Source organism: Rattus norvegicus, chromosome 1 (genome assembly GCF_036323735.1).
Source record: "Rattus norvegicus strain BN/NHsdMcwi chromosome 1, GRCr8, whole genome shotgun sequence".
Lineage (NCBI taxonomy): Eukaryota > Metazoa > Chordata > Mammalia > Rodentia > Muridae > Rattus > Rattus norvegicus.
Window position 1 is genome coordinate 193,652,286 of NC_086019.1, and position 144,179 is coordinate 193,796,464.

Below are 144,179 nucleotides of genomic sequence, written 5' to 3' on the forward strand. Positions count from 1 at the left end.
TGAGTGCTTAAAAGTCAGTTCTGCTCCTCTAGAAAGCCCCAGCCACAGCTGATTCAGTAGCTCTGGTCCTGGAGTCTTTAACCTTAGGGCAAGCCCCCTCTCTATACCCTCTCCTCTTCCTGTGTTACCAGAGCTTGTGAATGGCACTATAACCCTCAATGATGAGACCTGGGGCAAGGTTTACTATAGAACATGGAACTAGCACATGACTCTGAGTGCTCTCTACCATAGTATGTAGAAAGGAGTCTTTAAAGCCCAGTGTGGTGGCTCATACCTATAACTCCTGCATTAGGAAGGCGAAGGCTGGGGAATTATTATGGGTTTGAAGCCATCAAAGGCTATAGAATGAGTTCTAGGCCAACCTGGGTGGAATCCTGTCTCATAAAAAAAGGGAGCAGGGGGAGTTACGGATCCTTGCTGTTGACATCAATCCCTTACACAGCTTGTCCAATAGGCCACAAGAGCCACAGCCCAATCCTGTTGCTCCCTTTTAGGCCCTGACTGACTCTGGCCCACGCAGCGTTCAAACTCACACTATCTCCTTGCTCCTCTTGAGTTAAATTCTTCCCACATAGAAACACTTGTCTTTCCCCCTTTTCCCAAGTGTCCCAAGGTGTTGCCATCCCAGTCTCTGGGACTTCACAAGTATATAGAAAGCCTCTGATGGATAATCTTCATGTCACTTTGGCTGGACTGAGACACTTGGGGATTCGTACAATATATTTCTGAATGTGTCTATTGGTGTTTCTAGAGGTAAGTAAAGGTGGAAGGTGAGCCCTGCAGGTATGTAGTAGGTAGCACCATCCTATGGGCAGGGGATCACTAGTAAGAGGGAAAGAGGGAAACTGCTTGAATGGTATGGCCACTCTGCTTCCTGAGCACTGGGAGGTGAGCAGCCCATGCCACAAAGTGACTCTGCCTTACCTCCTTCCTTAAGCGATGGATCTAACAAAGCTTGGACTGAAATCCCAGAACCCGTGAGCCAGAATAAACAATTCCGTAAGCTGTCGATGTCAGGAAGTTTTTCATGGTGACCAGAAAAGCAAAAACAAAAACAAAAAAAACACAAAAACAAATTTAAGAATATCACTACTATCTTCTCAAGATGGCCATATTATTATTAGAAAAAATCCCACCCAGGGATCTTCTAGACCACTGAGTACACTGAGATAGCCCAAAGAGGCAAGAATAAAATGGACACTAGTGTTCAGTCTCTGCCATTTCTCTTCTTCCCTGCTTGTTGCCTGTGCCCTGGACTACTCACTGCCCAACCCTACCTGCCCTTGGGGGTTGGAGGTGAGGTGGCACAGAGTCAAGGACACAACTCCGGGATCAAGTGAGAAATGCCTCAGCAAGCTCTCTGAGCACCGCTGCAGGCTCCTTTAACACCCTCACCCATGCCCGGATCGGTCCCAAGAAAGCATCTCTTCTAAACACCAGTTCCTGATTGGGCGGCATTGTCCGCACCCGCAGTCCTCGGTCTCTGAAGCAGTCCTCAGTCAGGTCCTCTTGCAGGAGATGCTTTTGCAGCTGTGAGGCCCCCAGCATTTACACAGAGGCAGCTCCACTGCTCCTGTTCCTGCTGTTCTTGCTGTGGTACTCGGACTGAGTACCACAGGCTCACAGATACTAGCACTATCCAGAGGTGTGGCCTCGTTGGAGTAGGCGTGGCTTTGTTGGAGTAGGCGTGGCTTTGTTTGGAGTAAACGTGGCTTCCTTGGAGCAAGTGTGTCACTGAAGGTAAGCGTTAAGGTTTCTGATGCTCAAGAGAAGCCTAATATGTTTCAGCCTCTTCCTGCTGCCTGTGGATCAAGACATAGAACTCTCAGCTACTGCAGAACCATGTCTGCCTGGATGCCGCTGTGTTTCCAGCCATGATGATAATGGACTGAACCTCTGAACCCATGAGCCAGCCCCAGTTAAGTGCTGTAGTCATGGTGTCTCTTCATAGCACTAGAAACCCGACCGGAGACTTGTTCATCCTTCTTTACTGTCTTGTCAGTTGCTCTACCAATCACCTGCCCAATGTAAGCACCAGGAGCCCCCTTCCACTTCCAGAGCAAACAGCAAAGTATCTCTCAATTGCCCTTCTTCTGCCTCAAACCTCCAAGGCTGTCTGTTCTCTTTGCCTGGAGCTCAGCCACCAGGTGCTCTGTTACCAACAGCAGCAGCAGCAGCAGCAGCAGCAGCAGCAGCAGCAGCAGCAGCAGCAGCAGCAGCAGCAGCAGCAACAACAACAACGGTGGCTACTACTATTACTTCCTCCTCCTCCTCCTCCTCCTCCTTTTCCTCCTCTTCCTCCTCTTCCTTTTTCCTATAGGGAACTTGATCTTGGTGTTTGTACAGAAACCACTTTACTGACTGAGCTGTCTCTTAAGACATATAGTCTATCAGTAAGATCATCCTATAATGACGTAATTTAACTCTAGTCATAAAAGACTGTTTCCACGTCCCCAGTCACCGTCTAGGGCCTTCTCTGGACTGCAGCTCATCTGGAAAGGGTAAACACTGGGGAGTCCTCACACTGTCTAAACCCCACTCTCTCCATGCCCTCCTACATGTCGGAACATCCAGAAAAACCTCACGTATTTCAGCCACCACTTGTTTGATTAAGCCAATTCATTTTAAGTGAGATTCCATTTTCCTCCGGATTGGAGGCCCAGTAAGGTGCATAGCTATCAAGTCCCTGAGTGCAATGTCGCTGTTGGTACAGGAGTATCTGCCTTGCTAATGAAGAGGCCAGTGTAGGGCTGGTTCTGTGTGACCTGGAGGAAGCCCCTGTCCATTCTGGGCTTCAGGCTCTTCATCTGTCAGGGCTGCTGTCTGAGACGCATGGAGCTTGTGTCCTTGTGTCTCAGCCAGCCATGGGCAGCAGAGGGCAGCAGAGATCAGTACATGGAGTTGGATCACTTTGCAGAAAGAGAACTCCGGTCCACTAGTAACTCTCCGGTCCACTAGTAACACTAGTAACTAGTGCTGGTGGTTCAGCACTCCAGAACCATTAGCCAAAGGAGCAAGATATCTCCTGATCGTCAATCACCACTTATCCTTTTGTGAGGAGAGAAGCTTTCCACGGAGTCTTATTTCTTTGAGTTTTAAATCACATGCTGGAAGCAGGCTCAGGACAGGTCACAAATTCCATATGCTGCCCCTTTCTAAGTTTACTGTCTCTTATAGGAGTGAAGTGGGCCAGTGCCTTGGGGGCAAGGCCTCCTTCTGTGGGAACTTAAGGGCCTGGAAGGACTGCAGGGTGTGTGAAGCGCAACAGTGAGCTCTCATGCAGGTCTCAGCGGATAAAGAACCGTTTATAGATCTGATCAATAGGTGATTATCAGCAGCACCTTGACAAGCCATCTGGTCTTCATGGCTGTGGAGTCCAGGATCATGAAGCCTCTCCTGGAGTTAGAGTGCCTACATCCCTGAGTTCCGAATCATACAGACGCCCACAGACAAGCAAGGCCTAAGGAGATGGCACAGTTTGTACCACTCTTGGCAGCTCTGCCAGCTCCCCCAGTCCTCAGATCTAGTGACTGGACTGATGGCTGTGACCCCTGCAGGAACTTAAAGGCCCCAAGGACTCTGTTTAGCTCAGGCGTGCTGTCATCCAGCTGGGGCTCACACCGTGGCCGACCTGGAACCCAGGAGCTGGGGACTGCAGCTGATTCCTGCAGGCTGAGAGCACAGGGTGTTCAGGGACTGTCAGGCCCTGGGCCTTGACACGTATCTAGAAAGGGTGCAGGTTGGGCAGGGTTGCTCACCAGCCACTCAGTTGCTCTGATTTTGGCCTCTCTCCAGTCAGACAGCAGCAGTCTGGGGCCCAGTAGCCTGCTTGGAGATGGGGCATGAGAGGGAGCTCATTATAAAGGGGGGAGGGGGTGATGGGAGGATAGGAAATCTGCTCAAGTGGCATTTTCTGGGCACATTGCCACCTTTTACAATCAGTAGAGGCAGGGATCTACAATTTACCAACCCTCACTCCCATGTGTAACTTCCACTGTTGGGCTATGTGTGAGAAACACAATTCAGAAATAATCTTTTATTCTTGCAATGGACAGATATTTACAAAGCACTTCCTCCCTTGGCACCGTTCCACTCCTGCCCCTGACACTGTGGCTCTGAGGCAGCTTCCCAGAATTCCTCCTCAGGCTTCAACCCCACTTTCACTTCCTCCTTTGGAGTCATCTTTCCCAAAATGGCTGCCGCCTCCAGGTTCCTTCTTCCACAGTCTTTTCTTGGATCCCACAGGCACGCGTGAGCGTCACTGTGCTTTGAGTTGACTCCTCTCCACGGTGTCTCCCCCTCCCAGATAGAGACTATGGCCTGTGGTGCTAAGATCACCTGTTTCTCCTCAGGGCTGCTAGCATGCAACATGCTCGAGAAATGCTTGCGGAATAACAAGAGGCCACTCTCACACTCTCTTCCCATTCGCAGGCAGTGGGGCAGGCACCTGCTGAAGAAAGAGAGGATTTGAGAGGAAGGGGTGGTGGGGGGAGCGCTTCGAAGCTCACAGACTGACGTGGTGGGCTGCCCACCCCCATCTATGAGAAGGGAAGCCCCTAGGAAAGGCAGGGGTAGCCCACCCAGAGCAGCATCTCTGATGAGAAAGGGCCAGTGTGGAGGCCAGCATTCTTCCTGGAACAGCATCTGTCTGGACAGGTAGAAGGGAGGCCCTGGTGGGTTCCTGGAGCCTCTGCAGACTATGCTTGTATGCACTTGCTCTGCTGGCACGCCATGAATTGTTTTGGGGCTGTCTTGTTAGGAGATTAAGTTTTCTTTTAAAAAGTCAGAAAAAAAGAGTCTCTAGCGGGGGCCTGAGCGGAGCTGACCTCTGAGGAGGAGATGGCGGCAGAGTCTGACTGGCACTGAGTTTGTCTAATTAATCTTCTTGTCAACAGAGTTGTTCTCTCCTGGTGCCAGCCCTGACATCATCTTGCAAGCTTGTCACACCGGTTCCTATCCAGCTACAAAGGCCTCTCCTTGCTCCCTGCTCACACCAGCCAGCCCAGCATAGCCTGCTGTATTGCATATACCGGAGAGGCACCATGGCTAGGCTGGATCTCCAGGGAGAGACGAGAGGGACCTTCCCCAGCCTCTGACTTAGAGCGGCCCTGTAGATCACGGCTGACAGGACAGCTGGTCAGGGAGCATGGAGGTAAGGGGCACTTCGTACTGGAAAGAGTCTGGTCACCACATGAAGCTAGGCACTGGCCTTTAGGGGCAGAACTCAGTGATAAAAGGCACATTGCTCTGGACTTCACTGGGTTGCCCCCAAAATAGCCCTGGAAAATTTTGGGTGGTAGAACCGTGGCATATGCTAGGGATGTCAAGCTGACCTAAGCATCCCTGGTTGGGGACACTGGTCACAGTATGAGTTTAGAACCCTTAACGCAAGACTCAGACTTACAGAAAGAATATGTGGCTCTTATGCTGAATGGGGCCCCTAGGTGAGCGGGTTGTGCCTCTGTAGGGACTTCCCAAAGACAAGTTCAGTCACACAAGCCCTCAATGCTGGGGTCATTGTCTGTGTGTAACGTGATGGTCTCAAGCAGGAAGCACGACCCCACCTTGCATGCCTCTCTACTCATTAGGAAGGTAGAGATTGTGGCGAGGCTTTCTCCTCCTCCTTTCTTCTCGCTCTCCCTTCTCTCCCCTCTCCCCATCCTGTGCCGTTCTGAGAATTGATTCCAGAGCCCTTAGCATTAGGCAAGCCGTGTATCACTGAGATACATCCCAAGGTCCCTTTGTACGTTCATTTTTGTGACAGAGTCACTAGGTTGTCTGATCCTGTAATCCTCCTGCCTCGGCCTCCCACGTGGACTGGGATTCCAAGCCGGTGCCACCATTCCACCTGGCTTCTTAACCAAGAAAATCTGCAGAGACAGAAGAGCAGGGGCGGGGGGCGGGGGTCTGTGAACTGAACATGGAAACATGACATCATTGTTTTCGCTCACCTCTAACTGCAGTTTAGCAACTGATTCAATTACAAATCCAGGCAGAGTGCCCTGGAGTATTAGCATCGCCTGAGATGTTTTCTTTCCTCCAGCAGAAATCACAGCTACTTTCATGGCATATTACAGTTGAAGCACTTATCTCAAAATATCATCTGGACTCATCACTATTTTGAGCCGACTGTAGTTAGCAGGCCCAGTCTTCGGATCTCGTTAACTCACAGTCTAAAAAAGAACATATATGATTATTTCACAATTTTAAAACATTTGAAAACTGTGCTGAGTGCCGTGTGGGTGTGCTTTTCATTCCTCCTGCCTTTAAAATGTGTTTTGCAAACACTCTGAGTAACTCGGGGCTTCTCCAGATTGGCGAGGGGAATCATCTAACGGCAAGCTTCTCTCTTGTTCTCTTTCCTGTCTTCTGATGGGTGCACAGCGGGTGTTTAGAAGTTTGCTGACTGAAGAAATGAATGGAAGCTAGTGTCTGAGCCTGTCTTTGTTCTGAGTCAGGAAGCCATGTGTCTTTGAAGAAGCGGCAGATTCTGGACACCCTTACAACTCAGGTACCATCCAGCCCCAGAGCCCAGGCCTAATCAAAGCAATATCTGATTGGCCCATTCCCTTAACTGACGCAGCAACCCATGCCTCTAACTCCCTGAGCATCGGACTGGGGGTGTTCTCAAGGAGATGCCTCCATTCCCAGGCTCACCTGGTTGGTCCTCTGGGAAGATTAGAGGGCGCGGCCCAACTGCGCTGCCCGTTCTTGCCACGAGATGGCGCTCTGCGCCAGGCTGAAGATCCTCCCAGTACTCAGCCAAGCTGAATCTCTTGGAACGTGACTTCAGACTTCAGCTTTCGGTGGGTTAGGGTTCAGTTTCCATCTCTGTGGCCACAGGGATCATGGCCTCGGGCCTCTCTGCAGCCCTACTGTGGTTAATCAGCAGCTGCAATTACCTCTTGGTTACTCGTCATCTCCAGACTAGAGGTTTGAGAGTGCTGTGTTCTTGATGCCCCGGGGTCAAACCACAGGATTCCTGACTTTGGCACGTGAATTCGACATCCGCACACCTCTCATTTCCTCCTATTGGGGTTTAGTATAGGGGCCGCGAGCCAGGTCATGCCCACCAGATGAATTCGAATTCTAATTCAGTCCTGTCTTGCTGACATCTTTTTTTTTTTTTTTCCTTTCCCAAAAAGTGAGTAAAAACACCCTGGGCAGCCCATAGGTTTGAAGGAGTCAGTGCTTCTGAGGATCAAGAACACCTTAGCTGGCACGTGCTGCATGCTCGCCAAATGCTCCAGTCCAGTCATTGTCTGTGGTATTGATTTCCACAATGCCAGCCTCACTGACTGTCACCCAGAAAGGGCGATGTTCATCCCACCCACCCCCACTCCTTTGTTCACAGAATTGTTACGAAATGAACTCCTACGGTGTTGTGCCCAGCCTGACACTACGCAAAAGGCCAAAAGGCCAAATGAAGGTCGACCCTTGTACTCTCTATCCTGTAGAGGGACCGACCAGAGTGGGCAGTTTAGCACTGGGCCACCTCCCGCTGCTCTAATCCTGTCACTGTCCCAGGTCTTAGAGAATTATGGCAGTGAGAGGGTCCTGTGCTGGGCCACAGTCTTTGAGTTCTAGATAAAACCTGAGCACAGAGAGTCATCCTTAGAGGGCGGTGAACATTCACCCTTAGTTCCCTTAAAAATGACCACTCGACCCCTGGAAAGGCAAATCCTGGATTTAAGCTGTCAGGGGGCTGCTTGCTGATAGTACAGGGGTGGCCCCACCCCTTCCCTCCCCCAGCCCTTCTCCAGCCAGCATCTGTGGTCTGGACCCTGACGTGACTCTGGTGCACCTGGGCCTTACCTGGGCCCAGGGTCCCTGGTCACCAGGATGTGAAGGCCTCAGGCAGGCTTCTGTAAGCTGGCCACAGGCCAGGATGCTCACAATTGAGAGACTCCTGGTGAAAGTAGATTCTTTGTGGTTCTCAGTCCAGGCAGAGTCCCCTGGGGTCTGGGGACAACTGCAGGCTGAGGGAACCTGAGAGCTCCAGTGTTACTGTTTAAAGTGTTATCAGCTTGATGAACTGCTTACGAAGTGCTAAATGACTGTAGTGAAATCCAGCATCTGGGCCCCTGCTTTTATTTGTAGACTTCAAGCTGGGCTCTTAGTGTTTGAAAAATGCCAATTAATGCTGTAAATTAGAATTGCTAATGAGGGGCTGGAGAGATGGCTCAGTGGTTAAGAGCACCAACTGCTCTTCCTGAGGTCCTGAGTTCAAATCCCAGCAACCACATGGTGGCTCACAACCATCTGTAATGAGATCTGATGCCCTCTTCTGGTGTGTCTGAAGGCAGCTACAGTGTACTCATACAATAAAATAAAATCTTAAAAAAAAATAAATTTATTAGAATTGCTAATGAGGACCGGAGAGACTCTGTCGTCCTACCTGAGCTATTCCAAAATGCACGGGAGACACACCGACAAGCACATGCAACCTCAGAGACTTCAGAGATGATGGCTATTATTTGAATAAGAGAGGGGGATATTTGGGGGACACCGTTCTCTGTGGTAAGATTTGATAGATTCATTCATTCATTCATTCATTCATTCATTCATTCATTTCTTTCTGCTAGAAGAAAGAACCAAGAGTTGCCATCCACGCAGTGCTTGGAGAGCTCTTCTCAGAACTTTGTTGCTGCTCATTTATTCCAGGTCAGGAAATACACTGTGGGGGAGCAGTCACTGTGCTTCCATGAGGGGACTTTCTGAGCCACACTCGAAACGAAGCAAGCTGGGTTTGGGGAAGCTGGAAACATTTTAGAATTGCTCCCTTTCTCCCTGGGTTTGGGAGTCCTCTCACCCGTGTGAAGTCAGCCCTGCTCGTCAGCAGCCTTGTTTCTTCCCTCAGAAACTCAGCGGCCTTTCACCCAGCAACAGCATTCCAAAATCAAGCCTTTTTCAGTTTCCACGGAACTGGAGCAAATGTTTAAATCAGTGGAAGTTAAACTAATGAGAGGAAGGGAGAAAAGAAATCCCCAAAGCAAAACAGGCATTGCTTTTAATCTGCCTCATGCTTTGGGGACCCTTTTATCCCCATCTTGAAAGGACTGTTCACAGAGCAAGGAAGCTCGGCAAACGCAGAGGTACCTGGATATGGTGCCACGGAACAGCTCGGACAAACTCACTTGGAGGGGAAACAAAGGCAGGCTGGGAGGAGGTGGGGAGGTTCGGATGGAGCAGCCTGCACCTTGACTTGCAGCTAGAAGGATGCCCAGGAGAGAAGCTTCATTTTGCAGATGGCGTGCCAGGGGCCCACTCAAGATAGCTCCTGAGCAGGCAGTGAGTGGAACCCGTTCCTCGGCGGACTGACACGTCCTTAATGAGCAGCTAGTAGTCTCATTTAGGGGCGTTCCCCAGCCTGGGATCAGTGAAGATGTCTAAACGAGAACCAGCACTTTCAGGCCAGTACCCAAGGATTTGCTTTGTAAAAGGAGAGTGGCTGCACAGATGAATTATGGACCGTGGTGCCCTTGCGAGCCTGGGTCTCTTCTCTCACTGTGCTCCCGGTGCACTCTCCATTGCAAAGCACCAGGACAGGATGAGCAGGGGCAGACATCAAAGCAAGAGTTTCTGGAAGGTACTCTGTAGCTCCATTATTATCGTAAGACAAGCTGGCTGCCTCGGGTCAATGAGAATCGTGTACAGAGCAGGCCTGTAGTAGCCTGCAATGTTCCTTTTAAGAAATTTCTGGTAGCTTGATCCAGCCCAGAATATTTTGAGAGAGGATGTTTAAAGTATTCTATCATGGAGGGGGGGGGATCATAAAGTGTCGATGTCAAAAGAAACCACAAACAGATGGGCCAATAGACCCAAAGGTCTCCAGCACAGAGATAAGAAGTTACTATGTGGTAAGGATCCATGGAGAAAAGGAGATTAGGCAATAAGTGCTAGGAGGACCAGCCATGTGGGAGAAATTAGAGATAATCCCTGGCTTTCCCCATAGATCAGAATAAATTCCACATACATTTAACATCAGGTAAGCTTCTACTCCTGGGGCAAGGACTTTCCTGAGAAAAATGCTTAGAAATGGGTCTAAAAGTAAAAGACTTGGGGGTTTGTCTCTAGAAACACTGACACTTTAAGGCATTGGTCACAGCAGGAAGACATCTGTGACATCACCAAAGCTCCCACCCTGCCCCCGCAAGGTGTCTTGGTGGGTGAAGGCCTGTGCGGAGGAAGCCTGGAAACAGGATTTTGATCCAGGCCATAGATGTGTGGTTGGAAGGTGAGAAGGGACCCCAAAGAGTTGTCCTCTGGCCTCTGCACAGCATGGGATGTTCCCCTCCTCCCCACTCATGCACTGCTAATTTTTTAATTTAAAAACATTGTGAGTAATCTTATTTTATGTGAAAGGTTATTACCAAACAAAAAAGAAAAGAGCTGGCGCAGTAGAAATAGGGGAAAAACTTGAGTGATAGCAGAGATATAAACTTGGAAGGAATGTGTAAAAAAAAACCTTTTAAATCTATTAATTAAAGCTATAAATCAAAGCCAGGTGTAGTAACCCATGCTTGGACTCCCATCTGGGAGGACAAGCCAGAGAGCCAGGGCTGTGTGGGCTACACAGCAAGACCCTGTCGCAAGGCACACGCATATACTCACAAGAACTCATAATGAAAGCATAAATGAGCGTTCGATCTACCCATCAGTTCTCTGCAGAGTAATCCATTCTCATCCATGGCTGGTGGGAGTTCACACTGCCAGCGACTTCCTTCTTCTGAGACATCATACACATACATGCCGCTCTTTGATCAAAGCTCCCCTCCCCCATTCTCCTCTTCTATCCCTCTGTTTCTGGGTGACTCACTGAACTTAATTAGGGTTACCCATGTGAGCACAGGTGAGAGGCTATTTACCTGAGCGAGATCGATGGGCAAGTGGACACACTGCTGAGGAAGATGACTCCCCCTTAGCTCACCACAAAAACAACAACCGCCCCCCCCCAAAAAAAACCTGTTGACTCATCTCTTCAAAACTGCCCAACGAAATTCCAACGTTTCAAGTGGAGGACTTGACGTCTAAATGAAGATGCTCCTTTCTGTTAATGTGTGCTTTTGTATTGATCTCGTTCAAACTTCTTAAGCCTGTGCACCTGCTCTCTTGTGTCCTGTGGATGGAAATCATGGAGCATCAAGGATAAGTGGGGACCATGGGGACAGCCCCAGGGATCTTTATGACCTTTAAAGCATAGGTGGACCAACAGGCTCATTTCAGTTGGATCACTGGTCATCTTCTTCTTCTTCTTCTTTTTTTTTTTAATTAACTTGAGTATTTCTTATATACATTTCGAGTTTTATTCCCTTTCCCGGTTTCCGGGCAAACATCCCCTCCCCCTCCCCTTCTTTATGGGTGTTCCCCTCCCCATCCTCCCCCCATTGCCGCCCTCCCTCCGACAATCACGTTCACTGGGGGTTCAGTCTTAGCAGGACCCATGGCTTCCCCTTCCACTGGTGCTCTTACTAGGATATTCATTGCTACCTATGAGGTCAGAGTCCAGGGTCAGTCCATGTATAGTCTTCAGGTAGTAGCTTAGTCCCTGGAAGCTCTGGTTGCTTGGCATTGTTGTACATATGGGGTCTCGAGCCCCTTCAAGCTCTTCCAGTTCTTTCTCTGATTCCTTCAACGGGGGTCCTATTCTCAGTTCAGTGGTTTGCTGCTGGCATTCGCCTCTGTGTTTGCTGTATTCTGGCTGTGTCTCTCAGGAGCGATCTACATCCGGCTCCTGTCGGCCTGCACTTCTTTGCTTCATCCATCTTGTCTAATTGGGTGGCTGTATATGTATGGGCCACATGTGGGGCAGGCTCTGAATGGGTGTTCCTTCTGTGTCTGTTTACTGGTCATCTTCTTAATTCCCATGTGTCCCCTGACTGATTGCCTGTATCCATCGACTATCCTAGCCTATTTTGTTACCAGGACAGAGATGCACACGGAAGTTTGTATCATCTGTGTCTTCTTACCAATTGGATCATCAAAATTCAGTTCTCCTCACCCAAGACTGAGAGCTTTTCAGTAGGACCCACCACTGAAGACACATTGGCGTTGATGTGCGGTTGAGGTGATGGCTCTTGTTTACCGGTGTTTGATGTCCCTGGCCTCATGGAGGATGGGTGGGGCCATTTTGACTGGGTCTGACAATAAGTTGTAAGAGGAAGTGACGTCGTTAACTCCCAGGTTGAAGCATAGCCCCAGGTTGAGGTGGAATATCTCTTTCTCTTTCGTGTTAATCACGGAAGCCACACATTTCAGAGAATTCAGTTCTGAGATGTAGGAGTGGCCACTAGCCTCCATCTGTCAGCAAGTGACCATGTGGATGACATTGCATAAACCCTGTGCTGTCTTGCAGCCCTGACCAACTCACCATGGGCATAAAATAAGCCTTTTTTATGCGTAGGCTCTAAGGCTATTAGGGTCTATTAGGTACTGCAGTTCATCCAGCTTGGCCTCACTGGTTTTTTTTTTTTTTTTTTTTTTTTTTTTTTTTTTTTTGAGCTGAGGAATGAACCCAGGGCCTTGTGCTTGCTAGGCAAGCGCTCTACCACTGAGCTAAATCCCCAACCCCTGGCCTCACTGTTAAGGACTTCTGCATCAGCCATGGCCTGGAGCTGGCAGAGTTTTCACAGGGACAGGCTGGGTGTCCCATCCTTGCAGGACATCACTTGTGCGACCCAGTGGTGAGACACTGCCTCACTGGAGGAAGGCATTTCCTCCTTTCTTCTGCTTTGGGGAAAATAGATTCTCAGATCTAAATAGACCATTAATGGCCAGTGAATGATGTTCCCTTTGGACACACGAGGTACTTGATATCTGTAATCTTTGTTTGTTATATGCTCTATTGGTCTTTTTCAGGATCATGAACATGCATAGAGTGTCTAATGAGCTAAGGCCACACTTGTCGCTGATCCTGAGATGAATTCTGCACCATCGGTGTGTAAGCTTAGGTGGTGTATGCACACACCCACCTATAAGTTCAGAGCAAGGACAGGTAAAAGGAAGAGTTTTTGTCTGCTGCTGAAATCTGATATCAAACCATAACCCTTTCATAAGCAGGAAAGGCCGGAAGCCAGGAGAGCTCCCCAAAGAAGGTCAGTCTTGTGTTGAGATATGGGGCAGTGAAGAAGTGCTGCTATGGGAGCTCCGAACTCTAGCTGGCTGGTGGAGAATCTTGGTTATGGTGTGTGACTTTACATGAGTCAGGAAGAAGGAAAGCAAGAAGCTCCTTCTCTGTGCATCTCACTGGCCCGAGGAGACGGTCCCTGCTGTGGAAACAATTCCTATGCTGAAGCAATTATGTTGAGTAGAGTCTCTCTAGAGAGCTATTAGCAAAGGCAAGCCATTGCTCCCAGCAGAGGTGTGGGGCTAGATGATCCTCTGAGCCTCTCCTCTCTGCGCTTTTGCCCACTGATTAATACACAGGTTTGCCTTATGCACGCCTCTGTTGAAAGGCACCTTATTTATTATGTACTCTTTCACTGGTGCTGAACTCAAGGCCAGAGGCCTTATAACTTGTGCCTGAACAGAGCTTGTGCTTTTCTGTAAGTCGATTCAGAGTCTTGGTGCACCAGGAACATTAGAAAGTCTTTCAGCAGTACAGGGCGGGGGACAGGGTTGGGGACAGGCCTTCTCAACAGTCGAGTTGCCGTGAAAAATGCAGAAAAGTATATGTCTGACTAGCATGTGAAAGAACACCTAAGAAAGCTGCAGCAAGAGGACTGGCTATCACCTCACCAAGTCTCTGCCAGCTGTGCATGTGCTGGTAGCCCCAGAGTTCTCATTGTTTTGCACTTGAGTGCTATTAATTACGAATAAGTCTTGATTTTAAGGTTGCAAATTAATTATTGGGAGTAAATGAATTTGCAAACACAGACTCTATAAATAGTGAGGACCAACCACATGTTTTTTTTAGGGGGGGACCAGAAGAGACCTCAGGGTGAAAGCCATTCCTCCTTTCTGGGGGTGGAGGGTGAATTGCAACTAAATGAGTTACTAGCTACATAGGAGGACGCTCACTGAGCTGCAGCTTCTAGCACAATGAAACACTGTTGCAGCCACGAGAAGAACAAATTGCTGAGTATCTACTAATACAAAACATTGTGAAATGAAAATATTGTCTACCCGCTGGTCCTGCACTTGTTCGTGCAGTTACTCCAGATCAAACGTATTTGGGGGCTGGGAAGATGATTTAGCAGGTAGAGCATTTTCTACACGAGTTTGAAGACCCGAGTTTCTTCAAATCCCTAGGACCCACGTAAAGCTGGGGACAGTAGCACACATCTGTAACACCACAGTATGATGGGACAGGGACACAGGAGAATCCCCGGAAGCTCTTCAGCCAGTAAGTCTGGCATACATTGCAGTGAACAATAAGAATCCCGGGGCTGGTGAGATGACTCAGTGGATAAAGCTGCTAGCTGCCAGGTGGGATGACCTGAATTTGATCCCTGGAATCCACTCGGGGGAAGGAAGAGGACCAACTTCCGCAAGTTGTCCTCCGATCTTCACCTGTATACTGTGACACGTATATGCAGGCTTGCACAAGCCCCAAATGTGAAACAAATAAGAAGATTTTGTTTCAAGTAAAGCAGAAGGTAAGGACCAGCACCTGAGATGCTCTCTGTCCTCCCTCAAAAAATGCTCTGTGGTACATATGCTAACACACATCGTACACATATAAACATTTTGAAGGAAAAAAAAACCCTTGCAACTGCATTGAATATATGCACATATTGTTTTTTCTTGATATCCTCTAGACAACACAATGTAATATCTATCACTTATATTGCATTAGTCACTGTAAGCAATATAGGGATAAGTTATAATGTATGGAAGAAACATGCAGATTATATGCAAATTAGATGCCAGTAACTACCGAGGAGTAACTACAAGCTAGTACACACACACACACACACACACACACACACACACGCATGCACACACACACAGTAATACTTACTTGTGAGTAAAAAAAGAGCTTAATTAGGGTATGAGATGCAGACACACTTGGTTTATGGATAGAAGATTCCAGAAGACGTACTTTAATAAGGTACCATGTCTATGAATTGAAATAGCGGATGAATTCAACTGTATCCCTTCCCTCATTTGTGCTTTCAAAATTTGTTTCCCTTTTGTAACTAGGAAAACGTTATTTTTACAATGAATGTTTCCAGGATGCTTACTCTACATCAGGCACTATTCTAATGTGTGTGTGCATGTGTATAGACCCAGAACGGTCTCCTTTGTTGGTGTTTAGGCACCATCCTCCTCTGTATGAGGTGAGGTCTCTCCTGCCATTGAACTTTGTAAGTTCAAATCTCTGCATGTCCTGCCCAACTGTGGAATTATTAAAAATCTTGCAATAATAATTAAAAAAGAAAGAAAAATAAATCTCCAGGTCACCTAGCTTCTTTCCACAGACTCAGAATGCCCTGGCGGGGCCTGTTCCCTCTGACGCATCTTGCTGCCATTCTGAGACCAGGAATGTGGGGTGGAGTCCCTGGCCCAAATCCCCCTTTCTCAGAAGTGCTGAGTTCTTAGTCTTCCCAGCCAGGGCAGAATTCTTGGGATTTGGCCACAAGGCCAGGGCTAACAGATTCGGGCAGGAATTTTGTCTGTCTCCTTCTCTGTTTTTAGAAGAAATAAGCCCCTGTCTAAGCTGGATTGAGCCTAATATTATCTGGTTTTCTTCAATGCCTGAGCAAAAATCGCATGGCTACTCTTTGGCAGCGTGGCTGTCTGGGGAGTGTGCTGGTTGGGAGAGCATGCACTTTGCCCAGAGCTTGGTCCATTGTCAGCAAGGCCCAGGGCTGTGTGGGATGAACTTAGCAGATGTTGCCTTGTAGACAGGAAACAAGCTGCTTGTAATTTTGCTTCGGGGCAGTGAAGTGTTCTACATGCAACCTGGGTTTTCTAGTCGTAAACAAACGAACAAAAAAACCAACAATGGCCATAGGTGTTCGTGGGAGCTGAGTTCAGGCTTCACTCCTTTCCCAGTAGCATCCTTCCCTCGCCTCAGCCTCTTAGGATGAGGCTTGACAGGTCCGCATCTGCTTGGCTTTTTCCTTCTAGGCTACTGTTTGAACACTGTACTGTAGGAGGTACAGGCTGGGATGCTGGGTCGACTGGTCACGCCTGTCTTTAAGACTGGCTGCAGTATCGATCCTTCCTAGCCTGTGTGTCACACTGGACAGTTGGATCTAAAGGTTAAGACTTACTGCCTAAAAGAGTGTGTGTCATGAGATCGTCGATGGCTTAGCAAGTGCTTGCCCTGCACACACAAAGACCTAAGTGTTCAATGCCCAGTTCCTATGTTTAAAACTAGTTGAGCATGGTGGCCCACACTTGTAATCTCAGCTCGAAAGAGGCAAAGACAGTGGATCCCTGGGGCTTACTGGCTAGTCGGCAGTCAAATTGGTGAGATGTAGGTAAAAGTGAGAGTTATTTCCTCACAGAACAGGATGGATTATGAGGAACTGAAACTGACGACGTCCTCTGGCTTCTGCAGACACATATGTACTCACACCTGTATGCAGTCATGTACCTGCAAGCATACATGTGCGCGTGCATGCACACACACACGCACACACACATGCAAACAAATGCACATACACATGCACGCATGCACTCACGCGCGTGCACACACACAGGCCAGGGTCCAGCATTTAAGTCTCAGGTTGGACATCAGACTACAACCCTTCCTGCTGTCTTTAATGGCAAAGCCCCATGCTTGGAATGTTTTGACACCCAAGCAGAGAAAGGCGCCCCAAGTACCACACTGGATTGCAGCATCAATGAGTTTGGCTAGCGAGTAAAGCATCTCTACAGACAGAGAGGCAAGGTGGCCTCCCCGAATCACACTTGGCAGGATATTCTTTAAAGCACTAAAGCCGGCTTCCTTTGAACTCGGGGACCTTGGAGCTCCCAAGACCACAGGGCAGAATCCGGCACAGTTTTCAGTTCCTCTCTTCAAGGAGGATGATCTTCCGCCATCCTGTACATGCGCGAGTTATGTGGAAACTCACCAGAGAAGCCATGATCAGCTTTTCAACCCTCTCTTCCTCCCAACCCCCATTTCCTCCTTCCTCTGAGTGCTTAAGGTGATGTTGGGATCAGAGAGCACGTTACAACCCAGCTGGGGCTCTGGGAGGCTGACAACTTAATTAGCTCTCCTCCTTGGCCAGCTCAGTGGCTCTGCCTCATGCTCATTGGGCACAAGGGACCTGTCTGCCAAAGAATTCAGAGCAGCATCCAGTTGTACATCTAATGCTCTGCACATTAACAGGACAGCTATCACATGAGGCAGCAAACAGGCCCATCCCAGGACAAGGACAGGCCTGAGCTGCCTGCTTCTGCTAAGGTATGCAGAGCTAGCTGGGAGAGCCGCCTGTCTGGGCCAGCTGGGAGGTGAGGTACACAGGAATGCTGCTGAGCAGTGGTGGGTGCCCCAGGCTGCAGCACCTGCTGGGCTCAGCCCAGGTCAGGAGACTGAGGGCTGCAGGTGTACCTCCAGGGCTATGCAGCAGGATGAGGAGGAACCATGGGAAGGCCCTGGGACTAAAGTATCTCCTCATAGCCAGTAGCAGCAGACAGGAGGATTATGCAGAAAGATAAGGGCTCCCATGGACCCCTAGAAAGGACTTTGGTTTGTGCAATATTGCAGAAAAAAATTGCACAATCACACCTAGAGGGCCCTTCTCTAGAAAAGGAACAAATGCTGGAACTGACTTCCTGGTGGTTTAAGCAGGGATTTATCAGTGACTATATAGCTTAAGGTATATTATTCTACCTGAAAGTGAATTCACTCTCCTTTTACCTGTAAAGGAGGAAAATGGGAGGAAGGATCCTAAAAGCAAAAAGGAGAGGCTATCAGCTGGGCATGGACTTAACCAAGACCATAACAGGAGCAAACAGAAGGGCTTCCTGCCTGGGACCCCACCTGTCCTCAGGCAGCTTGGTGAGCACAGGCTGATGTGGGACTCCAGGTCCTGCAGAGGGGTAAAGACTACTTGTCTTTTTCAGAGACAAGTAGTGAAAACCCCTAAATGCACGGAATTCATGTTGAATTCAATGTCTTTACATACCACAGTATTCTACCTCAGGGTCGATCCCCATACTTCTTCATCCACTTTATAAAAGCCAGGTGTGATCCCAACACTGGGGAGGCTATAGGCAAGATGTCAGGAATTCAAGGTCATCCTTGGCTACATGAGAAGTCTGTGGTCAGCTAAGGAGAAAGGTTCCAGTATTAACTGAATTGATTTTAAAGTTTTTATTACATATTTACTCTCTCTCTCTCTCTCTCTCTCTCTCTCTCTCTCTCTCTCTCTCTCTCTCCCCCTCTGTGTGTGTGTGTGTGTGTGTGTCTGTGTGTGTGTGTGTGCGTGTGTGTGTGTGTGTGTTTGTGTGTGTGTGTGTGTGTGTGCACGTGCATCATGAATGGGCCACAGAATGCATACTGAAGGTCAGAGGACAATTTGTGGGATCCATTTCTCTCCTTCCACCATGTAGGTCCTGGGGTTGAACTTAAGGTGTCAGACTTGGCAGTAGGTGCCTTTATCTGCTGAGCCATCCTGCTGATTCTGAAATATCTTTTAATCCAGTTGATAGAACAAGGACTGGGCTTGCCAAAAATAGGTTTCCAAGGCCCACAAAGCACTCGACACAGATCTGTTCCCCACAAGGGACACCTACCACCAACTCTAGCTATGGATGGGGAACTGCATAGGGGCTCACTGCGCAGCTGGTTTCTTAGTGGCACAGAGCTCCCTGGGTCCTGACCTGTAAGAGGAGGCAGGGACTGGGATGGCGAGCAGGACCTCAGAGCTGCATTGTGACCATGAAGGCCACCCTGAGAAGAGGGGAGAAGGCCTTGTTAAATCTAGGAGCCACAGGTCAATCCTGCAAGTGGAGTTTGTGGTTTCTGGCTAAAGTAGGAAATGGCTACAAGAGCAAAGGGAGCCTTCTCTGCTGAGCGATCTCATCCCATTTCCCAGTCACAGCCATTACACACACACACACACACACACACACACACACACACACACACACACACACACGGCCCAGACAGCCTTCATCTAGAACATCTAGAAGCCAGGGCTATTCTGATAGAGACCCCAGCTGGCTTTGCCCTGAGGTCTGGGACCAGCTGGGAACCTACAGGCCTTGTTACTCACAATGTAGTTCTAGGCCCGGGGCCTAGTGACACTGGCAGGGACACTGAAGCAAGAGCCATGGAGGATGCCATGTCATGTGGTTTCCTGGACTAAAGGACCACTGTCAGGACGGCACTGCCTGAGGAAGGACACGTCTACTCAGGCTCAGGCCTGGGAGGATCCCAGAGGAGCCCTAGAGTCCTCTTGAGGTCCTGAGCAACACTCCTGGCAGCAAGCCAACCTGGCGGCCTCAGAGGCTTTCCAGAACATGACAGTATCAAACGTGCAGGTAAGAAGCAGGACGGTCCAGAGCGCAGGTGAACAATTCATGCTGTGGTAAACTGTGGGTTCCTCTGAGGAAGTGGCCCACGCTGGTGAGTCTCAGGCCCGGACCTGCTCATACTTAAATTACCTGAGATTATGGGGATTTTCTTTCCACTCTGTCCCAGAAAGGAGCACTCACCCAAAAACCTCAGCAGAGCAGAGTCACTGGCCTTGAATTTGGATAGAACAGGGTGTCACAGCCATAGCAGCTGTGCCCGCACACGCATGTGCAGAGGAGGGACGGCCCTAACCTGCCGCTGCAGTGTAATACGGTGTCCCTATATTATAGAAATGAAAGCAGAGGGAAAATGTCTCCTCACAGTGACGTGCAGGTCACAGTGTGAGGACTTTCCCCTCACATTCATGGCCTTGAACATTTGAAAATGATAGAGAAAAACAAACAATTAAAATTTACAGCTGAGTCTGCCTGTCTGGGAGGACCTGGCTTAGTGGGCAAAGCTGACCCAGCCGGGCTACAAAGGCAGGAAGAAAGGAGACACTGACAGAGCCGTCCACGAGGAGAGACCTCTCCCGTAGACCAGTGTGGCCCTGGGGGTCTCATACCAGTGTACCCAGCCCTGGAAAGGTACTGGGATACTTGAATGCTTCCAGGAGGATGCTGAAAGATGCTGGGGTCGGGGCTACACTGCAGACCAAGCTGACTCTCTGGGGATGAGGTCAGTCAAGGAAAGATGCTGTTAAAGGCTTGCTAAGTGAGCTTCATATGGTCCCAGGCCTGAGAACACCCAGGTTCAGCCAGAGGCTTAGAGATGGAGGAGAGGGGGCAGCATGGACAGTTCTTATGCTGTGTTGGGGACCAGCACAGACTACAGGATAGAGCAGCGACTCTTAGTCATCATCTGCTTGTAGATTTCACTAACCTTTGAAGGCTTGGGATGGATAGGGAGGTCCATCCATGGAACTTACCAGTTGGCTGTGCTCTGACACACTGGCCTCTGAGCCTGGTCAATGCTGCCTTTCTGTCAGCAGCACGCTGCCTTTCTGTCAGCAGCACGCTGCCTTTCTCCAGCATCTTTGCTGACTTGACCTCAGGTCAAGCTGTGTATTAGGTTTCTGTTGCTGATGTAATAGAAATCACACAAGCGTCAAGTATCTAAGATAGCAGTAGTTTACTGTCTGATGGCTCTGGAGGTCAGAAATGCTGACGTCAAACCGTGGCGAAGTCTACATTGCTTCTGGACCAGCGAGAGAGGGGGAGCTGGCACATTTACGCTCCGGGAGGTGTGTCTTTTCTTCCTTTTCTTCTCTAGTATCTAGAAGCTGACTGCCTCCCCTGTCTCACAGTCTCTTCCTCATGTCTTCTTATTTTGGGGCTCCTATGATTACATGGGGGCACATCAGCATGTTCTTTCCAGAAACGAGAGCCTTGGCCCCATCAACTAAGTCCCTCTTGCTATAGAAGGTCACATCTACAGATTGTGAGAATTCCACGTGGACATCTTTGAAATGCATTTCCCCATCTCCCACACACCCCGACAAGAGCCATGTGACCCACTGTGCAGCACTGCACCCATTTGACAGATGAGAACATGAATACCTAATCAGAGCCTGGCAAGTCCTAGACAACAGAGGTCACCTTGTATCTGGCACCATCTCTTGCAATCCCTGACTTCTCCCCTGCCTCCATGAAGCTCCAGATGACTGATTCGGGTCCCCCTAAAGGTAGTTGTCTCCACACACTTATATTGAAAGTTGCTGCTCACACAGAATAGTAGTCAGGCAGAGTAGTAGGCCCAGAAAGGCAGGCAAGGCACATTCCGGTTTCTCTAAGTTGGTAGCCATGATGCTTGGGCTTCTCAGGTAGGCTTGACTGGATCATTTCCCTCACACTCCAAACAATTTGAGCAGATGTTTCACCCCTGTGTAGTGTGTCTTATTGCTACCATCACCAGCTTTCTGTGTTGGTTATCTTGGTCTTTCCTTCTCAACTCAACATGAGGCCATAGAGCATATCCACTTCTCCTCACCAGAACGTCACAGTGTTTGTAGTGTTTGGGGGATTATAAAATACCAAGGGCTTCACAGAAACCCAAGGCAGACAGATCCTCCAAGCTGTAGCTGACTGTGTTGGTGCTTCTGTCCATTTCCTTCCACACATCCACATTCACTGAGATGGGATGGCAAGGGTACTGCTTCGTCTTATTGGTGTTTGGCCATGTGACTTGTTTAGGCCAATGGATGGAGAATGGATCTGACAGAAGCCATGTGTGAGCACTTCTGAGCGTAGTTACATGGGTGGCCTCCATTTCTTATTTTCTACATTTTTTTTAACCCCTGAGGAAAACACAAGATGATCCCTCAACATGTGTCTCAGAATGAAGGAAAAGGGGAGTGTAGCCACCTTAGAGCTCTGAATCTGAACAAGTTTGAAACTTTCATTGCAACAAAACAAGACTGGTGAATATTTTGTTACTGCAGCATAACTTTGCAAGTTCTGACCAATACTGATATCATTACCAGACATCTCAGGGCACATTCAATTTTCTTCCTCCCAAATGGAGACAGGGGTCCAAACAGGACCCTGAACCTGACACCTGAAAGATGTGTGATATCTTTTCTTAAAAAAATTATTAGTTTATTTGAAATATATTTATTTATGTGTCTGCATAGTTATGTGCACTTGAATGCAGGTACCCATGGATGTAGGAGGCATTGGATCTCATTGGGGCTGGAACTATAGGCAACTGTGAGCGCTCTGATGTGGCACAGGAGTAGTGCATGCTCTTAGCTACTGAGCCTTCTCTCCAGCATGCTTGCTCATTCATTCATTCATTCATTCATTCATTCACTTGTTTATGAGAAAATGATAAATTCTTTGAGAGAAAGCGCTCCTTATTTTTACTTTATTTATTTATTCATGGTTACTGTGTGCCTGTTTATGTGTGGGCTCATGCCTACCATGATATATATGTGGAGGTCAGAGGACGACTTGCAGGACTTGGTTCTCTTCTTCTACAGTGAGTTGTAGAGATTGAAGTTGGGTTCTCAGGCTTAGCAGCAAGCATCTTTACCAACTGAGCCATCTCACTGGTCTCACCTAGTCTCTTAAGTCAGAGGCTTGCATTGGGACTTGAGGCTTGTTGATTAAGCTAGGCCAGTTGGCCAGGGATCTGTTGGACTACTGGTACATGCCTCGTCTCCTTGTTTGCTGGGACTCAAATTCGGGTCCTTGTGCTTGCATAGTAGCCGCTTTACTGCCTGAGCTGCATCTCCTCAGCCCTGGATCAGATTCCTTCAGCAGATTAAACTTCCAGGTGCATGATTTTTGCACATTATGCTTTGAACTTGTTTGCTTTAAGGAAAGGCATGAAATTTCTGTAATAAAATTATCTCAGAAATCTGCACACAGATATTAATAGTAGTAATATTTACAGTCATGCCCAAAGTAGAAAGGGCACAAGTGTCTATCAACCGATAAACGAGATACTATTCAACCATTAAGTAAGTGGCATATTGATGCTGTTACACCATGAAGGACCACTGAAGATATGAGTGGAAATGATTAGTCAAAAATGACTCATACGGCATAGTTCTAGTAGAATTGGATGCCTCAAATATCTCAGTCCAGAGAGGTGGGGAGTATTAACAGATGGTTGAATTGCTGGGAGGCGACAGGGAGTGGAGAGGCTTTAGAGCAAGGGCTAATGGGCAGGGGCTGTCTCTGAGGGCAATCATAGTGTTTGAAGTTAGGAGTAATGTTACATAACTGTCTCAATGTACTAAAAGCCAGTGACGGTTGCAGCTGACTACTTTATGAGATGTACACATTTTAATGTAGGTTGTATATGGTGTAAAGAAAACCTATCTGAGGGGTGTTGGAAATGAGGAACCAGGAGAGGAACTGTTGGTTTACAGAAGGACCTGGCCAGCTCTTACGCTTTGATCTTGTAATAAATGTCTCTTCTCTTCTGCTGATGCCACAAGCCCAAGGAAAGAGAAAATTCCATATTGCTTAGCTCTAAGTAAATGGTTGGGAGTTTTTTTTTCAAAGATCAATTTATTTCAAACATTGAGAAGAAGAAGGGAGTAGTCGGGGGAAACTATACATGTACAAAAAGACAGAACTTGTCCTGGAAAGTGTATCTCGTGCTCATGGGCCCCAGGGCCTTCTGCTTAGCACTGTCTAGATTACTCAGCATGGAAGTCTTCATTTGGAAACTCTGAACACTTCTCATTTCTTTCCCTTTTGTACTGGGCCAGAGCCATAGCTGGGCAGAGCCCAGTAAGGATAGATGGAAGGGGATGAGTGGTCCTTTCAGGAGAGGTGGTCTTTCTGACCCTTGTTGGCCAGCCAAAGGCGCATGGGTAAGGGAGTAGATGGGATACACACAAAGACTCATGTCTTCCTTCCATGCTGCTCCATCAGAGGACCATCAGAGGAGAGGGCTGCCTCCCCACAAGGTAAATGCTCTGTGACAGCCAAGACAGCAGGAAATCCTTACATCCCCTGCTCCTCTCCATACCTCACCTGCAGCCTTCAGTTTCACCCAAGGGGTGTCTTAGCTGAGAGGAAGGAATGGTAAATATTCCTCTCTGTAGATCTTGAGATCAGACTGAGTAGGTGATTCACTCAGTGAAGCGCTCACCGTGTCAAGCATGGGGATCTGGGTGTGTCCAGAGTCCACCTAAAACAACTGGGCACAGTGGCACACACTTGTAATCCTAGTGCGGGAGAGGTAGATGCAGGCAGACACGGGGGCTCGCTCACTAGTCTGCCAGGCCAGCTTAGTCACTGGGCTCCAGGCAAATGAGAAACCTTGCCCCGCAAAAGAAAAACATAGAAGGAAATGAAAGCTAGATGGTGACAGATGGCATACATACAATTTGTCCTCTGCCTTTTACACATTCAAATATGTGTGCGTGCTTGTGTATGTACACAGACTCAGAGGTCTAACCGTGCTGGCCCTGTGCTAATTCTGTGGTTTGAGTCCTGGCCACAGGACAGAGGAGACTTGAGCTGATGAATGCAAGGGGCCCATGCATGCATGAGGTGACAATCACATAGGGTACTTCATTTTCCTGGCCAGTTTTCACTTCCCAAGGAGGAAGGAGGTATGGTGTTATCTAGAGAGAATTTAGAATGGGAAAGCTTTTTCTCCCGGCTTTAGAAGCTTGTTTACCAAGCCCTCCAGTTCCTGGCTTGAAAGGCTCAGCTAAAGACGTGAGGTGTTCTCAGAACAATCCAGGGCTCAGTCAATATTTATAGCCAGGGGCTTCGGCTCAGGTGGCTTCATGAGATTGTTTGAGCCCCCACTTAACCAGTGTACATTGATCATCCGCGGGAGGCCTTTGGCCTGCCGGGCCCTCTCCGTCTTTATTATACTGCGCAACCGGGACTACACTTGACTTTCAAAGGCTCGACTTGTGCCATTCAAAGGGGAAATTTCCACCTTCATTTTAAGCCCTATCTTGTTCTCCTGCAGTCTCTGAATAAATATTACTCAACAGCCGAAGTTACTTAAGCATCAATCATTTCTACTTCAAGGAGGAGGAAAAGAGAACAAAGATGTAATAGCACAAAAAGATTGAAACTTAACCTCCAGTGCTGGGTGGATTCCAAACTTGTTGAGATTAAAGAAGCCCCAGAGAGCTGATGTTACCTCAGGTTCACGGGTGTACTCTTTCTCTCAAGGATTACACTTGACAATGAAGCAAGGTACCCTGGAAACCCTGGGCAGGTGGATGGCTAGGCTGGTGTGCTAGTGTTTGCTCTCTCCCCTTGTGAGAAGTCTCCACAAAGTCTGTGTTCTTCTCCACATTGCACACACAGCGCGCGCGCACACACACACACACACACACACACACACACACACACACACACACACACACACACACACACACAGTGGTCTCTGGGCTACTTTCCACCATAGCGCCCTCCAATGCAATCTATCCCATCCTCTTAAGTCATCCCTTTTCTTCCTCTATACCAGTGGGTCAAGACTTCCTCAGGGGTCAAATGATCCATTCACAGGGGTCACCTAAGACCATCAGAAAACACAGATATTTACATTATGATTCATAGCAGTAGCAAAATTACAGCTGTGAGGTAGCAACAAAAATAATTCTATGGTTGGGGGTCACCACAACATGAGGAACTGTATTAAAGGGCTGCAACATGAGGAAAGTCAAGAACCACTGCTCTCTAATACCTTGAAAAAGAGTATAAAATGTCCTGTAGAGGACATTTGGTCTCTAAAGCAGCTACTTCCTCTCATCCCATGAACATTCAGTTTGGGACTCTGAGATGTCCAAGGGCTCCATAGGGCAGCCATGTTTTCCCACCTGTGCCTCAGATACTATTTTTCAACTCACCCGGGAATCCGGCTGAGCACATACATCTTGAACCCTACCTATCTCTACAGAATATAAATGTTCTACACACTCCCAAGTGGGTCTCCTGCCCTTTGACGTTGTGAGTCTGATATGACCACAGGAGTGGCATGAATTTGGAATTGGAAACAATCCTGATGGATCACGGGGTTTGGCCTCTGTGGTGCTATGCTTTTGAACACAGCTTTCTAGAAAGACAGTTTCTTGTCCACATATAAACACAAGGTTCCTAGATCACTCACAGAGCTATGCAATGATCTCTACAGCCAGTCAGTGTAGTAAACATATTTACAACCTCTCTACAGTCAGTCGGTGTTTACAACCCCAAAGGAACACTGTATCACCTTCCCTTCTTTTTGTTATGACAAAATGTCTAATGAGGAGCAACCTAATGGAGGAAGGGCTTATGCTGGCTATACCTGAAGACACCATGCATTGTGGTAGCCAGAAGTACAGGCTGATGGTCACGTTGTATCTGTACGCAGGGAACAGTGGTGGTTGGTGCTTAGTTCTCTTCTCCTTTTTATGCAGTCCAGCCCATGAAACATGCTGCCCATAATGAGCTCTTCCCACGTCACTGAATCTACCAGAAACTATCTCACAAGCATGCCCAGAGCTTTGTCCCTCGGTGATTTTAGATCCTAGCAGTAACGATCAATAGCAAACAGCATATTGCCCCCTTCACTCATAATGCTGCTCCCCAGCTTTAAGCAACTACCAGTCCATCTGTTGACATTTCCATATCAATTGAATCATGTAGCATGTGGCCACTTGCCTGGCTTCTTCCCCATGGTGCAATGTTTCTGGGGCTTCTGTGTTGACATTTATCAGTACATCATTTATTCTAGTAGTTGAATCACGTTAAACTGAATGGATGGGCCACTTTTAATTAACCCATTAGCTGATTGGACACTTGGGTTGTTTCTGTTATGGGGCTATTATGAATCAGGCTCCCGTGAGCATCCATGCATGATGTTTTGTGTGGATACTTGCTTTTATTTCTCCCAATTACATGTATGCACGTGGATCTGCCAGGTCCTGTGATAAGTCTACTGATGGCATTTTGAGAAACTGACAGATTGTTTTCTGGAGGGAGGGTACCATTTCCTGTTGCCCCCAGTGCATGGAGACGAGAACCTTCCTGCGTCCTTGGCAACACCTGATTTATTTTATTTTATTTTATTTTATTTTATTTTATTTTATTTTATTGTAATCACACAGTGGGTGTGAAGAGCTATTTCTCTGTAGTTTTGATTGACTTACATTTCTTTAATGAATGTTCACACCAAGTGCCTCCTGCAGTCATTGACCATCAGTGTGACATTTCCTGATTGTCTACACCGTTTAAGAAAGCATTAACCCCTATGAACTCCAGTGTCCTTGTGGATAAAGTGAAGGTAGTGACAAGGCGATTCAAGTGACTGCAGCGAAGAAGCCAGCTACCCCAATTGATTCTACCTCTCAGTTTGAGCCTATGGGATGCTGCAAGGGACAGCTATGGTACCTTTCTTCTCAAAAATCAAACCCAGAGTCCTGGACATTTGGTCTCCCCAGAGAAACTGAACATGGCGACTTGGGCTTCGCACACTGGTAGCCCCAGTCCCAGTCCCACAAAGTCCCTTGCTCCGCTTACATAAGTGTTCTGTAACATCAGTGCCAAAGACAACCTCCTCCTCCCGTTATGAATTACCTTATAGGTCTTTAGATCACAAGCCCAATGGTCTCACTGGCACCTAAATTAGCCAGGCATTCTGCCAAGGAGAGAGACTGGTTCCTGGAGATGTTGCTGGGCAGGAGTTTTGGAGGCAGCTTTCGTAAAACCCAAAGCACAATGGAATAGGAAGCTCCACCTTGTCTCCCATGTTAGATGGGGCGTCATGGCCAAGACTTTTACCCCCTCTCCATCTACCCCACAAGGATACCAGGCTCTTCTTGGCTAGCTTTCCAGATGGAAGTCCTGTCGATAGCCTGACGTGCCCCAGGCATGGCTTTGTCCCCACTTCAGGATGTCCACACTCAGTCTCACGCTCTCCGCAGGCTCAAGTTGAGATCAGCTTCTCCCAGTTTATAACTTCTGCCTTCTGATCGTCTCTTCACCCCACCAGTTCCTGTCTCATCTGACCGTCATCTTCTGTTCCTTTGCCCTCTCTAAAGCTGTGAGGATCAGCTTCTCTGCTCTAGCTACCATGGTTCCTCGCAAGAAGATGCTTTGGGTGATGCTCACACACTGGACAGTGGGTGACAGTGCGGAAGAACTAATTCATAGAACCACAGAAGGACAGGCTGTTCAGTGTCCAGGGCATTGATCACAAAGGGACGCAGAGCTCGAGGTTTCTGTTGATGGAGCTATTTCCCAATGTACTTGGAAGGGGAAACTTTGACATTCCTAATGAGCATGCGATTTATGGTGATTTAGGAAGAAGGTCGGGAGCTTTGGCTGGCTCATTGCGAGTCCTAAGACATCTCTATGGACATTGGTAACCAAGGTGGAGACCACAGGAAAGGCATTTAGATTTAGTGTCTAATGTTCCTTCTCCCCCAAACAGGCCACCTCCCTGCTCTGATCTTGGCTTTCTGGGTGTACTTTCTGTACAACGAATGTGCTTCTGGGCTACTACAGATCCACTAGGGGAGTCAGAGCACATTTGAATGCAGCAAATTCAAGCCAGATCTCCTCACCCCTTCTCCGTGAGCATCTTGTCACTATCATGTCTGAACTATTTGTCCTCATGACATAACTCTCTCTTGGCACTGCCTTTGAACGCTCCCCCTCATTCTTTGGTTGTTCACATCCAACAGAACCCATCCTTCACTGCCTGACACTCGACCATAGCTTCCCGATCCTCTCTGTGCTACTCTCAGACCTAATGGTCAAGTTCTGGCTCCAAGCCTTCCACCGTCTGCTATAGATCTTTAGTGTATTGCCACAAGCATTAAGATTCATCTTGTACCTATTCTTCCTTGAAGACCTACTGTGTTCTGGATTTAGCATGTTAGTTTAGTGAACTCTCAGGGGCTCATGGTCACATAGGGAGGACTATATGCCATAGTGCATTAGGGTCAGAAATGCAGTAAGAGAGAGGGAAAGGGGACCTGGAACCATCAACAAGGACACCCATTCTGTTTTGAAGGCCAAGGAAGACCCTAATACTGGCCAGATTAAGAGTCCTCAGCTACTTTGCAAGTGTATCCCTGGCCAGCCAGAACCCCAGCCTGGCCTGTTTACTTCTCACACTTCCCATGAAGAATCCACAGAGCATCCTGGCCTCCTCCAGAGTAGGCCAATGGCAGGCTTCTAAATGTTTCCACTCATTTTTCTTTCTCTTTCAGTTAATTCTCCTCTAGCTGTCAAACCCCTACTGAGTCTCCAGGAGCTGTGGAAACCCCACCTCCTCCCTGAAGCCTCTCCCAATTTCCAGATCCACACATAGCCCCTTTCTGTCGCTCTTGCAGGGCTCTAGTAAGGCCAAGCACAGCATACACAGCTCTGGCAGGTCTTGCCTTTCCTCTCCCCTCTTCATTGCTAAAATCTGTTAGATTACATTCCTAAGGCTAGTCGCCATTCCCTTGTCTGTCCACTTCCTCCTCCTGAGGCTGACCACTATGGTGTAGCTATCAAAGTATTGAAGTCCAGCAATCCTTCCCCCTTTGGCTGCCCTAATTAATATGCCCAATTAAAATTGAACACCTCATCCTAACTTGGATCCTCCTTTTCTTTTATAAATTGCCTATGGACCACATCTGTCTCCTCTCTCCCCAGAGGCAGTCTTTTGCCTCTCTGGGGAAAATCCCTCTTACCCCACTCCTTGGTGGTCCTCGCTTCTCCTTTGTCCTCCACTTCCTGTCTTTGTCTCTTGTTCCCTGCCCTTTGTCCCTCTGGGGCAAATAAATTTTTGTGCTGACAACTTGGGGTCTCTTGTCTTGTGCCAATACAGACTCCTCATTTTCAAGATGCTGTACCATACCCAGCTGTATGCATACATGTTCTTTGTCCCACTGGTGTCAGTGGACACTGAGTTTGCCCATCACTGAGAAAAAGTTACCACAGGGTCTCACAGGAAGGTTAAGATTGCGGTGAGCTGAGGAAGAGGCCCAGAAGAACCTTGGGTCCCAGCCCCACACACAGACCAGACACAGCACATAGCACATATGCTCTCACCTCACCTGCTCCCCGACCTGTCCTAGCCAAGTCACCTTCACCTCAAACCCACTCACTATAGGCCTGCAGCCAACACTTTCTGGCTCTGTCCATCTAAGTCTTTCCCACAGAAAGTCTGAATGAACACTCCAACACCCGGAAGGAAGGCTTGAATTTATTCTGGGACCAACACTCTCCGCCATTCTTCTTTACCAGGCTGTACCATTGTTCTTTCTCTCAACCCCCCTGGCAAGCCTTCACCTCCTAACCTAGGCTATTTGGACTGGCCAGCAGCCCGATGCATATGACCTCCGCTCTGGCCCTCCTCTTGCACTCCGGCCCTTCTTTTAGGCTTTGCTCGGGAGAAAGTTTACAAGGCTGTTTTCGTGGTTATCTTGATTGACATTTTCACTTTACATTGTGAGCCTTTCTGCTTCGAGTTCTGACGTAGTTGTGGGGGGGGGGAGGAGAGTTGGAAAGAGGTTTGTTGATGATGGTTATATTTTATTATGTGTGATGGTCATGGATCTGACAGGCAGTTCATCAAGCTAGAGGCTAGGGACACAAGGGGAGGGAGGACACCAAATACCATGAAGTCACAGTACAAAATATTTTTCAAAGGGACATCAAAGTCTTTTTTCCATGCTGTCTTGCCTTGACCCCATTTCACACTGGCAAAACACAAGCCGAAATTAAAATAAAAATCCCAGGCTGGCTCCATGTAGCCAGTTGGACTGTGCAGTTAATTCACAGACTCTGTTAACATCCCTAAATGCAAACATTCCAAGATTTATTTTCTTTGCTTATAATTTTTTTTTTGCCTTTCCACTGGTGGGCTGTTTATTTCTAATAATCTGGTAGGGAAAAAAACATTCGCTCATACCAGTGGAGGTCTTATATGCCAAGCTGCAAACCAGAGCACATTTTATTGTGGAATAAAACCCTTGGAAAACAGGCTCCAGGGGGGCCTGCTGACTGCGAGTTTACAGCGTAGTACAATTGACGCCATTATAATTAGTTCCCCTCAAAAGTCTTATTTTTCAGGGCAGAGACCTGAATCTTACTCTTTGCACACGAATATCTCTGGACTAGAGCAACAACATTATGGAGAGTGAGTCATAGTGCAGCCTTGGGCTTTAAAGACTAACGCAGATCCTATAAATCTAGCCCACATTCTTTTACTGGGAATGACTGACTTTTATGAAAACCGAGGACTGTAAATCAGAAAGCTAAATAGCTTACTTTGCGGCAGATAAATACAGATTTATGCAGTGACAAAGCCCCATGTTAACCCCTTCCTGGTGCCACAGAGGACTTGAGGGCTGTGGGTGCAGAGAGGGATGGGGCCTGCAGCTCTCCCTTTCTTCCTGGAGCCAGATGGGGAGGGCCCTGGACGAGAGGCAGTGTTAGCAGATGATGTTCTCTGGCCAAGGGTGCTTCCTACTGGCGCATCTCAGCGAGGCACAGGGCAGTCAGTATCTTGGCTCTGGTTACTCCTGGGCTCTATGCTAGAAAAGGTTCTGTGTGGGTGGTTGGGTGGGTGTCTCTTACAGCCTAGGCTTCCAAAATCCTTGTAAAGTCACTACTGCCTAACCCTCTTATCTGCAAATGGTACACTGTTAGGATTAAATTGGCAGTTACATACTAGTCTCTCTCCCCCCCAGCCCCTCTCTGTGTATATGTATATATATGTGTGTGTGTATGTGTGTACATGTGTATGTTTGTGTGTATATGTGTGTTTATGTTTGTGTATATATGTGTATGTTTATGTGTGTATGTGTATGTGTTTGTGTGTGTATATGTGTATGTGTATGTTTGTTCATGTGTGTGTTTGTATGTTTGTGTATTTTTGTGTATGTGTGTATGTGTGTACATGTATGTGTGTATGTGTGTGTATATGTGTATGTTTGTGTGTATATGTGTGTTTATGTTTGTGTGTATATGTGTATGTTTATGTGTGTATGTGTATGTGTTTGTGTGTGTGTATGTGTGTATGTGTATGTTTGTTCGTGTATGTATGTTTGTATGTTTGTGTATTTTTGTGTATGTGTGTATGTGTGTACATGTATGTGTGTGTATATGTGTATGTTTGTGTGTATATGTGTGTTTATGTTTGTGTGTATATGTGTATTTTTATGTGTGTATGTGTATGTGTGTGTATGTGTGTATATGTGTGTATGTGTGTATGTGTATTTTTATGTGTGTATGTGTATGTGTGTGTATGTGTGTATATGTGTGTATGTGTGTATGTGTGGTCTTGCCCCTCCACACATACACCATTTTTCTTTTCTCTATTTTCTTTATTTCTATTTTTCTTCACTGTATTCTGTCTTTCCCTCCCCCCCCTTCCTTCACTGGGGACCAAACCTACAAGGCAAGCAATCTAGGCTCCCAGATTCCTACTCAGCATTCCCTGCCCTCAGTCATTTTTATTTTGAAACAGGTCTCCTTAAACTGCTCGGTCATTGCTCTAATTCTCCTGCCTTAGTCTCCCTAGCAACTAGGATTACAGCCATGCCACCAGGTGGCGGGGCTCTGCATCTCTAAGGAGCCCAGGAAAGACGTGATGCTGTGGTGCTGGGACCATTTAAAGCTGTGCAGAGCTCACCGGAACCCACAGACAGAGCTCTCATCTTGTTTGTGCAACCTCTGGCTTCACTCATCCCACTGAAAGATCGATGCCTATGGATCTTCAAGTGCTCTGAGCCCCCACACTGCAGTGGCTGTCCAGGCTCCCTTGGCTGTACAGAGGGCCCTGTGGCTACCCTGTCTCTCTCTCTCTCTCTCTCTCTCTCTCTCTCTCTCTCTCTCTCTTTTCCCTGGGGTGCAGCCCTGGCCTGACTACCCAATTGGCCTGGTGCTTTTGTGTTTAAACAAGGCGCACCCTGTGTTGGCCTCTCAAACTTTAAAAGAATACTGAGACCTGGTGACCCTGGGAGGGAGGGAGAGGGCATTTATCATTTTTATGTGGCATTTCAAAGCAGGAGACTCCTTCTTGGCCAGGAGACAAAGGCCCGAGTGGGATTAATGGAGGAACCCTATTTAATCATTAACGCTTAATACTAAAGAGTTTAAAAGGGAGCAGTGGGCTCCTTGCTCAGCCCTTTGGTGCTAGGGATGCCCTGGGGGTCTGGTGGGATCAAGTTAGGTCCTGGCTCAAGAGGCTGAAGCTGGTATGGGAGCCCCAGGGGGTGGGCAGTGGTGGGTTTCACCCAAGTAATACTCACCCAAGTTGCTTACCTAGCTCTTCCATCAGCTCCCTCTGCCCTGTGGTGGTGACAGCACCCGTTCATTCTCTAGGCCAGACAGGAGATCCAAAAGGACAGACAGCCCAAAACTCAGTACACACCTGGTGACATGATGGCAGGCAAAGACCCCAAAGCCAGTTCCTCACCTGTGTCACAGCTACACTGACAGAGCATGTCACCAGACTTAGCCCCAGCAGGGACATGCTTGGCTCTGGTGTTCCTCTGCACCAGGGCCTTCGGTCCAGCTGCCTCCTATCCCAAGAATGGCAGCTCCCACTTTCTACCTCTGCCTCAGTTTACTCACTTGCACCTGAGATATGTGTTCCCAAGTGTCAGGACAGAAACACCAAGCAGCACCTGTGCAGAAGCCCACTTTCTCTCCAGGCCATTGGACCAAGAGGAGCTGAACACTTGGCAAACAGGGGTCAAGCCCTGTGTGCACCTAGTCGCCTTGTTCTACAGGCTCAGGTCCAAGAGAGAGTTTCTGGGTAGAACTGAATTGAATAGCAGGATAATATTTGCTGAGTTTCTGCTTATTTTTATTTGTGTGTGTGTGTGTGTGTGTGTGTGTGTGTGTGTGTGTGTGTGTTGTGTTATTGTAGTTTATCACCATAGCTACTGAAACTGGACATTAAACTGAGTTTATTGCAAACCGTGCATCCTGGGAGGTCCACACCTGATCAATCCAAAGGCCATTTTCAATTTAGAAAACACTATTCTTTGTCCCTGCCTACTCTGTTCCCCCTCTATGCTCTCCTGACTCTGGGGTTGGGTCTATCTAATTAACGCACTGCTAATCTCAATAGAATTGTGGGTGCCAGTCCTCCCACCCCCACTGGCTGATTTACCCATGTGACTGTGACTGTGTGAAGTTGGAGATGACCTGTTCTCATGGTTATAGAATGCCTGCTGTATTCTTGTTTGTAGCCACTTCCGCTGCAGAATATCCAGTTATGGTATTTTTAATCTATCTTTATCAATGCCTTTCTCAAGTCATTTGAGAAAACAAAGCAAATAGCTTTAAAAACTACACAATTACCCTGGTAGAACACAGCTTGGACAAAGGCCGTGGAGGCGATTTGTGGCAATCACAAAGAGGTGGTAGCTCTCACCAACTGGTTAAGGAATCTGCACCCATCTCTAGCTTGGAGCAGCTGGTCAAGTGGAAGTATACCTGCCCTGCAGGCCAGGCTGTGGTGGCATTTGTCACTCAGGAGTCACAGGAATATTCAGAACATAGGGTTGAGCAGGTGTGAATTCCACAAAGACACTCTATAGCAGAAGGGTAGGGGCCTGCCCCAGGTTGCCCAGAACACACACACACAGCTGACCTTTCTGCCTCCCTGTGGGAAAATTCCACAGTTGAAGATAAGATCAGGTTGTCAGGGCCTTGCAGGGGGCCTGGAACAGGGTAGAGAAACCCCAGACAGGGTTTACTCTGGAATTTCTGCCAAACCTGTTGAGAGGAGAGCCTCCTTGCACCCAGGGGGCAGGAGGCAAAGGATGTCTGTGAGAAACCTGACCTCCTGACTTGGGCCCAAGGAGTAGCCATCTCCCAGTCTCTCTCCCAGGACAGAACCAAGCAGCTATAGACAGTTTACCTTCAAGAGTGCTTTCCATATCCAGTTGCTGAGTGACTCTTAGAGATCTGGCTACCCTGCATGGGATACTCTCAGTAGGGAGGAGAGAGGGCTATGTTCTCTCTTGGCAGCCACACTGCCTGTCTCTTCACAGCCCTGCCTTTTTTATGACCCCTATTGCCTTCATAGTTCCCCATCTTTGCAGAGTGGTCCCGATGGTGCACCTACCCCGCAAGGATGGTAGGGAGAACGGCTAGTTACCAAGAAGGCGTGTCAGGAACCATCCACCTCGGCACTCAGTTGCTTGCTCTGTTCTAGTTCAGCTTTTCTTGGCACAGTAGAGTAAAACCAACAACGCAACAACAAAGAAGTCTGAATGCTGGAGGGTACCCAGCGCCACCCAAGTATGAGCCTCCTGAGGCTTATTTCTGATGGAGTCTTTGAGATGGTCTGATGGGCCCCTCTCAGACTCCTCAGCAAAGGCCCAGATCAGGGTTCTAGCAAATGACAGTGGAGAGATAACATTCCTGTCCCTCAAGAAGACTGCCCTGAAGCTCCCCAAAGACCACCCACACTACTCTGCAACTTACAAACATAATTTGATATCCATATTGCTTAAACAAGCTCTTATTAAATTCCAAACAACACTTGGGCTTCCTGCCCCCCACCCTGTCTCATCTCTGTCTGTCTGTCTGTCTGTCTATCTGTCTGCCTCTCTCTCTCTCCCTCTCCCTCTCCCTTCCTCTCTCTCTCTCTCTCTCTCTCTCTCTCTCTCTCTCTCTCTCTGTGTCTTTGTGTGTGTGCACGTGCATGCACACATGTGTGCGTGTGTAAAACAAAGGCCTTACACATTCTACATACTATGCAAAGGAATTCTGGTCTTGAAACCAGACTGGTCAATGGTCAACTAGAGCTGATTTGCTCGAGGCTTTCTTGAAAGTTCCCAAGTGTTCTTTAATTTTTTCGGATTTCAAATAGGAAGCTCTACTTATAAAATACCCCTTGGCTCACACTGGAACAGTTGGTCACCCCACTTAAGTTGCTGTATCATATTCTGTCCTCATTCTTTTCTGTCTCTCTTTTATTAGCAATGCATTCATTAGAAACTGTGTTCATGACTTAACTTTTCAAATAAACCTAACAATAACAGTATTATTAATGATAATATTGAAACACCTGCCTTACACAGCACGAAGTAAGAGTTCTCTTTCATCCAAGCTCTACTAAAGGAGAATTGGGCATTTGCAAATGAATGAGTGTGGTGGCTTAGTCCTGGGAATTCTTGCTGGCTTGGACACAAAGCTGCTAAGGTCTTTCTCCTCTAGATCAAAAACCTCATCACTACTCCTACCTTAGCCTCGCTATGATTCCTAAACGAGGGGGCCCACACTACAGCTTCTGGCCAGCTTGAACAGTCTCCAAGATGCACGTTAAAACCATATGGCTCAAACTTTAAACCCTGTTGGCTGCCAAGGCTGTGAGGGTCAGGCCTACCCATTCTCACAAGTCTAATAAACTTTCCAGGGATTCTTCTTGAGATGCTGACAGCTGACAGCTTTCCCCAATTTTAGTGAAGAGTTATCTGGAACTCACAGGGACGAGGATTATTCTGATGAGCAGTGAGCATTTCCCATTCTAAGAACTTGCTATGTGCTGGGTATGGTGTTCAATAAGTCATACGGTTCTCCCATTTCACCTTTTTTGCTCTGTTTTACAGTGCTGGGAATGGAGCCCAAAGTCTCCTGCATGCCAGGCAAGAACTCTACCACTGAGGACAACCCCAGGCCTTGTTTCATTTTGATGACAGTTTTAGAAATGAGGCTACTGGAGTTTAGGGGATGTTGAGTAACTTACAGAAGGTGGAGCAGCTAGTTAGTGAAAAAGCAGGAGATTAAGACTCTATTCCGGCTAGGGCTGTAGCTCAGAGTGCTCGCTCAGCCTGCACAGAGCCTTGGGCTCCATCCTCAGTATTCCATAAACCAGGCTTGTGTGCAGGTCTGAGTTTAGTCTCCAGTACTTGAGTGGGTACTCAGCATTTGTCAGATTTCACAAGTCTTTTTGTTCTGCACTCTTGAGGCTCAGGCACATGGGGACTCACTGATGCTAGAGGACCAAGTCCCAGAGACAAGAAAGTACCCTGTGTGCCTGCAGCCTTTAAACTGAGCCTCCAGTTTAAAGCCCCTTTATGAAGACCTTCTTCCTCTTCACTCCAGAGCCATGGTACTGGAAAGTCCGGTAAAGCACATACACAGAGCCACTAAAACAAGTCCCAGTGGCCCATCATGTCCCATCTTAGCCCAGCAGGCCTGCTGGCTCCCTTAGACATCACAGTGAAGCCTCATGTATTGTCTCTTCCCACTCTGTCTCTCCACTGACCTCTGTCCATTTTAGCTGGTGAAATCTAAAGGCTGGGATGAAGCCAGCTCTTCACTGGCTATGTCACTGTGGTGGTCATAGCAGTAACTTCTGAGGCACAGACAGGCTGAGTACTGGGGCTGAAGCTGATGGCTGGTGATAATGTCCCACATACCACTCCCACCGTCTGAGTGGAACTGGCTTAGTTTCTGCCTAAATCTAACAGGGCCTAAAATCACCTGTACACACTTAGGCCTGTACACATGGGTATACATGTAGATATGTGTGTGTGTACACAGAGACAGAGGAAAAAGAAAATGGGGCTCCAAGCAATGCTCTCCTGATGGATGATGGGGGATAATGCAAGGGTACCCTGGCAGACTGTGAGAAAGAGGGTCAGCTCAGTGGGTCACAACTGCCTTGCAGTTTGTTTTTGAAAGTATGGCCTTATTTTCCACACAGTTAAATTTGCTCTTTGTGGCATGCTTCTAGGTATTCACTGATGTGGCCACAGTTGCCCTCAGAACCCAGAGCAGCTCTACAGCTCCACCGGTTCCTTCAAGCTTCCCCTTGATGCCAGCCCTGTCCCTGCAAACACTCATCTATCCCTGCGATGTCACCTTTTTGCAGAGCACCCAATAAGTAGATTGCTGAGGTGATGGCCTGCTAAGACTGACACCTCCAACTTAGTGCCACATTCGAGACACAGCCACACTGCTGCCAAGGTCAGGAGTGGTTCCACTTTACTGCTGAGTAATGTCCATTGATAGTCCCCGAAGACTACCTTACTATACAGCTGGCGGAAGGATCTCTGGGTTATTTTCAGTTTGAAGTCTTTTTGAATAAAGGCACAACTGGCTTTGTGCAGAACTTTGAGTGAACATGTCTTATTTAAACATCTCAGTGCCATCAACTGGGCACCTGTCAGCTACATATTACTCTATGACAAAGTTCCAAACTGTTTTTCTAAAGTGGCTGTGATGCTGTACCTTTGGAAGGAAAGAGAGTTCCAGAAGTGCCATACCTTCCCAGGACCTGAGCTTATCAATTTGTCCTTCTTGGAGATTTTTATTAACATTCCAGTAGAAGCATGTGATTAACTTATTAAGATTTTCAGGGAATGACGGCACATGCCCATAATCCCAGAACTTCAAAGTTTGATGCAAGATGAGGGTCACAAGTTTGAGGCCTGCCCAGTCTATGTAGCAATTGCCTTTGTGGGAATTAAACTCCAGGCCAACTGGGGCTATAAAGTGAGACTCTGTTTCCAAAACAATAGAAACAAAACATACACAACAACAACACCCCAAAAGACTAGGGCAATGTAAGCTAGGCATGATGGTTTATATCTATAACCTTGGCACCCACGAGGTTGAGGCAGAAGGATTATGGCTACTTAGTGAGACCCTATACCAAAGCATAGGAAAAAAATAGAGTAAAATACCACTTTTTACAAGACTGCATGCAACATTCCACAGATCAAGTGGCTTACACTTCAGAAGTTTGCTGTCTCAGAGCTCTGAAGGCTGGAAGTTAGAGTTCATGGTGTTACCAGACTTGTCTCTTCTGAGCCTGACCCTCTTACCTTGAACGTGGCCGGCTTTCTCCGTGTGTGATTCTGTGTCCCTCCATGTGTCCAAACTCCCTCTCTTTATAAGGATATCAGTTACATGGACTAAGAACCACCTTAAAGAACTGTGAACTTCATGAGCTCTTTTCTGACTTTATCTGCAAACACAGCCACCTCTGCCAGCTGAGGGCACGAGAGGATGGGGCACAATTCAGGCCATAACTAGCAGAGTGAATACGTTCCAGACCAAGCATGCAGAATAGGAACACAGGGGTGGCCTTTATGTGGGGAAGTTGGAGATGGCTCCATAGTTCTTTGGCTCAGGGTGGGCTCCACCTCCTTGTGTTGCAGGAAGCTTCTTTGTGAGGAGGGTGAGGCTGGCACAGGCAGAATCTGACACTGGTTCTGGTCTCCACTCCACCATTTGACTTGAGGCCACCTCTTCTGGAAGCCACATTTTTGCAGTCTGTCGAGAGAGAGAGAGAGAGAGAGAGAGAGAGAGAGAGAGAGAGAGAGAGAGAGAGAGAGAGAGAATTAAAGCCAGGCGACAGGGAGGAGCACTCACTCACGTGCAGCCATTTCACCAGCTGACACGTGTGAGTCCCACAGCTTCCTGTGTTCATTTTTGGATTTTTTTCCTCTGCAGTAGCTGAGCTATGGAAGCTTCTGGCATTCTCCTCGCCTCCTGGGGTTATTGTTAAGGTCCAAGTGCTTACTCAGTAAATGTCAGCAGTTGGATTTAAAGATTCTAGCTAAAATTGGCTACTACAGTCTCAAGTGTGCATGCACAGAGATCTGTACGTGATCAGAAAAATGTTAAGTATTGTAGAAAGTAGGCACGGGAATACTTGGTGAAAATCTCAGACAGCCCCCATCACCCTGCCTCTTTCTACAAGATGCCCAAGCTTGCCTTCCTTTCTGGAAGCTCTCTGACATTCATCCTTCAAGCTTTTACGTTGGAATTCTATCCCTCCATGTGTAGCTTTTTTTAGAGGAAGGATTTTAGGAAGATGGTCATGAGTGGGACGTTTCCTCACCCAAGGCAGGAAGTGTGCTCACTCTTTTGCATATGAGGACCTAGCAAGAAAACCACCACAGCAAGGCAAGAGGCGAGCCTTCCTCAGCACACAACCACATCAGTACTCTGGTTACAACCATTCTAGCTCCCAGAAGAACTAATTATGGGTCATTTAACCACACTGTCTCAGGTACTTTGAGTGTCCTGGACAGACTAAGACACCCACTCCTTTTTCCAGGAAGTATGTAACATGTTAAGTAAAGATGAACACGATCCATTCCTGTCAAAGAGCAGTTCCATAGGAAGCAGGACAAATACAGCAATAAGCAAAAGGCAAGATCAAGTAGAGTCTTCACATTTCAGGCAAAGTCAGGCAGCAGGAGACCCCGGAGAGGGAGAGGGGCTTTTAGCTTTAGGACCCCATGGCAGTGACGGGTGCACCGAGGTCCAGCTTGAGAATCTGTAGAATGGAGAGAGCGTTACAGGCCGTGGAGGCTGGATGAATAGAGATAGATAGGGCGAAGAACAGCGTGGATGGAGCCCTGGGGTGCAGCAGCTCTGGCTGGTACACAGCAGCAAGAGGGATTGTGGGAAATCCAAGAGGACGCTAACACCTGGGTGTCAGGAAAAGGCTCATGCTTCTTGGGCAATGGGAGGCCATAGCATAACTTGCTTTGGAGGTGTAGCTGGCCAAACCCCAATCCATGCCAGACCCTTCTTTCATCCTAAAAGTCAACAACTTCGGTTATCACATGTCCTCAGATCACCAACAGGAAAGATTTTAGTGGCACACGAGACTCAGTTGGCCAGCCTAGACAATCTGGGATCCTCACCATCCCAGTGCTTTCACTGATTCCTGTTTGCAGAACATCCCTTGTAACTTAAGCTGACATAGCCATAGGCTCCATGGTGGGGATGCAGATGTCTTTGGTGGCCATTACTCTGCCCACCATGAGTATAGCCACACGTTTTAAATGCACACAGAAGTACTGGTTGTGGAGAGCCTGCTACTTCATGTCTTCTCCCTTTGGCTAATTCTTAAGACAACTGATTTCCTGACCCTCCCTCCTGACAGGGACATAACTTTCTCCGGCAGCGGCCATTTCTAGGCCAGTATCTCTTACTCCGGCTTGGGCAGAGCCACCACTTTTTGGCACTCAGAGATGTATTCATTCTCCAGCTCCACATGATGGCTGCCCCCTCCTAGGCTTGGAGGACTCAGTGTCAACCCCAAACTTCCTTTGAGCAGGACTGATCAGTGCATGATTGACCATTCAAAACCTTGGGAGCAAGAAATGAGGCGCTAGAGCCCCCAGCTCAGCCCTGACTGCAGTATTGGGCTGTCTTTACCCATCTTCTGTGCACAAAGGCTTCCTTTGCCATGCTGCCAGGATTAGGATTCTTCTCCCTCTGCTCAGCTCCCAGCAGCAAAGCAAACATACCAAGAACACCTGTGTCTGCACAGCAGAGTTTCCCGAGGCCTTTGGGTCTGGATCCTATTGAGCAATGCTAGAAAAGCAAGAGTTCCTACAAACTCAGCATTCACAGCTATGAGGACTGTCATAGGGACAAGCCACCTTTCCAGAGACACACGCCACCTAGGAACCTGGGAGGGAGGGAGGGGCAGGGTTCAAGCTCCCAGCAAACCTGCTATCACTCCCAATTTTGGCCTTCTTGTTCCTCCATGTCTGTTCACCATCCCACCATTCCCACCCTATGCAGTTCAATATACCTCCTGATAGTAGCTTTCCTAGTCCTAGGCTGGGCAGCGTAGACTCACAGACAGAGCAGGTGGGGACTTACAGACCAACGGGATGCAATGCGTTAAGTATCAAGCAGATAATGCATAGGCAAAATGAGAGGGTAGGACCCAACTCATCTAGAAGGCAGAGATCCAACCAGGAGGGGCATCCTGAGGGAAGAGGTAACTGAACAGATTGGGAGCTCAGCCATCCAGAGGCAGATGAGGGGACTATAGGCAGAGGGCCTATGCTTTCTTTCCCTCTACTGCCCATCACATTCTGCAGCTCCTTTCATGTGGGGCCTGGGAACCTCTCAGTCTCCCTCCATACACTCCCCAGTGGTAGTAGACATAGGATTTACACTCAAATTGTTTCAGCCCAGGATAAGCCTGGTCATGCTGTTGGCTAGCACTGATCCATGGGAACTTCTGAGCCCATGGTGCTGAGTGTCTTCCTTAAACAGTGCCTGAGTCCCCAGGAGATGCTGCAGCAGGTGGCACTGAGTGCTGCAGTGCGGTGAAGCAGTTGTTCATGGTGGAGCTGGATTCCAGGCGCATCTCAGGCCTGGTCCCAGCACTGCCCTTCGCAGCCAGAAGACCTCAGGCAAGTCCTGTTCCCTTTCAGAGCCTCTATTTCCCCACTGTAAAGCTGGGAGAATGTTAGCGTTCACCCCCCAGGGTTGGCGAGAGAATGATGTGTTCGCCCTCAGCCTAGTGTCTGGTTTGTGTCAAGCCACAGTGAATGCACTTCAAAGAGACCATGCAAAGGCACTTACCAAGTGTCAGAGTTGGTAAGTGCCTTTGCATGAGCTGCCTGAGGAGCCATTCTCTGAGTCAAGGCAAGGGCTGTCCTGACCACTTGGTTTGGGGACACAGGAAGGCAGGGGATGTGAAGCAGACCAGAGGAGAGGTCGGCTGGACCTTCAGGACAACTGAATAGTGCAAAAGGGTTTTGAAAGAGGACCGGGAAGAGGGAGGTAATAAGCGTCTTTGTCCAGCCCTGGAGCACTCCATACACACAGAGAGCATGTCTGTGGGCTTCCCTTGGATAGAGGATCACCAATTCTCAGCCCCAAAGTGGGGGTGAGCAAAGGGGTGCTGGGAGAGGTCAGAGGGCATCTTCTTATCTGAATTAGGTCAGGAGTGAAGTTGGCTCAGTGATCTCTTCAGAATGATTGTCCAGAGTCAGCTCTACTGGATTAGTGTCCATTCATGTCTAGCCTTTAAGCATTAACCATGTCTTCACTGTGGCTCAGCCCAGGGTCTGGGAGACATAGGGCAGTATTTCCAGTTTTATCATATGGTAGGGGACAAAGGCACATGCACTTTATTTTAGGTACAAAACAAACAACAAAGGAAAGTGTTGGGCAGCAGGGGGGACCAGGAGACCTTACTGACTCATAGGCAATAAAGTTTGTGGCAGGCATTGGGTGACTACTCTGGTCATCCTCCGTGTGTGTAGTCTCCTGGCTTTCAGGGGAGTCTCTGACTTCATTTTTGTACCTTTTGTGGTGAATGGAACCAGGTCTTCTTGACCCAACCCAGAGGGATAAAGTGGGACAAGTGATCTCCAGGAGCTGGCAGGGTGAAGCCAGGGTTCTTGGGAGTCGAGGGAGATCTCAGGCTATTGTTCAGGTCAGGGGGAGGGGCACTTCTACCCCATATATTTCCCTCCACTGCTGTTGGTATCCTTGTAGACCCCGGCCATGCCCAGAATGTCCCAAGGATGACGATGCTCCTGAGACAGGGGCCAAAAGGGAATTAGGAACACAGACCAGGGACAGTTAGTAGCATTGCCTGCAGAACCTAAGCGTCTACTCAGAGAAGAACTCACAGCCTGAGGCTGGCCCCTTTCTGGAATTTGTAATGTGACTCCCTTGTGTGAGGTACAACCATGGAGTCACACTTCACTGCTTAGACTCCCAAGTCACCTCCCAGCCCCAGTGCCTTACCACCCTTTTTAACTGAGCACTCTGAGCAAAACGCCAAGGACCTGGGTCTTAAACAAGCTCCCCTTGTCCTTCTCTGGTCACTTGAGCATCCACTACAGGCTTTCTGGCATCCTCCAGGCTCCCCTGCTGGCCCTGGCTTGGGATCCTCCTTCTGCCTCCCACTTCCTGTCTCTGCAACTGTCCCAAGGAAAATGCAAACCTTCTGTGCTCAGCACAGGCACGCCCATCAAAGCACATCATCTTTGTGGGTGGTTTCAGAGCCTGGCTGCCAGAGCTGAGGCAGTCAGTCAATGGGACTGCTGACTGACTTTCTTCCGCTTGAGAGAGGAGCAGCCTGTGCCTGGGACCCTGTCCCAAACGAGGGAAGGGGAAGGACGGAGCCCTTGCTCCCTCCCCGTGTTTGTGTGAAGCCTTCAATGCTTTTTTCCAGTTCACTTTGACTTCCTCACTCACATCCTGAGAGGTGGGGTTTGTCTTCCTCAGTTTACAGAGTAGCAGACTGAGCTCTGAAAACTGGAGTGACTTTCCCAACTCCACTCTCCCATCTGGCACAGTCAGGACTGAATTCTCAGTTTGGTCCTAGTGTCTTTTCCCTTTGACAGGCATGTGGGCATGGTGCCCAACACGACCCATGGTGGTAGGGGTCCCCATCAATGATCAATGACAAAGGTACTGATGTCACTAGGACACATAATCTACTGCAGGGACAAAATATTTGAAACCAAGCCTTCAAAATATCTGCATACTTGACCTAGAGAATTTCCTTGTTGGATGCCACCTGCAGGGCTAGTGTGGGCCTTGAGCCTTCTTGTGCCTGGCCTCTTGGGGAACTTGTCTTCTCTCCATGGGGTAGGTCCCACCCTTAGGTGCAGGTGCCATTGGCACTGCTTTGTATATCTCTTCCTGTTTACTCATGCCGGCATCATTCATGCATAGGCTCCTGGTCTCACTGCTAGGCAGACATGTTTCTGGGCCCTCCCAACATTCTTCCTCATTCCTCTAGATCTCTGGCACCTGGCACTGCCACCGAGGGACATCGCAGAGTCCAGGAGTGCCAACCATGGGAGCCTGCCTCAGGAATGTGCTTCCTATTCCACCAGTGGAGCTCTGTCTGTTCCATAAAACGTCTTGGCTTTCCAACAACTAGTGGAAAAAATAGGCCTTGAATCCGAAGAGGAGCGGAGAGGGGATCGTGGGAGGTTTTAGAGGGAAGAAAGGGAAGGGAGAAATGTAATTAAATTATAATCTCAAAAATTAAAAAATCTGTTTTGTATCTATATAGCTTTCTGGGATTCAGAAACTGACAACCTAGCAGGCCCCTGGGTGACGCAGATGCTGGTGGTCTGGGTATTGCCCCTTGGAAAGCTGTGACTCCCACTGAGGCACAACAGACTAAAGCCTGCTTTGAAGAAAAGAGGTGGAAAAGCCACTAGGAGATATAGGGATCGGCTGAGAAACATCAGGAAGAGGAGCTGGCCATGGATGCAACTTCAAATGGAAGTTGGGGATTATATCCGTCCCATCACCTCCAGCCTTGCAAGAGAGGCCTTATATAAATCCTGTTCACAAAGGAGGGAAACAGAGGCTCAAGGAAGAGAGAGCCATGGCTTCCTACGTGTCAGTGAAGACCCAGTATCTGAAATTATAGCCACCTAATTCAGAATTCTATACTTTGCTTGACCACAGTCCAAGCAGTGCCTGGGTGTGGGATGCTTTTCTGCAGGGCTGGGCATAAAGTCAGTGCTCAGAGCACATTGTTGGAGAGAGGAAAAGTAAATGAGTGAGTGGATGAGTGAATGAATGAATGCGAGAACAGAACCGCTTTGAGAGCCTGGAAACCAGGACAAGTTTCCCTCATGACCTCATGCTCCAACTTCTCCTCCTACCCGTGTCTTATCTGAAAGGTGACCCCATTACACTTGCCCACTTGATAAAAACAGGCCGTGCACCTGCAGCTGTTGGCCAAACCTGATATCCAAATAGGAAGTTGGGCTGAGATAAGGCTGCGGAGGGCAATGCCTAGAATCATGGGGTGGGGCTGGCCACTGGCTTGATGCCACAAGTGTCCACCGAGCCTCTCCTAAAGGTTGAGCTCTGTGCCAGGCTCCTTCAGGGTGAGACAGGAAGCCATGCAGCTCCTGCCCTCCAACAGCTTATGGAAAAGAAAGAATTAGAAACAGGATGTGGGCTGGGCAAAGGGAGACATGTGAAGCAGGTACTCATTGCTCCCTCACAGCTCCTGGGAGTTGGGACTGAGAGATGAGAAGTGATGCCAGGGGAGGGGCCAGACCCTTCACACTGCAATTGCTGAGGAATAAGAGGTCCTTAAAGTTTAGCTCCCCACCTCTCCCACCTTCCCTCATGGTCTTCTTTACAAGATCAGGCTGAGCTTCCTGTTTGTTCCTTCTGGCTTTACTACAGGTGGTCATTACCATAGGTTGGCAGCCTGGAGCAAGGGCCCAGTTTCTGTGTTTTTCACACAGGCCTCCCTCTCCTCTCCCCTCCTCTTGCGTCTCACTACCTCAACTAGGTCGAAGAAGCCTCCTTGTGGCCTAGCACTTGAGTGCTGAACTCAGGAGGATTTTGTAAGCTCATTAAACAAAGCCAGATTAAAAATTAAGTTATAAGTGCCATGGGATAAATCATGTTGTGTTCTATTAAAGTCAAAGATAACAGAGACTCAAACCTGCCAACTTCCTAGCTCTTTCACATTTTATGCTATTTATGTTATCAAGGATATGTACATATCTTGTACCCTGTAATGGAAATATTACATACTATGGTACTGTGTATCTTCACCATTCTATGCTCAGGTATATCACCTGAGTAGATGTCTTAGTTCATTTTGTGTTATAACAAAATCCCTGAGGCTGAGTATTTTATTTCTAAAAAAATGAGTTCTATTTAGCTTACAATTAATTTTGAAATAGTGCTAGCATCTGGTCAGCTCTGGTGAGGGCATTCTGTCTCTGTCAAAATTTGGAAGGCAGCATTGTATATGGATATGCATGAAATGGAGAGATCATATGGCCAGCTAGGGAACAAGAGAGATTCAGGGACCAGGTTTACTCTTTGGATACCAATCTACACTCATGGGATCTAGATCAGTGACATTTTTATATGATCTAGAAACAACTCAAGGGAGAATAGGTTTATTTCAACCTACAGTTTGAGAGGTACAGTTGTCCACATGATAGAAAAAACATGGTGGGTGGTTCATCCATGACATGACATGGCATGAACTAGGAAGCAAAGAGATCTTGGGCCATAGCTGGATGTAAATATAACCTTCAAGGTCCCATCCCTAATGGCCATGTTCACCAAGCTAGGCCTTAGACCCCAAAATAGTGCCAGCAGCTGATAATCAAGTATTTAAATACATTAGCTTTGTGTGGTGGGGGAGAAAGGCATTTACATATCTGTGGTAGTTAGCTTTTACCAAATTAACACAATGCAGAATCACTTAATTAAGTTTATGGGTATGGGAAGATTCAGCCCACTGTGGGTGGCATCATTTCCTAGGCAGAGTGTTCTGAATTGTATAGGAATGGAGAAATTGAGATGAGTACAGGTAAGCAAGCAGGATGGATACAATCATTTCTCTCTGCTCTTGGCTTTTGCTGTGGCTATGGTAAGAGTGGCTGTTTAATGTTCCTGCTTGATTTTCCCACAGTGGTGCACTATAACATTAACTTGTAACTATAATTGTAAGCTAAAATAAGCCTTTCCCTCCCCTGAGTTGCTTTTTGTAAGTTTTTTTTTTATCACAACAGAAATGAAACTTGATAAACATACAAAACATAACACAGAGGGCTTAAGAAAGCTACATTACTCCCTTCCATGGGTGGTGACCTCAACAACCTTTCACTAGGCTTTACCTTCTAAAGGTTTTACGTCCTTAATGCTATCATGCTGGGTGCTACACTGCTACTGTAAAGAACTTTGTAAGATATCCTTGAACAGTAATGTAACTTTTGATATTGATCTTATAGATATATTTGCATTAAGGAATCAGGGTAAGTGCATGCTTTGTCTGGCTTACTGTTTTAGTAAAGTGATGAGGAGAATCTAATAAGACACCTGACCTTTAGTGGATCATGTATCATAGTTGTATGGTAGACTGATCTGACAACTGAAGGAACCATGTTAGAAAAGGTGAAAAGGTTGAGAGCTTTCTCTAGATAAATGAGTGAGTTCCCAATACGCAGCCTCCCCATTTCATTCCTGTCTGGTACAGTTCCAGCTAGGAATCTTCCTAGGCTGCCCATTTGTTGAGATTAAACACATTCATTCATAATGTGACTCCCACTTTCTAGCAGCAAAGCGGTCAAGCATTTCGTGGCTGACCACTTTTGTGGCACTATGCAGTCTCTCTAATGGTGAGTTTTAAAAGAAATAGTAAGTACTATATCATAAAGATATGTGAAATTTAAAATTGGAGTTATTTTTAATAATCGTGTGCTATGATTTTTTATATTGGCTCAATCATAGTAAACTTAGGACACATTTGTGAAAAAATTTTATTGACTTTTCATTGACTCTCTGTGATTTTCACACCTATGCTCCAATCCCACTTATCTCCTCTGTCTCTTTATATCCCACCTCTGCCTTTGAAACCTCTTCCCACCAAGGAAAATTTTAAAAAATAATCAAAACAAAACAAAGCATGGAGGCCATCTCATCATGGAAACAGTAGTGTGTCAGTGCCTCACAGGACACCTCTCTGTCCACACATTTTAATTGGAAATGTTCATGACAATGAGTCATTGGTCTGGTTCAAGGCCTCTTGCTTCTTTGACACCATCAATACTGGATCCTCACTGGGACTCCTCTCAGTTATCCTGCTGTTGCCCTGTGTCATGGAGATCCTGCAGCTTTGGAGTTGCAGGACAGGCCCTTTCACACGCTCCAGCAGTTCACAGATGACGTAGATTATGGAATGGGTCAACTCAAAGCCCTCGATCAGGCCCTGGATGGTAGCTGAGTTGGTCCACTTGCCAACTCTCCCACACCCTTGCCACTGGCAAAGCGCTCCAGCACCGCCCCAGGGAGCTAGCCCACCCAGTGCCGCAAACTCCAGGAGGCGGGGTCAGCTCTCGTGTTCTCATGCCCTCATGGATGGCTCACCAGCACCAAGCCACCAGAGCCCAGCTCTACTGTGCTGCCCAGTCTTGGTGCAGGACCCATTCTCCCAAGTGATGCAGCTGGTGAGAGGCGAGAACAGCTTTCCTGCTCTCACACCCTTGGGGCTGGCTCACTGGTACCTTCACCATCAGGGTCAGCTCTACAGTGCTGCCCAGACAAGGTATGGGCCCACCCTTCCAAATGCTGCAGCTGGTGAAGGGCAGGCACAGCTCTCCAGAGTGCCACCTCCATCGAGGGGCAGGACCAGCTCAGCACAGCTCTTTGACATCTATGTAGTCTCAGGTGGTAGTCCAGACCAGAGATGGCCTTATGACCTTTAGTGGTAAAGTGAGTCACAGACATTGACACAGACTCCTGCTGCTCCATGGCCTTAGACCCAGACATGACCCTCACCATGGGCATGCACGGGCTAAGACCTCACCGTGGCCTCAGGTGGTAATGCAGGCTACTCATATCAGGCTCTTTCTCTTCTTTGCCTGCACATTCCCAGTTCCACGTCTCTTCACAATGCTCACACTGCTCTTTCTCTGTTGTGTGTCCACCACATACTAGTGCATTGCCATGGCTCCTGCAGTGGACAGGCAGTGTGGTTGGTGGGTATCTGGTTGTCCTCCCTCTGCTCACCCTGCATGGCCTGGCTGTGGGCAGGGCTCTGTGTGTCTCCAGCCCACCCGTGTGGTGTGACACCTCTTGGTGTCCTCCTCTTACCAGGGCTGCGGCGTGAAGTGGAGGCAGGTGGGTCTCTGGGCACCTTCCTCCTTTCGGCATGGTGGTAGGCAGGTCATTGGATGTCCTCTTCTGCCCCCTGTGGCAGGTATGAATTTCATTTTTGAGGAGAGTGCTGGCTTTGACCCTTTTGCTCTGTAGTTGTCTCTGCAGCTTACAAGGTTTTATTTTAAAGATAAAGCATATCTGTCCTCCACCAGAGAGCCTTAAAGCAGGCTTTGGGGAGTGCTAATACCTTCTGGAGCAATCTCATATCCACAGAAAATGTGGGGAACATTAGCTTGGGAGTTCTGGAGTGTTGGCACTATGACCCACACACATGCCTGAGCTGAACCTGCTACCCTTTTACATACTCACTGCTGGGGAAGCAATAAGGGCCCACTCCTCTTCTGCAGTGCTTGGTTTAAGGCCTAGAGACTTTCTTCTAGAGGATTTTAGAGGCTTCTAGAAAAGATAAAGAGAGCTCAAGATGCTTGGGGTGAAGTGTACTGTCTTAGGGTTTCCACTGCTGTGAAGAGACTCATGACCAAGGCAACCCTTATAAAGGACAGCGTTTAATTCGGGCTGCTTTGTAGGTTCAGAGGTTCAGTCCATTAACATCAAGGCAGGAAACACGGCAGCACCCAGGCAGGCATGGTGCTGGAGGAGCTGAGAGTTCTGCATCTTTTTTCTGAATGCAACCAGGAGAAGACTAGTCAACTTCCAGGCAGCTAAGAGGGAGATCTCATTGCCCACCCCTACAGTGACACACCTCCTCCAACAAGGTCTCACCTACTTCAACAAGGCCACACTTACTCCAACAAGGCCACACCTTCTAAAAGTGCTACTCCCTGGGCCAAGTTTATTCAAACCACCACAGATACCAGAGTCCAGTGGTTCTCAACCTTCCTAATACTGCAGCTCATTAGTACAGTTCTTCACATTGAGTCCCAACCATAAAGTTGTTTTCATTGCTACTTCATAACTCATAATATATGGTTGTGAATCATGATATATAAATATGTATTTTTAATGGCCTTAGGTGACCCCTGTGACAGGGCTGTTTAACCCAAAGGGGTCACAACCCACAAGTTGAGAACCACTGCCACAGATTGTTCTACCACTTTCACTGTCTTAGGCACCATGGTCTTCTCCAACTTTGATGATAAAACACTCAGTTAGATCTCTCTAGAAATTACTGGAAGCATGACAACGTCTTTTGTAAGTCAGCAGTTCACAGTGAACTCATTGACTTTGAGCTCAGTGACTTGAGTAGCCGGGAAAGGTCTAAGTTATAACAGCTACCAGGTACCGAGGACCTCCAGGTATTCAGTGTGGTCCTGCCTATTCCTCACAGAAACCTGAGCATTGACTCCAGTACTCGTGCTGGTATATAGGTGAGGACTGAAGGGCTCAGATAGCCCCACAGTTTACTGGGGTCCTTTAGCAATAAGCGGAGATACAGGGTTCAAACCTGCTTACTTCCTAGATGATCAATCTCTCAGATGTCACATCTCTCATTATAGAATGTCTTTGGGCATTGGGCACCTTAGTTTATAGAAATCACTCCTTTAGGCATCAGGAAACACAACCAAAAAGAAAAAGAAAAAAAGAAAAAAGAAGAGTATTTAAGAAAAACAAGTTATTAAGAAGTCTGAGTAAGGGTTTGCCGGGTTGGCTCAGCAGTTAAGAACGCTTGCTGCATAATCACAAGGGCTGGAGTTTGGTTCCCAGCAACCACACAACAAGTTGGGTGTCCCAGACTCACCTATAGCCCTAGTCCTGAGGCAGGAGGATCACTGAGCTTGTTGACTTTAGCCTAGCTGAGAAAATGCAAGCCTTGGTTTTGGAGACAGACCCTACCTCAAAGGAATAGGTGTGTTTTAATAAAGGAGGGCACCCCAAGCCTCTTCTGGCCTCCGCATGCATACATAAGCACACATACACTTCCACATACAGGTGTGCGTACACTCATCCAGACAGATGCACACACTACAAATAATCTTACAAAGAAGCCTAAGCAGAAACTGTATAGATGCACCTGCCCTGCAGAATCTGCACCGTCAGCACCAGGTGTGTGCAGTGGCTTTGCTAGAGTTCTGAGAAGAGAGCCTGTTTCACACAATATATCCAATACACGCTATCACTTGTGCATCCGCCTTCTAGAACCTCCATTTGCCATATAAATTCCACTATCCATCTATGGGCCACTTTGGGGACCACTGGAAGATGGGGGACAGTCTGAGGTCTAAGTAGCTAACTTCTGTATTCACAGTATCGGGAAACCCATGGTTTTTAGTACTCATTGGGGTGTTATTGAAGTGTTTGTTTAAATAATATTACACTAACTTAAGATATAAAACAGGCTTTGCTATGAATGGGATCAGTTGGGGTTGGTTTAAGGTTTGCATTTAATGCTAGGGGTGGTTTAAGGCTTACCTCATACCCAGGGTCCTGCCAAGCCTGCTGCGAGAGCCCCAGCTCACATTCCAACCAGTGTGGAGTCTAGAAGGCTGGTGGGGGATTATGTATTCATCAAAGGTGACTGTCCGCAATGTCTAGGACACACAAGCTGCCTTGCCTTATAGGCTGTGTCCTGTTTAGAGCCTGCCTCTGCCATGCAGATGCAATCATCTCACAGTGATGGCAGTTTAATGGGGCGCGCCGGTGAACCCTAAGATATTGCCGATATTGCTTTCCATGGATCAAACAAGGCAGATCAAAGTGAAAAATTTTTCAGAGTCCTCTCACAGGAAGAAATTCCTTCAGGCAAAGCTTTGAGGTTTTCACAGCGCTGAAAATGAGCCCCGACTTTCTTCTGGCAACAACAACAGAAATTCCTTTTATTTGTGCCAAGCCAGAATACATTTCTTCTCTGAAACTACTTTATAGATTTTGTGTCATTTTCTACTTTCTGTTTCATCCTTGAAGTAATTACCTACATTTAAGAAAATGTAGGCCCAGCAAACAGGAGGCATGCTTAGGCAGAGAAGCCTTGCAGGGCAGCCCCGGGGGATGGGAGCAGAGCTGTGTCTATGACTCCTCTCAATTTCAGGGTCATGTGATTAAATGCAGAGCAATGGTGTGCTCAAGGAACCAGAGTCAGGCAGCCAAAAGCATAATTCAAAACGAATCTCAACCCTACCTAGGCATCTCAAAACTGTGAGCCTGTAGTAACTGTATCTTCCTTTTGCCAATACTGTTGGGTTTCCCAGCATCTTTCTACGCATAGGGATTCTGAGTCCTTTTCCCACCACTCCAGTGGCAAACGCAGAATTGATTCTCTTTTGGTGGGCAAAGTGTGGGCATGGAGAGCAAGGTCTGGCTACTCCCTCTCCTTTAGAACTTTGGCTTATGATTTGCCGTGTTCTAAATTTATGTCCCTGTGGTGTCAACTTGAGCACACTACAAATAAATGACCCAACTTAATATGATTGCTGCCTGAATCCAGCTAGCGTAGTGGGAGCGGCATGGTCCTATGACAGGTTTCCAGTGGTCCAAACGGGGGGTGGGGGATCTAATCCCACGAATAATAAGAGAATGACCATGACCAATCTTTTTCATGGGCTAATGGGAGACTCCTGTGATTTTCTATTTGTACAGGTTAAGCCATTATAATTATGGTTAAATAAGATAGAGAAAGTTGTCAGCAGGAAGCAGCAAGAGACTTCTGGTTTTGGTGTAGTAGCTAGTATATGAAGAGCTTAAAGGAAACCATTGTCTTAACCAGTAAACAGCTAAACTGGTATGAAAAGCCACAGCATTTCATTTCTTAGATCCACCAGGAGATGAGGACAAAGCTGTCCCCTAAGTGGGAGCCGTAGAGCATAGTTGGATCCAGAGAATAAAAACTGTAGAAAACCAAAATAAACGGGAACGGAACTTCCCCAGCAGTTGCCTCTGTGGGAACAATGTTAATCTGCGCTGCAATGGGGGAGTGGAGAGCCCAGAGACAGCCTAAAATATCCTGCAAAATTATCCAACCAAAATGCAGGGAGGGTGGGGATGCGTCTCAGCTGGCAGGCTACCTGCCACACATGCAGGGAGCTCTGGCTTCAGTCACCAGTACCAGGTGCGGTGCTGCATTCCTGAAAGCCTAGCACTTGGGGGTGGGGGCAAGAGGACCAGCGGTTCAAGGTTGTCTTTCAGTATGAGTTAGTTCAAGGTCACCTGCAGTTAGAGGCCCGGATTTCAACGTATACAAATAAACAAGAGTGTGCAGGAGAGGGGCTGGAGAGATGGTCCCGTGCTGACAAGTGCCTACTGCTCTTCCAGAGGGCTCAGGATTTGTTTCCAACACCCACAGGGTGGCTCGTAACCTCTTGTTAGCTCCAGTTCCAGAGGATTCGATACTTCCTTACAGCCCCCGTGGATGCTGAATACACTTGGCACACACACACAAGCTCACATGTATAAACCTAAATTTAAAAAAAAAAAAAACTTTAAAAAAATGTGTGGGAGAAATAGATTTTTCTCAGATCCCCTCCCAAGAAAAAGACAAATATTTCTCTTTGCAAGAAAAATATTAAAGAGATTCTTTTAGAGAGGAAATTCAAAAAAACAAAAACAAAAACAAAAATGAAAAACAAAACAAAAAAAACCCAAAACCAAAAAACAACAACAAAAAACAGAGTATACCAAGGAAATAAAGAACATCAAAAAAAAAAAAAGAAAGAAAGAAAGAGAGAAAGAAAGAAAGAAGGAAGAAAGAAAGAAAGAAAGAAAGAAAAAAAAACAAGTGAAGGTCCAAGAAAACTTCCTATTTTCTTCTTCTGATCAAAATAATAGTGTTTAAAATGACAATATCAATAATGTACCTGATGCATATTATTTCTTCCATATGTTTGTAAATGAAACCACTGGCAACAGTAACATACAGATGGAAAGGAACTATGAATTTTTTATTATTAGTTAGCGGAAGTTCCCATGCAATGGGAGTGTATGGCTTGACAGTGGATTCAGACAGCTTATAATACATAGTGCAAATTTTTGTACAACCATTCAAAAATATCAAAAACTAAAAAAGTAAAAGGGAGAAATTGGTTTATAAGATAAAAAGAGAGAAAATGAAATCATATAAAATGTTCAATTGTAACAAGACCAGAAAAAGTATGGAGTGAAAATAGGAAAAAAAGAGAAAGGGAGATACACAGAAAACAGGGTCAAAAACACTAGATGTGAATCCAGTTATACCAATGGCCATTTTAAACATAAGTGGTCTAAATGCAGCAGTTAAAAGATAGAGACTAGGCCTGGGAAGAGAGCTCTCAGAAATCAAAGGTTTGTTTTACCTTCACTTTCATGTTTTGTAAGACTGAGGACCTGGTTTAGATGCCTAGAACATGGATAAAAATAGCAGATTTATAATCTAAGTATTGCAAGAAGGACACAGACAGATCCCTGGGGCACACTGACCGGATAGTCCTGCCTAATTGGAAGTTCCAAATCAGTCCCCCAAAACAAAGTGAATGGCTCCTGAGGAACAACACCCGAGGCTATTCTTTGACCTTCATATGCAGACACACACATGCATTTACACAGGCATGGGCATGTGTGTGTGCATGCATGCGTGTGTGCATATGTGCGCACACAAACACACACACATACATATGCACACACATTCAAACACATACTCACAGGCAAACACACCACAGATTGTCAATATGGATAATGGTTCAAAACTCAATGAAATATTTTCTACAGAAAGCCCAAAGGCAACGACTAAACAGTTAAGGGGATGTAAAGAACAGAACATACTAACACTGACTAAAAGCAATTGGAGGTAGCTTGTTTATTTTGGAAGGAACCAACTTCAGAATGAAGAGTACAATTAGGGCTTAAGAGGAGAATAACGGTGCCATAGCCCCAGGATTACACAGTAATTCACACTGTGAGTCCCTAGCAGTAAAAAAAAAGTATCAAAATGCATGAGGTAAAATCTGACAGCACTGTGACAGAAACAGATACATCTACTATTACAGTTGGAGGCCTTAACACCCCTTGTTACAGACAGGCCCCTCAGGAAGAAGTTAATAAGGGTATGGCTGAGCTTACAACACCACCGCCCAGCTGAACAGAGCGGACAGCTATGGACTGTTTTATGCAGCAACATCAGATGACATTCCTCAGTGTCATAGGGGACCCACAATAAGACAGACTACATCCTGGGCCACCAAAAGAATAGAATCCACAGTGTCAGCACTCAGACCACAGTAGAATTAAGGTAGAACCAACAGATAGCTCAAAAATCTGGTAACACTTGGATATAGCATATAAACCAAAGAACAACTCTCAAGTGAAATTCTAAATATTTTGAAGTAAGCGAAAACAAAAATATAACTTATCAGAGCATCAAAGTAGTACCTATGAGAAATTCTTTATGTTGAAGGGAGTTAAGATTCCACTCTAGGCAACCAGAAAACAGAGAGAGAGAGAGAGAGAGAGAGAGAGAGAGAGAGAGAGAGAGAGAGAGAGAGAGAGAGAGAGAGATGAATTCAAAGTATGACAAAAATAAGTAATAAAAATAAAAGCAAAAAAAATACAAAAAAAAATGGGGAAACAACAAAGCCCAGTGACAGTTATTTAAAAGACTAATAAAACCCAAATCTTAGGTCCAGTTCTGTCACTGTGTAATCCTTACAAGTCTTTATTTTAATTTTTTTATTCTTCTCTCATACATTATATCACAACTGCAGTTTCTTGTCCCTCCACTCTTCTCAGGGTTCCCCTCCATCTACTCTCTCCCCTAGACCTATTCCTCTGTTTCCCTTCTAAAAAAAGATCAGGTCTCCCAGGGATACCAAGTAAATATGTCATGACAAGTTACACTAAGACTAGACACACACCCTCATCAAGGCTGGATTAGGCAACCCAGTAGGAGGAAAACAGTCCCCAAAGGAGGCAAAAGAGTCACAGACACCCCACACTCCTACTATTAGAAGTCCTACAAGAACAACTAGAAACACAACCGTAACATCTGTATGGAGGATCTTGCTCAGACCCACACAAGATCTGTGATTGTTGCTCAGTCTTTGTGAGCCCCAGTGAGCACTGCTTAGTTGATTCCATGAACTGTGTTCTTGTGGTGTTCTTGACCCCTCTGGCTACTACAGTCCTTCCCCCCACCATCTTCTGTGGAGGTGCCTAGCTACACTTTAGCTGTGGATCACTGTATCTGTTCCATGAATTGCTGGATGACATCTCTTTAATGTCAATTGGTCTAGGCATTGATCTATGATTATAGCAGAATATCAGTAGGAATAATTTCATTGAAATTTGTTCCAGTCCTGGATTTCTCTATGCTGCCCAGCCTCTGGTTCCTAGATATCCAGGCAATGTCAGGCATGGGCTGTCTCTCTTGGCATGGACCTCAAGTTGGATCTGTCATTGGTTGGCCACTCCCACAGGTTCTGCACCACCATTCCCCCAGCACATCTTGCAGGCAGGATATATTGCAGGTTGAAGGTTTTGTGGCTGGATTGCTATCCACCTGCTAGAAGCCTTGCTGGGTTACAGAAGATGGTTCTACATCCCTTATTACTAGGAGTCTTCTCTAGGGTCACTCTTTCAGATTCCAGGGGATTTCTATTGCACTAAGTTTCCATATCACTCCACAACCTCCCCCAATTCTAGTCTTCTCTCCTAGTACTCTCACTCTCTGTGCCTCTATACCCACCTCATTCCTCCTGTTCCCATGCCCAACCACCTCCTGTCCATCCATAAAATCTATCCTCTGGATCTGTGGACTGTAGCATGATTAGCCTTTACTTTACAGTTAATATCCATGTATAAATGAGTGCAATGTATACTTGTCTTTCTAGACCTGAGCTGTCTCACTTAGGATGATTTTCTTCTAGTTCCATCATCCATTTACCTACACATTTTATGGTCATTTTTACAAACAGCTGAGTAGTACTCCATTGTGCAAATGCACTACATCATCTTTATCCATTCTTCAGTTGAGGAACATCTAGGATGTTTCCACTTTCTGGCTATTATGAATAAAGCTGCAATGAATGTGGTTGAGCAAGTGTCTTTGTGGTAGGGTGAAGCATCCTTTGGGTATATGCCCAAAGCGATAGAGCTGAGTCTTGAGGTAGATAGATTCACAACATTCTATCATAGATTTCCATAGCTGCGATACTGCCACCAGCACTGGAAGAGTCTTCCCCTTGCTCCATATCTTCACCAGAATGAGCCGTTACTTATTATTTGTGTTTTTGACCTTAGTCATCCTGACAGGTGTAATTTAGAATCTCAAAGTAGTTTTGATTTGCATTCCCCTGATGGCTAAGGACATTGAACTTTTCTTTAAGTGTTTCTCAGCCATTTGAGATCCCTGTATTGTGAACTCTCTGTTTAGCTCAGTACCCCAGTGTTTAATTTGGTTATTTGGTTTGTTGGTGTCTAGTTTCTGGAGTACTTTATATATTTTTGATACTAGCTCTCTGTCTGATATGGGGTTGGTGAAGATCTCTTCCCATTCTGTGGGCTGCCATTTTGTCCTATTGATGGTGTCCTTTGCCTTACAGAACCTTTTCAAGTTCATGAGGTTTATTAGTTGTTGGTCTTAGTGTTTGAGCTACTGGTGTTCTGCTCAGGAAGTTGTCCTGTGCCGATCAGTTCAAGGCTATTACCCACTTTCACTTCTATCAGGTTCAGTGTATATGGTTTCATGTTGAGGGCTTTGATGGACTTGGAGTTGAGTTTTGTGGAGGGTGATAGATATGGATCTATTTTCATTTTTATGCTTGATGACATTCAGTTAAACTAGCATCATTTGTTGAAGATGCTTTCTTTTTTTTTTCCATTCTGCATTTTTGTCTTCTTTGTCAAACAGCAGGTGTCCATAAGTATGCAGATTCATGTGTGGGTCTTCCATTTGATTCCACTGGTTAGCCTGTCTGTTTTCATGCCTATATCATGTGCTTTTATTACTATTGCTCTGTAGTACAGCTTGAAACCAGGGCTAGTGATACCTCCAGAAGTTTTCTTATTTTACATGATTTCTTGAGCTACTCTGAGTTTTTTGTTTTTCCACATGATGTTGAGTATTGTCTTCTTCTGTAAAGAATTGTGGTGAAATTTTGATGGGGATTATGTTGAATCTGTAGATTGCTTTGGTAAGCTGGTTATTTTTAATAATGTGAATCGTACCAATCCATGAATGTGTATGATTTTTCCATCTTCTGATATTCTTCTTCAATTTATTTCTTTAAACATTAAAGTTGGCCCATATTTCTGACCCTAGAGGAAAATGTGTAGCACCATCTGGGCCCCCTGTGCACAGGGACCCAGGAGAAATAGGGGCAGGCCCTTCTGGTTGCTGCCCTCACAGAGAGCTGAAACCTAGCCCCTAAGAGCGGCTTCAGGCCCGAGACCAGAGGTAAGACCAACTTTTCTGCTCCAAGTGACCTGCCTGGTAGACTCAGGACACACAAAGGCAAAATTCCTCTGGGACCAGACACTTCTGGTTTCTAGCTGGTGCCTAAACCTCGCTGATCCAGGCCCACAGCTCCCTGCTCCCAAGTCTGGTGAGAGAGAGAGCTGATTGCCCAGAAGTGTAGGCAATCCTGAGGCTGCAGAGCAGGAGAGACAGCCACTTCTGCCCACCTTTCCCCACATCCCTGGCCCAAGAGGAAACTGTAGTGCATCTGGGCACAGGAAGATAGGAGCAGTCAAGCTGCAGGAGCCCTGTGGTCCAGACTACACCCAGGTCTGAACAGATCCAGTCAAACAGTTCCCTGCACCCAAATCCCATGGAAAGCAGAGCTATACCTTCAGACAGGCAGACATGCCTAGGAAACCAGAGGAGACTACTCTCTGCCCACATTTCTGACTCTAGAAGAAAATGCCTAGTGCCATCTGGGCTCCCTGTGCACAGGGACCCAGGAGAAGGAGGGGCAGGCCCTTCTGGTTCCTGCCCACAGGGACAGCTGAGAGCCAGTGGACAGGAATGACTACATGCCTGAGAGCAGAACACTCTGTTCCCATAACTGGCTGAAAGAAAACAGGAAAACAGGTCTACAGCACTCCTGACACAAAGGCCTATAGGATGGTCAAGCCACTGTCAGAAATAGCAAAACAAGGAAACAACAGAGACAAACTGATGGCAAGAGGCAAGCATAGGAACCCAAGCAACAGAAACCAAGACTACATGGCATCATCAGAGCCCAATTCTCCCACCAAAGCAAACACTGAATATCCAAACACACCAGAAAAGCAAGATCTAGATTCAAAATCACATTTTATCATAATGATAGAGGACTTTAAGAAGGTCATAAATAACTCCCTTAAGGAAATACAGGACAACACAAGTAAACAACTAGAAGCCCTTAAAGAGGAAAAACAAAAACCCCTTAAAGAACTACTGGAAAAAACAACAAAACAGGAGAATGAAATGAACAAAACCATACAAGAGTTAAAAATGGAAATAGGAACTATAAAGAAAGCACAAAGGGAGACAACCTTGAAGATAGAAAACCTAGAGAAGAGATCAGGAGTCATAGATGTGAGCATCACCAACAGAATACAAAAGATAGAAGAGAGAATCTCAGGAGCAGAAGATTCCATAGAAATTATAGATACAACTGTCAAAGATAATGGAAAATGGAAAAAGCTATCAGCCCAAAACATACAGGAAATCCAGGACTCAATGAGAAGATCAAATCTAAGGATAATAGGTATAGAAGAGAGTGAAGACTCCCAACTCAAAGGATCAGTAAATATCCTCAACAAAATCATAGAAGAAAACTTCCCTAACCTAAAGAAAGAGATGCCCATAAACATACAAGAATCCTATAGAACTCCAAATAGATTGGACCAGAAAAGAAACTCCTCCCGTCACATAATAGTCAAAACACCAAATGCACAAAATAAAGAAAGAATATTAAAAGCAGTAAGGGAAAAAGGTCAAGTAACATATAAAGGCAGACCTATCAGAATTACAACAGACTTCTCACCAGAGACTATGAAACCCAGAAGATCCTGGACAGATGTCATACAGACCCTAATACAAATGCCAGCCCAGGATACTGTATCTGGCAAAACTCTCAATTAACATAGATGGAGAAACCAAGATATTCAATGACAAAACCAAATTTACACAATATCTTTCTACAAATCCAGCCCTACAAAGAATAATAAATGGTAAGGCCTAACATAAGGAGGCAAGCTACACCCTAGAAAAAGCAAGAAATTAATTGTTTTGCAACAAAACAAAGAGAAGACAAGCACACAAACATAATCTCACCTCCAAACATGAATATAACAGGAAGCAACAATCACTATTCCTTAATATCTCTCAACATCAATGAACTCAATTCCCCAACAAAAAGTCACAGATTAACAAACTGGATACGTAATGAGGACCCAGCATTTTGCTGCCTACAGGAAACACACCTCAGAGACAAAGACAGACACTACCTCAGAGTGAAAGGCTGGAAAACAACTTTCCAAGCAAATGGTCTGAAGAAGCAAGCTGGAGTACTCATTCTACTATTGAATAAAATCAATTTTCAAACAAAAGTCATCAAAAAAGATAAGGAAGGATATTTCATATTCATCAAAGGAAAAATCCACCAAGATGAACTCTCAATCCTAAATATCTATGCTCCAAATACAGAGGCACCTACATACATAAAAGAAACATTACTAAAGTTCAAAGCACACACTGCACCTCACACAATAATAGTAGGAGATTTCAACACCCCACTCTCATCAATGGACAGATCATGGAAACAGAAATAAAACAGAGACATAGACAGACTAATAGAAGTTATGAACCAAATGGACTGAACAGATATTTATAGAACATTCTACCCTAAAACAAAAGGATATACCTTCTTCTTACCATCCCACTGTACTTTCTCCAAAATTGACCATATGATCTGGCACAAAAGAGGCCTCAACAGATACACAAAGATAGAAATAATCCCATGTGTCCTATCAGACCACAGGCTAAAGCTGGTCTTCAATAACAATAAGGAAAGAATGCCTACATATTCGTGGAAGTTGAACAATGCTCTACTCAATGATATCCTGGTCAAGGATGAAATAAAGAAAGAAATTAAAGACTTCTTAGAATTTAATGAAAATGAAGGTACAAGATACCCAAACTTATGGGACATAATGAAAGCTGTGCTAAGAGGAAAACTCATAGCTCTGAGTGCCTGCAGAAAGAAACAGGAGAGAGCATATATCAGCAGCTTGACAGCACACCTAAAAGCTCCAGAACAAAAAGAAGCAAATACACCCAGAGCTCAAATCAACCAAGTAGAAAAAAAAAGGACTATACAAAGAATCAACAGCACCAAAATCTTGTTCTTTGAGAAAATCAACAAGATAGATAAAGCTTTAGGCAGACTAACCAGAGGACACAGAGAGTGTGTCCAAATTAACAAAATCAGAAATGAAAAGGGAGACATAACAACAGAATCAGAGGAAATTAAAAAAACATCACATCCTACTACAAAAGTCTATATTCAACAAAACTTGAAAATCTGCAGGAAATGGACAATTTCCTAGGTAAATACCAGGTACAGAAGTTAAATCAGGAACAGATTAACCATTTAAACAACCCCATAACTCCTAAAGAAATAGAAGCAGTCATTAAAGGTCTCCCAACCAAAATGAGCCCAGGTGGTCCAGACGGGTTCAGTGCAGAATTCTATCAGACCTTCATAGAAGACATCATACCAATACTATCCAAACTATTCCACAAAATTGAAACAGATGGAGTGCTACCAAATTCCTTCTATGAAGCCACAATTACTCTTATACCTAAACCATACAAAGACCCAACAAAGAAAGAGAACTTCAGACCAATTTCCCTTATGAATATTGACGTAAAAATACTCAATAAAATTCTTACAAACTGAATCCAAGAACACATCAAAACAATCATACATCCTGATCAAGTAGGCTTCATCCCAGGTATGTAGGGATGGTTTAATATACGGAAAATCATCAACTTAATCCACTATATAAACAAACTGAAAGATAAAAACCACATGATCATTTCATTAGATGCTGAGAAAGCATTTGACAAAATTCAACACCCCTTCATTATAAAAGTCCTGGAAAGAATAGGAATTCAAGGCCCATTCCTAAACATAGTAAAAGCCATATACAGCAAACCAGTAGCTAACATTGAACTAAATGGAGAGAAACCTGAAGCAATCCCACTAAAATCAGGGACTAGACAAGGCTGCCCACTCTCTCCTTACTTATTCAATATAATTCTCGAAGTCCTAGCCAGAGCAATCAGACAGCATAAGGAGATCAAAGGGATACAGATTGGAAAGGAAGAAGTCAAAATATCACTATTTGCAGATGATATGATAGTATATTTAAGTGATCCCAAAAGTTGCACCAGAGAACTACTAAACCTGATAAACACCATCTGCAAAGTGGCTGGGTATAAAATTAACTCAAATAAATCAGTAGCCTTCCTCTACACAAAAGAGAAACAAGTCGAGAAAGAAATTAGGGAAATGAACACCCTTCATAATAGTTCCAAATAATATAAAATACCTCGGTGTGACTTTAACCAAGCAAGTGAAAGATCTGTATGATAAGAACTTCAAGCCTCTGAAGAAAGAAATTGAAGAAGACCTCAGAAGATGGAAAGATCTCCCATGTTCATGGATTGGCAGGATTAATATAGTAAAAGTGGCCATTTTACCAAAATCGATCTACAGATTCAATGCAATCCCCAACAAAATCCCAATCCAATTCTTCATAGAGTTAGACAGAACAATTTGCAAATTCACCTGGGTAACAAAAAACCCAGGATAGTTTAAAATTATCCTCAACAATAAAAGGACTTCTGGGGGAATCACTATCCCTTAACTCAAGCAGTATTACAGAGCAATAGTGATAAAAACTGTATGGTATTGGTACAGAGAAAGGCAGATAGACCAATGGAATATAATTGAAGACCCAGAAATGAACCCACACAACTATGGTCACTTGATTTTTGACAAAGGAGCCAAAACCATCCAATGGAAAAAAGATAGCATTTTCAGCAAATGGTGCTGGTTCAACTGGAGGTCAGCAAGTAGAAGAATGCAGATGGATCCATTCTTATCACGCTGTACAAAGCTTAAGTCCAAGTGGATCAAACCAGATACACTCAAAGTAATAGAAGAAAAAGTGGGGAAGAATTTCGAACACATGGGCATTGGAGAAAATTTCCTGAACAAAACACCAATGGCTTATGCTCTAAGATCAAGGATCGACGAATGGGATATCATCAAATTACAATGCTTCTGTAAGGCAAAGGACACTGTTGTTAGGACAAAATGGCAACCAACAGATTGGGAAAAGATCTTTACCAATCCTACAACTGATAGAGGGCTAATATCCAAAATATACAAAGAACTCATGAAGTTAGACAGCAGGGAGACAAATAACACTGTTAAAAATGGGGTTCGGAGCTAAACAAAGAATTTACAGCTGAGGAATATTGAATGACTGAGAAGCACCTAAAGAAATGTTCAACATCTTTATTCATAAGGGAAATGCAAATCAAAACAACCCTGAGATTCCACTTCATACCAGTCAGAATGGCTAAGATCAAAAACTCTGGTGACAGCAGATCCTGGCAAAGATGTAGAGAAAGAGGAACACTCCTCCACTGTTGGTGGGATTGCAGACTGGTACAACCATTCTGGAAATCTGTCTGGAAGTTCCTCAGAAAATTGGACATTGCAGTACCTGAGGCCTCTACCTCTTGAGCATATACCCAAAAGGTGCTCCAACATATAACAAAGACACATGTTCTACTATGTGTTCATAGTAGCCTTATTTATAATAGCCAGAAGCTGGAAAGAACCCAGATGCCCTTCAACAGAGGAATGGATACAGAAAATATGGTACATCTACACAATGGAATATTACTCAGCTATCAAAAACAATGACTTTATGAAATTCATAGGCAAATGGATGGAACTAGAAAATATCATCCTGAGTAAGGTAGCCCAATCACAGAAAAACACACATGGTATGCACTCATTGATAAGTGGCTATTAGCCCAAATGCTTGAATTACCCTAGACGCACAGAACACATCAAACTCAAGACGGGGATGACCAAAATGCAGATACTTCACTCCTTCTTTAAAAGGGGAACAAGAATACCCTTAGAAGGGGATAGGGAGGCAAAGTTTAGAACAGAGACCGAAAGAACGCACATTCAGAGACTGCTCCACATGTGGCCCATACATATACAGCCACCAAACTAGATAAGATGGATGAAGCAAAGAAGTATAGTCTGACAGGAACCAGACATAGATCTCTCCTGAGAGACACAGGCAGAATACAGCAAATACATAGGCAAATGCCAGCAGCAAACCACTGACCTGAGAACGGGACCCCCGTTGAAGGAATCAGAGAAAGGACTGAAAGAGCTTGAAGGGGCTTTGAGACCCCATATGTACAGCAATGCCAAGCAACCAGAGCTTCCAGGGACTAAGCCACTACCTAAAGACTATACATGGACTGACCCTGGACTCTGACCTCATAGGTAGCAATGAATATCCTAGTAAGAGCACCAGTGGAAGGGGAAGCCCTTGGTCCTGCTAAGACTGAACCCCCCGTGAACGTGATTGTTGCGGGGAGGGCGGTAATGGGGTAAGGATGCAGAGGGGAACACCCATATAGAAGGGAAGGCAGGGGGTTAGGGGACTATTGGCCTGGAAACCGGGAAAGGGAATAACATTTGAAATGTAAATAAGAAATACCCAATTTAATAAAGATGGAGAACAAAAAGACTTAAAGTTTTTAACACAAGTCTTTCACTTGTTTGGTTAGAGCTACACCAAGATATTTTACATTATTTGTGGCTATTATGAAGTGGGTTGTTTCCCTGATTTCTTACAAGGTGTACTTTTCAATTGTGTATGGGAGGCTACAATCTTGTAGCCAGTCACTTTACTGAAGGTGTCCTTCAGTTGCAGGAGTCCCCTGGTAGAATTTTTGGAGTCACCTATGCGTATACTATCATATCATCTGCAAATAACAATTTTGACTTTTTCCTTTCCAATCTGTTTCTCCTTTTCTCATTCACTTGTCCTATTGCTCCAGCTAGATCTTCATGTACTCTATTGAATAGACATGGTAGGAGGAGATAGCCTTGTCCTGCTCTTGATTTAAGTGAAACTTCTTTGAGTTTCTCTCCATTTATTTTGATGTTGGCTAACAGCTTTCTGTACATTGTCTTTCATTGTTTAGGTATGTCCCTTGTATCCCTGATCTCTCCATGACTCTTATCATGAAGGGGACTTGGATTTTGTCAAAGTTTTTTTTCAGCATCTAATGAAATAATCATCATGGTTTTTTTTCTTCAGTATGTTTATGTGGGGAATTAAATTGACAGATTTTCATATGTTGAACCATCCCTACAGCTCTGGGATGAAGCCTACTTGATCATGGTGGATGATCTTTTTAATGTGTTCTGGAATTCAGTTTGCAAATATTTTATTGAATGTCTTTGCACCCCTATTCATGAGGGAAATTTGTCTGTAATTCTATTTCTTTATTGAATCTTCGTGGAGGATGGGTATCAGGGTGACTATGGCCTCATAAAATAAATTTGGCAATGTTTCTTCTACTTCTATTTTGCAAAATAATTTGAGAAGTATTGATGTTAGCTCTTCTTTGAAAGTCTGCACTAAAACCATTTAGCCCTAGGCTTGTTAGTTGTTTGTTTGTTTTTTGTTCTTGTTGGGTTTTTTGGGGCGGGGGAGGTTGGGTTTTTTATTTGGTTGGTTGGTTGAGAGGTATTTAATGGCTATTTCTATTTCCTTAAAGGTTATAGGTCTATTTAAATTCTTTATCTGATCTTGATTTAACTTTGGTAAATAGTATCTATCAAGAAAACTCTTTATTTATGTTATATTTTCCAATTTTGTGAAGTACAGTTTTTTAAAGTATGACCTAATGATTCTTTGGATGACTTTGATATTTGTTGCTATGGTTTCTCTTTTTTTTTCTGATTTGTTCATTTGGATGCTCTCTCTGTATTTTAATTAATTTGGAAAAAGTTTGACTATCTTCTTGATTTTCTCAAAGGACCACTTTTTATTTCATTGATTCTTTGTATTGTTCTGTTTCTATTTTATTGATTTAAGTCCTCAGTTTGATTAGTTCCTGCCTTCTACTTCTCTTGTACAAGCTGCTTCTTTTTGTTCTAGAACTTCCGCATGTTCTGTTAAGTTGCTAGTATGAGACATCTGCAATTTCTTTATGTGTAGGCACTTCGTGCTATGACCTTCCCTCTCTCTGTGTCCTGGAAGTTTGGGTATGCCATGCATTCATTTTCATTGACTTCTATGGAGTCTTTAATTTCTTTATTAATTTCTGCCTGAACCAGCAGTCTTTCAGTAGAGGGTTGCAATTTCCACAAGTTTGTAGGCTTTCAGTTGTTGTTGCTGTTGTTGTTGAAATTCAGCTTTACTCTATGGTGGTCTGATAGGATGCATGGAGCTAGTACAATTTTTCTTGTATCTGTTGAGACTTTCTTTGTGACTGAGTATATGGCCAGTTTTGGAGAATGCTCAGTGAGGTGCTGAGAAGAATCTGTATTCTTTTGTGTTTTTGTAATGTGTTCTGTAGATATTTGTTGGCAATGTTTGGTTCGTAATGTCTGTTAACTCCAGTATTTCTCTGTCTAGTTTCTGTTTGGATGATCTGTCCATTATTGAAGTTTTCCACTATTAAGATGTGAGGGTCAATGTGTGATTTAAGATTTAGTAGTATTTCTTTCATAAACATGGCTGCCCTTACATATGGGGCATAGATATTAAGAATTAAAAGATCATCTTGGTGGGGTTTTTCTTTGATGAGTATAAAGTGTCCTCTGTCTCTTTCAATTAATTTTGGTCCCATAAGTTTTTATCCAACTCTTTCCCATTTCTTTGCAAAGGAAGATGATGAAACAGATAATCTCAGACATCCCATGGGCCGTGAATTGTGTGATTCTATGCCTCACTTCTTCAAAAAGTGAATGTATTAGAATGCTAACAGAAATTCTAAATTAGAGATCAGTAGCAGCTATCGAGGTTGAAATATATTCATAAGAGAAAAAGAATCGAGTTAAATACATAATTGAACATTCTTTCATCCTGGTTTCATATTCCCTAACGATTTCCATAGTCCCAATATCATTGGATAAAAAGTAAAATATAATAATAACAAAAAATCTAAAATGAGGTACAAGGTAGCGAGACAATATTTCTCTTTTTCCTCGGATGGTAAGAAATCAGAGAAACTCCAAGAGATTGGCAATACTAGGAAAGAGACTCCTCTGAATTTTAAAATTAAAGAGCACTTGAAATAAGAAAAATTCACATTATTCATTGAGCTACATCTGTGGCAGGACTGAGATAGGAAAGGATAAAGCAGCCATTGGCTTTAAGATGCTCCAAGCCACGTATAAGCGAGCACTAACTGGAATGCAGTACGGTGCATCATCTGTTACAGAAGCACCGAGCCCAGAGGAAGAGTGAGAGAATGCCACATCCAGAAACAGGATCTAGAAGGATGCTCCAGGCTAAGGGACAACATGCACAGGAGCTGAAGGATGTAAGGGTCCGTGGTAGGTTAGGGCAAGGAATACACCAGTGAGGCTGGATGCAGAAAGCTGAGCATTAAGACTGTAAGTGGAAGTGATGATTTACAAGGCAACCCCAGAGGACAGCAGCAGAGTGCTTTGGCTGGAAGAAAACGGTCCAAGCAAATGAATAAAAATACACCAAAAGCCACATTATCCTGTGCAAGGCAGACATCACATCAGTTGACAAGATTCTTCCCTGTCAATCAGAAGCTTCCCCTTCTTAGGTAGCCAGGCACCCTACAGTTATTTGTATTTTTCCATACCTCACAAAAGGATTACAATATCAAGGATCCAACTACAACAGAGGTCTCAATTTTCTAAGAAACAAAAATCAAGAGTTTCCCATAAAGGATCTGGAGAAGACATCTAGGACCTATCACTGTATGGGCTCAGGGAGGTGAATCTAGCCTCATGGAGCATTCTCAAATAAAACAGGAGGGAGACGAGACAGGAAGATAAGCCAGGGAAAGCTGATAAGATAACTAACCTCTTAGATAGACAAGATATAGGTGATAGATACATAGATGATAGATAGATAGATAGATAGATAGATAGATAGATAGATAGATAGATAGATAGACAGATAGATAGACAGACAGATTAGACATATAATAGGTATACAGACAGACAAGAGACCGACAGACAGACATAGATACTAGATAGATAGATAGATGGATGGTACACACATACAGAAACATAGAAAGAGATGAGAGTTCAAGAGGACAGAGGATAGAGAGAGAGAGAGAGAGAGAGAGAGAGAGAGAGAGAGAGAGAGAGATTTAAACGAGAGTGGGTGGAGGATAGATGACTGCATCCACAGAATTTGTATCATCTATTTCTCACTTAGAACCTGATTTTAAAGTCTTGTATTTCTTGCCTCTTACTGCATTTGGGAACAAACATGTGCCTATTTCATCAAAGACTTCCTTCTTTAGATCACTCCTTCCAGGGTGGTTCTGGACCCAGCTCAGTCTAATAAAAGCATCAATAAGTCAAAGTGGTATGCCATTATCTCTGAGTGATAGGCCACCCTCCTGGCCTCCTGGCCATCAACCTTCAGAACAAAACCGTTTGAAAGAGGGACATATCCAGGATTTTCCTTTGGGATTCTGCTCAACAATGCTTCTGAGCCTGGGGTCCTTGGACTATGATGACTGTCTGCTCCATTTCTAAGTAGTGAGAAGGGGCCATACAGTTCAAATTCTTCCACAGTGCCAGGTTTTTGGAGTTTGGGTGTTTAGAAGAGTTACAATGTGAAGAAATTGTGCTCATGCCTGTGTACCCAGCAGTCAACAGTGACCTCAAAAAATACTTTTCAAGCAGCTGATTCCAAACAAGGCACCAATGAAAAGCTTCTCCTACCTTTTTGGTTTTGAAATCAGCTTTTACCCACAGTGCATTCTAAAGACAAGAGTACAATAAACATAAGGAATTGATCATGTATCACATTGTGTGAGTATATTAATTTCCCTAGCATTTGATTCCTGGTTTTATATTTTAGTTTTTAAAATGGTTAGTGTCTGTCTGTCTCTGTCTGTCTGTCTCTTTCTCTGTCTCTCTATCTCTGTCTCTGTCTGTCTCTGTCTCTCTCTCTCTCTGTTTCTCTCTGTCTCTCTGTCTCGCTCTGTCTCTGTCTCTGTCTCTGTCTGTGTGTGTGTGTGTGTGTGTGTGTGTGTGTGTGTGTGTGTGTGTGTTGTGCTACAACAAACGTGGAAGCCAGAGGACAGTTTATGGGAGCCAGTTCTCATTCCACTCTGTGGCAAGAATTGAATCTAGGTCACAGGCTAGGCATCCAGTATCCCTACCCACTAAGCCAGCTCATGAGACTCTGGCTCTGGAGTTTTGTTTGTTCTTTGCCACCCGTGAAAGTAAAATCTTCTGAAAGGCCTTTGGGAACAGTGAGCATCAGGGTGTAGAAGTCAAAAGAGGTGGTCTCTAAAGTTCTTTGTGTTCAAATAGCCTAGGTGTATGCTTGCCCATTGACAGGCATCATGTTGACAGGTGGCAGGTGTTTAATAAACATCTGGATTGGAAAGGAGGAGGAAGTCTGCTAGTATATGCTCAGTAAAGACAGTGCAGTGTGACGGCTTTACACCTCTGTTGGTGCCTGGTGCTTTGAGTAACCACATATTCTATCCAAAGAAACTGTTACTATCATTGGTACTTGGACCTGACTTTAACAACTAAGGTATCTTTAGGACATCTGTAAGGTCAAAGACATGGCTCAGTGGGGTAAAGTGCCTCAAATATCTGCAGTCCCAGCACTCATATAGAGTCAAGAGGTAGAAACAGGAGACTCTCCGGAAACTTTGGCTGGGTAGCTCAGTGATACACAGGAGAAACCCTGTCTCAAATAAGGTGGAAAAAGAGTACTCATATCAGAGTTTGTCCTCTGATTTTCACATGCTCAGACTCAGGAACAAATACCTATGCACACATGACACACACACACAAAATAAAATTAAAATACCATGATTGGCAGAATTGACTATTTTTGTGACCTCCATCCTGCCAGAATGAATATGCATGTTCTTGTAGTAAGCATAATTTGGCCTCTGATTAGCTATTGCCTCTATGGATTGCACTTAGAAATCTGTTTACAGAGTCCATACCTTAACGTTGCTTTTCACAGAGACATGTGTGTCCACATGGACAAATGTACTCTTATGATTGGCCCCATCCAGTCATGAGATGGGTACTGATAACTTCCTGTTCGGTACGTCATGAAGAGAACACCTGCCAATCACGCAACACCCCTAAGAGTCACGTGTGCTCGTGCCTCAGGCTAGAGATGGTGGCAGATGACAGTTTGCCGTCTGTTCTGCAGTGCTAACTAAAGGAGCAAAGGGTAGCCACCCATCGTTCCACACAGGAAGACAGGAAGGAATTATGGAACATCCAGGTGATAAGAGATAGGCAGGGAGACTGGTAAATGATGCTGGTATTTGTAACTGATACAGATGGAGACATGGGTTAAGTGCAGGGCCAATTCAAGGGTCTAAATGGGTTTCTTTGATGTGTTTTTAATCTCCAGAGGAGCCACATCATGAGCAGGATGCAAAGGATTGTTTCAGTCAGAAAGTCAATGTCTTTCTTGAGCTCTGGGGAATTTAAAGTGTGATAACCCTCTCCCTGATTTCTTTGTCTTCTCTTCTATAGATCTCTAATTAGAACGAGGCTGAGCCCTTGGTCTCTATCCCTAGAACTTTCTTCTTCTTCTCACAGCTTCCTTTTGTCCCTTTGAGCTGTTCTAGAGGAAAAGAAGAGAAGCTATTCAGTTGGATCCTTTACTAGCTCGGTTTTAAGATTAAACTGAACCTTTCAACTGTCATCAGGGTTCACCTCCCAAGGGGCCCAGCTGCTTTATTACTGCAGTGTGCTCTTGTTTTAGAGATGTGATACCCCCTCTTAATCCTCAGAAGGCTGCCGTTTTAATGCTTCTTCTGTTTGTCCTATTAAGTCAATTTGCTTAGGTTTAAGTTTTTGGTTTATGGCTTATGCGTGTGTTATGGAGTCTGTGGTTTCTTTTCCCTGGTGTGCGTTTTCCTCACATGCTGTTGTTGCTTGCTTATATCTGGCCTACTGATGCTCTTCCTGTGGACTACACTCTGCCTCTGGAGAAAGGGATGAGTCTATCGGAAAAGCACACTGTATCCACCCCCAGGTACTACCCACCAGTATCTTCTCATTTTAGTCCAGAAGCTCTTTATGTTTTATTCCTCAAAAATTCCATATACAACATATTATGATCATATTAATGTCCCACCATTACCCTCTTGTCCCCCTTCCCTTATTCCTAACCAGTCTCCTTCCTACCTCCATGTGCATCTCTTCACAATCTACTGGGTTTCACTAGGGTTGCTGCAGGAACAAGGGAGGGAGGATATTTACTGGAGGATGAGCAACTTCTCTGTGGCTATAGATAAGTCATCACTAAAGAAAATGTCTCCATTATCCCCGCAACTCCCTGAAGTCATTAACTGCCCTAGTGTCTCAGGGAGAGGTGAAATCTTACAAGCCCCTTCGTCTTCCACAATGGAATGCTGGGGGATCCTGATCTTGAGCACAAGATACATCATAGTCTCTGTGTGTTCATGCCCTATCCTATGCCGAACTGTGTCTCTCCACAGCTCCTTTTATTTGGTTCTGCGTACTGACCTTTACATACAATAGGCTAGTATTCTACCATAGAGATGTATTCCAAGCCCTTTAACTTTTTTAAGACTTTAAGAAAAAGTCTCACTAAGAAGTCCAGGCCAGCCTTGAATTTATTCAGTAACCCAGCCAAGCCTTGGACTTGTGATCCCCTGCCTCAGCCTCTTGAGTAGCTGGGATTCTTGGCTGGAATCCCTAGACCCAGCTTTTGTCTCCCTCTTCTAGCTTCAACTTAATCAAAAGTTCTGACATGTAAGAGCAAACTGGCTGGACTGGGGCCAGAAGGTATATAGAGAGTGGTACCCAGTGTCCCGACCTCAGGCTCCTGCCAGGACAAGGACTTGAGATGGCTTGTGAGCTTTTACTAAATGGCCATATAGTAATCCCTTGCTATGTGTGGGGGATTTGTTTAAGGGCCCACCACAGACACCAAAGTCATCAGATGCCAAGTCCTTGTAATCTGTGCACATTCTGTATACTGCAAGGTATAAATCTTTGGTTACTTATGGTGCCTAATACAGTGTATAAATGGCCATTCACTATACTGTTTAGCAAGGATGTCTGATATCTTTAACATAGATACAATTTTTGATTTTGTAGAATCCTTAGTTAGAGAGGATCAATCATGAAGGCACTAGCATCTTCTCCCTTTATAACAAGCATTACAGAAAAAGAATTCACTTTATAAAATGAGGGCTTAATCTTTCTATCCTACCTACAAGCCCATCCCACAGTGCACACACAAATATGTTCATGCCCTATCTGCTGCTCTTTATTGGAATTTATTATTATTATTATTATTATTATTATTATTATTATTATTATTATTATTATATTTAGCTAGATACCTGGTGCTGTTGTTATTAACAACTGGGCCACATAATAGCCTATAAGTATTGTCATCTGTCATTTCTGGGGCCTTTTTACATTATTTATTTATTTTTCTTTTACTTTCCTTCCCTCTCTCAGTGTCTCCTTCACTCACTTCCTCTGCATTCTCCTCCTTTATTCTCCCTTCCTCATCCTCTTCCTCTTCCTTCTCTCTCCTTCCCTCCCCCCTCCTCAAGTCATTGCTAGTTAAACTGCAGACTTCCTATTGATGGTACAAAGATCTTCTCCTATGTATGGATCCACTGACTGTTTTGTCAATTCCATCTTGCAGACATTTTCCCCTGGAGTTTCTGACCCACACCAGCGAAGACCCCCTACTCTCCACCCCTGTAGCACAGGGGCTGTCTTAGGGCTTCCCTCCAACTGTCTGACAGAAGCCTGCTTTGTCTCGTTCGTACAGTGGATCCTGCTCCTGATAGGCTGTGCCTTCCTCATTTTTGTCATATGATTTTCTATATTCACCAGAGAAAGTATACAGAGTAGGTGGGTGTTTGAGGATTCCACAGGTCTACAAAGTCTATATTTTCTTTTATCTTTGTGTGTACACATGCTTGTGCAAGTACAGGAGCTGCATGCTGCTCTTTGCCTATGGAGGTCAGAGAACGATCTCACACGTTGGTCCTCTCATTGGACCCCTCTGAAACAGGGTCCCTTGTTTGCTATGGCACACACTAGAGCAGTGACCTTCGAGCTCCTGGGATTCTCGTCTCTTGCCACACACTGACTGCTGGGATTGCAGACACAAGCTACCATATCCAGCTTTACACAGGGAATTCAAACTCAGATGGTATAGCAAGCCTTTGGCTGTGTAAGTCATCTCCCAGTTTTTCCATGGTCACAGGCATCTGACAGCTTTAATGGATACAGAATTTTAGGATGAAAATAACCTTTCTTCAGCATTTTGAAGATGCTGCTGGGCTGTCCTTTTGTTATTCCTAGGGACACAGGCCGCTTTGACTCCAGAACCATTATTAGGAGCCTTTCCGTGACCCTCTGACAGCTTGTAGAACCTTCTCTTCATCACTCAGTATTCTGATCTCCACAGAGATCTGCCTGGGTCTGCTCTAAATCCCCATGCTGGGAACTTGCTAGAGCATGACAGTGTAGAAATCTGAATGCATCGTTAAAAACAAACAACCAAACAAGTTCTTGAATTGCTTTGTCAATGTTTGCCTTGCTTCTATTTTCTTTGCACATTCAACGTTGAACTTTGTCCTGAGCTCTCATCTCCTGTCTCCCAACCTTGTCTCTCTTATTCTCAATCTTCTGGCCTTGTGTTCAGAGATACTTCCTTAAGCAAGAACTCCAGTCTTTACTGGTTTCAACTACCTCCTCTGTGTGTGTATGTGTTTGTGTGTTTGTGTCTATTCATGTCTGCATGTGCATGCACACATGAATGTGTAGGTGTCTGTTCGTATTTGCATGTACACACATGTATATGTGTGTGAATATCTGTGTGTACATGCATGTGTAGCTAATGAAAGTTTTTTTCCATTCTCTAAATATTCCTTTTTAGTTTCTTTGTTTTCCATCCACGGACTTGAGAACTACTTGAATCTTTGAGGATATTGACGATGCTATTTTTAAACTTCCAGTTTAGCCACAGCAATTAATACAGTGCAGAAATAGGCACAGAGGCAATGAGAAAGACCACTTTCGAAGTTGATCTAGGCACAGAAGAGTCGGTTCCTTTTTGATGAGGGAAATAAAGTACTTCAAAAGGTAAAGGCGTAAATGGCTACAGGACAATTAGAAATCCATAAAGAAAACAATAAAAATTATAAGTCTCAGCCCCCACATGACAAAACTGCAAAAATTACAGTATTGGATTAATAGATGTAAATGTAAAAGCAAGATGCCATACATTTCAGAATCAGAAAAGAAAATCTTGTCACTCTCACTGGAAATGACAGTTTCTTAAACAGGACACCAAAAACCTATATAAAAGGAAAAGGGGGGTATTTCACAAGGTGATCCAGACTCAGAAAGACAAATATTATATGTTGCCTTTCATATATGCATCCTAGTTTACATATCTGTGTCAATATAGTCAGACACACAGGGGTGGACACTAGAGAGGGGGCAGACAGAGGGGAGTGAGTGCAGGTAACGGAATACAGGTGACATAGAAGTTGAATGGAGGACACTGGGTGAAAGGATGTAGGAGAGGAGCAGGCAAAGAGAATCAACACAAACAAATTCTGTTAGAAAATGCCACAACAAAACCCAGTACTTTACACGCTAATTAAAACATGTAAGGAATTAAATGCACAACAAAGAAAGCACAAGGAGAATCTACAGAAAAGGGAGGGATGGGAGGCATCGGTAGTGATGTGGTTTTCACTTCCTCTGCTGTAAGTGTGTGTGTCAATGGTGCCACAGAGCCTGGAGGAGATAAACAGACTCTCCTCAGGTTTGAAATTTAAAAGAATAGAGGGTGTCTGAAATAAATGAAGAAGATGCGAGTTCAGGATACTGTGGCTGGAATCCTAGCTTCCTTGCTTCATAGTTAAATGATTTTAAACGTGGATTAAACTACCAGAAGCTGAGTTTCCCTATACACAAGGATATTAATTTATTCATCTCAAAGGCTTGTGAGAATCGGAGGAGTTGATACACGGAAAGTAATTAGAAAAAAGAAAAACGATTACCCAATGTTGTTGGCAGGAAGATCGTCTCCTAAGACTTTGTGTGTCGGGAGTTCAGTTATCAACTTAATCTGTTGCGGGCGTTCTGAGATGGTCCCGGGGAGGGAATCTGGCTTAGATGAGGTCGTGAGGACAGGGCTTCCATGTCACCGTTAGTGGTGGAAGGGAGGGCTGAGCTGGCTCTGTGTGGCCTTGCAAGGGCCTCCTCTGTGTTGTGCTATAAGAAAGCCTCCCAGGGTCTGAGCTTAGTCCAGCACCAAGTTCACAGACTTCCCAGCCTCCAGAACCAGGGACAGAATGAACCTCTGTCCTGTGAAAAAGGCCAGTCTCAAGTGCTTTTAAAATTGTAATAATAAATGCACCAACACAATCTATGCCCAGAAAAAATCAAAGACTTCCACTCTTTAAAAATTTTCAGTTAAAAGTAAAGATATAAGATTCACCCTAAAAGAATATATTCACTCTAAATCTCTGGTGAAGAATTTATGCCCAATATATATAAACAACTATTATACTTTGGGAATTAAGAGACAAATAGTCTACTGCTGGAACAGACAGTTTAGAGAGGGTGTGCAAATAACCAAAAAATGTAGATGTTTCCTAAAATCATTAGCTATCCGGGAAGACCAATCGAAAAGCCTCTCCCTCTCTATGTATGTCTCTGTCTGTCTGTCTGTTTGTCTGTCTGTCTGTCTGTCTGTCTCCCTCTCTTATATCACACACACATGCTCTGTCTGTCTGTCTGTCTTCTGTCTATCTGTCTGTCTCCCTCTCTTATATCACACACACACACGCACGCACGCGCGCACACACACGGTGGTTCTGATTTAATGCCATGTCTTAAGACTTTTATTTCGGTAATTTTAAGAAAACATTCACTGTGTTTTGATTCTAGGAGCTTAGGTAACTTGCTTAAGGATTAGTGACTTCGTTGAGATTGGAGTGGGTGGGTGGATGGGAGCAGGAGCACCCTCATAGAAGCAGGGGAAGGAGGGAGGGGATATGGGAGAAAGGGGGGGAGTAGGTAACATTTGAAATGTAAATACATAAAATATACGAGAAAAATAAAATTAAAAAAAATAAATGAGACAAGTTGACAACTCTACAATTACATATTTAAAAAGGGATTAAGAAAGATGATGCTGGGATCTGGATGGAGCTAAGGCAGGTTTCACAGCTTCCAGTGCAGTCACTGTGCTGTATGGCTAGTGCGGGTGCCTTCTGCTGCACCTGTCCTCGGGCACTCGTTCCCTAAACTCTGTGGGTTCAGCAGGATGCTCAGCAGTCATGTGAGAAGAGGCTGACAAGTCCCCACAGTACAGCACAGTACAGTACAGGCACGGCCAGGTTCACTCTTGCTTCGAGGGCAGAGGCAAAGCCAGAATCTCAGCATGTAAACCCTGCAGCTGCCTGGTGCCAAGATGCGGCTCTCAGGAGGGATAGAAGGGAAGGCTCCTGCCCAGGGCTGGAGTGTCCTCGCCAGGCCAACAGGCCAGCACTCCTTGGCTCCGCGGCCAGGTCTCTAAACTAGGAGTGTACGGCGGCCGGCGCAAGAGCTATGCTCGGCACTCAGCAGCTGGGCCAACGTTCTCAGGACAAGGGAATGTCCAGAATTCATGATATACATGGCGATGATTAACGTTGTAAACTTAACAAAATCTAGAATCACCTAGAAGCTTCTGGGCATGCTTGTGATGGATTCCCTAGGTTAATGGAGGTGGGAAAACCCACCTTAAATGTGGATAGCAACATTCTCTGATCTTGAGTCTTAGACATGATAAAACAGAGGAAGCCGTCTGAGTGCCAGCTCTAGGTGCTTCCTGCTTCCTGCCTGTAGATGTAATATGATGGGCTGCCGCAGCCTTCTGCCCATCTTCACCATGATGATCTGTACCCAGGGAACTGTGAGCTGAAATAAACTATTTCTCCTTTTGGTTCCTTTTATCAGGGTATTTTGTCACAGCAATGAGGAAGTAATACAAACATGTATGGGTCAACTATTCAATATGGAGGCGGAGGTCGATAAGCTGGAACTGATGTTCCAGAAAGCTGATTCTGATTTGGATTACCTTCAGTATAGGCTGGAATATGAAGTCAAGATTAATCACCCACACTCAGCAGGAGAGAAAAATGCAGTTGCAATTTTAAAAGAATTATCAGCAATAAAGTCTCGATATCAAGCTTTATGTGCACGCTTTAAGACAGTTTCTGTTGAGCAAAAAGAGACCAAGAGCTGCATTTGTGCTATTTTGAACAAGACAATGACCATGCTACAAGAACTACAGAAGCAAACAAACCTGGAGCTAACTCTGCTGACAGAAGAGGAGAAAGCTGTGACAGAGCGACTGAAGTCTCACGTGCCAGACGTAGAGAACGGAATTTTACAAAGGAACTTTGATGGCGAAAAGATCAGCTCCAAAGAGATCCAGCGAGGTGTCTAGAGGTTGGGGGCTGATGAGGAAGACTGAGATTTTCCTTGACGGACAGGATCATGATGCATTTCATGCAAGAGGAAATTGTAGGAAGGGAAGACATCATAAGACTAAAAACCAAAACGGTGGGATGGGAATAAAGAGATGTAAAAACTGATAGCAGAGTTAATTTTGTCATTGCAGGCAATGAAATCCCTTAGTGCTATCTTTATTTTCTGTTTTCTTTTTGTATAGTTGTTGCAATTTTAGATGTTTTTGGCTTTTGTAAAAGAATTATTTATGTACATTTCATTAAGTATGTGAATGTGCAAAATACTTGTATAATATTCAGGTGTTGTTTGTTTGCTCTTTTGAGACAAGGTCTCACCATGTAACTCTGACTGGCCCTGGAGCCCTCTATGTAGACCAGACTAGCACTGAATCCTAGAGATGCCAGCCTTTGCCATCACACCGGGCTCTGTCTGTCTGTCTGTCTGTCTGTCTGACACAAGGTCTTATATATCTCAGGCTGGCCTCAGAATTGGTGTCAATAAGGATAGTATTTCACTCTGATACCTCCCGATTGCTGGGATTCCCAGTGTTCGTAAGCATGTCTGGTTTATGCAGTACTAGGGCTCTAACTAGAGCCTTGCTCATGGTAGGCTAGCACAGCACAGCTGAGCCTCATCCCAACCCTGTATTTTTCTAAATAACACACTTACTTGTGTATATATGATGTCCAGTATTTCCCAAAATCTAATAAATATAATTAATGGGCTGTTTTGTGAAAAAAAATGTATGAAAATTTCGAAGAATTATAATTTTTAAAATCCTCAAAAAACTGGCTTGGAGATTCAATACACTCAAACTGGAACCTGGTCATGTGACCTAAACAGTATAGCTTCTTTCAAAATACTTTTATCTTGGTACCTGTCCATGGAGAAGGATCTTCAGTCTCCTGACTGGAAGACATGGTACATGTAGGGTACAAAGGCAGAGTTCAGTGCTGGGTTTTAAACCCCACCACCATGACCAGGGTTGAGATTCCACCCTACGCCTGTCAGAATGGCTAAAGTAAAAAGCACAAGCGACAGCTCATGCGGGTGAGGGTGTGAAGCAAGGGGAGAACCCCTCCATTGCTGGTGGGAATGCAAACTTTTACAGCCATTTTGGAAATCAATATGGCAGTTTCTCAGGACACCGGGAATCTATCTACCTCAAGACCCAGCTATCCCAATCTTGAGCATATATTCAAAGGATATTCTATCCTACCACAAGGACATTTGTTCAACCACGTTCACTGTAGCTTTCTTAGTAATAGCCAGAAACTGGAAACATCCTAAATGTTCCTCGACTGAAGAATGAATAAAGAAAAATGTGGTACATTTATACAACGGGGTAGTAATCAGCTATCTAAAGAAATGGCTGTGAAATTTGTAGGCAAGAGGATGGAATTAGGAAAAAATCATCCCGAATAGGGTAACCAGACCCAGAAAGACAAAAATACTGTGTACTCATGAGTGAATATTAGCTGCAAAGCAAGGAGAGTCATGTTACAATCCATAGACCCAGGGAGGCTAAGTAACAAGGAGGGCCCAAGGGAGCCATGGATCGCCCTGGAAAGGAGACATAGAAAGAGTTTTTGGGTGAGCTGGAAGCAGGTGGAGATGAGAACAGGCGGGATCAAGTGGAGGGGATGATGGCGGAGAGAGAACTGCGAGAGATGAATTGTGGGGCATTTCAGGGCGAGGTGGAAACCTAATACAGTGGAAGCTCTGTGGAATCCACGGGGCTAACCTTAGTGAAGGCTCTTAGTAATGGGGGACACAGAACCTCAACCAGTCGTCTTCTGTAACCAGGTAAAGCTGGTTACAATAAGCCTGGTCTTATGGTAGCTTGTTATGCCACATTCGGTTGAAATCTCTGACAGGCCTGCTCTTTTCTGAAGGGAAGCAGAGAGGAATGGATTTGGAGGAGAAGAGAGTAAGTGGGGCACTGGGAGGAAAGGAGGGAGGAGAACCTGCAGCCAGATATAATATATGAGAGAAGAATTTAATTAATTAGCTAACTGATTGATTGATTTATTAAAAAATACACCATCCTCTGAGCTAGAAAACCTGCCAATCCCTGAGCTCACTCCAAGCTCATGACTTGAAATCGCACCAATACCCACACTGGAAATCTCTACCCTGGAGAGCCCTGTTCCATAGGAAACTGTATTTAAAGCCTGGTTAGTTCTTCACGGCTTCTTTCCCGAGCAGAGGCAGTCATCCTTTTGTATCTTTCTCAATAAATCTTCTGTGTGAGGTTGTTGGGTGGTGTGACTTTGTGGTGTTCCTTGGCTCCAGATTGCCAGGATACCTTTCCCTTCAGTGCTGCAACACTTATAGTTCTTTGTCCCATAGTCCTTGGAATGATCAATTAATCAATTATATTACAACATTCAACTAAGTAAATGTAACTCTTCCTGACTGAACATGTGCTGTGTGACAAAACTTTGCCTGAGGAGACCATACACATCGAATCACTGGAGATGTGAAGCCCATGACAGACCAAAGTATGGGTTCTGCCAAAGTACAACTTGGTGAATTATGAGTTTTACTGGGGCTAGTTATACAAATATGGGTGAGGGGTTACTTACAGCAGACTCAAAGGCAGCTGTAACACCAAAGCCCACCCCAGCATGGGTGACAGCTCACAAAAGCTGGGAACCTGGACTACACTGTTCAGCCTGGAGGCTGCTCAATAGGTTGGAGAGTGTCCTTTCCAAGACACTCTGGTCTACACATCTTCCATGTAGCTCTATTTCGTTTTTTCCCCAAGCAGTGGTCTAGTGTCAAAGTCTTCACAACTTTTATGGCTTGCTCTGGCAGGTAGGGGCACAATGAATCTGTTCAGTTTTAGGTACTTTCTGGACCTGTGTTCGGTTGTTTACTTTCTTGTTTGAAGAGCTTCCCTTAAGGATGAGAGAATGTTTCACACTCATAGGAAATTGTTATACAGCAGCTTGGTCTCAGGTCCATCCTTCTGGCCTGGAGCTCAAAGGTTTATTTCATTTGTCTGTTTGTTTGTATAATTCCAGTGCAGTGATAGAGTTAAGAGATAATCTGTCTCTTAAACACCTACCATTTTGTACAATCCCCATTCCAAGGCTGCACCCTAGCCTTGTGAAATCATTCAACCATTCTTTTCTTAAACATTCAGTTTGTGCTACAGTTGCTCTTCCCCCTCGAGTTTGAACTTGACGACAAGGAAAGGATAAAATGTCATCATAGCCATTTTAGAGAGCTCCTGGAAAGGGGAGCAAGGAAGTATGGGCAATTAATCCCCCATCGTTACTGGCTGGCGCAGCCATCTTCTACTGTTTTGCTTCTCTGTACCCATGTTTATATTTTCTTCTTAATTGGATGTAAATGCTTGAAGACAGATGCTCAGTGCAGTGTACACTTGCAGTAGCCCCAGAGCCCACTTCTCTTCTGTAGTTCCTTGCAGACTGGGTTCCTGCCATCCTTTGACTCTGCCTCTTCAGCAAGTAGCCAAGCCCAGGTTCTCTGTAAATTTCCCCCTTTCCCTATATTAATCTGATCCATTTGGGTTATTTTAAGAGTCCAGTGTTGTCAGTCTTAATAGTTATTATTCAAGCAGTTACAGTTCATCATGATAGTATGTATGCAATGAGACATGGGAGTGAGCTGGGGGTAGCTGCAAGTGATTATCCATCTTCCCCTACCCTGAAATTTAGAATATCTGCCTTATTCTTTCTGCCATTTCTTTTGAAATGGGCAAAGTGGAGGCTATGCTAAACTTAAAAAGGTCATTGCCACCCAGTTTCCAGATTATTCACCTATATTTTCTTCTAGTAATTTAGAGGGTTTTTTTTCCATAATAAATTTCTTTGTTTCATATGCTGTTTTGTTTGGTGGTATAAGTAGAAAGGAATCTCAGTATTTTCCCCAAGATTTTTGGCTGTTTGTTCAAAAAAACCAAACTGCTTTAGGTCAAGCTACTCCATGTGACTTGTGGGCTAAGTTGTCTTTGATACCTGTTTTCAATTTTTTCCTGGAAATCTGTAATTTTGTGTTCCACAAAATGTATTTTAAAAGAAGTTGGACATGTTTAAAGAATATACTGCATTAGAATCCGAGTGTACTTACACTGAGTATTTCTGATGCTCATAGGGAATGTTAGCATTTTAATAAGGATAAGGCCTAGTTCAGCGTCTGGCGTGAATCTAAGCTATCCAGCCCATGGAAGTAAGTGTCTATTTTAAAATACAATAAAATTGTCTCTGCCTAATCATACCTGATAGAAGTCCCAGCATACTTGCTGGGCAATGTGGGCTCATGGCAATGGGAAGGTTGAATGTTTTGAGGGTTTTTTTATTAGTCACTTCCATGTTCTGCTTTCATGGGATTGTTGTTTGACCCTGAGCCCTGCACATCTGTCTACAAGCCTCCAATGGAAGTCTTCTCATTGGTACCAGTTGAAAGTCATGAGTTCAATATAGATATGAGTTCAAAATAGATGGGCAGCATCAAGGTCCAGACATGAGTCAACATAGGAACAGAACATCTGGGTCGATGGTCAGATTCTTTGCTTTGCAATTATGTACTTGGTGAAATTACTTACTGATCTCTGCCTTGGTGCCTCATCTGCAGGAAGGAGAGATAGGAGACTAGAGCTGATTTGTTTTCTAAATGTAAAGTGCTTGGTGCATTGGGAAGTCAATGCTGTTATGACCACTACCACCATGACCACCATCACTCCATCCACCACCATTACCACCACTGCCATGACCACCATCATTCCATCACCATCATCACCACCACTGCTATTACCATCATCACCACCACTGCCATGACCACCATCACTACTCCATCACCACCGTCACCACCACTGCCATGACCATCATCACTCCATCACCTTCATTAACACCACTGCCATGACCACCATCACTCCACCATCATCATCACCACCACTACCATGACCACCATCACACCATCACCCTCCTCACCACCATTGACATGACCACCATCACTCTACCACCATCATCACCACCACTGCCATGACCACCACCAATCCATCACTACTATCACCACCACTGCCATGGCCACTACCACTCCACTTCCATCAACACCATCATCACAATTATGTCTGCCACCATCACCAAAGCCTTGAAGGCTTTCAACAGTGGGTGACCCAATGACACAGCATAACAAGCGACTTTTTTGCATTTATAGGTTCCTAGGATAGAACTCAGGATATTGGTCTTGGCAATAAGCATCTCTAGCTACCAGGCCATCTTGATGGCCCTGTGCTCACTCTTAAAAGTCATTCTACTTCTTTTCCAGAACTCTCTCTCTCTCTCTCTCTCTCTCTCTCTCTCTCTCTCTCTCTCTCTCTCTCTCTCTCTCCTCCTATTTTTTTTTATCTTTTTCCTTTTCTTCCATGCTTTATCAACTCCAGTCTAGTATCAGAACCTTAACTCGAAACCAATACAGCAAAGAATGGGGCTATTTCTTCCCCAATTCTTCCAGTTCATCCAACTATCTAACTAACCAAAACCAGCCTTTCCTCCCAAGCAGAGCAAACTTTAGCTTCTTTTTACTCTGCAGTAAAATTGTGGTCAAGTCATATAGGTTAAAACTCACATTTTCCACATTTTATAAAATTTAAGACACAATGTCCATAGAGACTGAGGCCGTATGCACAGGACTTGCACGAGTCTGCCCCAGATGGGGTCCTAGAGCTGAAGGAAGAAGTGGACACCCCCATCTCCACCCAGAAGCGATATCCAATTGATAACCACTTGCAAACGAAAATTTAGTTTCCTCCAAGAGGTCTCACCGAGGAAACAAACTACTCTGAAATGTAGGCTGCATGCCTGGTAATAGATGGACAACAGAAAATAAACTTGAATTAGTTTTAGAGGTTCCTTGTCTCATAATGTCACATCAGGGTTTTGCCCTCTTTTAAAAATTTATCACGTTTTATCTTTGTTTTTATTTTATTTTCATTTGTTTTTTTCTTCTCTCTTTTTACTCAAAAGATCCTTTGTGTAAATATGGCTTCCAGTATAGTGTTTTTATGGGATTCCTGAGTGTGCAAATGAGTGGGTCTCTGAATCTGTTTCTTTTGGCTTTTCTCAGACTCTTCTTCTGTTTGTTGTATCCTATTCTGATGTGTCTGTATTTATTTTTCATAATGTATTATATTTTATTTTATATTCCCTTATAAGTTTGTTCATTTTCCAATATCAGACAGAAAAGGGGCAGATATGCATGGGAGGGGACATTGGGAAGAACTAAGAGGAGTAGACTGAGGAATACTGTAACATGAATATATTTTATGGGAGAAAAAAATCTATTTTCAGTAAAAGAGGGGAAAGGGCAGTATATAAAAAGGTAATATATTGGGGCTGGAGAGATGGCTCAGTGGTTAAGAGCACTGGCTTCTCTTTCAGAGGTCCTGAGTTCAGATCCCAGCCACCACATAGTGGCTCACAACCATCTGTAATGGAATTCAGTGCTCTCTTATGACGTGTCTGAAGATAGCTACAGTGTACTCATATACATAAAATAAATAAATCTTTAAAAAAGGTAATATAAAATTTTTTTCAAATCTCTTTCATTATCCATCAGCGGAACCCTGTGGGTTTCTTTATATAGCATTCCTTATACATTATTAGGTATAAAGATTATTACTTGTGGAATTTTGTTATATTCCTGGCTATAATTAGTATGAAGAACATTATTACTTCTGTGCATTTGTCTTGACATTGGGATCCATTACCAGTGCCTCATGGATTTCTTCACAGTTTTCTCAGTTTATTGTCTTGGGTTTTCTCTGCTATCTCATCATTTTAATAACAGTGATTGTGCTTGCTGCTTTCTGCTCCCTGTACCTCTTGCTTTGGCTTCTAGATGGATGTGATCCGATGCTGACGATAATGCCCCACCGGGATTGGAGGGCTCTACTTCACAAAATGGTTAGGACCTGACAATGAGTTGGGCTCTGTAGGTTGGGTTTGGTTTTGTATAATTCTCATCGGCCTTGCAGCCATGCTTTTCCTGCTTTATAACAGTCAGTAACAGCATCCATTCTGCCTTGGAACCCAAACAACTTCAGTAACCCGGGATCACCTGCTGTTTAATGCTTTGACCTTTGATGTCCACGCCAGTTGGACCCGTCCCCTTCCAGGAGAGACAGCATTCACTTTTCTTCTTTCTTATATTTTCCAGAATGATTATGTTTATCACCCAGAATCTAAACAGTGTAAGCCATGTCTTACAAAGTCCTTTCATAGTTTGAAAATTTCCCCAAGCATCTGGGATCATGTTATTTTATTACTCCCAATTTATCTATTCCCAAGTCTGGACATTTGCATTTCCCCATTCTTTCCCCATGTTTGATTAGAGTTAGTAACAGCTTTTCTTTTCTGTTTCCACGGCTTGTGAATTAACCAGTTCTATTGCCTCACAGCATCTGAGTCTAAATTTACTCTCACACTGTCTTTTTTCCCTTCTGTTGAGGTTTGATGCCCTTCCCCTAAATGTTTGAGTTTTATGATGGATGTCTTTAATTTCAGTTTTGTTGTTGAGTCACAAGAGAATCTGAAGCTATAAACTTTCTCTAAAGGACAACTGCAGTTTCCAAACAGACATTTTGGTGTGCCGTCATCTGGTTATTGTTGTCTTAACAAGACAGGCATTTTGAAACGACATCCATTTCTCAAGTAGTCAGAAAGCTGCTCTTTGCTTGCTTGCACGGATTTATTTTTGGTTTCATTGGGTTTTGTTTAGCAACTGTGTCTGTCCCCTCTGACATCTTCGGTTCTGCTGAGGCCATTTCTGTGACTCAATGCCACTCTGCTTCCCACACAGATCAGATCTGTAGTCATCTCATAATCACTTGAAAATAACATGCACGCTCTACTACGGTAATACAACAAACACATGCTATGTCCATCTTGAAGGACCGAAAATGATCCCACTCATAGATCTGAAGTTTCTCCTCCAAGGTTCCTTGGGTGTTGCCTCTAGAGCAGTTACGGTGACCAGCTCCTGATACCTCAATAAAAATATACAATGTTGGGCCTACCCCCAATCTGCAGGACAGAATCTACTGTCTGTGCTAATGAGACGCATTTTGAGGGGACCTCCAGATGATTGGCGTGGATTTGGGTGTAACCTCACATTGAGGGCCTGGGAGAAGGTGAGCATACTGGTTAATCTTTGTCAGCTTGACACAGTCTAGTCACCTGGGAAGAAGGACCTTTGAAAACCCGTCTCCATCAGCTTAGCCTGGGAATATGTCTGCAGGTTTATTTTCTTTTTTTTTCCTTTTTTTAAAAAAAGATTTATTTATTTTATGTATATGAGTACACTGTAGCTGTCTTCAGACACACCAGAAGAGGGCATCAGATCTCATTACAGATGGTTGTGAGCCACCATGTGGTTGCTGGGATTTGAACTCAGGACCTCTGGAAGAGCAGTCAGTGCTCTTAACCACTGAGCCATCTCTCCAGCCCCAGGTTTATTTTCTTAATTAATGATGTTGTGGGAGAACCCAACCTGCTGTGGGTGGTGCCATGCCGGGATAGGCAGAAAATAAGCCGATGAAATCACTGAGCAGCGGTTCTTACCCTGTGGGTCACAAAGCATCAGGAAGCATTAGGAAGGGATGAAGAAAAAAAATCCAGTATGCACTTTCCTCTGTGCTTCCTGCTTTTGTTCCTGCTTGAGCGTCTGCCCTGGCTTCCCTCACTGAAGGACTGGGAACTGGGAACTGTAAGATATAATAAACCCTTTCCTCTCCGAAGTACTTTTTATACAGCAACAGAACTTAACTAAAACAGCACACATATTCACACACACACATACATACACACACACACACACACACACACATACACACACATACACACACACACACACACACACACACACACACACACACACACACACCCCTCTAGCAGTCTCAGATACACTTTTCATATTCTGAAGACAAGAGGAGTTTCCTAGAATGTTCAAGGAAATCTTATCTCATTGGCTTGTTTGAATCATGTGGCCTTTTATTAGCCAATTAGAATACTCAGGGAAAACACGACATACTGACTGGTTTAAGTCTTAACCACTCAATTTCTAGTCAGTGTTCCAACCTTATAGACTAACACCAAGCAAAGAAGTAATTCTCTGGAGGGAAGTTCGGAGCGGCATTATTGTTGTTTTAAAGTTCCCTTTGTCTCTAAAATGAGGTTGCTAGTCCCTATTGCTTCTGTGGAGGTGGGAGCATCTTTTCATTTATTTTGCCATAACTCAAAACGGAAGTGTCCCTCACAGATCATGTGCTGAATACTTGATACCTTTAAAAGGGGAGCCTGCTGGCAGTGGTTGGTCACTAGCTGCGGGCTTTTGAAGGTTATAGCAGCTCTGGTTCTGGCTTCCCTGTTTCCTGTGTGTTGCCTATGAATGGTCTCTGCCACATGCTCCTTCCGTGAAAGGAGCTCTCATCCACCCTTTCCATGCTAAGATGGACAGAAGTCTCTGAAACCAGGAGCCCAAATAAATCTTTCCTCCTGTAAGTTATGGTTAGGGTGTTATCTCTGCGATACAGAAGGAACCAATATAGTCAAGGGGACATGTATTGAATACAAAGACAGCCAGACAGGATGCAGGGACTTCAGATTTCTTGTTAATACCTTTCAGTTAGCACTCGCAGCATGTTACAAGAGAAAGAATTCCATTAAAAGCCCTTTCTAAACTTTCTAAGACTGGGAATTGTCTGGGTCTCTGTTGTGGGGCACATCTGAAGGGCAACCCCAAAGCAGGCCATCAGGAGATGGGGCGTCTTTTCTGTGTGACTCAAGCGCAGGTCTGAGATGTCATTTATGACCTCTGCAGGAAGACAAAAGACTGGAGTGATGCTATGCCTGCCAACTCGATGAAAAAAAGCTTAGTGTCCTGCCCCACAGCTGGATGTCTTCACCCCACTCAACCGTTCGGGCTAACCAGAGTCCTCGTTTTATAGGTGTTGTGAAGCTGTGTTTCTGGAACAGTAACAACCTCTGCTGCCTCTAAAGCCTTGGCCAACTGAACCCATCCTGTCACTGAGACTGGCAATAAAAAGGGTTGGATGTTAAACAGATACACCTGCCTCCCAGGCACCGCTCAGGTGGAGAGAGAGAGAGAGAGAGAGAGAGAGAGAGAGAGAGAGAGAGAGAGAGAGAGAGAGAGAGATGAGATGGGGTTTTCTTGGGAAGTGGAGCCCCAGGGAATGTGGATCCAACATGTCCCGTCTGACAGTGAAAGGATCCAGTTATTCTGCACAGTGACTGTGGAGGGAGTTTCAACCCCATCTTAGTTAATATATGAAAACAGTACACGATCCCAGCTAGAGGCAGTGCAGCAGGCCACGGGCACCCTGTCATTTCCTCAGCACCTCAACACTACAAAGAAGCTACCGCTTCTAATGTGGGTGTCACAGTTATTATTATTACTGTGAAAAGGGAGGCTCTGCCTTGTAGGGTAACAGGTCCAGATCCATGCAGTTCTATGTGATGAGAGTGGAAATTCGAAACTAAGCTTGCCAGTGCTACCCACCATGTCTTCTCTCTTATATTTTTGGTTGTGAGCCTAGCCTTTAACGGCTGAGCCATCTCTCCAGCCCACCATGTCTTCTCTCAACGCTATCAGCAGCTGTCAAACTGATCTTGCCAAAATTCAGACCGATTCCACTGTCATCTCTGACTTATTAAGTAACCTCGGTGACATTATAAGCTTAACCATAGCTATTTGACAGAAGCCTTCTAGAACTTTTCAGTGGATGTTTGTTTAGATTTTGGCAAGACCATTCCAAGGGGGAAAAAAAACCCACTCACACACAAAAAAGCCCAGCCTCTCCCATCCAAGCACCTTTTAACTGGCCTCAGTCTTGACTCAGTAGCACTGAAGACCAGGGCCAGTCAGCATTTGGGCCTGCTTCTGCAGTCTCACCCCATGACAAGTGCAAATTCATGCAAGGCGAAAGGTTAATCCTTACACAGTGATTTTACATTTTGATGCAAGTCAGAGGTGAGGTGGGGAGCAGCTGCTCCACAGTAAAGAGTTTTAAACCCCATCGTGAAGTGGTGGCCTCAGTCAGGCTGGGTTTCAGCCTGGGAGGAGATGGGGTGGGTTCCATCAGACAAGCAGCTCCTCCTGAGCCACACAGAGCCTGGCTCTTGGTCAGCAGCTGTAGATGTGCCGTGAGAGCCACATCTGTTTGTAAATCTTCAAGAGGAAGGGGGCCGGTTTTTTCCATTCTTCAGATTTGGAGAAGAAAGGAAAAGAACAAATCACTTCCTGTCAGTGGAGTCCCATGGCGCCAGCTGTGGCAACTGTGAGTGTGTGCGTGTGTGTGTGTGTGTGTGTGTGTGTGTGTGTGTGTGTGTGTGTGTGCTGAAGCTTTTCAAGAACATGCTAGAGAGGCTGTTCAGGCTTTGGAATAATAGTCTGAAAATGCTGCATCCAGGGAAATACTCATACAGCAGCCTCGAGGAGGCTCTTGGGCTGTATCTCTCTATTGTCCATTGGGCACATTCTCATACCTCCCCCAGAAAACCCAGGAAGTGCCCCCCTCCTCATCTCCTTATCCATACCCTTCTAGAATGCAGGTACGAATGACGTGCTGCTACCTCAGTGGAACATTTTACACAGACCGGCAAACTCCTGATTAAAACTGACAACTGTTCCCATCTCCCTTCCTGCTCCAGGTACTCTCTTCCCCAACTCATAACAAAGGAGTGGCTTGTCCTGTTGGTCCTTGCGTCTCCTGCCTCCACGGTCAGTGGAAGAAAGCACGGAGGAAGCACGGTGTGCATGAGGACTCCATTAGGACTAGTGAAAAGATCATGAGACGTTAGTCACCTCTTCTCGACACCGTGTCTTTGTGCCCTCACTGTCTTCACAGGAGGTAAAGGAGAGATCTGAGAGGTTTGGCTCAACTGTTAAAAGCACTCTCTGCACTTGTAGAAGACCTGGGTTCGGTTCCCAGGACCCACACTGTGCCTAACAACCATAACACTAGTTACAGGAAATCTGACACTCATTTCCGGTCTCCATGGGACACATATGGTGCAAACGCGTCCATGCAAGCAAAACCCACAGACATATACAGTAGAAATAAATGATGTGGAAGACATATCCTACATAAGACTACTAGATTCTCGTCAAAATCTGTTTGGATAACTCTAAAATTATTAATTCAGATATGTGTTTATATCATTTTTTTCCTTTGATATATTTTTAGCTGTTGCTTTTTTTGTTGTTTTTTGTTTGTTTGAGGCCAAGTTTGAAAGTCATTATGTAGCTGAGGATGACTTTGAACTTCTGATCCCCCTGTCTCCATCTCCCAAGTGCTGGGATTACAAGTGTATGCCACCATGTCCAATTTATGTAATGCTTGGTATCGAACTCAGAGCTTTGAGAATATTAGGCAAATAGCCTACTACCCAAATGCTGCCCCACCCCACCCTCATTTTCATCATAAAGCCCTTTCCTATCCTTCATACTGATGGAAGAGTCCATCCTCTTTCTCAGTTCTCGCTTATTGTGAGGAGGTGTGTTGACAAAGCTCATACAGGGAGTGGTTTTTTAAAACTCATTCAGTGGATAGTTCCACCACCATCAGTCTTGAGTTCTTCTATGGGTCAAATAGTGCTATTGAGTCTGAGGATTTAAAGACACAGAATCATTACCTGTATTTGAAGAGAGGAGAGAGAAGAAGTAAATAACATAAAGGCCAGTAGTGAGACTTACCAAACCATCGTTCCAATCTCCTATAGTTCCAGAATTTATACCTGGCTGTCTCTACTCACTAGTTTTCAACTTGTTACACATATTATTCAGTATATGGGCACCCTTTTTCTGACTGCATTTCATTTTTCCAAAAAAACCAATGAATATCAACAGCTAGGTTGTAAATTAGGCCGGGTTATTTCCAATTTATAAATAAGACTAAGGTTCAGAAAGGTAGACTCACCCACAGTCATTTTGCTGAGGAATGATAGTTTCCCATTTCTAAACTGATTTCTGGCCCTAGAATTCATGCTTTTTCTAGAAAATTATAAAGTCAATAATCATCCATTGTATCATTAAATACACTTCATACCCATAAGAGTAACCTTTCCCATGGACACCCATAACACCGTGGATCTGGATGGTTCTTCAGAACCCTACTTCTCTCTCTCCCTATAACTCTCCCTCTGGACCATAGCTAATGAAATACTCATTATTTATCCATCTTTGCTCTCCACCAACACTCGAGTTTCTATGATATGCCAGATGCTATAATCACAAAGATGACTCCAACATTTCTTGTCCTCAAGGGACAGAGAACTCATCTGATGTGTTAGTCATCTATATGAAGACTTCAAGCACAGAGACAGCCTTAGGAAGATTTCTATCTCTAACTCCTGACACAAGGCCTGTCTCAGTAGACGCTGAGTAAACACTGATTGAGCTGGATTGATGTGGTGTCCAGCAGCATGATGGCCGTGCTATACAAAGTTGGGTTTCTTAAGCTACCGCAGAGCTTTGGGGGGACGTGGGTATTTAAGAGTCTTTTGAGATCATCAAACTGTAATTAAATAAATGGTACAATTACCATAGTACAGAGGATTGCTAAAGGAATTTGGTTCATTTTCTTCCTTCACGCTTAGAAAGAACTGTGATTAGTTTTTAAATGCAAATAAGCCAGCTAAAGTGCATTGATTTTTTTTTGTCATTTTTAAACTAGGTTTCATACAGGGATAGCAGAGAATTTAAGAATCACAAAAGAGTTTAAAATGTAAGGTGTATCACCCTTGACTCTGGAATGAGCAACTCTTCCCAGTTTTCATGAGTCTGCTTCCAGAGGTGTTCTCTATACACTCTAGATTGTATGTGTGTCTCCAGCCTCTGCCCCTCCAGATGATGCTACAGTTAGCACATTGCTGTATGCTCTCTTTGTTCACTCACTTAGTGCTATATTCTAAAGACCCTTCCTGCTCTTGCATGGAAACTGTGCTTGCTTTGAAATAGTCATTACATGTATTGTGCATGACTTACCTGGTCTCCTGCTGAGGCTGTTTCTGAATGTTTGCTTCATTGCCAACAGAGATGTAGTAAATAACTTTATACACATATCATTTGGTACATCTACAGTGTAGCTATAAATTTCCAGAAGTAAAATGTTAAATAAATACATTTCACTTTTGAAATTTAAACTAGCATGCATTACTTTGTGTGCACATGGGTGTGTGTGTGTGTGTGTGTGTGTGTGTGTGTGTGTGTGAAAGAGAGAGGGCAGAGGGAGAGGGAGACTGAGAGGGAGAGAGGGAGAAAGAGAGAGAGAGAAAGTGTGTGTGAGAGAGAAAGTGTGTGCATAAGTGTGCATGTATGTACATAAGTGTGCATGTGTGTGCACAAGTGTGTGTGTGTGTGTATGTGTGTGTGTGTCCATGCACATGTGTGTAGCCCAGTGGTAGATGTTGGATGTCTTCCTTAGTAGCTTCCCGTCTTAGTTTTGAGACAGGCTTTCTCACTGGGCCTAGAGTTCACTGATTTTGAGATTGCCGAGCCTGCAACCCCTGGTCATCCTCCTATTTCAGCCTTCCTCGTGGTGGGATTACAGACAGGCATTGTCATTTTTGGCTTTGATATGGATGCTAGGGACAGAACATAGGAACTCAGTTCCTCATGTTTGTATGGCAAACATTTTACCAACCAATTTACCTCCCCAGTCCCCAATGCATGATGTTAGGTAAGCTCCAGGAAGTGCTGGCTGAGAGACACGTGCATTTCAGAGATGTGCCAGCCACTTTTTCCTATGGCAGTTGTGGCAATTTGTTCTGCTATGCCAGTGCCCGGCAGGTGTCCCCTGTTGCCATGATTGGACGGGCAACCTTGTGGGCCCTAGGCAATCTCGATGTAATTTCCTGTTCATTCCTTCTAGCAGGAGACCTTATTTTCAACACACAATTTGATATAAAACAACCATTCTCGGGTGACACAGGCATGACCGCTGAACATTCTGAGGTCATCCTGAACTGCCGCCACTCACTTGACGTAAAAGAAATGCTTTGTTTTATTAACTGCATTTTATTTACACTACTCATCCTGAAGGGAACTTAAGAACATTTGATAAACACAAATCTGAGCAAGAAATTAAGAAATTTTCCACAGTGAGAGAACACAAGAAAGAACACAGGAAAGAAAGACAAGTTAAAAACAAAACAAAACAAAACAAAACAGGATTTCTTCAAGTTTTTTTTTTTTTTTAAAAAAAAGCCATTTGCTTATTTTGGTCCATAATGTTGACCTGAAACTTCTTGGAAATCAAAAATAAATAAATGAAATCAGTTAATGAATGTTCATTCATAAAGAGAGGCATTTGTAAAATCAGAAGTCTGGTGGGTTTTAAGAGTTAAGAGAAACCCACATGGTTTAATGCACAAGGGATCCCAGGTAGTAAAACAGGTTATGCCCTCAAGATCCCTAAAAATAAAAGAGAACATAAATGGGGCATAGTGGCTCAGGCCTACAGTCTCCATGTCCAAAGGCTGAGGGAGGAGAATATTGGGAGACGAGGCAGTCTGGAACCACAGTCTGTAAGACTCTGCTTCAGAAAGAAACAAAAACCTGGAAAGGAATACTGGGGGATGCAGAGCTAGCGTGTCTTCTGAGAGTGCTTTCTAGGGCCTGGGAAGAGTGCCCCTCCTCCCATGGGAACAGTCCCCCTTCTCTCCCTGTACTGGATGCCCTATCCATGTCTCTGAAAAGCCATAGCATAAACCATATCAAACGAGAGGCATAGGGGAATTGGTCCAGCTCATGAGTCTGCAGCTTGGTGATTCAAGCTAGGTTCATGTGAACAGTTCTTCCTGTCTTTTGGTGAGGGTATATTGATCAATTGGGTATATTGATTCTGCCCTCAATGTCTGCCAGCCCTCAGCACACTACACTGGGATGTTCATGTGACCCAACAGGGCTCTTGGAATAGAAGCAGAAGTATGCATTTTCTCTTTCAGACTGCAGCAGGCATGTGTCTCTCCTGCTAGCATCCCTCCAAATGAAGGACTTGTCACATGGCCAAAGTCAAACTCGACGTCACATGGAAAGAGGGAGGCATATGCCACTGGGGTACTATGTGCTTCAGTCCCCCACAGGAGGCAGGAGACTGGGGGTGAGAGAGGCAGGAAGAGGCTCCCCTGCTGGTGGGTCTGTGTTCAGTTGAAGCTTTGGAAGGATGTACTTGCTAGAGATGTGAGTGAGACTGACATCTAAGAAGAAGTAGAAATAAGAGGACTAAGACAAGCACAGACGTCTTAGATAGAACACTGGCCCTAAAGTGCTTCCTCGTGCCTGAGGTTACCACTGTGTTCAAACCAGCCCTCAGGTCCCTCCATGCCTAAATGACCACTGCGACTGCCTGAGCCAATTATGTTTGCTATAAACAGTGGCATCCAGAAATGTGGATGCTACACCTAACTACCCAGGTTCACATTTCATCTCTGACTGGTGGCCTATATGATTCGGAGGCCCAGCATTCTCCTCTATAGCATGAGGATGATCTTGCCCACAGGTTTGAAGATTGAATAGGGAATACAGTACCTAGTGCCTTGCACACAGATGTAATTTAAACAGCAGCAGCAGCAGCTGCAGCAGCAGCAGCAGCAGCAGCAACAACAACAACAACAATTATCCCTGTCTTTCGCATTGGAAGACTCACTAACATGTCAACAAGCTACAGCACTCTGTCATTTGCATTGGGAAGAAGGTTCCTAATCCAAATAATGAAGTGTGTGTGGGGGGTGGTGTGATGTGGAGGGGTGGCCTATCTCGGTTGTATTTGAGGAAAAGATGAGGTGATCTCACCTTTGTAGGTGGGCTCCTGTGTTTGCCTGAAGCCATTGATCTGCTTTCTAAAAAGCCAAATCTATTAGCTGAAACAAAAAGCAGACTGTGTACCATTATCCAAGATTACCCTCATCCTTGCTCTGCTCTGTGGATGTGTCACCTCTAAAGTCATCGTAACTAGAGAACCTGGTACATACATGAAGGTAACCTGCAAGACACCAGAGGATCCTTCCTGTGACGTAGAGTGAGGTTGGTCATTACGATCTGCGTGCGACCTGCAAGACTGGGCCAGACCATTGCACGGGATCATAATGTAGATAATTGGCTTCTAGTGCTTTGATGCAGGAGCCTTGTCTCTGCACAGCCTCAACGGAGAAATGCGAAGCTGCTGAAGGCACACACTTGCATGGTCTGCCTGCCATCAGGGCTTTCGTCAGGTCTGCCATTCTGATTGGTCCAGGGAGCGGCAGTTTGCCACGATGCTGAGTAGGTCTGATGCTAGGGAGGAATAAAGCAGAGCTTTGTGCTGGCCCTGCAATGCCATCCCCTTCCCTGAGTTCCTGACGGTCCGTTACCCCAGCCGGGATCAGTCTGAATGTTCTCTTTGTCACAGCCCTTTGCGTGCTGAGGTGGGCTCGCCTTCTCTGCAGCAGTCTGGGTTAAATAAATACATTAAGGCAACGTAGTTGGCTTGACACTGGAGCCAGCCTCAATAACCCAGATAATTCATGTAGCAAAAGACAGGGCCGCTGCGGTTTTGAATTCGTTTAAAGATGGATTCTTTGTTCTCTTCTTTGGTTGAGGCTGGGGCAGCCACACTCTAAGCTGCTGGTCATTTTTCTCCAGCAAGTTTGAGAGTTTAAATCCTGTGCAGATGAGCACCCTTCCACCAGTTACAGGGATACCAAGCTGACTCACTACATAAACACATGCTCCAAAGAATGCCGAGATTAAACCTTGGTGATTTTTATTATTTCTCCAGTGCACCGGCAGTCAGCAGTTCATCAAAACCCATAATGTTTAGAAATGTGCTGTGTTCGCCCCTGAGGTTTAAATAAACTAAGACCTATGAATGTTATAATGTGACGAATTACCTTGGTGTGTGAAATTATAACTCTATCTGGTGCTCGGTGAGAGCAGCGCTGTGCACATTGTGTTCTTGGGGATTTTGTGTATGCTTCTCCATCTGAAGTATGTTTCAACTCCGCTTTTTTTCTCTCCAAGAATAGGAAATATTTCTATTTCAAGACTGCCATATATGTCTAAGACGCTCAATCACGGGTGAAACTGTATACCTTAACAACTCCAGACTGTTTAAGGGGTTTGGGCTTGAGCCAAGAAAATGTTGAGGGCCAGGGAGTTACCACCATGACTGGCCACAATGGCTCCAAGCTTTCATTTTCTTTGAAAAACAGAGGCAAAGATACTTTTCCTAGATGTAGTACAGAGTTTCAACTAAGAGATACTCCACCGTGTTGTAAGAGATTTTATTTTTCTGTCACAGCTGGAAGAAAGAGGGCACGGTGCTATGTAGGTAAAAATACAAAGGCACCAACCACCCTACTTTGCACAGGACAGCTTCAACAAATGCATTCCTACTGTGTGCAAGACAGCTCCAATCAATACATTGCCCATTCAAAACACCTGGGGTGTTATTCTGTGAAGCCAATGGACAGCACGTGATGAGGTTGGTGAGGACCATATTGCTGGTGTGCTCTATCACATTGGAGAGTTGTAAACATCTTAAGGAGGGTTATGCAAGCATTAATCTAACATTCTAGCACATTCTCTTATATTTTTGGTTGTGAGTCTGGCCTTTAAGGGCTGAGCCATCTCTCCAGCCCCCCAACACATTCTCTAACTGCTACATAGTGTTCCATAATTTTCATCCCAAAATCTGGGGATATGGGTCGGTGGGTAAGAAAGTGTACCCATGAAGAGCTGAGCTGGGAACGGTCTCCAGTATCCTTGTTAAAAAGGAAAGCTAAGACCCCGGCACTGTGGATTTCTAGGGTTTCTAGGTGACAGCCTTGCTCCATGTTGAGTGAGAGATATGTTCTCAAGGAAAAACAGTATAGAGTTATAAGGCAGGACATCGAAATTCCTTCTCTGACATCTGTGAGCACTGGTGTACATGCAGGCATGCATACACATAGACATAAGTACACACAGATGCACACACAGGCACATATTCTATACGCAAGCACACATAAATGCACACACACAGAGGCACATACACCAAATACATGCATATGCACATACACACACAGGTACATAACCCCCCACAAACACAAATGCACACACACACACACACACACACACACAAAGGTACATAAGCCCCCCATAAACACAAATGCACACACATACACACATATACAAAGGAACAAACACTGCACACGCAGGCATATGCATCACACAAACATATAACACATATACTGCACACACACATACATGTGCACTCACACATACTCCATGCATACACAGACACACACAGACACATACACAAATGCATAGACACAGGCACATACTACCACACACTCAAATACAAACACACAGGAACACACACTACATCACACACACATACACACACACAAAGATGCACATACTACACACACAGATGCATATACTAAACACACATATAAATGCACACAGAGGTACATACTACATGCATATAAACACACTTACACAGGCACATACAGAGGCACATATACTATACACAGAGGCATATACACCACACAAGCACACGCACAAACGCATACCTACCACACAAACATACAGAGGCACATACGCTACACAAATGTACACACAGGCACATGTAACACACACTCACACAGAGGAGGTATATACACCACACACACAGAGGCATGCACACCACACAAACACACACAGAGGCATATACACCATACACACAGAGGCACACACACCACACAAACACACAGAGAAACACACACACCACACTAACACACACAGAGACATATACTTTCCCTGCCATTTATCTCAAGCACCTTTCCATCAACTGCATTACTGAGAGAATTTGCTTGATTCAAAATGCAAACGGTAAAATCCTTTGGCCTTATTTTGTTTTCCATGTCTCATTTTGAAATGACTTTAAACTCACATAGGGGTTTCTAAAATAGTAAAGTATGTCCTTTACCCTGGAGCCTGAGTTGCATCTCATATCATACCATACAGCCAGACAAACTGACAGTTGTGGTAACCAGGTCTTTGACTTTGGTGCAATATAGTGGGATGATTCTCCTCCTCTGCAGTGACAGAGAAAGCGACCAAATGTGGTCCAAAAACACGAAGTGGAAAATTAAAAATTACAGCCTGTGATTTTCCACTGCATGCCATTCGGAACAACAGGATGGAGTCTCATGCCCACGCTTCTCTGTCTAGGGTGAAGCTCTCTTCTCTTTGGGCAGGGAACCCATGCTTTCCACCCGAGCCTCTCCTGGTGTCAGAATACAGTGGTACCATGGTGTGGGTGTGCCAGTCACCTTATCGTACATAGTAACAGCTCCAGTGCCCAAGGGTAAAGACCCAGGCAATGCAGACTGTCTTGGAGAACTTATAACGTGCTTCCTTTATGTAAAAAGGGAGAAATTTCTAGGTTTTTATTAAGGAGGGAAAGAACCATATGCCAAGGCTGCTGAAACATCACAGAAGGAATCTCCTATTCATGAAGTCATGAAAAGGAGAAAGAAATGCACTCGGATTTTGATGTCATGTCTCAAACTGTGAACGTGGTGGGCAGAATGCATGGTATGTGCTTAGCTCGGGTGAAAGAGGCATCCACACATAAATAGCAGGCAAAACCAGAGCATGTAGAAGGTTCTGGTCTATCTGTGGTTTCAGATATCCACTGGGTGTCTGGAATGTGCATCCCTCTGACAGTGGAGAGAACTGTGCTAAGTCACAAACCAATCTGACTTTTATAACTTTGCTCAAGTTTTAGAGGATAAGGCATGAAAAATGTATTCCCACCAAAATATTCATCTTTATTTTTACAGAACTGCTTTACACAGAAAGTTTAGCAGCTTCGATCTTTTGGCTTCTGATTGGTCCTCATCACCAAGGTACTATCTGATATAAGGAGAGAAAAAAGTCCCACCATTTTTCAAACAAAGACTACCATGCTTCTTGGGATTCTGGCTCTGTGTGTGTGTGTGTGTGTGTGTGTGTGTGTGTGTGTGTGTGTGTGTGTGTGTGTGTGTACCTGTTTGTGTGTATGAGTGCATGTAGGTTAACACATGCTACAATGTGTATGTTGGGAGTACAGGATTCCCTTGGGTGTAAAGTTTACAGGACAATCTCAGGTATTGGTCTTTGTCTTCTGCTTGTTTAAAATAGGGTTTCTTGTTGTTTGCTATGATGTGCACCAGTTTAATTGTCAGCTGCTTTCTGATAAGTCTCCCCTTTCTCCTTGTGGAAGTACTAGGATTACAGATATAGCCTAACATGCCTGACCTTATACAGGTTCTGAGGATCCAAACCTAGATCCTTGTACTTCTATGGTAAACACTTACCCCCTAAAGTCATCTTCCCAGCCTCTAGTCCCTTTTTATTCAAACTACTTACCCTATAATCCTTCCAAAGGCTTGAATATTTAACAATGGAACAAAAAGTAATAACTTTTTTGTTCTTGTTTTAACATTGCTTTATGTCCTTGATATTACAGCCATTTGCAAATAATTTCTATGTCTTCCCTGCCAAGATTTATTTGGGTGGTTTGGAAGAACAAATGACAGATGAATGTTCAGCCCTGAACAAGACATTTGTACAATTCCTTCTGAGGCTCAGGAGACATTGTGGAAGAAGGGGCAAGAAAAATCTATGAGCCCAACTGTAAGAAGAGCTGTGTACTGTCATCTTCTGGGCAAGACACATGAACTCAGCAGCTAAGGATGCCCTGCCTTGAGTCTGCACAAGAATGTATCCATCAAGAGTGGATGGAGGAGAAATTCAAGGCATCTTACCATTCATCAATGAACTACTTTATACTGATGAATTCAGGGAGCAGGGAAATCATTGTTAGCAGAATCACATCTTGTTGAGTCATTGGCTATAAGATCCCCATGGGAACCCCCAAACATCACAGGTTGTTGGTTACTCTCCGCAACCTGTTGGTAATGATAACACTTACCATCAGCCAGGGAAGTCAAAATGGTGTCTAACTAGAAGTGTCACCCCTACTGACTAGCATTTGTGATGTTGGATGGTGCTTGCAAGCTACTAGAGGATAAAGGTAAATATCAGTATCTCCAGGCTACAGTCCCTGCCACCTACAACAGTAACCAGCCTGGAAGATAATCCATTGCGATAGTGGCACAAATGTTAAAGATATAACCATCCACTTTCTGATCAGATTTAAGGCCCACTCCACCAGATGGAACTCATACCTGGCACAGTTAACTTGGTTAAGACCCTGAGACTAGACAGGCCATGCGACTAGAGGAAAACCAAAAACTATTGTTCTGCTGAAGGAACATGAGAACAAAATGACCAAAAGTCAGTGTCCTACTCAGCTCACATCAGAGAAGCTGCAAATTAACACAGAGTACCAGAACTGGACCGTGTGCAGAGCTTAACAGACCTTGCAACAGTCAGTTCTGATTGGGATATCTTCATCATACTCCTCCTCCCAGGGATCAGGGTCTATGTGGAAGAGGAGGAAGAAAGACTATAAGATCCAGAGGCAATGGATGGTTCCAAGGAAGCAGTGTCTTCCAGATATAAGAGTGCTGATGCACATGTGAACTCAGAGACTGTGGCAAGCACAAGGCCTGCACAGCTTCTATCAGATGGGGTCCCAGCACCAAGAAGAGGAAGTGGTCATGTGCTCCTTCCACCAACCAAGAAGCTATCTGCAAATGTTGCTCACTGGCAAAGGAAAAAAAAATCAGATTCTTCCAATGAAGTCTTATCAGGTATGTTAAAGAACCTTGGGGCCAAAGCCAAAAGAACTTAATGATATTTTTTGTGACTTTTGTCTTGTTTTGCTTTGGACAGTTTCTTTCTTTCTTTCTTTCTTTCTTTCTTTCTTTCTTTCTTTTTTTCTTTCCTTCTTTTCTTCCTTCCTTTCCTTTCTTTCCATTCTCCTCCTCCTCCTCCTCCTCCTTGTTTTGTCTTACCTGTCTTTAGTTTCTTTACTCTAATTTTTGGTTTTGTGGGGACTTTGTGTATATTTCCTGGTTTTGCATATTTCTTGATTTTTGTTTTGTTGTTTGTTTTAGAGAGAGGGGGAGGAGAACATAAAGTTAGCTAGGGAGGAAGGTGGGGAAGATCAAGGAGAAATTGGAGGAGGGGAAACATAGTTGAAATATATTGTATAAAAAATTTTTCTTCTTTCTTTTTCTTTAAGCAAGCTTTTTTATTCATGGGCACAGGCTACCTCCCTGGGATTTCACAGGCCAGCACTGGATGTGAGGAAGACAAGGTTTACATAGCTCAGGGGTAAGAGGTTTCCAAATGGGGAGAAATAGGAGGGGTTAGAGGAACAGAACTCTACCAAGACAGATATGGACTAGGGACAGAAGTTAAGGTTAAAGAACCTAAAAAGTAACATATATTCGGAGCTTCTTCCTCCAGAATAAGCAATAGGCATGGGACCTTAGGCTGTTGACTGATGAGCAGGCTTACCTGGAGTCTGGGAAAGATTTTTTTCAATAAAAAGGGAAAAAAGGGAAAAAAGGGAAAAAAGAGGGTTGGGTGATAAAGTAATCAGAATTCATTATATACATGTATAAATTACCAACATCAAAATTAATATAAAAATTATAATAAAAAGAGTCAGGCAAAACCACATATAAATATATCATATATCATATATATTATAGTACACACACACACACACACACACACACACACACAATTTAAGGGCATACCCTGTGGTAATGTATGGGAATAAGGAGTATTCGACTCAAGTTATATTGTCTCTGGTGTGAGGGAGATCACAGAAGACAAGTAGTCACAGAAAGAGGTGAACAAGATGGTTTTAAGTGTGTTGGTTACTTAGTTTTATGCTTTTTGCTTGTTTTGTTTTTTATGATCAAAGGATAGCTACATGAGGTCTCTTCCATTATTCTTTTGGTATATCCTGTTTTGTATATCTCAATATTATAAAATGATCAACTGAAAATTAAATTCCTTATTTTCAAAGAATCCTTGAAAATAAAGACAGATTCTGAGGACTTGGCAGAGTAAGACTCTTTGTGTCAATGGGTAATCTGCTTGCCTGCTCGGGGCTCTTGTGTCCTTGTTTGTCAAGAGTGTCTCCTTTGTGTTACCCTGGAGGCTTAAAAAAGATAATGTTGGAAGCCTATTTGCCACAGTGCTGGACATGTAATCACCTGTCAGTGACTGTGAGATTTTAGCTACTGGAGGATATATGGGATTATCTGATCATTGGGGCCACTCATCAATAGAGAACAAAGCAACATCACGTGCAAATATTACAGGTGCTTCCGGCTGTTGACCCCTGCAGTATAATATTTAGGACACAGAACAACATCCTTCTTCCAACACCAAATTTATGAGCAAGTCTTACTGGAGTAACTCAGGTTACTTCAGTGAAGCATCTTGTGGAGAAACTGTTGAATTTTTGTTTGGATTCTTGCCAGTGGCCATAAAAATTCTTTGCCACTCAGTAAGGCTATGTATTATAACCATGTAGGCATCCTGGATATAAGAACTTTCACTTCTTGGCTGTGCCTGATAAACTTGAACATAAGACACCTTCAGCAGTTTTAAGATTTATGGCAACAAATTCCAACTTCCTGGCTCTGGGCCCGTGCAAGTCATGTTACTCACTACCATATAACATTACCTGTGGTAGCCAGCTCACAAAGTAAGGTGCCTAAAATAATGTTGAAGTTCATTGCCAAAAAAAACATGAGCGCAGACCTTAATAACTGCCAGCCACATCCATTTGTTCTTCAATGTTAAAGCCAACATGGAGAAACTTTTTTTTTCCACTCTGGTTGTTTTTTCTAAGAATTAAGAGAATCATCCCATTTTGAAACTGAAGTCCTCTGGAGCTGGCTTGCCAAATGCTAGGAATTCTGCTTCACAAGACAGCAGAGGAACAAGGTCACAGTACGACCCTTCAGATGGCCTAAGAAAAGTATGACCTAGTTCTTCCAACTGTAAAGCTATACAGCCTCAGTTCAATACATGTGTGAGAATGAAAGTGTCTTTTTATTCTTAAACAGCCCAATCCTCCCAGCACTTTCTTGGGCCTGTAAATGTACTTTTTACATGTAGATTTGTAAAGTAAAGCTTTGTTGATCCAACATCTGGAACTACTCAGGTGGTTTGTCTCTGCTGCATTTATGAACAATAAAGCAAACCACTGGATGATTCCTAGATATTTAAACTCAGGTCATAGACATCTCAGCCTCATTGCTGACAAACACAAAACTTTAATTTCCCCTTCTGGAGCCAAATACAACAAATGTTGTAGACAGAGGGCTAAGTGATCTTCTTAAAAACAGGGTACTTATCTAAGTTACAAATTTCTAACTGTGAAGCACATACTCAGAATATCTAAAATCCTTGAAACCCCTGGACTATCTCCAAACCTAAACATAGTTTCACTTTTAAAAAGTAGACTGAAGTTGATTACTTTCTAATTATAGTTCCTACCAACAGATAAGAAATCTATTACTGTGGTGACGGTGTCAACCCCACTCCTGGAACTATTTAAACCAGTGCCTTTTATTCCTTCCTTTCTTTCTTCAGTTTTTCTTCTATTAAAAAATTCTCTGAAGTGATCTCTGAGTTGTAGCTCATATTAGATTTTATAAACAGCATTAGAAATGCCATCAAGTAAAAGATAATGAAGCTTTGAGGCCACATAGGAGACAGAAAAAGTCTACTATGTACACTCAGTTAGGAATTATAGAAAACAAAATGTGCCTGTGATATGAAAATATCACCTGGTAGTTATGGTACAATATAAGATGGAATAAAAAAGACTATGCCATAATATTACAAACATGAAAGTACAGCATTGTTAAAAGCCTGAAGACCATGCAGTACCCCAACTTTGAACATGGGCTACCAGGGAACAGTGATGGTGGCCAACATCACTGCAATTTTCTCAGGACAAGAATCTCTTTCATTTGGCCCATCATACTTCATACTAGGTGTCTAGCCTGTCAAGATCAAATAAAAGTTTCAATCTGGAATGTTATAGTAATGGGTTATGGTTTCCTTGGCAAGAACTGTACTAATACTGCATAACAATCCCAATAAAATGCCTTGATTTCAAAATACAAACTCAAGACAGACATGGCAACCTTCCTCACACCATGCTCATAAAGAAACAATCCTTTTACATAGATGGTACTCATAATGGTGACTTTGGATTCATGGTTGCGCCCTACCAGCAGACAGAATGATCTTTATAAAATATATTTTATGTCATATCACTTCACTTCCTTGATATTGTATAGTGTTCCATGATCCTTTTATAAGGAGGAGCAGCCCTCCAGGACCTGTCTAATCTGTAGCTCCCACCTTCACCATATTCCAGGCATAGAGGTTTTCATTATATTTCAATTTTTAAAAAATAGCCAATCTGTCTTCCCCATGGTCTATACATGTAATCTTCTATCTCCTTTCCCCAAATTCGACAAAGCCTTGGTGTCAGCAAAGGAGCTATAGTGATATCTGTGGAGTCATTTAGCATCACAAGGAGCCATATCAGGATGGCAACTCATAGCAATGTGGACAGGTCATGATGAGGACACTGTTTTTCTTGCCTTAGCAGCTTTCTCTTGTCTTTCCTTGCTGGGTGATTGGTTTAATCCATAAGCAAGGTCTACCCACATATGTATGTAGTAAAGGTGATCACCCTTCTGAAAACTAGACTTTCTAATTTTTGCATCAGATTCAACTGGAAAGAAGTCACATACTTTCGTTGCTGTTTTTGTTAGTTTGTGGCACTGGGGATGGAACCCAGGACCTTATGTGTGCTAGGCAAGGAGTCTATTTCTGAGCTCAGTAATAAGTCAAACAATGAGATTGTTTCCTATAGATATGGACAGAATTAAATGCAAGATGCACATTGTGCCTTGCATTGTAAAGCTGCTCAGTAAACTGAGAGTTTCCATTTTCTTCAAGACCTGGACAGAACAAAGGCACCTGGCAACCCAACTTCTCTCTGTAACATGACAACAAGGATTGAGATACTAGACAAAATGAGCATCAAGTAGGTATCAATGCTTTCCTGTGTCTCTACTAAAGATTATAGTGAGTACTGGGAAAATACTGGCTGCCATTCTCAGGATTTTATAGTTCCTGTCTCTTCTAAAATATAAGTTGAAGTCCATATTGGGAAGTTCCTAAGGCTGACTGAAGAAACAAAGAAGACAGCACAAGATTAAGTCAAGACTTGTGTTTAGTTAGTATTGCCTGGTGTGTGTAGAAACAGTTGTGAGACCTCAAAATATTCCCCTGAATTCCAAGAGACTTCTTCCTTCCTTCCTTCCTTTCTTTCTTTCTTTCTTTCTTTCTTTCTTTCTTTCTTTCTTTCTTTCTTTCTTTCCTTTTTGGCCATATGGATCATTTATACTTAGCACTTATTTAATAGGTTAGCAGCTGACTTTTAATAAGTAACAAGTAAGAAATGTGTGATTTCCCACACCTCCCAACTTCATTTTGTGAAGTCCCCAGCAGGTTCTGAAATGCTCTCATTTGTACATGCTCACTGAACCTATTTCCCTTTGCCCTATGTGTCCAGATGAGGACACTGAAAGACTTAGGGCGAACCAATTTACCTGCTTGGTAAGCAGCAGAACTGGGGAGTCAAAAGGGTTCTTGTAAAGCCAACACTGATGATCTCATGGAACCACTCCTGTGTATTTAATATCAATTTTACAAAACAGGAGCCGGTAGGCTACGGGATGCATTGTGTTCATCAACAGTCACCACTTGTTGGAGCTCTAAGCTTCAGTCTCTCAAAATGTGACTGTGCCTGTAGACAAGACTCTGAAAAAGGTGATTTAAGCAAAACAACGCTGTCACTGTGGGTCTCCATTCTATCTGCCTTTCCCTAGACAGAAAGAAGTAATCTGGACATACAGAAAGGAATTATGCTATGAACATGCACTCCTCCTGGGCACATATGTACACACATTAGCACACACATGGATACATAACAAATATACTTATGCAGAAAGATAACAAGAAGCATGCATGCAGAGAGAACCACACGAGGGCACCAACAGGCCCAGGAGTGAGACTCCAGAGGAACCAAACCTGACACCTTGACCTTGAGCTTCTACTTTCCAAAACTAGAAAATAAACACAAGACTTTAAAATTTTTTACGAATTTTTTTGCAAGAGGCAATGTGACATGTAATACATCTTTCACTCAGCACTAACATGCCAGGTTTTATAAACACACATTCCTTAGTGTTCATTTTTATTGGAAATCATTGGGCACAGTAATTGGATTCATAATAACAGTTTCAAACACACATATAAGTACTTTGATCATGTTCCCTACCCCCATAAATACATGTGGAGAAACCTGGCTTGTGGAGTTTTGCTGACAGCTTTAAAAATCTGGTATACCATAATATGAAAAGAAAGAAAGCTTATGCCCAAACTAACCACCCAGCACTAATCATGCACCATGCATTCACACACACACACACACACACACACACACACACACACACACACCAGCGCAAGCGTGAGCGCATGCACACGCACACATTTTCTATATATATACATATACATACATACATACATACATACATACATACATACATACATACATAATTTCACTTGGGAATATCTATTAGTCAGGGTATAGTCAAGAGAAAGAAACTGAAACTATACTGTTATTTATTTAATATAAAGATTATTAACTGCAAGGTGTGACTGGGGTCCTGGACAATTGATGGATACCTAGTAATGGTAGGTAAACAGGCAAATAGAGCTCTAAAGACAGCAGCCAGAGGGAGCAGAGACCTGTGAAGGCACATGGAGAGAGCCCAAGGAAACATCTCCATCTTCCATCTGGAAGACCTAGATCTTGTTATGGAGGGCATCCCTATAGATCAGTGCATGCCAAAACGGTTGCTATGCTACCATTCCTGGGGGACCTGCTGAATACCTGCCAGGGAAATCTGTTCATAGAGTGGTAAGTCTATGACTAGGACATCACTTACAGTATGACTTGATGGGGTGGGGGGGTTCGTAGCACAGCGGTAAAATCCTTTCTCAGCATGTGTGAGGCCCTGGGGTTGATTCACAATATTTAGATAGGTCTGAGGACGCTGCAAGCAACTACCTGTTGTCTGTGTATATTATAGGTGCTAGGCGCTGAGAGTGCCGCAGAGGCCAGATGCAGGGGGACTGCTGGGTACAAGAGATAAATGAGCAACCCAACTTCACTGGAAGGGGAAAAACATCCCTTCTTCCTGCAATGGTCTCACCAGGGTCTCTTCTAGCAAAGCTTGAAGTGCTAGCAGGCACAGGAAGATTGATTTAAATGACCCTGTGCATTTTCCCTGAGCAGATGATGATGGGTGCTTTTGGAGCTAAGGGAAAACACATTGAAAGTGCATAGGAGGACATGCAGTGAATCTGAGGTGTCTGTATAATCAGAGCTAACATACCCATATCAATGCAACTGAGCACAGAACCAGAGAGCACGTGGATGCAGGGGTGGCTGCTTCAAGGAGGTGTAGAAGACTTGTAAGAGCAGAGAGGGGAGGTCATGATGGAGGACCATCTTCAGAAGGCTTCCATTGCCCAGAGCCCATGTCGCAACTGAAATTTCTTCCCTCAAACAATGATTACAAGCTCATAAGGTTGCACAATCTGCAGTTGGCTGTTCCTGGATTTTAATCTCGTACTTCCTTGTTCATAAAGTGATGTTTGTCTGAATTCCAATATTTACAAGTTAAATATTTGAAACCCCAGTCATCTCGGAATCAGCAAGTACTCAGTGCCAATATGCTTCTCTCTTAATTAACTCTGAACTAGTTCCATAATTGATTTTTTAAAAAAGAATTATCTCTAACAATTTTTAATTATTGTGAGGGAGAGATAGAGTAAAGAACTGCTCCAGACTTGCAGCCTTGTATGATACAACTACATTAAAAAAAATCTTTCTAGTAAGTTCTTATTGCACAAAGAGGAAGCTAAATCTTTAAGGAATTTGCTGAACACTTTTGGCCCATGAATCAGAGATGCTTAAAGTTAGAGTTGGAAGGGATCTTAGTGACCATTCAGGAACTTTTCTTTGTTGAGGAGGGACTATGTCCCAGGGATCCTAAACCACGAGGCACTTAGATGGGTACAGTGTAACTAGATTCAAAGTCTTATAAGTTTTCCCCCAGGGAGGCCATGCTGTACTTGGTATTACCTAAAGTAAAGCTAAGGATGTGGGGGGAAAAGGCAAAGGGCAGGTTGGAGGATGTCCTCTCCTAATGGAAAACTCCCAGATATCCATCCCAAGGGGCATGCAGATGTCCATCCCAAGGGGCACGCAGGAGGAAAACACTCTTTCTATGCTCATCCCTCTGGGTGGCCTGGAGGATTGGGTAGAGAACCTGAGAATGCCTGATTCTAAAAGGAGACACCTGAACAACCTTGTGCGTGCGTGCGTGCGTGCGTGCGTGCGTGCGTGCGTGCGTGCGTGTGTGTGTGCGCGCGTGTGGTGTGGGTGGGTGTGTAGGTGGGTGTGAGTGGGTGGGGAGTGTTAGAGCAGGAATCCAGATCACATTACCCCAGCTTTGGTGTTGCTTGCCTTGTAGTTAGCTCATTTAGCATATTTTGGACATTGGCCAGTTTGGGCTGTTTGGTGAGATAGGTCTTCACACCCATGGAAAGAACACATTAATGGTGAGAATCAGAAGGCGGTAACAAAGATGGAGTCTTCTCATCTTTCAAACTTACCTAAGAATTTGGACACAATCGGTATTTATTGGCCATTTCTATTTTCGATCCCCTTTTCCCCCCCTGGAGTCATGCATTTTCTTTATCTCCTTTAAAAGCAATTAAAGTACATACTTTATAAATAGAGACATGGTAACAGGTTAAATTATCTGATAGGCATAGGCTTCAGCAGCTTCTTATCTACCAGGTTTTGGGAGAGGGAGGATTCTGTGATGTTCTGTTCTGTCCCAGCTTTATCCCTTTATCGGCGAGGGAGAGACTACTTGGGACCACTGGGGCTGTGTTTCTCCTCTTCTCGTGCATCAGTTACTTGTCTGCTGCTGTGATAAAACACCACAATCAAGACAGGACACAGAAGAGTTTATTAAGCAGATGGTTTCAGAGGGATAATTTCCATCACAGTTGGGGAGTGTGGCAGCAAGCAGCAGGCCTGGAAGATAGAGTGGAAGCAGAACTCACAGCTTTAACCACAAGCATGAAGCAGAGAAAGCCAAATAGAAATGGTGATGTGGAGTTTTAAACTCCTGCTAGTCTTAAAGCCTGCTTCCGCTGACGTACTTCCTCCAACAAGACACACCTCTGAAATTTCCTTAAACAGTTCCACCCACTGGGGACCAAGCACTCAAACATCTGAGCCTATGGGGAACACTTTTGTTCAAACAACCACATCTAGTTGTTCTTTCACTCTTCCTCACCTCCTGCCACAAACTTTTAGCAAAGGCATAAGGTGATAAAAATCTTTAAACAAAACCTCATCTGGGTACCAGTGGCACTGTGTTCACTGCAATGGTGAAATAAATATGTGCCTATCACACCCAGCAGCCAAAACACACCAGGTGATGATAGTTTACAAAGTGCTTCCCTCTTGTCCCGCAACACCAGACAGAGAATCACCAGAACAGTGGGTCTGAGAACCTCCCTCTGTCCAGCAGAAACACATCAACCTTATCCACAAACCACACACCCAATTATCCAGTCCCGCTCCTACACATGCCAAGCACTGATCTTGTCTCTACTCTATGTTCCACAAGCTCTGACACAACGTTCAACATATTTTTGATGTTTTTATAACCATTCAAAAATGTTATTTTAAGGCTACTTCCTGTCTCCACATTTTCAACATTTTTGACAGTGGTATGTTTTCATACCGTCCACCACAGTGCTTTGTAGACAGAGCAGTCTTTGGTATTTTTTTTTTATTTTTTACACACTGATCTAGTTGGTTTCACGTATGTTTCATAATTAATTGAATGCAAGGAGCCAGAGTCTTGACAGAGGGAGTATGGGGAAGAGGAGCATAGGATAGTTTTTTTTTTTTCAGTTAAAAGTATAAAAGTCAGACCTTCCTCCTTTCCCTTTCTGGTCATCCGAGAGCCTCAGCTGCAGAACTATCTTGTGAAACTCACCAAGGTGATTTAACTACCTTCCCACAGCCTAAAGAAAACCATCAAACTTCCCTTCCTGTGCAATCACAACACAGAAGGCACACTCTCTCAAGAGATGGGGTGACAGAATAGCATCCATTTCTCTCTTTCCTTGCACTTTCCTGCTGATCTATCTGGGGGCGGTAGGGTGCAAGGTGCATGGGGTCTGAGATGGTTTGATGATACTTTATCAACACTGGTCAAGGGTGGAAGACAGCTTCTCGAAGCCTTGAGAGTGATGGAGAGCTTAATTAATTAGAACAAATAAAGCACAAAAACTGTGCTTGAGTATTTGCGGTCATGCGTCCTTTTTCGAAGTTTAGCATATTAAACTGACTTGGCACCAACAGAAGCAGAGTTGACAGTTGGATTCAGTTACTCCTTTCTTCATGAAAATGTGACTGGGAGAATGGCCCAGCCTTGACCTTGCTATCTACCAGGAAACTTAACAGGATGGCGTGAATAAGGCCCTAAAGGTCCTATAGCTGCATCATTCAGCCCAAACCAAGAACCCAGCCCCTGACTTCTACACCATGGCTGCCTTTGTTTGCCTTCCAGTAGGACATTTTGAGAGCCCAGGGAGACACAGTGGTAATCTGCATGGCAAATGTTCAACTCGAAATTGTTCTGTAGGTTTTCTGCTGGGTACAGAAATTCGAGCTAAAGGCGAGGCCCCCCCCTCCCTGCCACTGGGTTTAATAGCAGAACGGCACACACAAGCCCTTCCTATTGATGATAGGCCCCAACTTTTCCCTTCTTGAAACATGAGTCACTGGGGCATGGACCTTATATCATAAGCAGAAACCAGATACCCTTAGAGTCAGAAGTGTCTCCAACGCTAATTGGATTAAAAATCACGAAGCGTGCTCACAGGCCGAGGCATTCAAATCAAATTAGCCACCATCTTATTTTTTAAAAAGAAAGAATTAGTGCCTTGTGTGTACATTATCATCACAAGTTAATGAGGGAGATAGCATGACTGGAGCCGCTCCTGTTTCCGGAACTCAGATACCACAACATGCCCTCTGCCTTTGCTTGCTTTTTGTTTTGTTTTGTTTTGTATTTTTCTTGCAAATGAGAGCTAGAAAATTAAAGTGAAGCAAACGACCATCCTCTTAGGAACTACTTCCTCTTGAAAGAGGAAATGGAACCACAGGGAGTTCAGAACAGTTCTGGACCTCAGTGGCTTGGCAGCAGCTAACACTCAGGTGTCCTCACCTGCAATGCTGTGTGGAACAGAGTAACTCTGTCAGGATGCCCTTCAGATGAAAGGAATGTGACCACTTTCAAAGTAGCATTGAGAGCCTGAGGCAACCCGGACGGTTGCCTGGGCCTTGACAAAGCAGGGCTGAGTGGTTATCATAGCCTCAGAATAGAGGGCAACACTTCACCTCCTTACGACTATCCACTTGGAAAGGCAGAGGGAAAGCCAAGGCCACACTAAACCCAGAAGACAGACACTTCCCATCGGAATGTGGGAGAGTGGGGAAGACCTCAGTTCTTCAGGCAACAAGCAGAGATTTAAAAGATACTACAAAGTGTGTTTTTCTACAAGGCTAGAGCAAAGCAATGAGCTACAGGAGGACTGACGAGCTGGCTTCCAGAGAAAAGTGAGTTCCCCACTCCATGGCAGACAGACAGGGAGTCAGTGAGCCAGCCAGTGAGCCAGGTTAGCAACTTCCCTTCCAGAAAAGGGAGCAGTCCTTGAGGGAAGAAGAGGAGGAGAGAGAGGGCAGGGCACTGAAAGGCTGTGTGGGTCAGTGGAGGGATCTCTAGAGAGGCCTCAACAAGCTGTTCAGTGCAATGGTTCTTCTTATAGCTACACAGATCCCAAATTTTGTTAGGACACAGCAGGGGAGACGGAGAAGTGCCTGGAAACAGGCCCATGGAGCATGTGTTATGAAGTATAGATTGAGTTTAACCAAAGAAGCTCAACATATTTGGAATGACACCTACCTAAACACCCCTTACCTGGGTAGTGACCAGATGAGAAAGGTGTTGCCACAAGAGAAATAGAAAGCAATCCACTGGTAATATATGTAAGAACACATGTTGGGTTAGTCATTTTTTAAAAGGTGTTGAATTCCTCTAAAACTGAATCGTTCCAGGTGAGTGAAAGGCGGCACCGTCTCGGTGAGCATGGCGATACACATGCATGGCTGTGATCTCAGCTCCTGGAGGCTGAAGCAGAAGGATTCTGAGTTCGAGGCTAACCTGGGCTTTACAGCAAGATTCTGTCTCAACAAATGAGTCTGGGTGGTGGGGTTATAATACCCAGGGGTAAAATGCCCAAGCACAGCTTTAAAGCACTCAATCACGGCAAAGACTCTAGTCAAAGCAGCTGAGGGACCTACCCACATGCTCAGTGGGAGCTAGGCAAGTTTGCGTGGTTGTGAATGGTGAGGGTAGGTGCAGGACAAAGTGAGATGAAGGGACAAGCCAGAAAATATATTGATATGGGAGCGACGTTTCACATTCTGGCAGGGATCCCAAAAGATGGAGCCAGTATCTTAGATGTTAGCTAGAGGCACCAGAGAGGTCAGACAAGACAAGAAGGAGGAAGTAGTTGGGTTCATGGTTTTATCTGTTGAGCCATATGAATTCATTGCTCTGAATATAAGTTCATATCAGACATGGGATGGGAAAACGTGCTTTCCTTCCTGAGAGCTGTCTATTAATGATCCTCAGAAGGTCCTTAGATGCACAAAACATTTAATTTGGTGTGTGTGTGTGTGTGTGTGTGTGTGTGTGGGGGGGGGGTGTGTGTGTGTGTGTGTGTGTGTGTGTGTGTGTGTGTTCGCTCTTTATGTATCAGGTGTCACAGGTAGGAGACAGTTGCCTAATCCAAGGTCACAGAATTTACTTAGGTTTCCTTCTGAAAGCTATAGCCTGTCTGATCTTTAAAAAAAAAAAAAATCTCATTTTAAGTTAATTTCATGTCAGCTAGGGACCTAGTTTCTTTTGTTTGCATGTGAAGGTACCCTCTTTTCAGCAATGCTTGTTAAAGTGACTTCTCTTCCTCAGTCGGGGGTCCTGGAATCTTTGTTGAAAGTCAGTGGTCTATAGGCACACAGGCTTGGGCTTGGGTTTGCACTCTCAGTTCCGCTGTGCTGGTTGGTCTATCCTGTGTCAATACCTCACGGTTTCATTACAGTAACTCCGTAGGAAGTTTGAAACTTGGAAAGAATGCATTTCCCAACTGCCTTTTTTTTTTTTCAAGATTGTTTTGGCTTTTCTGGGTCCCTTGCATTTTCATATGTAATAAGTCTCTAAGTTACACACATACACACACACACACACACACAGAGTAGTTGGGGTTTTAAGCAAAAGTTGTGTTGAATCCACAGCTCAATAGCACAAGGCTGCCTTTTTGTTGTTGTTGTTGTTGTTTCTTTCTTTTCTTTTCTTTTTTTCCTTTGCTCTTGTTTTCATGAAACAAAATTACACTATGTCACTACTTAGCCCGGGCTGGGCCTGGACTGGTGATCCTCCTGCCTCTGCCTCCCAAGTGCTGGGACTACAGGCCTGTGCCACCATAACCAGTCAAGAGTATTGCCTTCTTAAAGATGTCATGTCTTCCAATCCATGACAACGAGCCACATTTCAATGGATGTAACCTCACAAGTCTCTAACAGTGCTCTGTAGTTTTCCATGTCTGTACCTGGCACCAGTTTGTTTAATTTATTTTAAGCATTTTATTCTTTGGAATCCTTGTAAATAGGATTATAGTGACTTTCAGATTGTTCATCCCTAGTATATAGACAACTTGTTTTTAAATCTTCTGTAGTTTTGCTGAGCTCATCGTGAGTTCTTACCTTATTTAGAGTCTCCTTGAGATTTCTCATACATTAAGAGCAGAGGTGACCCCAACCATAAAATTATTTTTGTTGCTACCTCATAGTTGAACTCTTGCTACTGTCATGAATCATCATGTAAATAGTTTTGGAGACAGAGGATTGCCAAAGGGGTCTCAACCAACGTGTTGAGACTTGCTGTACTAGGTCACAGCCTCTGTAATGACAGGTAGATTATGCCTTCTAATCGAGATGCCTTTTATTTAATTCTTCTGGCCAGCTCCACTGAGCTGACCTCTTTTTCTTGCAAGGCTTTATGGGCAGAGCCTCCAATCTGTGAGCATTTTGTGTGCTGTGATAGCCACCCCACATTCTGCAGTATTTCTAGGTTTTGGTGACAAACCACCGTAGACTGGGGTGAGGGTGGGGTTATGAGCGGCAAGAATTTACTTGTTGAAGTTCTGGCAGTGAGGAGCAAAGTTCAAGGTGGAAGCAGAGTCAGCACCTGAGGAGGGACCATGCTAAGGGACAAGGGAGCTCTCTGAATGTTCCTTTATTCACTAGTCCCACGAGTGCTTTGACCCCATAACCTAAGGCCTCAGACCCTAATTCCATTGCCTTGTGGGGTTCTGATTTCGACACACACATTTTGGGAATATACAAACACTGGGACAACAGGACCATTTATTTGGCTGAGGATATTCCTACTGTTCCTAGTTTTTAAATGTTCCCTAGTCATTTTCTCAAGGAAGCAAGAAAATATGCCTAGAGTTGTTTGGACTTAGTACATTCCAGAAGGACTTGTCATAGCTGATACACACAATGACAGCCCCAGACCAAAAAGAAAAAAGAAAAAAAATAATTCTGCCATATGCCAAGTGGTAAGAGGCACAGCACTTATATAAGCAATAAACTATTTCCATGCAAAGTGACATCAATAAAGTGAAAAATATCACTGTTTCCGGAAGATGATGATGTCCTCACCAGCCCCCAGGTCCAAGCCTCTGCTTGGTCTTGTCTTGCTATTGCCAGGTAAGCTCCATGCATTTATTCCCTGGCTTTGCCTTGCAGAGGAAGCAGGAAAATCTCAAACCTACACCTGGCTCTCCTCCAAACCATTTATTTAGTCTGTCCTCCTTCTCCCACCGTCTGTGGGCCTCCCTCCTTATCTTCTGACTCCTCTATTTGTATTCCAGTGGAAGACAACAGCTGGCCCATGGAGAAAGCAGGAAAGGGGTTAAGGAAAAAGTCTTCCCAGTAAGAGATAGGGCTGAAGCTGCGGCAAGCAGACCTTTCTCTATTGCCCTGTCCCTTCTGGACTAAAGGAGCCCCTGCAGGGGAGGCTGGGAGCTGTTGGAGCAGGCAGACATAGGCCATCACTTGCCCCTTTGGTGTGTGGGCAAAGTTCCATATACACAGGAGACAGAAGAGGATGTCAAGGGTCCAATCACTCTCTGCCTTTTCTCTTGAGGTAGGGACTCTGGTTGGAACTGGAGCTAAGACCCAGCAATCTCCTATCTCAGTCCCCACCATTTAGCAATGCATAGCCACACCCAGCTTTTTTACTAGAGTACTGGGATGTGAACTCAGGTCTTCATGTGAGAGCAGCAAGCACTCTCACCCATCGAACTATCTTTCCAATCTCAAGAAATAGTACTTCTTGTTTTAAGCCATCCAGGAGAATCTAATCCGTGGGGTACCAGAGAGCTCCTCTACTCCACGCATGAGTCTCAAGGGGCCCCAGGGCAGGTTCCACAGTGCTCAGTCATGGTTAGTAAGACCACCTATTCACTTCCTGGCTGACTCAACAATTGGCAGAAACTCCTTGTAGACATCGACTGAGACTCCTGTACACTTCATCTCTAGCTGACAAATCACATTAGTCACCTTCAGCCCCTGGGCTTGGATCTGCACACAGAGCCCACAAAGCAGGCATCCAGGCACCCTGGGGCAGAAATGGGTGGGACCTCCTGCATCCCTTCCAGGACACCTGGAGCACCAAGGGCTCTCCAGAGTGATGGAGGTAGGTACCCTTGACTTAATTCCCTCATTGTGTACTTCTGCAGGGATTCAGCAGGCCCCTACATGTATATGATGCGAAAACCTCACGGTTTGGCCTCTCTGTGGTGGCCCTGCCCTGCAGGTGTCCCATGGACTCCTGCGCACCTCTCTTCAGCTAGCACACCTTCCCACCTTCTCTGAAAAACAGCTGCTCCTCTTCTCTCTGAGCAGGTGACTCAGGCTGGCCACTTAACATAGTTCCGATCTCTGATGACAGTAATTGCTTCGGGGGTAGACATATACCCATGTTTGTTCCCATCACAGTAAATCCTAGAACATGTTGACAGGGCAGCAAGATGAGATGTGTTCTCCCTGACCACACACACATACACACCACCACCACCACCACCACCACAACACACACACACACACACACACACACACACACACACACCACCACACAACCACCATACCACACACACACACACCCCACCACCACACACACACCACCACCACCACTACCACCACCACCACAACACACACACACACACCACACACACACACATACACACACCACACCACTACAAACACCACCACACCACACACACAAACCACCACCACTACCACCACACACACACACCACACACACACACACACCACACACACACATACACACACACACACACACACACACACACACACACACACACACACACACACACAGACTTTAACCCAAAAGACTATGGGCCTTAGGACTGTTGGCCATATCTTGATTTCCCACATGAAGTCTGAGAGCAGTGTCACAATGAGGGAGCATAGCATGAAGAAGCTGAGAAATGAAGATGCTTTATGAACTCTTCAATTGAGCTGTACCCAAAGTCAAGATACCCTTTTCAGTTAGAGGATTATATTGTCTTTTTGCTCAAACTAGTGAGAGTTAGGGTTCCTGTCATCCCCAACTAGAAGATTCCTAACACACACCCTCATGCTTTCAGACATGTGAGAGACTATGGTCTACTCCGCATATGCCTTGCCTGGCCAAGTCTTCCTTGTCCATGCATTCTTCACCACACCTCTCAGACCTCTGCTTTCAACCCCCGGGGCCAAATGGACTTTCTGAAGCAGGTACCCTGGCCTCTGCTTTCCCTCAGGCTCCTTCTTATATATTTGGTTGTGAGCCTAGCCTTTTAACGGCTGAGCCATCTCTCCAGCCCTCCCTCAGGCTCCTTCTTAAACTAGTGTGTTCATGACTTACAGCTTCCAGTCTCCATATTCACCTAGCACTTTCCCTAAAGACCTCTTCTTTTAGATCCCTAAAGGTGGGGTTCAGGACTTGTCTGACCTGTCTGTCCTGTCTGCACCCTGTCAATTCCTTGTAATTAATTCTGAGCGTCCATGCTTTCCAAAGGCAGGTACCCTGTTTCCCAGGCCAATACCATCTGGCAGGTGCCACTGGAAGAGATTACAGATGGATAACAGGCAGGACCTCTGTCCTTCGCTTTGCTACTGCTGTCTTTCATAATATGGCTGCCTATGAGAAGTGTGTACCTCCTCTGTTCCCAATCCCTACCCCTACGTACACAGAGAGGCTGGTACAGGACCAGTTGGGTTCTCTGTGCAGCTTGTAAGGTTTCGTGTGCCATTTCCGTGTGGAAATCACACATTAGCTGCTTCCAGCAGAGATCAAGGACCTTGACCTTGGGTGGGAAAGAACTATCGCTGAGGTACAGGCACAGACCAACTGCTTCCCAGAATACTTTATCCTCTGAAAATCCCCAGCATCAACATCCTGGGCTCTGCCCAGACTCTTCAAATACAAGAGCAAATAAAATAAATACGAGTAAATATTGCACTCATAAGCAAGAGGATGCCTAGCAACCAAGAACAAAGGAGACTGCAGGGTCTGGTGTCCCCACAGGCCCTGTGTGCAGGATTCAAGAAAGACCTTCTGTGTGAGCACCATGCTTTAAGTGTTCAATAACAGGGGAGGTAGGGGTTTTGAGGCTGAGAACTGGTAAAGGAAAGAGGAGCAGTCAGGGGTCCCTTGGCCTTTGTCCCATTCCAACCCACATTATGCTGTTCTCATTACAGGCTTTGGCTATGAGACTCTCAGGCATACGCAAAGAAACGACAGCAGTGTCATTTTTGAGCTGTCCCCCAGCCTCCTCATGAGTAAGATCCTGCCATGTTTGCTTCATTGGACTTTTCTCTTTCTGGGCTAAAGGATTCTAAAGCAGATCCTAGGCCCACTGACGTTTCAGATGTGGACATTGGAGTACACGCCCCAGAAAAGACAGAGACTATGAGTAGCTAGTCATTTGCGTGATTTGCGTGGTTTCAGGTTTGGGAATTCTCCAGGATTTTATTCCACAATCAAGTGCTTATTTTTCTTGAAAAGGTTCTTTTCGTTGTCTCGTTTTAAAGATTTCTGTGGTACATGCACATGCTTAGGTTGGCTTTGGAAAATCTAGGGCTATTTGCGGGTATGGGCAAGAAGAGGAGGAAGAGGGGGAGGAAGAAGAGAGGAAGGAAAAGAAAAGATGAGGGGAGAAAGAAGGAGGGAGGGAGGAAGGGAAGCAGTGAGGGAGAAGTACAGACATGGTGTCTAGATGATACCCACGTTTTGCTGGTCCTCCATAAGATGCCCTCAAAGACGAAGGAAGGGAATAAGCTGGGCCAAGCCCCAGACCTTAAGCAGACATCCCCTGACCCCAGCATCTTCTGAGGATTTGGGATAAAAGTGGAGAAGAAGGCTCCTGCAAGTGTCTGTCACTATGGCAACTGCAGCCAGGAGTGGCCACATTGGGGTTTTCCAGCAATTTTGAAGACAGATGACCCTAGGTCCACACACAGGAATGTGACTGTGTAGAAAGAAAGCAGAGCCCTGGCCTGCCTTCTCCAGAGGTCAAGGACAGGGAATCTTGAGGTCAAAGGCCAGAGGCAACCATGGAGGAAAAGCTGATTCTCATAAAGTCTCATGGAGCCAGGAGGAATTCCACTGCCACAGAGAGAAGGACCTCCCATTCCCCAGACCAGACATCCAAGATTAGGAGAAATTCACAAGCAGGGGTCCTGCTGCTCCACAGCCCCTCCAGGACCCCATGCAAAGAGAAAACAGGAGTTTGTAATGAGCTCTGATTCACATGTCAATGTTCTTTAGAGCCTTTAAAGATGAATTTAATTTATTATTAGGGTGACTTTGCGGACTCAGTTCTCTCTCTGTTCACCTTTAAGTGGGATCCAACCCTGTTCCACCTTAATGCCCTCTTAGTGAATTCATCCAGACTCAACCACACAGGGGTGCAGTTCATGACCCCCAGGGTACAGAAAGCAGCAGCTCAGTGACCTGGGGATGTGTCCACAAGTATGAAGGGCCGCTAGAATGCTGTGAGGTCCATTTCGTCTCAGAGAATGAGGGGATGAGAAACCTTTAACTCTACAGGAGCTAGAGAGCTGGCTCAGTGGTTAAGAGCCTTGGCCATACTTCCAGAGGCCCCAACACGTTGGCTTACAAACTTATATAACCCCAATTCCAGAAGATCCACTGCCTTCTTCTGTCCTCTGTGTCTGCTACATACACACAGTACACAGACATATAGGCAGATCATATATATATATATATGTATATATATATTGTGTGTGTATATATATGTGTGTGTATATATATATGTGTGTGTATATATGTGTGTGTGTGTGTATTTAAGATATTTAATATATGTGTGCATGTTTTACACTGATGGAATTTTGGCCACTTCAAATTTCTTTTGTAGTGAATACCTACCAAGATGACATCAAAATTTCTACAATAATGCAATGGCGAATATTAAAAAGGAGGCAGAGGAAAGATGAGAGAGAAGAGCATGGTCGGGGGGAGTAGGATAAAGGGTAGGGTTGCAAGGTGAAAGGGGAGGAAGAAGGTGGAGGTGACCGATGGGTGGGATTTGAGAACTGCTTCAGAAAGTCCATTTGGCCCCGGGGTTGAAAGGGTCTTTGGCAAGGAAGAAGGGAGAGGACATGGCATGGCGCTGACACACAGGCTGCAATGGGTGTCAAGCTTCTATTCTTTCCTCAGGACTACCGCAACAAGGCACTGCCTCTGAAGGCTAAGGGGGGAATAGCAGCCATTGCTGAGATGTGTCAGTCAGATCACAGTAAATGAAACGCAAACCTGTGGGAGCCCGGGTTAGAGCCTCATAGAAGCTGACTGGCTGATAAGCCCTGCTGATGGGACCCTTGCTCATTAAAAAGGTGATGACGATGCTGCTCGAGTCCCATGAGGTTTCCCAGCGACAGACACTGTGAAAGTGTCCTCCCTCTGTATTAGATGGGAATAGAAGCAAATCCAGTTCAGGGGCTGGCCTGCCATGCGGTGTGAGGCAGGACAGAAAAATGGAAAACAGTCATGGGAAAGGACCTCCCCCTTCACTCTGTATCTGCCTCAAACTTCTTCCAGCAGAACGTCAAAAATTCCACACAGTGGGCAACATTTGCTGGTAAGGTTGCTTACAGAGAATATCTCTTATGTATAGAGAGATCTTCAAAACAGCAGTCAGTCACCTTCAGGCCTAAGCATGTGTGACTCAAGTCCTTACCTGACACAATCCTGAAATTTTCTGGGGAATCTCACATACAAGTCTGTAAACTTTTATTTCTGCAGCAAAACTGTCCTACCTTCCCATCCAAACCTTATGGCTTAGGGTTTTAAGTTATCAGCTGTAACCCTGTTTAGTGCAAGTCAGCAGCCACCCTGTAGTTCATGGACACTCCCTAGCGAGCCTTTGAGATGTAACCTGAGAACCCCATGAAGTCAGACATGGGGTTCTAGTGAAGACATCCAAGAGCGGCTCTCCCTTGAGAGGTCCATATCCATGCTTGGGTGTGCCTTTCCTTTCCCTGAATGTTTCTCTTCACATTAACCCAGCACTTGCACAAATGTTCAAACCTCTTCCAGATATGCTCTGGCTTGGCATGGTGCTGAATCCTATTGGAGTTCTTTTCTGCAGTGAATTAATTATCCCATGTACACGAATAGAGGCCTGTGAAAACTGCTCCCCAGGCTGCTGTAGGCTGGAGCTTAGAGCTGTGTCTCAGGCTTCAGTGACACTGACAGGTGTAGCTTATAGGAACATGGGGGACAGCAGTCATGTGGGCTGTATGAACTGTGCACTGGTGTCCTCCTGCCTGCTATCCTGGTCCTTGGTTTTGTGGCTTTGAGTGGGGCATCAGCAGTGGTTCTGGCAATAATGAAGGAATATTGGGGTATCCTTGAGCATCAAGGATCCTTCTCAGAGAGCAAGGGTTCTGGAAACTCATGGCCACCAAGCTGCTCTGAGCCAGTGGCTTCTGGAGTTTTGTCTCAAGGATTCAAAGAAAGAAATTTACAGTTCACAAGAGGGCGAGTTTTAAAAAGAAGTTTATTACAGATTCATAGGTCATAGGGGAGAAAGAAAGAGAGGAAAAGAACACTCCTTACAGCAGGAGGGGTCTCGTAAGCAGGCAACATTGTGATGGTAGTGTGGGGGAAGGGGTTAAAGAACTGGGATGAGGGTGGGGAAGAGAAATGGGTTGGACTATCCAGGTATGCAGGGGCACGCCCTGGCTTCATCCTGCAGTCACAAGGGGCTCTAGGCAGAGGAGCTCATTTAGGAAACAACAGAGAGACAAGGAAAAGAAGCTCTCTCCTGGGGTTCCTGGGCTCCAGCAAGGATGTTCTCCACTTTGAACTCCCTGCTGCTTTGGACTCCCTGCCCTACTTGACCAGTTCTTGTCACCTGATCTAATCAATAGAGATCCCAGTCATGCCCAGGAGGGTCTTCATGATCCTCCCCTCACAGGCTTCTTGCTGTCCTTCCAAATAGAATAGCACACAGGAGGATCAAGGGCAGTCAGAACACTGCACATCCCTCTTAGATGACAGGTCACCCTGACCCTTTCTCAGCTCTCCAGAGCTGGTTGTAGTTAAGGGATAAAGAATGGTTATCCCCTGTCCTAAGGTCAACCACCCTTCTTCCCTGAAATTGTACATAGCTCAGATGAGGCGGAGGGACTTGAAACTCTCACTAAGGGCAAGAGCTAGCCACTGCTAGGGTTTCTCAGGGACTAGCACCCTAAGCACTCGGACACACTATCTTCATCCTGAGCATTCACCTGATAACTGTTACCTTCTCTGTGCCCCAGAGCTGTGCATGGGTCCTAAAGACACATTAATTACCATCAGGTAAGCGTGCCTTGCCATGGACAATTAATTAATAGAATGACAACAGACAAGAACAGAGAGGAAATCCTAGCATGCTACACCAGTGAGGGCTCAGGGGAGAGAATGAAGTACAGACTGGGAGTAAGAAGTAGGTCCAGGTTTTACTCAACAGGATAGGCATGGGAGGATATGGCAGGAGTAGAAGGGATGAGGGTGAGCCAGGCAAAAACATTTGGAGAAGGAGAATTCTAACAAGGAAAGGGCTGGTGCAGAGGCCCTGGGACAGAGGCTCCTGGCGTGCCTTGACGTCACAGTGGAGGGTAAGTCCCTTGTTTCTTTCCTTTATCTCCTGCTCATCTCCTCTTTGGGTTCACAAGGCGGTGTGGTAAGATATATACGCAGTACATTTCCAGGGCATGCAGGCACAGACAAAGGATCTCTTACTAGGGGATAGAGGAGAGGGTAGGGGTGACACCCAGAAGGCTTCTGGGGCAAGGAGGTGTTACCCAGTAGAGAAGGTACAGGCTAGAGCAGAGAGAGAAGCGGCACTTCCTGGGTTGGGACAGGAAGTTCAAGCCACTGTGCTTTGCTGACAGGAAGATTAGATTTTCTGTAAATGGACAAGTCCTCACTGCCTGTCTGTGACTCTCAGTGCGCTGTTCTCCATCTATCAGGGCTCACTGCCTCCATCCATCCAGACGTGTACCTCCCTAAACCCTGGCCCTGGTGGTGCTTGTGTAAAACCCCACCGCAGAAAAAATTCACCATGACAAGAACCGCCATGTACTTGATCCCCTGACAGCTTCTTGATAGACGGGACTATGTCTTTTTGTCCCTCTGTCCCCAGAATCAGGCAAAAAGGAGCCTCCTTCACCCCCAATGGATGCTGGGAGAAGTCGGTGTTATTCATGATCTTCTGTGCACATGTTAGACCTTGCCATGCCAGGTCTGATATCAAGTCATGTGGAGAAAAGCTCCTCATATGGGACATGTTCTCAAAAAAAAAAAAAAAAACAAAAAACAAAAACAAAAAACAAAAAAACATATATGCTCTCACACTTGCATAGTCCCCTCAGTGCCCAACGAGGGACCCACCTTCTTTCTGGAAGAGTTTCCTGGAACTTGCACAGGGCCCACTTATCCCCCGCCCCCACCCCGTGCATATTTCTGGGCTTAGATCCAGGGTGCCTGGGTCTTCATCATTCCAGAGGCAAAGTCTTACTCCGACTTGTCTGCTAGTGCTCACCGCACACCTTACCTACCTCTTCATCATTTGCCTTCCCTACCCTGGCCCTGCTCCAGACCCTGCAAGCTTTCTTAAAGCATAATGAGCTGATTCGCGCCTGTAAATTCAGGTGGGGTGCTTCGTGCCATGCAGGGGAGGGTGCGGGTTCTGTTGGGGCTCGCCTGCCCTGGGCAGCGTGTTGCCTGTTGCTGTTTCTTGCTGCCCACTCAGGCCTGACAACACATGAGACCTGGGTTGGATGTGAATAGTGATTTCCAAGAACGGTCTCTGCCAGAAGCTGCCTTTGAGTGCCGCAGAGCTTCCCCAGAGCGAGCACAAATGGAGCATTAAACTAAGCAGTGCTGCTAATCGCAACCTCATCTTTAGAAAGCCTCAGCCAGTAGCCCAAGGGAGTGGGGTGCCGCGGTGGGGGCAGGGTGTCTGGCTTGTGTGTGAGAAGGTTCCAGTGAACAGGCTGGGAGCAATCGGGTTCACACCAGGTAACCTCCCTCTGCCTCAGCTGCTCAGAGCCTCCAAGGTGAGCCCAATCTCAGAGCTACTGCCACCCAGAAAGAAAAATGGACACACACACACACACACACACACACACACACACACACACACACACACATCTAGCTTGTGCATTTCTTTCAGGCTAGGCACTCCTTCCTTCTCTTTCCCATTTACTTAAATGTATTTATGATTTGGGGCTGCTAGTACTGGGAATTGAACCCAGGGCTTCCTGTGTGTTGGCAAGTGCTTTACCACTGGGCTGTGTCTCTGACCCTAATTGAATTTTTTGAGTCAGAGTTTTATTAAATTTACCAGGCTGACCTGAAGCCTTCCATGTTCCTGTCGCTGCCTCTGAGTAGCTAGGACTTCCAAGCCGGATCCTTTCCTCTGTTACTGCAGGATAAGTCACCCTCTCTGCATGAGGAGCAATGATGTTCAGCTGCTTTTAGGCTTTTCAAAACAGACACAAACCCCCCGGGTTGAAATAACATTCTAGTACATTCCAGATATATTGCTCAAAGATTTGAAAGGGAAAGAGATGCCGTTTAAGCTAGTTCGGGAAAACAAGCAGGGCAGCGCCATGTCAGGAATGGTGTCCACTGTACCTTCGCTAAGTGTGACCACAGTAGAGCTGGCTCTGTCTATACACAGCACAGGAGAGACAAGGCCTAACCTCCCCTTCCTGGGACTGTCTGAGGTAGTTAATGTTCCTGACTGTGATCTGCTAAACGCCACGTGAAGGGGCTTGCAGAGTAAAGCTGCAAGCCCTTGGCTTCCCAGCACGGGTGAGGAGTTGCTTCTGCAAAGCATTAGGAGTATAGCAGTGAATGCGAGCACCGCCCGCCTCAGTTAGGAAATCTTCCCTAATATCCCAGCTCTCTGCAGCAGAGCAGTGCTGCCCATAAAAAGGAGGACAAAGAAGGGCAGGGATCCATACTTCCTGCAGTAAGAAAGTGGTTAAGAAAAGCAAAGCCTAATGTGCTGAATTCAGCAGTGCCTAGGCCTCTGGGAGCTGGGGAGTTAACAGACTGAAATCAAAGCTCCAACCTGGCCTCTCTCAGACAGCAGAGATAATGAAGTAATAAAGTGGCACGGGCAGCAAGCAAGCTCTGTTCTGCGGGGCTCTTCAGGCTTGCAGGTGCCGCTCACGGTCCACTCAAGGACTCCAGCAGCTCCGGCGACTCAGAGAAGTGAGCTGGCAGGCCTCAGCGGCCCAGGACTAATTCGCTCCTTTGGAGACACCAGAACCTCAGCTCCCCAACCTGTCACGGAGCCCAGCCCATAGTGGGGCAGCCCATATGGTCAAGCTGTTCAGTTTCCAGAGAGCCTGAGGGTAAATAAACCCTGGGAGTCCAGATGGGAGGCCAGCCAGGCTGGCTCCTCTCCTTGATCTCCTCATCGGGGGGTGGGGCGAGGGTCCATGTAGAAACCCCAGGAGGCACCTTAGCGATTTTCCAGGCCAGTGGCTTCATTTGTCAGAAGAGAAAAGGGCCCTTCCCCTCCTGCAGGTTAGGGTGGCTGGCCAAAAATGACATGGTTAATCAAGAAACTGTGGCTGAAGACATAGCTGAGCTTGAGTGTAGTCGGTGGCCTGAGAAGTTTATGGCCAACTTCCTCCTTGGATAGTTAGAGGAGGGCAGAGACCTTCCACTTCGAGGTCCACCACCTGGCCCTGGAGGGTGCTGTGGTCACCTCCCAGCTGGTTTTACAGGTATCTGCCACCACACCTGGTGTATGCACCACTGGGGATTGAACCCAAGGCCTTATGCATGTTGAAAAAATACTGGATCAACTGGGCTGTTCTCCCAGTCCTTTTAAGTTTGGGACACTGATAAGGTACTGGGCCTTTCTGAGCATCAGTCTTCTCATCTGTAAAATGGGAACTGTTCTGTTCTGCCCATCCAACAGCTTTAGCAGGAGGCAGGGAGATGGTGGAGCACTCCTGGCAGTGTGTAGCTCTTTGCACACCACAGCTGTCACCACCACCATCAGCTAATCCAAAGTTCCTTTCCCCCAGCCAGGCAACTGCACTCAGTCAACGGATGATAAGTTGGTGCATCGAGAAGATGCTGGGTTCTTGTGCTCCAGGGCGGCAGGAACGGCACAGCCGGCTGGTGGATGGCACAAGCTGAAATGCACCATATGTTTAAAATTATGATCCCAGATGTTAGGTCTTGGCATCTAAGGCCCACACCATTAGACTTGATCCTTTATGTGTCTCTAACGGTCTTTGAGGTGCCAGGAAGCTTGTATTAAAATGCAAATTAGTTTCCGAAGAAGAGAAACCTAGTAAGCTATCCTCTTTGCCAATTACCAATGGGGGCTGGTTTGGGATGAGGAAAGTAAGGGGGAATTGAAAGGGTTAATCTTTCTATGGAGCAGGTGCTAAGTGAGATAGGCACAGACTGACTGACAGGGGTGACAAGGTGAGTGGACTTCTGTAAGAGTCAAGGGGTGGGAAAATTGGTTTTTCTTATAGCGTTAGCAGCCTGCCCCAGTCAATAAGCACAGGCAAAAATGGTACCCAGTCCCTGCTGTGAGAGGCCACAGGATTATGGAAGCTGGTCCAGACAATAAAGCTTGTCCCAGTCTAGACACACACACACACACACACACACACACACACACACACACAAACACACACACACCAGAGAGAGAGAGAGAGAGAGAGAGAGAGAGAGAGAGAGAGAGAGAGAGAGAGACAGAAGAGAGGGTCTGCTTCTTCTGTTTGATATTCCCTTTGGTATGCACTTTACCTGTGTGAACTGAGCCCCCTGATTGCTCAAAGAGAAAGAAATAAAACCCAATGCCTGAGGATGTTTATTTAGGTTTATGAGTATTTTTGCCTGTATGTAAGTCTGTGTACCACCTGCATGCCTAGTGTCCACAGAGACCAAAAGAAGGCTTTAGATCCTCTTGAAATGAAGTTACAGTCACCTGGGAACCATCATGTGGGTGATGGAATTGAACCTGTGTCCTCTGGAAGAGAGGCAAGAGGTCTTAACCACTCAGTTTCTCCCCATTACCCCTCGGGTCCTTTCTAGCCCAGGATGGCTCAAACTTTCCATGTAGCCAAGGATATTCTCAAAATCCCGGTCCTCCTACCTCAGTGGCCTGAGTGCTAGAATTACAGCCATACACAGCCATGTCTGGCTTAATTTTTCTCTAAGACTATTACCTGAAATTCTTCATTAGAATCATACTACAGTGTCTTTGGGGTATAGGACTCACCTTCTGTGTATAGAAGCACTTCATACAAAGGAAACAGGTATGAGATATTTTCCCTAGAGGCTAGGACTGTTTTGAAGATTCCTAAAAATTAATGAATATATGTGCCATTAGATAAGAGCTGTGTGACACCCCCCCCCCCCCATGTATACCAGCTATGACTCTGTTGAACCCTCGGTTAGGCCCCAGTTATCTGATATCGACTCCTGCTTTACCCCATAGCCTTAGTTTACCTTATAGTCTGCCAGTTGGTGAGAAAGTTCACCATAGCCATGTCTTATAGAGTCTGTGTTCCTAAGGGGCTGTTCTTTCATTCTGCCTGTGAACTCGTACTTAATTCACAGTAACTCGGGACCTTTATCATCTCCATTTCACAGATTAGAAACTGAGGTCCTAAGGGCCCCAGTCATACAATAAGTATTAGACCCTAAGGCCTGTGGCTCCTGAGTATTAAGAACTCAATCACTCTTGTCTCCATGTTTAAGAGGAAGGCTTACAACCTCCCTCTTTCCAAACTGCTTTGCCTTGAAAATGTCAAGGAGAGAACCTGAAGCCAGTGAGGGGGCCATGTCGGAGTGGCTGGTGGAGGGAGATTTACATGTATGGAATTGTCAAACGAGGACTAAGAGAGATGCTATTAAAATGTTAATCAAGGAGGAAAAGGCACTATTAAAGAAAAGGCCTGTAACTAAAAAACCATTCAAGTGACAAAGACGTCCAGGAAAAGAGTGGGATGGAGAATCAGGAACGTTGAGTTCCACTCAAGCACTAAGCATTTCAACTTCTCCTTATAAAGTGTGGCCAAGAGCTGGGATGACATTCAGTGGGCAGAGTGATCACCTAGCATGACAGAGCCCGGGTTTGATCCACAGCATCCCATATGTCAGGCATATGGGGGTAATCACAACACTTGGGGTGGGGGGTGGGGGAAGTTAAACCAAAAGTCAGCTACATCAAAGCCAGCCTGGGATACATGGATCCTGCGTCAATTAAAAAAAAAATGTATCTGAGTATTTTCTATGAAACTACCACGAAGATGTAGCAAATAGATTTCTTTTTTTCCAAACCTGCTCCCTTCCAAGTGACTCAGCAGTGATAAGCAGGTTCCAAGAGACTACTGTGCGGGGAGCCTGTAACTATCGGAGGTTTCTGCAGATGCAGAAAGAGAGCTGAAGTATTTTCACAAGAATTTCTGAGTCAGCCATAGAGCTGAGATTTTTGTTCCAGGTTCACCAGCTGTATAACCTCAGGCAGTGAGCTGATCCATCCCTGCCCAGGGAACCAGGGCACATTTGCGGTCCCAGACATAAGAGAGGCCAGCTCCGTGACTCAGCACCCCTGAGAAGTGGCTTGCTCCATGAAGTCTGGCTTTCTGGGTTCCTCAAAAGTGTCATACTTGGGTACACAGGGGAGCCTGGGCAAGGACGAGCCTGGTCCTCCTCAGCACAGATGCAGTTTCATAAGCTTTGGGGATATACGCTATTCCGGTGGAACAAAATACGAGGTGACATTAGCCAGGCTTGATCCTAACCATTCTTTGGTCCTCTTACAGGTAAGACAAGGGCTCAGTGGAGGGTTGGGAACACGGCTCCGCTGGCAGAGTGCTTACCTAGCATGTACTGAGCCCTGGGTTCGAGCCCCAGGACCACATAAACCAGGCAGGAAATTCCATTGCTGTAATTTCAGCATCTTGGGGTTGAGGCTCGCAGATGAAAAGGTGGAGGTTTCTATGGGCTGCATAATTCAAGACCAGCCTGAGACTCAGGAGAGGCCCTGTCCCAAGCATAAAACAGGGCAGGGTGGCTTCCATCCCATTTGTAACTGTTAAACCTTCGCCTCTACCCAGGCTTCTGTAAAAAAGCTCCACCTTCCCACTAGCTCCTATGGAGGAAGAGCCAAGCAGAATCTTGGCCCCTTCACCTTGCCCAGAATTGTGTGGTGTTGTCTAGCAAAGTCAAAAAGGATATTCAAGACAGGCTTTTGTTCTGTTGGGAAAAGAAAAAAAAAATCTTTCTTCCCTTCTGCACGTGGCTACAGCAAGCTGCAGTGCACAATGCTGCCAATTTTAACACGTGCCTGGGCACACCCACAGGCACCCCCTCCTCCCCTACCCCCGCAACACAGACACACTGGTCGATCCAACCCTCAGCCTGGTTGTCTCTAAAACAATCCATCTTCAGCCTTCACTGTTAATTATGACCGGGTGCACCGATCACCAAATGACACTGATGCTGAGCTCTTAGTGGCTGTCCCTGTCAGTCTGCATCACCATGACGCAGGTTGATGAAATCATCTGGGCAAGGTTAAGGCAGGCCTCCACTGTACAAGGTTCTGCGTAAAACAAACAACTGCTTGCTTTTGAGACCTGGCAAGGAAATGAAAAGGAAACCCAAGATGTTCTCGGCTTCTGTCCTGGTTTCCAGGCAACTGGACGCTGGGTGCAGGAAGGGAGAGGGGCTTTCTTCTGGTGCCAGACAGTATTGATAGACAGTGGACTGCCACTCAGTGCCAAGGACCTAGGGAGGGACAGAGGAAGCCAGAGCAAGCCTCATTGCCCTAATCAACCGTAGCTTGGCCCACTAGCAGGGAGAGGTTGGAAAATGAGCGGATCAGTAGGGGGCTGGGCAGAAGGGAGATGCTTTTCCATCCTTTATAAAGACAAGAGGCTATATCACAAGGACTGTTATGCTGGCAGGCAGAGATGAGTGTTATTCTGAGGAGATGAAGGGACCTGACAAATGCCTTTGTAAGGATTCTCAGGGATGGTGTGGCTGAGTCCTGGTTGTGGTGAAAGGGCACAGGAATTGTCATTGGGATAGGACATTATTCATTTGATACTAGCTGACAGGTCATCCCAGGGTCCACTGTGTGACAAGCACTTTGTTAGCCCAGAGGAACTAAGAGGGGCGAAGAAGCCAAGCATCAGCCCTCAGCTCCCCTCTGCTGCTACTTTGGCCAGCATTGAGAGGTCCAGGGATCTTATGGTATAGTGAGCGGCCAGGGACTTCTCAGATAGACTAGGGTTCAGACCTGACCCCTGCCACTTACAGACAGAGCGAATGGCCCTAGGAGTAGCACCTAAACTCTGCAAAGACTGGCTATGAACCAACACCAAAAACAGGCACAGCATTTCCAGTACAATACGAGGTTTCTGTCTTTTTTTCCTGAGTTTCTCTGGGGACAGTGCAAAGTCTGCCCCAAGACTGTGAAAATCCTCGAATGGATTTGATGGGCAAGGAGATCCCCGTTTTCTGTCTTACTGAATCCCTTCAGGCACTGCAGGGCAGTACAGGGTGTATCTTACAATGCCTATGCATTATAAAACTGTAGATCATACACCCTGTGCAGCCAACAAGGACTGTGTGGCATAACCTCGTATTCTGGGAACTAGCTGTTCTTTCATGAAGAAGAGAAAAACAAATGACAGTGAGGGAAGGAAGATCACAGGTTCAGAAGCAACAAACAAGGTGTGCGTGCCTAGATCTCCTGGGGGGCTCCATGACAGCAGGCTAAAGAGAGACTCATCTTGTCCCTGTCCAGCATTTCTGTGGCCTTCTCTCAGCCAGGGAGACTCCATCCTGGGGTACTTTGTGGGTGTATGGTCAGGCTTCTGCCTTCCAATGTGCATTCCTGTTGGTTCATCACTGTCCTGATAGCTCATAGTCAGCTTGGGCATCCCATGTTCAGCAATAGCCACTGTTCTCCCAATGCCTACCTCTCCTGCTTCTGTAAATGTGGAACATAAAACAAACAAGCAGAAAAAATAAAAACAGCGAGCAAACAAGGAGGGGAATCAGGTGTCCTGATGTCAGCCCTGGCTACTGACCAGCTGTGTGGGCAAGTTCCTAAAGCTCCTTGAGCCTTTGCTTCCAGATTCCGGACAAAGAGTTAGCTACGCCATACTATAGAGCCAATGTGAGATTTAATCGCCAAGTGAAGATCAAGAGAGACCTGGGAAGAGCTGAGGTTTCAGTGTCCACGTTGTGACATCAGGATAACAGTGTCTATTTGGGACATCTTGGGGCTACACTGTCCACTATTCTGAGTGCTGTGTAGGGTTTGTCTTCCTTGCCTGCTCTTCACATTGTTGTGGGGTGACCTTTTAGAAATGAGAACACCAAGACCCAGAGGCGCTGAGAAACTGACTGAGTCATACAGATGGACCACTCCTGCCCATCACCCCTATTCCACAGGGCCTCCCAATCTCCAATCCATTTCTCTTGCAGTGACACTTAGGAGCAGACTATTTCCAAGAGTAAATTAATCCAAGATTCAGCCCTGAGCATTCTGGGTTGAGGCTGCCTCTGGAGTGACACTGGCTCCCTGCATCCAACACTCAGCGAGACTGAAAGATCAGGCATGCTCCCTGTGTGAGGGAGCTGTGACTCTGGGGCAGGGGGCGCAGCAGGCCCATCATTTGCTTCACAGACACTTGATTGCGGTTCACTTGGTGAAATGAAAACATTGAAAGCCATAGCATGCAGAAGAACCCCCAGGAATGAATCACCCATGATCACGTGGCATGCTCCTGGTGACTGCGTGCCTAGCCACGTGGTTAGGGAGCAGCTATGTTCTAACTCAGATACTCCTGTGCCCCAGGCCACACCCTCCCATGGTACTTACTTAATTCTACCACTGGAATTACGTTATCTGATTTTTTTTTTCGTGAGTGGAAGCCATCACTTAGTTTCTATAAGTTTGCCTGGGACTCAAGGCTTCCCCACCTGTGACAGGACAGGTTTGAAGTGACTACAAGTGGTTGCTTTCTGCACTGGTTGTCAGGAAGAGCCCTGTGTATTTAGAGGGTGTACCAGAAGTTTATTCTAGAGGAGAGGGGACTCTAGGTCCCTGACAGATCTGTTTTATGGTTTAAAACTCTGTGTGAAACTTTTGACAAAATCATATTATGCAATTGAATAATTAAATACATAAATCAATTAAATAGAGCCACTGAATCATGCAATCTTTCTGGCTAGGATGTGGTGTGAAAACCCTGCTCATGTGATCTGCAGTGCACCCCAGAATGCACATTACTGTGTAGACATGGGCGCCAGCTCTGGCATGCTGGTGTTTTCCAGAGCTACCAAAGGACAGGAACATAAACAAGGCCAACGATGAGGAAAGACAGCCAAGTTTGGCATGCAGCCAAATGAAAAAAGAAAAAAGACTAAGCCTGGTGGCTGAGGCCAGGGTCTGTGAAGGGGCTGAGTCTGGTCCAACCACCTCTCCTAGGGAACACTAGAGCCCTGTCTAACCTGGCTTTGAGTCCGAGGGATCCTTGGTCCTCCATCCCATAGATGGCAGGTATAATGTCATGAGAAGGTGGGTGACAGCCAGAGCTCAATGATGAAATCTGGCCACAGAAAAACCTCTGCTAATGAAAAGAAACACTACACACTTGTACATATAGCACCAATACATACACACACATTCAGGGGTAAGCACACATATGTGCACAGTACACACACACACACACACACACACACACACACACACAGATCCATTTGAGAAAAATCATGGCTTACTCTTTCCCTAAAATGAGTTCAAATCAGTACAAACCATAATTTTCCTGTTCCTACCTACCTTTCTCAATCATACTGCTTGCTTTCTTCTTAGGGCTAGAGACCCCTATTGTGTGTGTGTGTGTGTGTGTGTGTGTGTGTGTGTGTGTGTGTGTGTGTATGTGTGTGTGTGTGTGTGTACGCATATCTCCTCACTCTAATCCCTTCATCCCATTAGACTGTATTTTATTTTGTTTTAGAAAGTGCTGGTCACAGTGGGTCATTGATTTCACTAATCAACAGGCATTTTGGAATCCCTGGACTAGGTTGTGAATTTCTTGAGATCCCTTTGATTTATCAAAGGGCCGCCAGCAGCTCCCAGAATCAATCTTTTAACCGAGGCTAAGCCTCATTAGGGCCGTTGATAAAGGGTCACATGTCTCCCTGTCCCTGGGAAACTGTAAACAATTTCAGGACCAGAGTAAGCCTGCCATAGCAGTGCCAAGTGGCTTGAGACCCCCGAGCACAAGGAGAGATGACTTTTGACTGGGCTGCAGGCATGCACTTTGGTTGGATAAAGCAAGGTGCATTTATAGGCTGTCTCTCCAACAGGATCTACATAAAAAGCCAGGCAGTGCTCTCTGCATGCCTGTGACCCCAGTACTTTGCGGGTAGAGGATCACTGGGACTTATTGACTACCAGCTTAGCTCAAGATTCATTGAGAAACCTGTCTCAGTGGGACAAAGCAGGAAGTGATAGAGAAGGACACCCAACGTCTTACTCTTCTACCCATGGGAATACCTACCCACACATACACCACAAATACACACACACACACACACACACACACACACACACACACACACACACCATGCCGAGTAGCTCATGGGTGTGACCTCAGCATTTGGGAGGCTGAAGCAGAGAGACTGCAGATATGCATAGCTTGCGCTATATACAAACCCTGTCTCGAGGAACAAAAGTATCCATCAGGGTTTTAACCCTGTGTTTCATGTTTCTGCCTACAGCTGATGACTAATTCTTGAAGTCTGTGGTCTGTTCATTGTAACAGAGTCTAGACATTTTCTCCTTACCCAACAAACTCCTCTACATGTAAGCCAGAGTTCTATGGGCTCTATGAACACTCACTAGATCCTTGTTTAAAAAAAGGAAAACCGTGAGAGAAGCAGTATTATATATCACGGCATTTGAAACATCCTGCCCACACCATGGCTAGCCTTATCATCCACTCTGCCAGGAGCAAGGACGCTTTTCTTGTTCACAGATAGGACACTGGGATTCAGAGAGATGCTAGAACGTGCTCTGAATCTGTCAAGCAGACTGCTGAGTTGCACTCTGAACCCTAATAAGGAGCCCATAGAACCAGTCAGAGTCTGAAGTGGCATTTAATCCTGGAGTCGTCCCTCAGGGTATGCCCGCACGCTGGAAGCAGCATGGGTTAGGATTGCTAAGCCCTCACAGCAGTGTGGGGTGGGGGTGGGGTGAGGAACATATCTTCATGAACACAGGTGTGAGCTTCAAACCTGAATGCTGCTTGTAGGCTCCAACACAGGCAAGCTTGCCAGTAAACAGAAGAAACCCCCAGTGGCCAGCTAAACACCCCTGTAACATCTATGTGGCCTCATTCTGCTAAAACGCAGTGACAAGGACATTTATCATTGCTTATATGAATGTTTCTCAGTGAGGGAGAGGAAGCTCTCTTATTCATTCAGGAACATTTTCCCTCCAGCTCTGGGCTCCACTTTAATTTTATAGTAGCAAGACTGAAGTCAGCTCCACCTTCAGATGAGGACCATGTCTGGCTTCCCCTTGTCCTTTGAGGTGACAGTGTTCTTATGGTTGACTAATGCTTTTTCTCAGGTAGAGTGGCTGGCCAAAGGAAAGCTCCTGAGTTAAACTTATCTTTCCAGTTGATGCCAGGCAATTATATGATGGAAATTCTTGTTTCTTACTTGGAAGCTCTCACAGTCATTTTACAATAAATATGCATTTCTACATCTATTAATTAAAATGATATGATTTATGACTTGAATGCTGCTTTTGGGTCCCAAAATGCATTGGTGATCTTGAGTTTATATTTAAATTTGTGGAAAACTTGGGATAATAGATTTTAACTGAAAGAACAGAGTTATACTCCAGTCTGAGTAGAACGGTTACTTTCCCGTTGGGGTCTAGAATGTGCACAATGTGATGTTTAAATTTCCTTCATGTCAAATTGATTAATTGGAAAGTTATCAGTTACTTATTCTTACCTCTCAAACTCTCCACAATACAGTTGCTTAAAACTAGAATACCTTGCTTCTCGTGGCTGTGTGGGTCAGTGGGTTGTTGTCTAGTCTTCTCCAAGATTATTTGTGTGGCTTCGAGCAACTGGCCTTTCAGCTGGATCTGAAGAGTCTAAGATGGCCCAGCGTGCTGTCTAAGGATATTGATTATTGTCTGGATTGTTTTTTCTCTCCACACGCTCTTGCTGCATAGTCTCCTGCTGGGCTCTTTTTCATAGATGTGTCAGCATTCCATGGTGGCAAACATGGACATTGTGAGGTCTCCTGAAGCCCAAGCTCTGAAACTTCTTTACCTTTGCCCTCGCTCAGCAGCTGAAGGAAAATTCCAAGGCAGAGCTCATAGTTAAAGGGGTGGCAAGAAAAATTCCCTGAGTATGAGGGGCTGGAAAGTTATCCTCACCGATTTTGTGTGCAGCATATAACCCCTTGCCCATTAGTCTTAGCCTATGACACACTGGTCTCACGGTCAGAGTCTTGGTCTTTTAAATACAGATAGAACTGGGGTGCCTTGGATGTTATTCCTCAGGTACACACGGCTCCCCTGGAAGCACATCCAAACCTACAAACTTCCAACAGGTACAGTGACCTTGGTGACCCACTCCCGTCAACTGGGGAGGAATCAGAAGCCTATGCAGTTACTGCTTTATTTCATTCTGAAATCTAGCCAGATACACATGGCAGTTTTCCTACTTTAGGAATATGAAATAGTTCTCAATTCAGGCAACCCCTTCCATGGAGGTGCCATCACTGAAAGCTTCCCTAGGTTCTTTGACCACCATTCTCTGGGACTTTGGCTCTGCCCCTGAGTTGTTCTTACTTTCCTACAAAAACACAGTGAAATTGAGGGTCCAAAGATTTGCTTTCATTTGAGCCCCATTCTGGTCCAAATTAGGATGTCTTAAACAATATGATGACTTGTAGGTTTCTCTGGACTCTGTTTTCTCAGACAGAGATTCATTCTCTCTCTCTCTCTCTCTCTCTCTCTCTCTCTCTCTCTCTCTCTCTCTCTCTCTCTGCCTTGGACTGTGTAGCAGATACTTCATAAGATACTCAGGAACCTTTCAGTCTGTGATCTTACTGAAGTCTTCCTGAGGGATCTAATAGTCACAGCCTCAGCCTCAGCCTCAGTCACACCCTTTCTTACTTGGGGAGTTTTCCTAGCTGTTTTAGGGAGTGTGTGTCCTTGGAGTGAGAGACGGTCTCATTTCCAACCACACATGTCCTGGATCTTTTATATTTCCTCAGAGTTCTGCTTCTTGCCTCCTGGTAGCCTCTCTAGCCCCCTTTCTCTCTCCACGAATGTATCCCATGCAGCAAGGAGCCAACTGGTACCTTTAGTATTCTGTCCAGAGAATTCCCTGGCAGGATCTGTGTATTGCCAGCTAGCTATACGGAAGACAGTGTGGCCTATTGGTTTACTACACTGCCTGACCTGGGCAGCTTCCATTGGCAGGTTTAGTTTTGGTTTTATTTTTGTTTTCTTCAGTCCTCTCTCTACCTCTTATAAATGGTGACAGTCACATTTCTACCCTGCTCCTAATCCAATGCCAGTGTCATCAATGTCTGGCTTCTGTCCTGTCACACTTACACTTCACTGGTGATGGTTAGTTTTATGTGTCGACTTGACTATGATGCCCAGATATTTGGGCAAATGCTTTTCTGAGGGCTGGGTGAGGCAGATTGCATTCCCCAGTGTGGGTGTGCCCTCTCCAATCAGCTCTGAGGCAACAGCAGCAGCAGAACAACAATAGCAATAACAATAATAAACAATTCACCTTTCTAGAAAGGCTTCCTCCTGCCTGACTGTACTGAGCTGGGACATTTTCCTGTCTCAGACTTGACAGCTTTTGGGCAGAACCTATCCCACTGATTAAGCAATTTCAGGCCTGACCTTTCAACCCAGACTGAGACAATACCATTAGCTCTTTTGTGTCTGCAGCTTGTGTGCTACAGAGTTTGGACTCCTTGCCCCCATAAATGTGGCTAAATGTCTAACAATTAGTCTTTATGATAAATCTCTCTCATCATATGTATATGTATATGTATGTGTATACGTATATGTATATATGCAGTCACCTATTTATCTCTATATACCATCTCTCTATAAAATATCAAATTAATGAAAATCATTGTCTTTATTTCTCTAGAAAATTCCAATAAGCCAACTTCTATATGGTATGTATTGGTCATATAAAAACATACCCGAAGCTTATTGGTTTGAAACATGGACAGATGGCCTTTTGGAAAGAACCAGGTTGTAATGTTCCAGCTTTGAAGCCCTGTGACAACTATTGAGCCCTGATGCAGCATGAGAACAGCCACAGGGAATATGCATATGAGCAGGAGTGGTGAGGAGGAGGAGGAGGAAGAGGAAGAAGAGGAGGAAGAGGAAGAGGAGGAAGAGGGGGAGGAAGAGGAGGAGGTAGAAGAGGAGGAGGAAGAGGAGGAGGAAGAGGAGGAAGAGGTAGAAGAGGAGGAGGAAGAGGAGGAGGAAGAGGAGGAAGAGGTAGAAGAGGAGGAGGAGGAGGAGGAGGGAGAGGAGGAGGAGGACAGTATCCCAGTAAAACTATCAATAAAACATGAGCCAGGCTAAACCTAGCCGTGGACTCTTGACTGGGCATCTTGTATCATTGCTTCTTGTGACTTTGTGGGTTGGCCGAGAGTTCTGTCAATCTCTTTGGGCTCACAGCTATAGCATCTGCCTCAGTCATTGGCTCCACTGGTACTGGGGTCTCTAATGTGACCTGACTTACAGGTCTGAGGCTTTGGTCCTCTTGTCAGTTTGATCCTTCCCTCCATGTAGACTCGCATTATGTGCTGGTCTAAGTGGAGTTGCTTTGTACAGTGGCTTCATATTCCAATAGTTTAAAGCAGCTAGCAGGAGGCCCCTGGGTCTGGGCTTCAGAACTTATACTCATCTACCACATTCTATCGGCAAACTCTGAGGCCATGCCAGGCTTAAAGGCCAGCTAGTAGATTCCATCTTTCAGCCTCCATGATTTTTTAGTCTCCCCCAGAAATGAGTGGGGTACCTCAGCTGTTCTGAATCTTCAGAGCAATCCACAAGGTCCTGTGCAGCATCAGCCATTGCTATGAGCATGAGCCAATGGTGGTCAGGTGGCCAGGTGATTCATGAATCCAGACATCCTTATCACTGTCTCCCAGGCTTTGGATGCTTAGCGCTTGCTCTGTGTGTAAAGGCAGTCCAGTGTAAGAGGTAATTCACTGGATGTTGGAACGTAAGAGGTAAAAAGGCAGTGGGAAGTCATCTTTGGGTTCAGGAGGACAACGCCCCCCAACCCCAGCATCTTTCTTCATCCCTGTACTTTCTACCTGCGTGCCGCACTGAAGGCATTGCATTGTGATCCCAAACCCAAGGGGGCCATTAAAATTTCAACCGATTAAACACACTACCTGGAGGTGTTTCGAACTCCCTTGACTTTCCCTTAGAAAATTCCCCCAGAGTGGTCATGCCTCTAAAGTTGAAATCTGAATAATCTTTTGTATTCTTATCATCACAAAGGCTTCCAGCTCCTTGCTGACCCTGTCCATCAGCTACTTCCTAGGGGATACCTATCTTGTTATTTTTTTTTAAGTAAAATGTTTTAGGGAACATCTGCTTACAGATGGATGGGTGACCACAATACTTTTTTTTTTTTATTCATCGGCCAAAAACACAAAACATTTACTCACACCATATGTAATACATGTCTATTTTTAAAATAAAACCCCATATGAAATATAAATGAATTAAATATATACCTCCAGAGACCAAAAAATGTGGTGAAAATATTTCTCTTCCTCTGCTTAACATGCCCTCTGCTGAAGTAGCCACATGGGGAGGGTCTTATTAAAATGCATGATGTTAAATTCCCCAAAGAAAGGCAAACGTGACTATTTGCTTTTTAAAGGTGTTGATTTTTTTTTTGACTCTTTGTTTTACGCTCTTTGTCATTGCAGAGCCAGACACAGAATTCATTTCTAAAGGTAACTGATACCGCAGGGGCTACGGTGTGGTATTATCTGCCATGTGGACCTAAGAACTCTTGTTCTCTGGGTAGGTTTTCAATCAAAAGCGCTAAGTACAGTTTAAGCCCCGTGTCATTTTCAATTCCAAGCTTTAAAGCCACGAAGCACGGGTTTTATGGTGAAAACGACAACTGGACCTTGTCTGTAACAGACCCAGCAAACTGGCTCTCCCAGTAACTCTGTGAATTTCGCAGCAGACTAGATATGACCTGGAAGGAGTCTGTTAGATCAACCAACAGTTGGCTGGCACTGAGGGGTTTCCAACCATCCATTCAGTACCTAGCTCCTGCTTCTGTCTGCCTCTCTCCACAGAGGACTCCCTTCCTTGCTCTTCTGCCTGACTGTCAGCAAACTCCTTGCAACACGTTTTCCTTTGTCTTTAAATTTACACAATCCCCATCAAGTACCCACAATGATGATTTACTTTGTACTTTCTGTAAGTCACACACCAGGCTACCCACTTTAACCAATGCTGTGCAGCATTTGATCCTCTAAAATTCCCTGTATTCTGCAGGGCAGTTCATCAATCTTTCCAAAGATTCACAGATACCAATGAGCACAGCTTGGAACCAAACATAGATATGATTTAGGCCTTAGCTCTTATCTACTGCACTAGACTAACAATTATTTACCTTCCTTGAACCTCTCTCTTTCAAAGCTCCTTCAGGGAGAGATGTACCATATATGTCTACGGTCCCTTCCAGTATAATTGGCACAAACATTCAATAAAAGAAATTTAACTGCTAGTTCAAGAAAATTGCACCATCGTTCGCTGGATTAAAACATCTTTCTGAAAAGCCCATAGCTGTCAGAGTAAATTTCAGTGTCTTGGTACAAAGACACAAATGACTTTCCCCTTTTCTTTGCGCCATACACTTTCAATGGAGTCCACTCAAAACTTGCAGTCCAGCAGGCTGGGTTTAGAAGGTGATTCCAAGGAGGCTGAAGGAGGAGCAGGTTTCCCAGAGAGAGCAAAGGAATTTGCTGAGACACACCCACCACTTGAGACATTGGACTATTAATGCCTCCTTCCCTGTGCCACAGAGCTCTGGATCTAAGAGCAGTGTTATCATTCAAGACTGATAAAGTCACCCTCATCTGAGAAACTCACTGTTACTTCATTAAACTTGAAAAATAGAAGATCCTAGAACACTTGGAGATATTTTTGGCTTATAAAAAAATGTAGCATTTTTTTTCTTTCTAAGGGAATTTAAAACAGTTTTCTAATTGCATGGTGAGCCTTCCTGACTGGCTGCCCAGTGGGGTCAGAGCCAGGAGTTGGGGAATATAAACTGCCCTCCAGCCTATGAGAATTTCCTCCCTTAAGAGAAACTGTCATCAAAAGCCTAATTGAGAGGTCAGTGGTCTTAGGCCAGGCAGGAGATAAGCCACTAGCCATATGCAGTTAGGTTGGCTTTGATCTGCCAGGCCTTTGGGTGCAGAAAGAAAGCCATCCATGGGCTGGAGGCTGGCTAATCTCCTTAAAGATAAACTGAAGCTATTTGGCTGGGATAGGGGGTCCAGGACAGAGAGGGGATGTCTCCCTGTGTGCTGGGGCCAGGCTAGCTAATGAGTTAGTTGGGTTTTGCCAGACCTCCTCCTACTCCCTGACCATGCTTCTGACCACAGCCCTGTACCACCATCCCTCACCACACTGCTCAATGACTGGATCCCTGGTCCTGATGATGTCTGTTCACCTCTCCAGAGTTGCCAACATTCATTCTGGGAACTGCTTTGGAAGATGTCCAGTGGGTGGCTAAAACATGAAGAAATTAAGAAGCAACAGAGAGCTGGTCTGGAAGCCATAGGGAAAGACCAAAAAGGGGGAAGGAAAGAGAACAGAAGAGAAGAGGAACAGAACCGGAGGACCTAGTTACTCTGAATTGCAGAGGGATAGCGAGTATATGAAAGAATACAGTATCAACAACACACTGCTTCTTTTTCTTCTGACCTTTTTATGCTCTCCTTCTTTCTCTACAGAAAAAGGCTGATCTAATGGAAATTAGTTGGGATACATCCAAGGAGGGGAATCTGTCTGCCAGGAAAGACAGGTTTCAGAAGCTAGTCAGTGCTGGTTGGCCTCCTGCTGCCTAGGAAGCAGCCAACATTGTTGATTCCCAGTACAGGAATCTCACAGGCAGGAGACACCAGGCCAGCTAGAGGAAGAAAGTCATGAGCATCTCAGAAAAGAGATGACCCATGCCACCATCAGGAGTAGGAGCTTGCTCAGGATATCACAAAGTATTGCTTTATAAAGCTTCAAATAGATGGATTAGGTACTTGGGGCACTTTGCAATGTCTAAGTCAACCTCCTTGGGTCATGTTTCACTCACAGACTCTACTGTAATTGGCACAATTCAGAATACACCTGGGACCTCTAGTAGCCAAGTTCAGACATAATGACTGTACTCACCCAGCCAGAAGGCTAGGCCCACCCACCCTCAGTCCACCATTGCCAGTGCCCAGGCACTGGTGGACACAAGAGTATCTTTGCACTAGAAATGACAATGAGGTAATCGTGCTGCGTTCCATGTGTACAATGTGAAGTTGAACTGCCTGGTACCATCTTGCTTTGGCCTTAAGATTCTATAAAACATCATGAAATAGGTTAAGCTTTTTGCTGTTCCCTCCCTTTAGGTTTTTAGAGTGGGGTTCAGGAAGGTCATCTGATTTAGTTAACAAAGTACCTTGCTGATAAAATATAAAGACTACTTGGCACCTAGATCTTCGGGTATAAGTCAGAAAGCACAGCACAGTACCAATATTGGTTTCCACCTTAAAATTTCATTATACTTGGAATATAGAAAGGAAAAGGACCTCAGAAGATGGCTCTCATCCAGTCCAGGAATTCTTCACAGAGGGACATCGAGCTCTAGACTTTCAACCTCTGATACCTATACCTCTATGCACATGACCTCAGATGAACAGGTTCATGCTTGACTGAGGGAGTCTTCACCTTTCAAAATATTGCCAGTTACCATGACAGAGGAAAGGAGATTGTTTTTTAATCCCACTCCAGCTCTTTTTTGGTCAAATCAAGTCACATGATCACACTTAACTTCAAAAGGGTCAGGGCATTCCATCCTACTATGGGTCAGGGAAAAATAAGGGAAAGAGAATGGGTAGATGTCTAAGTGGCCTTCCTTTTGGGGAGCTGAAGTGGCGGTCAATCTTAATTGTCAACTTCATGAGATCTAGAACTACCTGGGGGATGGTCTCCTGTGAGAATCATTTCCATCAGGTTAATTCAATCGGCAAGACTTGCCCATTGTGGGTGGCATCATTCCCTGGGCTAGTACCCTAAACTGTATGAAAAACAAAAAGCAAACTAGGCACAAGCTTACTTCCTAACCATGAATATGATATGACCAGAGCTACATCAAGCTTCTACCACCTTGTTGACTTACCATGGTAGACTGTATCCTCAAACTGTGAGCCAGAATAAACCTGTTCTTTGTCTCACCCCCACCCTACCCCCGCCCCCAGCTGAGGACCAAACCCAGGCCTTTGTGCTTGCTAGGCAAGCACTCTACCACTGAGTTAAATCCCCAATTCCAACCTGTTCTTTATTAAGTTTTTTTTTCAGGTTATTTTATCATAATGGGAAAAAAATCACTAATACCAAAAGGTTTTGGGAATTGATGGTCAATGTGCTCCAACAATGATTTGAATTTATTGGTGTCTTCCTTGATCTATTTAGCTAAATACATGATTTTCTATCCATTGAGGAAAGGTCTTAGCTTACTGTAGCTGGATAACAACAAGCTGAAATGACATGGGGTTACTTCTGGAAGAAGCACTTTTGAAGATTTTAACAAAAGATGACAAACGGGAATGCAGTTTGTTTGGGGCACTGGGGTTATGACCAGTTCTAATATCCTCATACTTAATAGTCTCACTTTTCTCTCCTGCCTCCTCACCCACCCAGTACTCATAGTTAGGAGAGAGAGGAGAAAAAAGAAACCCCAAAAACAACAGAAACAGCAAGGAAGAAATCTGCAAGTGGTTGTAGCAAGAATTCTTAGAAGTGCAGCACAGCACTTTAGAAAAAAAAAAACAAAGAACTTTCCGGAAAAAAGTCTTTGAGCTCCACCCCCGCCTTCTGAAGACAAAGAATTTACAAATAAACCACAAAACCTCATGGCTGGTCCCTTTCCACCCATCTCAAATTCCTCTACTTGCTCTTGTGGTGCACTCTGAAAAGAAGACTCCTTAGCACATGGAATTTTAATGATGGTTTCTAAGCAGCAAGAATTCCCGAAGAAGACCAAACTCCCCTACTTTAATAGCATTTATCTCTAAGATATGCATTGTCTCATCATTATCATCAATGGGATATTTTCCCAAAGGAAAAAAAATAATTGCCTACCAGACATGTTTGGAAATGTTTATATGTCACTTTGTATAAGCACAAAAGTAAGTCTTTGGGAGGCTGTTTATAAGTTTCCAAAGTGTTAGTAAACTATGGTTTAGGGCTGATAAGGTTCATCTGACAGTCATCACTGAAACTGTTGCCTCAATAATAAACAGGACCTTTTAGCCTTCCCCCTTTCAAGCATGACTCCCTGGATTAAAAGGCATTTCTTGTCACTAGAGGAAACGGAACGCCGCAGTGGTGTGTTTGTTGTAATGTTTAAGAGAAACGATCTGTTTGTGACCCAGTATCTCATGGTGTGGAACTTCTGCCGGGTCAGACATGGGCATGTCACTGGGTTTCATTTCTCCTTTTGCAGAATGGTGATGGTAATTGCCTTCTCTCTGTGGGGTTCCTGTAAGGACTAAGAGCTGTGATTCAAAAGGCATCATGAACAGCCCTGGAGTAAATCTTCAGTATGTCAGAGACCCCTGGGTAGATCATGACCTCACTCCTGAGACAATCCCATTGTTGTAATACCTCACATGTCCTTGCCAGGGGCCAGACAAGCAATTCAGTGCTCATAATGGAATTCAGGAGATCTTGGTCCTTTGCTCAAAATCTTGGGGCCAGGTCTGCCACTAACTTGGGTATTTTAGATGGCCGCTGGACCTCAGCCTCCGCATCCTAGCGCAAGAAGGCTGATAAGATTTTGCATCCCAGCATCTGCCCTTCAAATAGTGCCTTATCATAGACAGAAATGAAGAAAACTGACAAAGGAGCGATGCTCTGACTTTCACAGAGCTCTCC

At 45.0% G+C, this 144,179-nt stretch overlaps 1 protein-coding gene and 1 long non-coding RNA gene across 4 annotated transcripts; one reads left to right on the forward strand and one right to left on the reverse strand.

The window, feature by feature from the left end:
- Positions 1-4,021: 4,021 nt before the first annotated feature.
- On the reverse strand, positions 4,022-6,795 carry LOC120099941 (uncharacterized). Its single transcript, XR_005499486.2, has 3 exons — positions 6,658-6,795; positions 5,952-6,173; positions 4,022-4,447 (listed from the first exon to the last, which is right to left on the reverse strand). It is a non-coding gene; the product is annotated as an uncharacterized LOC120099941 (long non-coding RNA).
- Ska2l1 (spindle and kinetochore associated complex subunit 2 like 1) lies at positions 4,737-78,180 on the forward strand. Of its 3 annotated transcripts, none has more exons than XR_001836024.3 (3): positions 4,737-5,152; positions 6,385-6,511; positions 12,859-15,393. XR_001836024.3 is itself a non-coding variant. In XM_039101235.2 (3 exons), the coding sequence occupies exon 3, from the start codon at positions 77,581-77,583 to the stop codon at positions 78,031-78,033; it is 453 nt and encodes a 150-aa protein (XP_038957163.1). In that variant the 5' UTR covers positions 4,994-5,152; positions 6,385-6,511; positions 77,541-77,580; the 3' UTR covers positions 78,034-78,180. The 3 variants fall into 3 exon arrangements, 1 of the variants encoding a protein (XP_038957163.1); XR_010063167.1 differs by lacking the exon at positions 12,859-15,393 and adding an exon at positions 8,586-12,852; XM_039101235.2 differs by lacking the exon at positions 12,859-15,393 and adding an exon at positions 77,541-78,180 and having other exon boundaries at positions 4,994-5,152.
- Positions 78,181-144,179: the final 65,999 nt, after the last annotated feature.

Bases quoted from the DNA above. Each gene is read 5' to 3' on its own strand.
- Ska2l1 (XM_039101235.2), top strand. From the start codon at position 77,581: ATGGGTCAACTATTCAATATGGAGGCGGAGGTCGATAAGCTGGAACTG.